The 138,217-nt window shown below is 46.1% G+C and overlaps 13 protein-coding genes and 1 long non-coding RNA gene across 31 annotated transcripts in view; 6 read left to right on the forward strand and 8 right to left on the reverse strand.

Moving 5' to 3' along the window:
* The window catches only part of itfg2 (integrin alpha FG-GAP repeat containing 2), a 67,917-nt gene extending 48,547 nt beyond the window's left edge, over positions 1–19,370 (forward strand). For 11 of the 13 annotated variants that reach the window (XM_047336518.1, XM_035621612.2, XM_035621603.2 and 8 more), the window contains 13 exons: positions 2,778–2,847; positions 13,544–13,639; positions 13,728–13,769; positions 13,855–14,032; positions 14,118–14,257; positions 14,357–14,505; positions 14,610–14,704; positions 14,814–14,867; positions 15,805–15,896; positions 16,047–16,164; positions 16,844–17,017; positions 17,935–18,130; positions 19,210–19,370. In XM_047336518.1, the coding sequence (XP_047192474.1) occupies positions 2,778–2,847; positions 13,544–13,639; positions 13,728–13,769; positions 13,855–14,032; positions 14,118–14,257; positions 14,357–14,505; positions 14,610–14,704; positions 14,814–14,867; positions 15,805–15,896; positions 16,047–16,164; positions 16,844–17,017; positions 17,935–18,050 (1,324 nt within the window). In that variant the 3' untranslated portion in view covers positions 18,051–18,130; positions 19,210–19,370. Of the gene's footprint in view, positions 1–2,777; positions 2,848–12,384; positions 12,795–13,543; positions 13,640–13,727; positions 13,770–13,854; positions 14,033–14,117; positions 14,258–14,356; positions 14,506–14,609; positions 14,705–14,813; positions 14,868–15,804; positions 15,897–16,046; positions 16,165–16,843; positions 17,018–17,934; positions 18,131–19,209 lie in introns of those variants that run through there. The other 2 variants (XM_035621616.2, XM_035621617.2) reach the window with 2 other exon arrangements.
* On the reverse strand, positions 7,818–8,937 carry ascl1a (achaete-scute family bHLH transcription factor 1a). The gene is made up of 2 exons (XM_035621638.2): positions 8,167–8,937; positions 7,818–8,052 (listed from the first exon to the last, which is right to left on the reverse strand). The coding sequence occupies exon 1, from the start codon at positions 8,802–8,804 to the stop codon at positions 8,187–8,189; it is 618 nt and encodes a 205-aa protein (XP_035477531.2). The 5' UTR covers positions 8,805–8,937; the 3' UTR covers positions 7,818–8,052; positions 8,167–8,186.
* A 7,916-nt stretch (positions 19,371–27,286) lies between the features above and the next one.
* Positions 27,287–45,833, reverse strand: nrip2 (nuclear receptor interacting protein 2). The gene is made up of 6 exons (XM_035611573.2): positions 45,182–45,833; positions 34,370–34,684; positions 31,434–31,516; positions 30,942–31,048; positions 30,055–30,107; positions 27,287–29,386 (listed from the first exon to the last, which is right to left on the reverse strand). Exons 1-6 carry the CDS (start codon positions 45,335–45,337, stop codon positions 29,267–29,269), a joined length of 834 nt encoding a protein of 277 aa, XP_035467466.1. The 5' UTR covers positions 45,338–45,833; the 3' UTR covers positions 27,287–29,266.
* Positions 45,834–46,001: 168 nt separating this feature from the next.
* Positions 46,002–64,102, forward strand: LOC118286814 (endosome/lysosome-associated apoptosis and autophagy regulator family member 2-like). Its single transcript, XM_035611543.2, has 25 exons — positions 46,002–46,410; positions 46,898–46,942; positions 47,272–47,457; positions 52,187–52,451; positions 55,277–55,397; positions 55,656–55,845; positions 55,942–56,089; positions 56,467–56,556; positions 56,650–56,755; positions 56,848–56,997; positions 57,196–57,284; positions 57,636–57,816; positions 58,295–58,423; positions 58,696–58,786; positions 58,902–59,004; positions 59,097–59,234; positions 59,746–60,018; positions 60,123–60,296; positions 61,144–61,333; positions 61,412–61,508; positions 61,588–61,689; positions 61,867–61,993; positions 62,106–62,284; positions 63,245–63,407; positions 63,665–64,102. Exons 4-25 carry the CDS (start codon positions 52,344–52,346, stop codon positions 63,734–63,736), a joined length of 3,021 nt encoding a protein of 1,006 aa, XP_035467436.2. The 5' UTR covers positions 46,002–46,410; positions 46,898–46,942; positions 47,272–47,457; positions 52,187–52,343; the 3' UTR covers positions 63,737–64,102.
* On the reverse strand, positions 47,484–50,935 carry klhl42 (kelch-like family, member 42). Its single transcript, XM_035611571.2, has 3 exons — positions 49,759–50,935; positions 49,485–49,678; positions 47,484–49,404 (listed from the first exon to the last, which is right to left on the reverse strand). The coding sequence occupies exons 1-3, from the start codon at positions 50,520–50,522 to the stop codon at positions 48,953–48,955; spliced, it is 1,410 nt and encodes a 469-aa protein (XP_035467464.1). The 5' UTR covers positions 50,523–50,935; the 3' UTR covers positions 47,484–48,952.
* A 338-nt stretch (positions 64,103–64,440) lies between the features above and the next one.
* Positions 64,441–68,865, forward strand: LOC118286904 (tetraspanin-9). 2 transcript variants are annotated; one of them, XM_047335890.1, is made up of 9 exons: positions 64,441–64,672; positions 65,730–65,759; positions 66,200–66,298; positions 66,388–66,579; positions 66,812–66,886; positions 66,985–67,086; positions 67,351–67,482; positions 68,213–68,296; positions 68,426–68,865. In XM_047335890.1, exons 3-9 carry the CDS (start codon positions 66,236–66,238, stop codon positions 68,495–68,497), a joined length of 720 nt encoding a protein of 239 aa, XP_047191846.1. In that variant the 5' UTR covers positions 64,441–64,672; positions 65,730–65,759; positions 66,200–66,235; the 3' UTR covers positions 68,498–68,865. The 2 variants fall into 2 exon arrangements, with proteins under 2 accessions (XP_047191846.1, XP_035467468.1); XM_035611575.2 differs by having other exon boundaries at positions 64,442–64,672; positions 66,219–66,298.
* amdhd1 (amidohydrolase domain containing 1) lies at positions 67,553–73,735 on the reverse strand. The gene is made up of 10 exons (XM_035611572.2): positions 73,142–73,735; positions 72,193–72,299; positions 71,576–71,640; positions 71,210–71,487; positions 70,907–71,132; positions 70,287–70,411; positions 70,078–70,171; positions 69,842–70,002; positions 69,599–69,738; positions 67,553–68,493 (listed from the first exon to the last, which is right to left on the reverse strand). The coding sequence occupies exons 1-9, from the start codon at positions 73,276–73,278 to the stop codon at positions 69,633–69,635; spliced, it is 1,299 nt and encodes a 432-aa protein (XP_035467465.2). The 5' UTR covers positions 73,279–73,735; the 3' UTR covers positions 67,553–68,493; positions 69,599–69,632.
* Positions 73,736–73,887: 152 nt separating this feature from the next.
* snrpf (small nuclear ribonucleoprotein polypeptide F) lies at positions 73,888–76,165 on the reverse strand. The gene is made up of 4 exons (XM_035611576.2): positions 76,008–76,165; positions 75,291–75,416; positions 74,441–74,505; positions 73,888–74,157 (listed from the first exon to the last, which is right to left on the reverse strand). The coding sequence occupies exons 1-4, from the start codon at positions 76,008–76,010 to the stop codon at positions 74,091–74,093; spliced, it is 261 nt and encodes an 86-aa protein (XP_035467469.1). The 5' UTR covers positions 76,011–76,165; the 3' UTR covers positions 73,888–74,090.
* Positions 76,166–79,371: 3,206 nt separating this feature from the next.
* ntn4 (netrin 4) lies at positions 79,372–97,509 on the forward strand. The gene is made up of 10 exons (XM_035611569.2): positions 79,372–79,861; positions 81,436–81,989; positions 86,698–86,988; positions 90,704–90,830; positions 91,559–91,744; positions 94,978–95,191; positions 95,277–95,371; positions 95,810–95,878; positions 96,048–96,221; positions 96,323–97,509. Exons 1-10 carry the CDS (start codon positions 79,816–79,818, stop codon positions 96,460–96,462), a joined length of 1,896 nt encoding a protein of 631 aa, XP_035467462.1. The 5' UTR covers positions 79,372–79,815; the 3' UTR covers positions 96,463–97,509.
* Positions 97,510–97,664: 155 nt separating this feature from the next.
* Positions 97,665–105,497, reverse strand: LOC118286936. The gene is made up of 3 exons (XR_004785547.2): positions 104,957–105,497; positions 100,972–101,195; positions 97,665–98,832 (listed from the first exon to the last, which is right to left on the reverse strand). It is a non-coding gene; the product is annotated as an uncharacterized LOC118286936 (long non-coding RNA).
* usp44 (ubiquitin specific peptidase 44) lies at positions 104,967–112,754 on the forward strand. Its single transcript, XM_035611557.2, has 6 exons — positions 104,967–105,056; positions 107,596–109,336; positions 110,446–110,644; positions 110,743–110,851; positions 110,939–111,177; positions 111,292–112,754. The coding sequence occupies exons 2-6, from the start codon at positions 107,780–107,782 to the stop codon at positions 111,414–111,416; spliced, it is 2,229 nt and encodes a 742-aa protein (XP_035467450.1). The 5' UTR covers positions 104,967–105,056; positions 107,596–107,779; the 3' UTR covers positions 111,417–112,754.
* Positions 112,755–113,203: 449 nt separating this feature from the next.
* On the reverse strand, positions 113,204–118,474 carry metap2a (methionyl aminopeptidase 2a). Its single transcript, XM_035611570.2, has 11 exons — positions 118,284–118,474; positions 116,331–116,426; positions 116,189–116,251; positions 116,000–116,102; positions 115,723–115,884; positions 115,244–115,425; positions 114,889–114,983; positions 114,709–114,805; positions 114,417–114,520; positions 114,136–114,251; positions 113,204–114,023 (listed from the first exon to the last, which is right to left on the reverse strand). The coding sequence occupies exons 1-11, from the start codon at positions 118,441–118,443 to the stop codon at positions 113,771–113,773; spliced, it is 1,431 nt and encodes a 476-aa protein (XP_035467463.1). The 5' UTR covers positions 118,444–118,474; the 3' UTR covers positions 113,204–113,770.
* Positions 118,475–119,767: 1,293 nt separating this feature from the next.
* vezt (vezatin, adherens junctions transmembrane protein) lies at positions 119,768–130,317 on the reverse strand. 4 transcript variants are annotated; one of them, XM_035604843.2, is made up of 12 exons: positions 130,111–130,317; positions 128,961–129,092; positions 126,097–126,186; positions 125,802–125,986; positions 125,374–125,658; positions 124,017–124,175; positions 123,690–123,837; positions 123,157–123,527; positions 122,863–123,056; positions 122,258–122,364; positions 121,961–122,168; positions 119,768–121,251 (listed from the first exon to the last, which is right to left on the reverse strand). In XM_035604843.2, the coding sequence occupies exons 1-12, from the start codon at positions 130,144–130,146 to the stop codon at positions 120,710–120,712; spliced, it is 2,457 nt and encodes an 818-aa protein (XP_035460736.2). In that variant the 5' UTR covers positions 130,147–130,317; the 3' UTR covers positions 119,768–120,709. The 4 variants fall into 4 exon arrangements, with proteins under 4 accessions (XP_035460736.2, XP_035460744.2, XP_035460721.2 ...); XM_035604851.2 differs by having other exon boundaries at positions 124,017–124,163; positions 130,111–130,316; XM_035604828.2 differs by lacking the exon at positions 130,111–130,317 and adding an exon at positions 129,619–129,719.
* A 1,094-nt stretch (positions 130,318–131,411) lies between these two features.
* fgd6 (FYVE, RhoGEF and PH domain containing 6) overlaps positions 131,412–138,217 on the forward strand; it is a 16,733-nt gene continuing 9,927 nt past the window's right edge. Inside the window, exons 1-2 of one of the 2 annotated variants that reach the window (XM_035604814.2) lie at positions 131,412–131,688; positions 133,497–135,504. In XM_035604814.2, the coding sequence (XP_035460707.2) occupies positions 131,679–131,688; positions 133,497–135,504 (2,018 nt within the window). In that variant the 5' untranslated portion in view covers positions 131,412–131,678. Of the gene's footprint in view, positions 131,689–133,496; positions 135,529–138,217 lie in introns of both variants that reach the window. The other variant, XM_035604805.2, reaches the window with a different exon arrangement.

The following is a 138,217-nucleotide window of genomic DNA, read 5'->3' on the forward strand; positions in this document are numbered from 1 at the left end:
CATCTATAAGGGAAATAACAGTGAGCTCCCGCCCGAGGTTGAACCCTCTCCCAACAGAAAAAACCTCATCACGCTGACCTGAACTCAGCCTCAGCGTCCTTGTGTCTCTAACATTATTTCCCATATGCTGCAGATTCCCACACACAGCGCTTTTTCTTTTTTTTCTTTTCTTTCTTTCTTTCTTTCTTTCTCTTGCCCTGGGGTTTATAGCTTCCTGCAAGACAGGAGTGTGTGGAGCCAAGCCTACTCCGGAGGTCCCAGAGGGTCAAGGCCTGCTCCCAAAAGCCCCCTCGCCCCTGCAGTGAGAGCTCCCTCTCAGCGAGGACAGGGCCGGGGTCACGGGTCCCCTGATTTACGGCCGGCCCCTTTGTGTGCTGTGTGTTAGAGGAGGCCTGTGCACTGGGCCTGCCTCGCTGGCACCCAGCGACCGAGGGTGTCTGCTTCTGTATAGAGGCAATTATAGTAATGATAATGAATGTCCGTATTAAACCCCTTTTCGCCCCGAACTCCTTTTTCTTGCAATTTGAATAATAAGAAGGGAGAGGAAGATCAGCGCTCATAATGCCCGCCTCCCGAACAAGTAGGAAAACAATGGCATCCTTCTGTCATCTCATCCCAACTGGACTCAATTGATCCTCTTACCTGCTCCGGCTAATCCTGTTGTCTCTAATCCGAGTTTAGAAACGAGCTGCAACAGTAGTTACACAATCGGACAATCTCCTCACGGCAGGCTTTGAAATCTGTGGAGGTGTACCCCCCCCATTTATATGCATATGTGTCTACATATGTGAGTGTGTTCTGCATTGATTCAACCCGTTTTTCATCTTTTCTTTTCAACTTTTACTGTCTTACCCTCTCATCCCCCTCTCTCTCTCTCTCTCGTTGTGCTGTTTTGGCCAATGACTCAGCCCATCTGTCCCTGTGCCCCCCCCCCCCCCCTCGACAAGTCCACCTCACACAGCGCCACATTCCCCCAGGGCAAGTCACATGACCCGCCGAGAGAAGAAGTACATTGCCATACAGGGATTCCCATACGGCATCAGTCATTGCCGCTCTCAACCCCTTCGCCTCCTTGTGTCGGATTTTGCGAGCGAGCCAGCGAGCGTGCGTGCGTGCGTGCGTGCGTGCGTGCGTGCGTGCGTGCGTGCGTGCGTGCGTGCGTGCGTGCGTGCGTCCGTGCATTCACCGGGGATCCAGTGAGTCAGCGTGGAGAAAAGGAGCCCTAATGTTGGAGGGAAACGTGAGGCGGCAGATCCCAGATTCGCGACCCGCCACGCAAAACAATGACGGAGCCAGTCCCCTTTCTTCTTTTACCCCGGCGTCACGGCAGCCCGCTCAAAAATAACTCCCAAAAAACAATTCTGTCAAAATCTAAGTAGGTCAGAGTGTGTTTACGCCCCCTGCCTCACTGTATACCAGCCCCCCCCCCCCCCCCCCCCGTGAGGAAGGCCGCCCAAAAACTTTTTTGGGCATTACGTAAGTGAGAAGTCCGCTGTGTGTTGGCCGCAGCGGGGTGCCACTGGAGCGCCGACAAAAGAAAATGGGTTATGCTGCTATTATCCTCCCCGCGGTCCATCACTGGTCCCCCCTAAGCCCCCTCGTTTACCCTAACCATTATCACGCCAGTGTCCTCAACGCGGCTGCATTTGGACTCTTCTGCTGCAAAACCAAGTGCAATTAATGATCATTAGCTGCCCCCTGTCTCGCCTCATCCCCGTCAAGCCCCCGTCCCCCGTCCCCCCCGTCCCCTCCGTCCCCCGGCCTGCGCCGTGGTTGGCAGACGGGGGGCCAATCGCAGCATTGCGAGCGCTCAGGCGTGCGTTTGCACTCGATGGCCCAGCGCTCGGCCATTCTTCGCCTCCAACAGGCCATTGAGCGGCGCTCGGCGAGGAGGGGGCTCATTAACACCGGGCGCTCGTTAGGGGAAGGGGACGACTGTCGCCGTGCCACACGCTGGACAGGAGAGGTCTGTCCAAACACAATTGGTCGAGTCTCCCTGTAATTATCCGAGTGGACCTAGATTTTTTTTGTCACATTGCACCAGAGTGTGCTCTGGTTGCTTATTGCCCTCTCCAAAGAAAAAACAAAAACCTCCACACAAACCCCACTCGCCCTGCGTCCGGCTCCCTCCCCACACCCACCGTCCCCCCCCCAAAAAAAAAGCCAGAGCAGTTTTTATCCGTTACTGTGGCGGGATGTCCCCGTGTACGCACGCATTGTTTGGCTACTAGGCCACTGTGAGCAACCACAATGGGCTCAGAACACTTTACCATCACGTTGCCTGCGTCGCAAACACAACATCGCGCGGGACGCACCCGCCAAAAATCACCCGCCACGACGGCCGCCAGATTGTCCCCCAACGCCGGCGACAGTTTGTGACCAAAAAGTTTACGCCGAAGTTTTTTTTGACCAACTTCATAGACAGATTACTTGTTCAGTTGTTTCGTGATGCTGCTGTGAAAACACTTGTATGATGTCCTCTTGCCCTGGACGGAGGTTTTCTCTCTCAAGGTTTCCTCACTTTGGTCCCGGAGACACCAAATATAAAACAGGAAACACGTTGCTGAACTGCATTATGGGAAGAGAAGGATCCAGCTTGAGGCCTACGAGAGACTACAAGTCTCGAAAGCCTTGACTTGTGTTGGCCCCGGTTTTTGTCTTTCCTTGATTTGACTTTTTCCTCTTCCCAACTTTATAAAAAAACAGAATCACGTCTTTGAAAACTGTTTCCTCAGACAAACTGATGTTGTGATTTTTTTTTCGCCGTTGTCTTCCAGCGACTTCATGCGATCGCTGATCAGCAGCATGGACTTCCGCTCCCTCGAAGTGAGGCTCTTCAAAGCGAAGGTAATGTCGAGGTTTTGGCTCCTACTTCCCCCCCAAATTCTTCTCAACTGTACTCGAGAAAACATCCTCGCCGCATGTCTCCGCTCTGGGATTTGTTTTCACATGGTGCCCTCGATCGCTTCCATTGCAACACCAGATTAACTTTCACATCAGTCACATTCACGCCACAAACACCGCCGCTGCCTCTCTTTCACGGCTCCGCGGGTATAATTACAATGAAATAAACACTGGTAAACACTTTGAAGAGCAATTCCAAAGCATGCTTTGTGAAGCTACCTCCTTTTTTTTTTCTTTTTTTTTTTAAAGAGAGGCACTCGGCCCTCATGCATAGAAATGAGGAAAGCAAGCCAGGGACAGAGAAAAAGAGAGGGGTGCGTTTCCCTTTTCATAGATTAGCACGGCGCTAATCTCATTAAAGTGCCCAGCAGTGAACACGCAGTCCACTCCGCCCCAGCCCTGTAATCAGCCCGAGACACACACACACACACACACACACACACACACACACGGCTCATCTGAGGTGGACCGGGACGAGGCCTGCAACCAGCTGCCCCGCTCGGGAGCACGAGGAAGTAGAAGAGAGCCGCTGAAAGGGCAGGAGGAAAAACATGAAAGCCTGCGGCCGTGGGTGTGGAAACCGAGCCCCTGGCCAGGTAGGGGAGGCTGTGTAATTACAGACCTGTTAGGGATAGGGTTGTTAACTGGAGTAGGTTGGCGGTGGGGGGGGGGGGGGGGGGGGGGGGGGGGGGGTTGAATGGGCTAATTGCCAAAGGGATTATTTCCACCTCCACCACCACCCTCCCCCAACAATTATTACCTAGACTGCATCAACGGTGCAAACAGGTGCACTCAAACAAGACTAGAAACGGGCCGTGGTAATCTGAGGCTGCCGCTCAAGAGCAAACACACAAAAACTTACATACACACACACAGACACACATGCGCGCTCACGACTGCTGAGAACAAGTCCAGAGACAGTTTTCCATATTATTTATGTCTGTTATTATTACGACCCCGAGCAGCGACTGTTCCTGTTCCTCCTGGAGGAGCGGCGGGGCGACGCGGGGTCCCGGCAGGGGTTCATCGGTGCCGAGCAGCTGCTCCTGGAGCTGAAGGCCGGCGGCATCCGCCTGGAGCAGGAGGCGGCCGTCAGGCTGCAGCTCCAGCGCTTCCCCCCGCTGGACCTGCTGGGCTTCCTGGCCTACCTGCCCCTCTTCATGCTCGTCCACAAGTCGATCATCGCCAACCCCCTCGACGACTCCGGACACCACTGAGCTCAGAGGTCGGCCCCCGTGTGTGAGGCTCAGTTATCGACACACCACCAAAAAAGGCTGATGTATAAGAAGTTTAAAAAGTTTAGAATAAGGGGAGTGAACTACACACTGTAATCCCAAGTCAGAAAATATTAGGAATTACATCAACAATATCTCCCACTCGGTGGAAAGGACTACCGACGTCGACGTGATGTTCAAAGGCTTCAGCACAAATGTAATACCGCAACTAAAACAAGGAACGTGTCAACTTCACATTGACTTCTGCTGCTGTGCCTCTCAGATACGTGGAACATATGGTGGAGCTGTGAAGTGCTGTCTATGGTCCTGAAATGTTCCGCAGCATGTGGATGTTCTTTCACGGCAACAAGCTTTTTTTGCTGAGCCAGGCGCCGAGGAACTCTCCTATCGGCTGAATTTGACACGGCAGTGCGTATCCATGCAGTTCGCGCACACTCGACTGAGCGACCGCCACAGAGGGGAAACGTAGCGGGCTCTGACTGACAGGGAACCAGGATTGTTAGGGTCAGGCAACAACGTCTGAGCAGCAGATGTACCAGAGGAAAGTATAATTCTTCAGGGTAATGTTCAACCAGCTTTTAAAATGACAGCATTTTTAAGATTCTGATGATGATCCTCTCCTAGTTTTTCCATCTCAGCTGTAAAGTCCTCATCTTACTTTGACCTTTACAAATGTCCGAGCCATGTGACCAAAGAAACCTGACATGGCGTGTTCGTGTTCATTACAATCTGGTGCTAAAGGGTTTTTTAAAATGATTTTGTAATTGCTTTTATACTTGTTTCTAAGCAACTGAAGCCTCAGCGAGAGGATTACATTCACCAAAGTCTTGAAATGAGCCAAAGAGTTTTGTTTTGGGGTCTTGAGAAGGAACTCTTTTTTATTTAGAAGTAGTAGATGTGTAATATTCGCCCCCACCAAGTGATTTTTTTTTTTTGCAGGAATAGAAATAAACACACAAAGAGCCAATAAGGTTTTCCTGCTCTGCTGGAAAATGTGGAAGTACAGTACGACGTGAGTCACGTTTGTGGACGTGTACCTGGAGTTTGCAGGTGTGTTGTGTGTTTCTACCTCCTCTCCGTTTGTTAACTTTTGGCTCTTCACATCATCTCAGATGATTCATGATACTTTGTTTATTGTTCTTGTTTGAATTAACTGGATATATAAATAAATAATTATACGCAAAATCTCAGTTTTGCAGAGTGTTGTGTTGAAAGTCCAAATAGTGACTTTCTTGTACATACTTATGAGTTAAGGCTCTTTTTTTGTTGTTTATAATAAATAAATATATAATATTTTAACTGAGGCATGGTGGGTTTTTCCTCTCCAAGCTTTTGGATTTACTTTACTTCCTGTTCTTGTCTTGTTTTGTCTTTGCATGTGTTGTTCTGTGTATGACAAGTTCTGTCAGTCACATTCGGATTAGTTGCGGTTTTCAACCCTGCAATTATGGACGTTGGGTAACTTTTTGTTCCTTTTACAAATTGACATGCTCAGTTTCAATCAAAATATATTTTCATTTGACAAACCTTTTGTGAAACCCTTATACTTTCCCACTTTATAAATGAATCACTGTTGTTAACAAGTTCATGTTTTAAACGTAACACAATTTATTGACAATAATGGTGAACGTGAAAGTCTCTGTTTAATGATAATAATTATGATAATAATACATTTGCAGATCTTTCCTTCTATGTCAAGATTTCTTCTCTACTTCCCTGTAAATCACAGTGCAGTTGCAGCACCTGACGGACCGCGCGCCCCCTCTCCCAGGGCCCCCTGGTGGCCCATGAACCCTCCTTTTGAGAACAACTGATGAGGCGCACGCACACACATCTTGCACAATGAACCCTGAACGCAACAAGAGGTTTTGCAGTATGTGGATGAAGCATTTCATTCTTTGTCCAATGTGGGAGCATTTTATTCTTACTCAACTGCAGCCACACACACACACACACACACACACTTCCCAGGTGGTGCCTGCCTGTCGGCGGCGGCACGCTGCTGTCAGGAGGCACACGCCATCAGCCCAGTTCAGCTCCGTGTCTCCACTCGACCACCCCACACAAACCCCCCATTCACTGCAGTGAACCCAGACACGCGTCCGGTTGCAGCCTCCGTCGTCCTACCTGTCAACCCCCCCCCCCCCCCCCCCCCCCCCCCCCCCCCCCCCCCCCCCCCCCCCCCCCCCCCCCCCCCCCCCCCCCCCCCCCCCCCCCCCCCCCCCCCCCCACACACACACACACACACAAAAAAACAAAAGACCCATGCCCCGGAATCTACCGCTGATGAACTGAACGTGTAGTAACAGATAAACGCGCTATTTTTCTCAAGTGTACTGGAAATGTATGATGAAAGAAAAAAACGAGAGTGCTTTGTCGAACTTTCCGCCACTTTTTGTGTGATGGCATATTTTAGAAATAGGATTTTTTTTTTATGCAAGCCAGTTTGCACATCGATTCAAACTCAAAGGACGTTTTTCATTGAACAAACAAATTCGAACTTGTTTGTTACAGATGCTTGTTTTTCTGCAGATGAAAATTTCCTCTTGAGTTCTAAAGTGCGTCAAAAACACTTGTTTTGCTTCCTGTTGTGCTTTTTTTTGCGTTTGCACGACTTTGGTCTGTTTTGTAAACTGTCCATGGAGCAAAAAGAGAGGGGGGGGGGGCAGTATTCAGGAATTTAGGCTTATGAGGAAGCAACGAGCGTGGAATTTTTAGAAAGAGGAGTAAGAAAAATACGTGCGTAAAATGTGCGTAATTGTGCGTAAAAGTTTGGTTTCTTTTCCCCTTTTGTCCCTATACATTAGTCTTGCTCCCTCTTCCCCCCTTCAGTTACCTGCTTACTCAAGACAGTGACAAGTGTCCACTCACTCTTTAACCCCCCCCCCCCCCCCCTCCCAAAAAAACCAAGACATGGAACATGAATCAGTAGCAAATCATTTTTATTCTTGGACTGGAGTTGTAGAAAATATTTCCACCGTCTGTTCATGTGAAGACAACATAGAGCTGGCAGTGTAAAGAAGAGGCAACGCGTGGACATCGCGCTGCTCTTGTTTGGACAATAGCTGCATAAGTTTTTTGATCATTGTGAACTTCATGACGTAATGCATTATGCAATAACACGGTTTTCTTCTTCTTCTATTAAATAAGACACATTTGGTGCTATATAGAATAAAAACGGTCGGAGTGTCAAACTCCTTCTTCCTGGAAAACCTCGTGAACAGAAGAGCCAGAGAATAATAATATAGACTACACGTCTACATATATATAGGCAAGAGGTTATAGAAGCAACTTCGCAATATATATAGACAAAAATATTTATACAAAATAAGGGATGTGTACAAAACATCTATAAATCTCTTACATACAAAAATATCTTAATATATCCCCCCCCCCCCCCCCCCCAAACAATGCGTTTTGATATAGAATTTCATAGAATAAATCTGCGACTTGGAAGCATGTTGAGAATTAAACGGCGACGTTTGGACCAAAAGGTGTTTCTGTGATTGGATTTAGCATAGTTGATGATCAGCCACGTATTAAATAATGTTTTTGTTTTTTTCCCAATGTGCTGCTGAAGAGCAAAGATTCGCTTTTTTGTTTTATCACAGAAGCTCGGACTCCCACGCTGTCAGGAGGATATACCCTTCGCCTTCTTCTTATCCTTTGGCGCTGATCTCTGATCTGATTTTTTTTTTCTTCCTCTCCCCCAAAGTTTGCCAGGACTTCCAGGCCTCGTCTGTCCGTCAGTCTTTGAGAGGACAGGTGGGGCGTTAAGGACGCGAGGACCGAAACGCGTTTGTACAGTGCATCTTGTTCTCGAGGACGCCCAGCAGCCTCCTCCTCCTCCTCCTCCTCCGGGACCGGGACCGGGACCATCCCAAGCGCACCACATCAGAGTTCATCCATATTTCTGTGGAGAGAAGAGGGAGAAGATGTTAAGCAACTTGTTCAGGGGCATCAATCACGATCATTATCTGTAATAGTGTCTGATATTCACTGGAGCATCCTGGCGTCTTGTTCTTACCTCATAGAGATGCTCATTGCTCAGAACCAGTTGGCGAAGTCGAGCAGTTCTTGCTCTTCCGGACTCAGGGGGTCGTACGAGCCCTCGTCGGACGAGTAGGAGGACACCGGGGAGCCCGCCATGGAGTTCATGTCGGCGGCGTACCCCTGCGACATGGCGGGCGACAGCACGCCGGACTGGAACGCCGCGCTCACCGCGTCGTGCTCGTCGAGCAGCTGCTGCAGCGCGCGGATGTACTCCACCGCGGAGCGCAGCGTCTCCACCTTGCTCATCTTCTTGTTGGCGGCGCCGTTGGGCACGTGCTCGCGCAGCGTCGCGAAGCCGTTGTTGACCAGCTTCACGCGGTTGCGCTCGCGCTCGTTGCGCCGCGCCACCGCGTGCGGCTGCTGCGGCGGCAGGCTGTAGCCGAAGCCGGCGAAGTTCAGCCGCCGCTTGCAGCGCAGCAGCTCCGGCGAGGAGGAGCGCTGCCTCTTGGGCTGCTTGGACGCCGACTTCCCGCTGCCCTCGCTGCCGCCGCCGCCGCCGCTGCCGCTGCTGCTGCTGCTGCTGCAGGGGCTCAGCTGGAGGCTCTGCGCCGCGGCGGCGGAGAAGAAGCAGGCGGTCGGCAGGAGCTGCTGCTGGGCGACGCAAATGTCCATCTTGGCACAGAAAGTTTGCAACAACAACAGAAAAAGTATCACGCAAAACTTCGCCAAAGTCTCAAGGCAGGCGTGTCCCGCTCGTGCCGTTCACGTGTCCTTGTTTTGAGTCAGGGTGATGGTGGTGGTGGGGGTGGGGGGGGAGGGTTAGTCCGCTGTGGGCTGCTGCCTCGCGCGCTCCTCTGAAAGCTGCACTGAGTCCTCGAGGACAGACTCCGCCGCTTATCAGTGCGTCTGGGATGGAGGGGGCCACATGGCCACGCCCTCCGGTCGCGTGGATCCACCTTGGGCTCCCGCGCCGGTGCCGGTGCGTTGCGCGCGCCGGACGCGTGCCACTTGAAGCCACTAAACAAACAGTCAGTGGTGAGTTTTTCCCCTTTCTTTTCTCTTCTTGCCTGTCTTTGGCGGCCGGGCGTCGGTAGGTGTGTGCGGAGATGAAAAAGCTCACCACCGAGGACAACTGAAGTGTTTCGATCCAAACCAAGAATCACTGTACTTTTATTTTTAATTGATGAATGAAAACCATCTGGTTATGCAACTTTTACTATGATGAATTTCCTCGATTTTGAGACTTTCGCATGCTTTTTTTTTAAGCAATTATGAAGGAAAAAAAAGCTCATTTTGGATCAGACCAATATATCGACCTTAAATGTGCTTTCCTGATAATAGTTATCTGTGATGGAACCGGGGTTTCTCTTCTCAACAGGCGACATCAAACACCAGTGGTGCTCTCAAGTTGAGTCTGGTGATCTAAAGAAAAGTGATTAGGAGTTTGTGTTTAGAGGAACAGGTGAGATTCTTGTTCGTGGAAAAACGTCCAGTTTTCTAGAGTGAAGAAGTTGTTACAAAGAAGAAGAAGAATCTCATCTTCAACCGCTTAATCCGGGGTCGGGTCGCGGGGGCAGCAGCTCCAGCAGGGAACCCACAACTTCCCTTAAGTTTGGGTAAACCAACTTAAAGTAAAAACCGAAAGAAAAAAAATCCAATTGGAGATAAAAACATCTTTTCTCCCTTTTCCAGCTCTTTCCAGTCTGTGGTGCTGAAAGACAGCGCACCTCGCAGCCTCATGTTCAACACCCAACAACCCCTCGTCGTGCTGCAGGTCGAGCTTCTGCATCATGTAAATCACTTTCTTGTCTTGTTTTTATTGTCAACATCACAGACGCGTCTCATCCGAGGGAGCCATTGTGCAGCAGAGGCCGGATTTTCCACCTTTGATTAGAGCAGCTCATCGGCGGCGCACAGGCGGAACGGATCGGGGCGCAAATCTGTGGAGGAGGGGGAGGAGGTGGGGGGGGGGGAATAATCTGTTTTGGAGTTGGCTTTTGTTTATGATTTGATACACTCGGTGTGGTGTTACAGTAGTGTGTTCTATGCGCTTATTGTCGCTTTGCCTTTTCTGCGCGCCGAACAAAACCAATGGACCGAACTGTAATGTGTTTTTATGTGTGTGTGTGTGTGTGTGTGTGTGTGTGTGTGCACGGTAGGCTGTGTGCAGTATAGTGTGAAAAGTGGCGCACGCGCGCACAATAGAATAGGTTGTTGTTATGCCTGTGCGGATGTTTTTTTTAGTTTTTACGCACGGGATTTTGGTGCGTGTCCCCTGTGTGCGTAGTTTACACCGAATTGTGTCAGTGTGTGCGTGCGCGCGCGCGTGTGTGGGCGCGCAAATAACCTCCCACCCCCTTATTCTTTATTACTGTGCGCCTGAATGTGCACGCGCGTCCCGAAGAGGGGGGGGGGGGGGGGGGGGGGGGTGTAATAAATTGTGCGATTTTTTTTCCTGCGTTGGCCAGTGGCATTCGGAATCAGGTTTGCAGCCTATAGCCCCCCCCACAATACTTTCTTTTCTTTCCCTCCCCCCTTAAACCTCCACTCACTTTATTTTTTTTATTTTTGGCCCAGCAAGAGAGTTTAGAAAAGAAGCGTGGGTTCTATTCATCCCGCCCCTCCACCCCTTCGCCTGCGCCAGGCTTTCTGAAACCTATCCACCCTGTCAGTGTGCTCCCAGAGTCCAATTAGCGCTTTGTGAGGACTTCCCCCCCCCCCCCTCCCTCTCTCTCTCTCTCTGCTGTTGGTGCGGCACTTCCTCAGACTGCAGGGACTTTCCAGTCATAGCTGAGTGTAATAATTAATATGACATCTGGGCGCCCTATAGTTCCAATTTAAACACTTTCTGTATTATTCTTTTCTCTCTCTCGCTGTATTGGAGATACTAAAGGAACAAAAAAAAAAACTCAAAAAGCACCGAATGATAGTCTTTGTGTGTGGTGTAAAAGATTATCTTTCAATTTGTTTGTCAAACTTTGTTTTAAAACTGTTTTTTCTCACAGTTTTGTAGTTTTGTAGTTGCACCCAATGGATACATATGTTTGAAAACTCATGCCAAACCTTGTTGCAGACTTTTGACATAGTTACTGACAATTTTTCACTTTTCTCTTTTACATACACACGTCCAAAAAGTTTTTTTTTAAACATGTAATATTTAAGCGAAATCAAACTAACTGTCAAGAGTGACAGTTGCCTTCTGTCAAAACAAACAACTTTCTATTGAGTGTTTATGAAGACATTCACAAAGATATGGCACATGATTATGTCTGATGAAAATAAATGGATGCAAAGATTTCATTTCTTCCTCAATATTCTTTAAAATGGAATGTTTCCCACCCCCCTGAGACATTTGTGTAAACTCCTTCTCCTGCCTCTTGTCTGGGTTGTTCTCTCTCTCTCACGAGAAGTTGTGATAGAGCAGCGCCCCCCAGAGGACAACGGTAGCATCCTTCTTTCTTTTTACACAGACACATATCATGTAATCTTGTAGTATTATAAGCCTTTTCTTGTATGTTTTTTCAAACTAATGATTTGTGCCAAAAGTTTGAAACATCTATGTGGTAATAATCTTGCAAACAAACTTTTATTTCCTCCAATGAATCTTTGAGGCAAACGTTCCCAGTACCTGATCACATACCAGATGATGATGACAGAGGTGCTACATGAAAGCATACATATGGAAAAGTTTAAGGCACTTAATATGTTTACATTCTTATCCATCACCATCAGGGCGGCTTCTGACTGTCCAAATATCTTCTCAGCATCATGGAGGCATCATGGAGTCAATTTTAGGGGACTCTTACTAAGACTAAATCCACAGGGACAACTGTGGAATACTTTCCAAGATGTTTGGAGCACTCTTCTATGACAAGTACATTGAACATGTACCTTATATGTAATTCATAAATAAATCAAATAATTATTTTTGAAAGCATCTTTCTTTAATTTTTGTACCTAAACGTTCTCACAGAACTCATTGGTGAAAATGAAAGAATTAATTTATTCGACTGGGTTTAGTGCATTTGCAACCTTTGACCGCTAGAGGCCGCTATTTTAACCCCCTATTGACAAATGACAGTGCGCCCCTCAATATTTATCTAACTATGTATTATTATTAATGTTGTTAATGTTTAACAGTTGCACTCTTTCATGTGAAAGAAAACGTGTAAAATTAATCCGTGCCACAAATTAAACCAGAGGAGAGTTGACAACAAAGTTTGCGAAACGGATATTTTGTCTCTGCTCGGCTTCCGTAGAGTTTGGGTCACATGGTTTTATTTACTACGAAGAGACGTGTGTGCGCACAGAGCCAGTGCTTATCTTACTCACCTGTTTCGCCTTAAACACACGAAAATACTTTTTAATAACTAGACAAAGACCTGTTTTAAAACGGCAGTTGTTATATATATCACTCTCTGCGTCAAGCTAACGTTTGTTTGAGCGTCGTGACCATCCGCGTTGTGAAGCTAGCTGCGGCTAAGCTAGCACGAAGTAGCCTGTGTCGTCATAAAAAAAAGAGGCGACCCGAGTGTTCATGGAGGAGTCGGTGGTTTGAACTCAACCATGCGGTCTTTGAACTACGTGCAGCGGGTCAGCTTGGACTTCACGGGAACCCTGTTCCCTCACGCCATCTGTCTGGGCGACGCCGACAACGACTCGGTGAGTTCACGTTTGCATTGTGCGGTGGCTTCGCGGATGACACGTCGGTCGTGTACAGGAAGGTGTCGTGTGCAAACACTGTAAGAGCTTTGAATGTACCCGCTCGCGCCTCTTATTTATCTGATGTACAGTGATGTATGCAAATAAAAAATGTCAGAGGCAAACTTATTTTGAAAGTTTACTTCCGGTGGGCCGGAGGAGAGACGGTGTCATCTTTAAAAGTAGTGGTGTACTTATCTGATCCCTATACTTTTATGACCAGGGGTTGTTATGTAACTGATATTGTAGATTTCCGTGTTTGAAATATGAATTAAGCTTTGAGTTGATCGACTCATTGGTCCGTCACTAGAAAATGAATTGACATTGCTTTGACAACAGATGGAATCCTTTTTTTTGTCCCAAGCAAAATTCCACACATTGGAGGATTCCAGTTCCTCAAATCTGAGTTTTTGCTTATTATCATTTTTTTAACACAAAAAAACCCCATTCGTGGCGAAGCTCTATATTTGATGTGCACATGGGTTTGTAACTGAGCTGATGTTGTGACATCATAGCTGCTCTGAGTGTACACCACCTTATTGATATTGTCGTCTTGGCAACACACCTGATATGACATTGAGATGCGTGGACGCTATTTTATGGCTTCTCTTCTGCATTTTATCATTGATTCAACAGTCAGAAGCTGTAAAGTTTGTCCAAAACAAAAACAAAGATCAAAACTAATTCCTCCCTTCCCTCCTTCATCGTAGTTGAACGAGCTGGTTGTGGGCGACACCAGTGGGAAGCTGCTCGTGTATAAGAACGATGACGCCAAACCCTGGATCACGAGGACCTGTGTGGGCATGGTGAGTACAGTAACAAGGTCACCGGGTGATTTCACACACTGACTCTGATTCTATAACCCCTCACAATGTGTTTTTTTGATTCATGCAGCTGACCTGCGTAGCAGTCGGAGACGTCTGCAACAAGGGAAAGGTGAGGAGACGGAAAGCGGCCGAATCATATATCATCAATATTTAGGTGGAGATGCTACCAAAGTTGTTTGTGTCTTGTTTGTCAGAATCTGGTGGTCGCTGTGGGAGCGGAGGGCTGGTTTCACCTCTTCGACCTGACGGCCGCGGCGGCGAACAAAGCCGATTCGTCCAGTCAGCACGAGTTCCTGTCCACCGACGAGCAGAAGCCCTTCTTCACCCAACACATTCCCGCCAACACCAAAGTCATCCTGATCAGCGATATCGGTAAATGTTTTGCCTTTTGGTTTCCATCCTGTCCGTGTATTGTGCTTTTGAATTTCGACCACATCGTGTAAGTGTGTGTGTGTAGATGGTGATGGCCGCTGTGAGCTGGTGGTGGGCTACACGGACCGGGTGGTGCGAGCGTTCCGTTGGGAGGAGCCGTCTGAAGGCTCCGACCTGGGATCTGGTCAACTGGTGCTGCTGAAGAAATGGCTGCTGGAGGGGCAGGTGCGAGAAAACTCACTCAAGTTAATGATAACATTTCTAGATCGCTATTCTCTTTTAGAAATGATAAAAAAAATGGATTCAGCTCCGTTGCTGTTGCAGGTAGACAGTCTGTCGGTGAACCCGGGTCCAGACGGTCTACCGGAGCTCATGGTGTCCCAGCCCGGCTGCGGCTACGCCATCCTGCTGTGCTCCTGGACACAACAAGACTCCTCTGGCTCTGGGGATGACGCCCCTGCCACCCCCGGGAGGTACAGTATACCCCGGCATAATAATAATAATAATAATAATGCTCATTTGGATGTAAGTGATTGGCTGCATTATTAACTTCACGCTTTGATTTCTTTGCTCGCAGTGAGGGGCCTTCTAGAGACATAATTCTCCATCTGACCACCGGGCGGATACACAACAAGAACGTGTCCACTCATCTCATCGGCAGCATAAGCAAAGGTACCTACTGTAATAATCAGCTACTATACACCACATTTTATACAAGTAACTCTTGAGTTATAAAATTTGATGCATACATTTTTCATACGTGATCACTGTTCTTCATCAGGTTCAAAAGAGGAATCTTCTAAATGTGGACTCTTCGCTCTCTGTACTTTAGATGGTGAGTCATGAATTTACATTTTTGAGCAATAAGATAACATTTTTTTTGATATTTTAATAATAAGGATAATTTTTTCATTCCACCTGTTAGTTTGGGCTAAAACAAAAAAATTCAGTTTCACTCTTGTAAAAAGCCCATGTGAACTAAATGTAAGTGAAGTATATTTTTTTCTTCACTCAGTCTGGACAAGATGTGAAAGCAACTTTTATCTAATCATTCTGCACAAGGTGTTTGTACAAGGAGATAAAAGTCAGATGAGCATGTTATATATATATCTTCCTTTTCGTATGAGGAGAACTATGAGTACAACAGGCTGCACCCTAAGTGTGTGAGTGTGTGGTAGCGGATGTAGAGGAGGATGATGATGATGATGATGATGATGATGATCATCCTCCTGGCAGCGGCAGATAAACTGTGAAACGGCTCAGAGCAGCAGGAGAGTCCATCAATATTTAAAGAAGAGCGGATCCACAGGGATTGTCGTCGCTGCCAGCGTTACAGTACCCACACAGTCTTCCTCTCGCCGACATCCAGATGAGCCAACAAAGAGGGAAATTAATTATTTTACCATTTATGGAATTATACCCATTAAATAAGAAAAATCGCTGGCTGTATTTCATCTCTGTCGACTGCCAAATAATCATGTCAGGGATTATCTACTAGATTGTGAAGGTTTCATCATGAGGAGCATTAATATTCCAACACTCACGTTATTGTCAAGAAGATGTGAACAGTTTGAATTCATACTCTTGTGCCCCCTTTTTGGGGGGGGAATCCTACTTGTCCATTGAATAGATTTGTAGCTTTTCATTACCTCCTCTCCACAAAAACTACGGAACGGATTTCCCTGAAACTTGGTGGAAGGATGTGACATGGGCCAAGAAAGAAGTCATTATTGATTTTTTTTAATATTGTGTGTTATTCTTCTGTGTGAAAGGTACCCTGAAGTTGATGGACAGCTCTGAGCAGCTGCTGTGGTCCGTCCAGGTGGACCATCAGCTCTTCGCGCTGCACAAGCTCGACGTCACTGTGAGTTTAACGCGTGTTCACGTAGCACTCCGACATAATGATCGTCCTTACAAAGCATGTTACTGCTTTTTGGTTTCAATTAATTATCGAAAACTGTCGGCGTCAAATTGGTTCAACACTGTGTAAGATTGACTCGGATTGGTCTTCCAGGGTGACGGCAGAGAGGAGGTGGTGGCGTGCGCCTGGGACGGTCAGACCTACATCATCGACCACAACCGCTCAGTCGTGCGCTTCCAGTTCGACGAGAACGTCAACGCCTTCTGTGCCGGTGAGTCGCCTTAATGTTCCTCACCCTCTGCCTCGGATGATTAAACATTTAATTACTTGGAAACACAAATGAGCGTGGACAGGAGAAAAAGCTAGAAAAAGATGGAGAGTGAACAGAAATTTAAGGATTTTTACCACACACAAAAAATCCCATTCAAGCCTTTGAATCTGTATCGTTATTTATTCGGTTGTTTTTGTGAAATCGTTTTGTTTCCTCGTGCCGGAGGCATGAGACCTCTCCGCGTGGAGCACCAGTAGGTGGCGACATCGAGCTTTGGCTCTTCCTCCTCCTCCTTTCTCCCTCTGTCCTTTTCAAATCGTTTCCGCGGTGTCACAGTTTATCTCAGAGAGCTAATGGGACACGCACAGCAGTAAGTGGATTAAAGAGGCGAGAATGTTTGATCCCCCTGAGATTTATTTTTTTATTATTTTGCACCCAGAGAGTGTGACGTCTGTGTATGAAATCAGTCCACTTTGCTCAGACACATTAGATTTGGTTTGTGTGTTTGTGTGGCTCCTGCACATACACATGTACTAGCAGCCAGGCAGCAGACGATTGCTGATTCACGGATTGGGATTCACGTACCGAGCTTCATCACGTCACCGCTCGCCACAAATTGAGTGAAAACTGTGTGTGATATGCATAAATTGAGCATTGTCGTGTGTGTGTGTGGTTGCAGGTCTGTACACATGTAAGGAGGGTAAGAACAGCCCCTGCCTCGTGTACGTGAGCTTCAACAACAAAATCCACATTTACTGGAAGGTGGAGCTGGAGCGCATGGAGTCCACGAACCTGCTGCGGGTGCTGGAGGAGAAACCAGAGTTCAAGGATCACATGAAGGTGCTGGGTGTCGGTGAGTACAACAACAACAACAAATACAACAACAACAACAACAACAACAACTCGGAGTCACTAATCAGGAAGCTGATTCCTCAGCTCAGTTTGGATCGCCATCCACAAAAGACCAACTATGATTGTTTATAGTCAACTCATCTGCCAATCAATTGTACTCAGCTCAGACGCTGGTCTGAATATTAACGAGGGAGGGAAGAGAAATATGATCCCCCACATGTCAGACTTAGCTGTAAACAAGCTCCTGCTTGCTTTCAAACACCCACTGAAATTTGTTTTCCTTAAATGTTCCGTTATAACCAAGTCAAAAACCTCGGGTTAATGATTGCGAATGTTCACGACTGTTATTCATTCCCTCTTCATTTCCTTTGCTAATGTTCTGTTGTCGTAGAAAAAACTAATCTCACCTCTGTCCGAGTGCGTTGTCAGTCTCCACACATGTCGTACATAAACTGTTTTACAAGTGAGGGAGAGGCTGATTAAATGAATATACGGTCTGTGCTCTTTCCTCTGCACGGACGACCAGCCGGTCAACCACTTCATGTCCGAAACACACTGAATGGGAGGGGAAAATAAAGTGTGTGGGGGGGCAAGATGATGATACACAATCACATAATTAGCAGGATTTGCCGGAGCCTTATGACTGCAGGTTCCAGCTGATTGTTGGCGCAGCTTCCTGCTGCCTCTGTGAATAATTCAAACTCTGGGTGCCTGCCGTGTTTCTTTCGGCAACGATTGACACAGGCGTGCTATCTAACCCTCCGTGGAAAATGTCTGATGTCGCAGCCTAGGAACAGGGAAAGGATATGAAATCGTTGATTGTACAGAATAAACCCTCGCCTCGCTCTGACCTCCTACAAATGTCAGCTGCAGCTCTCGGGCTCTTCCCTGCTGCTCATTCACCTTTGTAATCGTCAGCCTTTGGCCAAACGGTGATTGTGAAGAGGCTTGTCTGCTCTCCGCCTCCCAACGTGGGAAGTGTTTCTAATTATCGACACTCCCCTTCTTCTACGAGGCCGTTGATTTCAATTTGAGATCGAGGAGTTCAGTCGTCAGATATGCCCTCGGCTAGAGAAAGAGCTGCAGTCAAAGATAGTGTTGAGCAGAATGCAAGGTAAGCCATTTTTTTTGTTACAGTGGAGGTACAAAAGCTGAACACACACAAGATTAGTCTTTTGCGCAAGTAGATGTTTAGCCAGCGCACATGTCAGCAAGGACAAAATATAGATCCACTGTCACTTATTAAGTAGCTGAATCAGTTAATCAACTCAGTTGTTTCATGGTTAATGTTTCCAGTGGTTCAGGTGAATAATAATATAGGTGCCCCATGTAGGTTGTTTTTTTTGCAAACAAACAAATTCATATTCACGGTTATTCACTTAAACACATGACATACGTTTTCTTCCTCCTGAAACATTTGGAAAGTTTTTAGTTTTTTATTTCTTGAAACCTGCGTTGTTCACATCCATGTTTTTCAGCCAGCATCATTTCACATTTTTGTTGTTATCCAAACTCAAAATCTCCCAGATGAAAAACATGAGACAATAAGGCGCCACATGGAAAGTGTTTTCTTTTTTTTTTCTTTTTCTTCTTCTTTTTTTTTTTTTACAGTGCAGCAGCTGCAGCAGGTGTTCGGTCCGTATTACAATTAGATTCACTTTGCAAAGGAGGAAATTATTTAATCACAGCTGTGACAAGTGATGCAAATTGGAAAATGGTGACGCTCAATCCATTAGTTGAAGAGCAGGAATTAAATAGCGGGGGGGCGGTGGACAGGTCTGGTTCTGCTGAATGAACCTGGCAATCAAAGGTGGGGGGAGAGTCACGCTAAACGCCGCCATTTTGTGTGAGCTAGCATAGAAATCAGAGGCTCCCGAAAATGTGGTTAGTTTTAGCGTGTATTTGTTAAAGTTCTGGACGAATTGACCTGATGGTTTCACCTGAGGAAAATGTTCAGGGATCCGAGTTGCTGCGGTTCATCCTGAGGGGAACAGGAATGTCTGAAACAAATGTAAATGTTGTCGTAAATGTGAAATTGCTGTTGAGACACTTTGCTCCCTGCTGCTACGATTGTGGCTAAAGGGACAAATGATTTCCTTATGTGTGGATATCGTCTGAAAGTTTTAACTGTCATAATTGTCTGTCTCCCATGTCAACGGTCATCGCCGGATCATTTGTGTTTTCCCTCCCCAGATGCCGAGGACCCGGCGGCGGTGAGAGCGCTGGTGGCAGATATTCTCTATAAGGATTCACACACGTAAGCACCGCGACATGTACATCCACACAATGCTGTCTCCGTTCTGTTCCACTCCCTGACTGTAAATACCTAATAAACACTGACCTGTCTGACTGTCTCCCCCCATGCTGCTGGTCTTGTTATTCGCGCTCCCTGCAGATATGGACGTGTCAGGTTCGGGGGTTTACTGGTCTCTAATCACAGATATGCCGGTGCTGTCATTGGTATTCTGTCAAGCCAGGTTGAGAGGGGGCGAAAAACATCAAGATACAATGCAGGAGAAATTATATACGTACTGTTTAACTTCCCCGAGTGAGGAGGATCAACAGAGGCATTATTCTGCCCCCAGTCCGCATTTGACAAGCTGATTTAAAAAAAACAAAAAAGCTCTCCAGTCGCTGCCTTCAAGGATATAAAACCACATAAAGATATAACGTAATGCAACATGGCAGCGAGAAGGCATCGGTGTTTGTCAGCCGAGCGGCGGCGGCGGCGGCGGCGGTGCGCCCGCAGGGGTGGGGTGTGTGTGGCCACGGGAGGTGCAGGTGGGAATCACCCACTGTTCCCAATGGGAGGAGGATCCTATAACCGCCTGTGTAGACTGCCTCCCTTTTTCTTTCATGCAATATAAATGAGCTCCGCGAGTGTCTGTGTGGCCTCAGAATAGACGCAGGCTCAGGTGTCCTCGTAGGCCACACACTCTCATCTCTGAACGTGTTTCTGCCCTTTAGAGCCGAGGCAAGGTTCTGCCTATAGGACCATGTAGCTGAGCTCAGAGGTTCTGGCAGATCAGCTTGTCTGCTCCTCTATGATAGTGAAATAAATATATTTCTGTGTGGAGACAACAAAACATCATCTTGAGGGTTTAGGTAACACGATCAACATATTTTTTTCACTATATATTAATATAGTATGGTCAATCAGTGAGGGGACTATTTTTTTTAAAGCTCTACACTACAAAATATTAGGAATTATTTACATCAGAATTCTCCCTTTAATCTCCATCTCCTCTTTTTTAGTCGGCTGGATTCAATGAGAGCAAATGACAATGCCCCGTTTCACCTCATCAGCGTACGTCGTAAAAAGTGACACAAATATACGAAATAATTACATACACAATGCAAACATTATGATCACGATAATTGAGTGCGTTCATGTCAGTACGGAGTGATGAGTCGTGATTGAATTAACCTCGGTTGGTTATTATATATAACAAGACACGATCAACACGTCCTCCGCTGCCGTCTGCCCTCACAAGTGCTGAGCATTCTCGTCCAGCGAGCTCACACACAGAGATTCACGTTCTCGTGACCATTAATGGTCAAACAGCAGCAGGCTGTGTTTTCGTTGACGCTCTTCTGGATTCATACGTGGATTCTGGCGTCGGTCGCGCTTCAATCAAAACATCCATTCTGATTTCTCCCAGAGGGAAAATGTCAGGCCTCCCTGGTCTCCAGCGACCGATCCTGTGTGACTTGTGACTCCTGCTCCGATATTTTCCCACGAGGCAGCGCCAGTAACATGAAATAGGTTTCAGACGTCTGACCTCATGGACTTGACCACGCAAGGCGGGTCGCGACATTGCCGTGATCTCGCTGACCTTTCTTGTGTGTACAAGGATTTGTCCGGAGCTATTTCGGGGCCACAACGTTTCTCGTATTTTTTCAGGAAGGATATTGCCTCTACGGAGTTTGTAGTTATTCAGTATTTTAAGAAAAGAAAAAAAAATGCGCCGCAGCCTCCACGACTGTGGATCCTATTCTTAGGTCGCGAGTTCTGGGGATTAGTCAAATGACATTTTACTGTAAATGTCAAAGTCTAGATTTTCTAAAATAACCGTATAATTGCCTTTTTGAAACTGCACATGGGACACGGCTGCTTTATAGAGAGGATTCTTTTGGATAAACAGACTCGACAGCAGTGATGAGTCAGATTTTCAGTTCTTTTCTGAAATCTGAACATTATGTGCATAAGATTGGGCTTTATTTGTTTGAATATGTATTTCACATAATGGTAATAGGACTGCTTTTATACATCGCTTTTTCTACTTTTGTCACGTCCATGCACACACATTCATACTTCAGTGTTTTCAGCGCTTTTACCGTCACACGTCATCCTCACAGTGCCGGCTCAGCTGTCGAGGCCAATTAGGGTTCAGCGTCTTGCCCAGAGACACAGAGCCGGGGATCGAACTACTGACCCTCTAATTAGTAGATGACCCGCGCAATCTCCTGAGTCACAGCCGCCCATATGCATTTTGTATTTATGTGATTTTACAGGATTCTTTGTCTGTCAATTTCCTATTTTATTGAATTCTTCTTCTTTTTCCCTTTTCTCTATTTTCTCCCCGGAGTCGGTGCAATGCCACGGCTGAAATTGCACGTGATGCTAGTTCTTCACTTCGTCTTGGCTTCATCAAAGTAAAATCCTGAATCATTTTGTAGTGTCAAAGATCAATTTTCTGACATTTACTCGTAAGTCATATAGCTTTTGCCACACGCCGAAAAGGCTGACGTGACGATGGCACGGCTCTAACGTCTATAAACGACCCCCGCCACGGGACTTGTGAGAGTAATAAACCCGTCACCAGGAGCCCGACTACAGAGCTTGACAGCAGGCAACCGCGCTCCCTTGAGGCTGATCGCTCCTCTCCTATGAATGAATGAATGTCGGAGCGTTGCTTGGCATCATACACTACATTTGAGGCTTTATTTAAAAAAAAAAATATATATATATATGTATAGAGAGAGAGGGAATTATAACGATATGATCCAACTTGAAATGGGCTTTAGAAACGTCTTTTCCAAAGTCTTGGAAGCTTAATCCTCTAAAAGAAAATGTAGCATCTCAAAATGAAAAAAAATCTCTGTGGTGAGCTGAACATGAACTGACAGCCCAGCCCTTCCTGTGAAGCGCACGCACGCACGCACGCACACACACACACACAGCATCCCCCCAACAACCTCCGCTGTCAGGTCACAGTGCAGTCTGTCACTGCTGTGAACGTGTACAATCTCAGACAATCTCTTGTCACGGTGGAAGGAATCATCTCTGCTGCTGCTGCTGCCGGACCTGGTGACATTTTAAAAAATTGCTCTCACATTAGCTCCTTACCTGATCACTGTAATCGTCTGCTATCAAACTTTAGCGCAGCTGTAAAGATGAGAACAGCAGGATTACACGGTCAGGGAAAGGTTAGACGGCAAATTCCGATTTTTTCTTTTCGGGTCATTTTCTATTTGAGATTAATCCTTTCATCAGACACTGTTGAACAATGCAGATTGTCTTCTTCGACGATCCCATTCTTCCAATCAAAAAGAACTTTCTCTAAAATCAAGGAGAGCAATAAAGCGAATCAGCACAATCTTCTTCACCAACAGTTTCTTTTCTCTTTTCATGGCTTATAATTATAATCCTGAATACATTTTTTACGTTTGAACATGCCGAATATGATTTCAGAGAAATATCTGCAGCTATTATTGCCGATTTCCATAACATCCTCGTCGAACCAGTCGAAGACGGAGGGTGAATCATCCGCTCTCAGAGTTTACGAGTGTCGTACACACCTGGAATACAATGCAGGATGAATCACAATTGGCAGCGAAGGACGGTGTTTGCTCGAATGCGTGAGGATGATTATGCGTCGGCTTTGAAAGAAACTTGAATCAGGGTTTTTTTTTTGTTTTGTTAAAGCTCATCAGACCTGAAAACACCCGAGAGTCTAATGCGATCCACTGCAGCAAATATCCTCCGTGTTCGTTCTCTAGGCTCAAAATGTACAATCAATGTTTTTGTGTTTAGAGCGGTACAATAGAGCTATTGTCTAGTTATTTTTCCACTTTATACTTCCACCCCATCACATTTCAGAGGGTATTAATGTAATTTTTATTCTACTACGAATTTTTAATTCTAGTCGTTCAGATTTTACATTCAAAAAAGTACATGATAAGCTCACGTAATACAATTAAAGCTTCGTTGGAGATTAAATCAGTGGTTCTCAACCTTTTTGGCTTGTGACCCCTCACAAATGAAGAGATTTTCTCTCCAAATGAAATGCCAAAATATGCCGTTGGTTCATGCCCCCCAACAATAGCTCACGTAAGCATTCTCAGATTTAAATCTCTCTGCAAAACAACTGGTTTTTATGGATACATGCTACGAATTTTTAAAGTTCCCCGCCCCACAACTTTATCTCGTGATCCGTTGGGAGTGACTCGACTCGTATTTTCAAATAAGCTCCACCTCCACCAGCTACAACAGTAAAATTCTACTTACGCAGTGTTGCATCAGTAATAATCATTTAATATTGTATGTATATGATGATTTATCCTCACAGAGGCTGTTTTTTTTGTGGTACTTTTACTTCTTTTAGAATTTGCTGATATTGCCTCTGTACACCTATATATAGTTTTGGGGCCAGTGCGCGGGGGGCGGGGATGATGTAGATCTGATCCTGACTGACAGGAGAGAGCTGGACCCCCGGTCTCCGAGCGGAGGGGGAGAGCTTGACACAAGCTCCATCACGGTTCCATCGACGGCCCCAAGCCGCTGTGGGGACTGACACCACTGATTAACAGCAGCCATTTCTGCCCACGACAGTCTTAATTCGGCAGCGTTTGATGCAGCCACTGGTCGTTTTTCATAGATATATATATCTATCTCAGCAGACAATGCAGAGAGATTGTCTGAAAGCGTTTGTTTTTTTTCACGTCACGTATTTTATGGATACCGTTTTAAGCGTTTTGATCAATGTGACTGAACAACGCTGCAGTGTCACTTTGCGATTAAGCATGAAAGGTTGTCTGCGAGAGGCTACATAGAAAAAGAACATCTTAATTACTCCCACATCATTTTACAGTACAGAACCATTTATTACAGAGGATTTATTTATATATATATATATATATATATATATATATATATATATATATATATATATATACAGCAAAGAAAGTGAAAAGCATTTTCACAGAAAAGAGGTGTTGGGACTTGTAACTGGAATGTGCGCTGAAGATTATTTTCAAATTCCATCTGCTAAAGGTGTCGTCTGTTATTTATTTAGTGCACGTGTCTGGTTCATTTCAGCTGCCAACAGATCAGACCTTTTCACTTGTGCAACACGTCAGGATGTGAACGAATATTTACCAATGTGAGCTTAACACGCTAGCTCATATATTTTTACGACTCCATATCGTTCCACCGCGTTGGACGGTCGCGTGATCGCAGAGCTGCTCAGGCGGAGGTTTTCCCCGCGCGACATTGGTTGGCGGAGGTGTCTTATTTGGTGTCGCAATTTGTCTTATGGACGTGGTCGCCCGATGAGGCACCTTGAACCATTAACCACGTTTCTCAGAACGGGAGTTTGGCCTCATCCGGATTTTTAGAACAACGATGTTCCTAGATCAGAAGTCAGCAATCTGACAGCGTCTGTCCTCTCTCTTTGCATCTGTCTGTTTTGATAATGTCCCAGTTTTTCATTCTTGGCGAGAGCTTAAGTGATTTCAGTGATCGATATCCCTCTCAAAACATTCTTATACCTCGCTCTCTGGGGCGAAGGCCTGTGGGACGGCGACCCAGCAGGGGCTGCTCCGTCCGTGGGAGGAGACGAGATGCTACTGGTGGATGTGAGAAGAGCAAACAGACTTAGAAAAAGCTATTTCTGGTCACGGGCCGAGTAAATCGTTTTTTGACTGACTTGCAGACAGTGAACAGGTTGTGATGCGGGTCTGGATGATGGAGGAGTGGGCTGGGGGCTCTGTGACACAGGCAAAGTCTTTCCGCCCACACACTCGCCTTCCACCATCTTCTAATCGTGTGAGGTGGAGCAGAAATCCAAAAAGGATTCCGCAAATTACTAGTCAATTAGTTTCACATGCATTGATTTCCATCATTAATCTATTTTTTTTTCATGCCCAAAATTGACACTCAGAATATGTCGACTCTTTTTTAATCTGTGAGATTGAGCTCTATTTCCCCCAAATTGATTTTTCCAAAAATCAATTATGCACCACACCGCTGACATGCTTCCTTCACGACTATTACACACTTTAAAATTTATTTTTAACTCAGTCCCATATACAGTACGCCATCATGCTGCCGCTAATAATCACCAGGGCGACACAAATTTTTGTTATTATATTATATTCCGTAAATATTTATGACCTGTTGTCAAAGATTTTCAGACTCTAATAAAAATGAGCTCTGTTGTTGTCCAATGCTAAAATATTGCAATAAAATATTTTTTATGTTTGTGATTTCTGCCTAAAACTACCATGCCCAGTGTTCTCACGTTTATGAACCACTTTTAAGTCTGGACTTTGGACTTTTTTATTTATTTTTTTAAATATCTGAAGATGACACTTGCAGTTGCTACTGGCATCAGGTTTAACTCAAATCATTACAATGTATGAATCTGCTGAAGACATGTGTCCCATGTTTTGGCAGATGATTTTCACATTGTACCGTAAGAATGATGCGCGTGCAGCCTGGAAGCATGTCACACCTATGTCGTTACCATGCGCGTGACTTAAGTTCTCTATCGAGATTTATTGTAAATCCTCTGCTGTCGATCAGTTTGCTCCCGCCGTTTGCTTTGAGTCGAGACCCTTTGAGTCAAGACCTGCCCGCTGGATGAGAAAAAGCTTCTGCACATCGTATGAGCAGATGTGACACGTCGCTGTGTGCAACACCTCCAAAACTGCACAGACACATTCAAGAATTCGCTGCTGCCTCAAAGCTCGACATACCCTCCGTCGTGAGTCTTGCAATGACGTGCGTGTCAGGTCTCAGGTGATCAGTGTGTGGTTTTTGAGATGAAGCATCTGCTGTGCATTTGTGTGTGCGTGTGTGTGTGTGTGTTTTTCTGTGAGAATTTATTGGGTCGTGGTACTTTCCTATACCTGAGGCGTTACCTGCTGCAGCGTTGACAGGATGTGGTGTGCGAAGTGATTCAAAACAAGCGAGGGGCGCCGATTGAGGCAGCGCCCCTCCAACAAGCTTTGTTGTCATTTTCATGTTTCTCTCGCCCCTCCTCCTCCTCATGTGTGTTCCCCCGACTCGCAGGGGCCGAGAGCTGTCACACGGCGCCGCAACGGATACATGGCGTCGCCTCGGAGCTCTGGCGAGATGAATGCAGTTTGGATTTGTCACGGGAAACAGACGCGTCAAAGCAGAAATTAAACTCCACTCTAATGCAGATAGTTTTTTTTAAGACTGATTTAGTTCGACATTTATTTAGCCGTAAAGTTTTTGTTTTACTCTTTACTTTTGTCATATGATATTACTTTTCCTCTGCTCATCACAGGAGCAGCTATGATAAAACATATAATAAAGATAATGATAAATACTACTAATAATAAAGACTTGAGACGTTACTTGAAATTGATTACCAATAGCCACTGGCAAACTATTTTTATTTATCATAATTTAAAATTCCATATAAAATTATATGAAATTGAGAAAAGCAACAAGTCCTCACATTTGAGCAAATGTTTTTTTTCTTGCCTTGAAACGATTATTATTATTATTAAAGAAGTTTATTAAACGAAGTTTATTAATACATTTTTCCAGTTGTCTGAGGTAATTAGCCCCTGACTATGATCCTCTGGAGGACGTGAAACCCGACTTGCTCTGACCGGACCGTCTCTAATCTCGTGGGACTGAGCCGGAGGGGCAGAACCGCGAGGGAGGGAATCTTCAACGGTCACAGGGGTCAAGTGACGAAGCCCCCTGGTGCTGTGGGAACATCTGCTTTCTCTGTTCTGACATGACGAGGTTTTCTTTATATAGCGAGATCATGTACCAGGGACGGGCACGTTCAGGAGTGTTTCTGCTATAGTGCGGACCATGGGAATCAGCGTGAGGTCCAGTAAAAACCGGCTGCTCCGTCCGTCTTCCAGCGGAGCCCTCCTCCCACCACCGAGTCCACCGAGTCACATTCTTCACCCAGACATTTATAACTGTCTGCCCTTCCATATAAGACTCCTCTGTGCCGCGTCAGTTCAATGTTAAAATCAACATGAATACAAGCGGAGCTATAGCCAGAATACACATTTTTATTAGGCAGAGAAAATACTGTTCAGAAGAAGGGAGACACCAAAAATATTTTTTTCTGTCATACATCGATTCCTGTCATGTGGCGCTAGGAAGGTCACTGGTCACATCAGAAGAGAAAAACGGACAGACAAACGATCGGCATACCTACGCGCGGACGACCGGCGTGAGGGATGCTGTAAAGCACAGTGAGTCAGGGGCGCGGCTCAGGTGTTGTTAAAGCAGAGAGCACGATGTCCTTCGCTGAGGCGGCGCTTGACCCTCCGCACTATGAAAACACGAGAGACGAGAGAGGGAGCGAGGCAGGTGGCACTGTAGTGGAGTGTGGGGGGGGGGGGGGCGTTCTTCAGCTCTCTCGTGGCGAAGCAAATTTAGCAAACATGAGGCGTCAAAGTGACTAATGTCGGCCAAAAGAGGAGCTCGGAGAGGGGCCTTGGCACGAAGCGCAGCCTCAGCTGAGTGATTAGAATCTCCTGAAAGAGGCAGCTGGGGTCGGTGCTTTGGGCAGCTTGTTCTCACCGGCTGAAGAAAGATCAAGTCTTTCTCCCCTTCCCTCCATGTGAATCCGGAGACATAACAAGGCAGAAAAAGACTCCTGTCTCACACACACACACACACACACACACACACACATCCAGCCCCCTTCGAGACGTCCGTTCCACGTGACACAATCAGACTTGTACACAAACATGCAGACTTGTACAAAGGCAGAACTTTACAAAGTCATGCAGATGGAATGTTTTCATGTTCCTGTCGCTGAGTGTGACTCATGTATGTTTTGGCTGGCCGGCCTGAAATCTTTTTCAGGGGGATTTTATCGAAACTACTGCAATTCAGTCTATACGTGTGCCCCGGGAAAATGTCACCACATCAGTCTCTCTGAGAGGGAAAGAGAAGAATACAAGGGGCTATTACAAAGAATTTTTTCCCCTCGCATCTCTTTTAAAATTCTAGATGAGCAACGCTTCCTGTTTCGTAAGGAGCAGAGGAAGTAGCCTGATTCACGCGCAGTTATACGAGACTTCCAAAAACATCAAGACTATTCGAAATTTCCTCGGAGCATCCTGAGTGTACCGCCACTTTTTAGATGGGTGATGTAATGTCGACTCTTAAAGGAATAGTTTTGACATTTTGGGGAAATAATACGCTTGTTCGTGTTCATGTTGGTTCTGAGAACATTGATCCCGCTTTCATAAATGACCGGTAAATATGAGCTTGCGTCCTTCAGCAAATATGGCTCTGCACCATGCACTAGATTTCCCTAATTAACACCTAATGTCTCCTTTATTTAAGATTGTGGAGCAGCTCAACTAGATTAGAAAAAGAAAAAGAGAAAGAAAAATTATATTTTTAGTATTGAGCGTGAAGTTTAAATAGTTGGCTAAAAGTAATACATAAAGTTTTGAAATTCCAAACAAGCGTGGATGTCCCAAGTATCCAAACTATTCCTTTAACCACATCCTAACTGAATGATTTAAGTTTACAATTAAAACTTTGGTCATTGACATTGACAAGTGAAACAAATTTACAGTCAAATCACAAAAAAAAGTCCACTTTGAATAACTATGACGGGGGTTTTTTCTCCCCGTTAAGAGAGCATCAGCGCACCTGAGCTCAACAGAGGAATGGTTTTTAATACATAGTATAATCATAAAGAATGATTAGACTCCCAGAGAATCGGACCGGCTCACAACTTCTCCCGCCGTCCGCTCCGTGAACTACACTAATTCAATATAAGAGATAATCATGGTGAGAGTCTTAATTCTAACAAATACAATGATGTAAACTCAAGAACAGCAGGCGGCGGCGGCGGCGGCGAATGCTCGTCCGTGCTCTGGCAGTGCGAGACACCGTCGTCGGCTGGTCCAGACGACCAACTTTTTAAAAAAACGGCGTCGCCCCGCCACGTCGCTGCGACCGGTCGGGATTCGAAGGAGGCGATCGCCGCCAGTCGGTCGGGCCTCACAGGTTCTCGTTGGTGTCGCGTTGGCACTGGCCGTCCGCCATCGACGGGGTCAGGAAGGGCAGCTCGTCGCCGCATCCCTGCAGCTTCAGGACCCGACTGCTCAGGTCCAGGCAGCACTGAGTCGGCACACACGGCGGGACAGAATCAGTACAATAGCTCTCAAGAGGAAGTGGGAATAAACTATTTTGCAGTCCCCTGTGTTACAACAACGTTTCAGTAAACGCCATGTTGCTGGTTTATGCCATCAAATTATAATCCGTTACTAAGTTGCGCATGAAAATTTAAAGTTAAAGCTCCAAGTGCTGGAGCTTTGGAGGGAAATGTTCATCGTTCATTTACGACATCCTTCAGGGCTAATTTCAACAAGAAGAAAGAATTAGAGCTCAGGTTCATTTCCAATTCTCCGCTCCCACTCCAATTAGCATTAGCATACGCAACAGCGGAATAAAAGAGAGAGAGAGAGAGAGCACACCACCTCCAGACTGCCAGATAGTCTCTTCAGGGCATTGAAATTGCATCGCTCTCGAATGTGCACATTTTCGAAATTTCACATCACAGGACGTCCTCGGTTCGTTCTGATCTGGGTTTTACCTGCACAGCGGGCGGCAGATAGAAAACAGCGCCGTGCCCAGCCAGATAACTCCACTTACGGTGCATCTATATCTAAGAATGTGTGCCTTGTGCTTCAATCACTTCCGCTGAAGCCATGTGACCTTTTTTTATGGGGGGGGCACATATCCCAAAAAATATGCATCAGAAGACTCAAAGCAAATGAGAAACTTACTTTGAGCTCCAGCAGAGTCTGAAGGCCGAGGCACAGCTCAAACGCCTCGTCCTCTGAGAGCGAGAGGAGAAAAAGAAGAAGGAAGAAAGATAAGAGCAGAGGGGAAAGGAAAGGGATAAACACAATTACATTACTGCTTTTACGAAAAAGCCGCCCCGACTCCCGTTCGTTAACACCCTCTTGGGAACCTACTCGCATCGGCTTCAAACCAGGCTAAGTCGACCGTGCAACCAAACGGATCCTTCTTGTGCAAATGAGGTCTGATCGACATTTGTACGCGTGAGGGCGGGTGGGGACTTTTGCCCCCCCCCCCCCCCGTCAAAGTGAGAGTTTTGGATCACAGTGAGAAATGAAATGTGCAACGAAAGGAGCCGGGCGCTGGGCACGGCGATTCAAATCAGTGTCATTAGTCACTATTAAGTCATTATTCACTGGTGAGGAGATTGAGGAGAAGGTCCTGGACACAAAGCGCAACATGAAATAATAGATTACTACTACATTTGTAGTTTTTAAAGTGAAACAACCCTCAACAGCCACATGATGGATTGCCGTGAAATTGGGCCATGAATATCCCTGTTGCCCGGACGATAAATCCTGATGACTTTTTTTTATAATCCCCTGATTTAAAGTTAGCGCCACCAGCAGGTCACAGTTTCCACTCACAGAGTGAAATGTCAAATCAAACCGTCATGCTGCAGCCAGACGATGAACACAACCGACGTCATGATCCTCCGTGGATTTGTGTGCAACGTCTTGCGATTGCCATTAAAATTAGAATGAGAGTCGATCCCCTCAGCTTCTCATTTAGTCCTATCGTTCGGCCAGAGTTCATCCAATGCTACAAAAGTCACTATACATTCCTACGGTTTGATTTAAATATTTGTTACCTTTGACATAGGCTGAACACTGGAGCTTCTGTCGGCCCAGCTGCAGCTGCAGACCCGTCACTGAGCTGCTCACCTCACACGATGAGCTGTCCTGGACGGGCACCAGTCTAATAACACACACACACACACACACACACACAAACAACCCCGATATATTCAATTTAGGGCAGGAAGGCAAAATGTCAGATCCTTTTCCCACTCCGACTCTGATCTTAAGTCTGAGCTTTATTTGGCATTTCAATGTTGCTTCTTTAAAGATAAAGGTGATTCCGGGGTCGAGACAAAAATCCGCCCTACGAGTTTGTAAGCCGTGATCGCTCAGGTTCTCCTTAAAGTCTTTTGGAACACTTCCCATCTATTTGTCTTTATACTTGTGGTCTTTACTCCTCTCGTTTTTTGGGGGTTCAGCATTTACCTTGGATTGATTCGTCTAAACGCTTTAGTAAAAGTACACGTGTGAAGGGGTTCGTGCCGTTCAAAGTGTTTCCTCACCCCAGCCTCTGGCAGCAGGAGGTGGAGATGTGGTTGTGTTGGCTGCCGGTGTTGATGGATGCCTTGACTTCAGCCTCGCAGCACTGTGGGGAAGACGGAGAGAGAAGAGGGGATGGGGGAGGAGGGGGTTGATGACACAGTGTGATTTTCCATTTCAGTCAGTGGCATCGCCGCACGTGAGGAAACTATCAGTCACTCGCGGCACATGAACACAACCGTGGGGAGCCCCTGGAAAAACCCAACGATCTCTGAGAAAACGGTCCAATTCAGCGGTTAACCAACTTTGGCACAAACGAAACAAACCTTCCCTAATGGCTGCTGGCGTTTTTTCCAAGCGAGTGTACTTGTGTTTGAGTCGAATGTTATTTTGTGTTCCTGACCTGATCTGCATTGATCCTGTGTTGGGAGTTTTAAATCGCTAACCGCTGCAGGCTGCACACTACACTAATCAAGTTAAAAATAAACCAACAGGGGTAATCTATAACAGATCACCAGTGGTTGGTTTATTGTTTTTGCTGATCTGTTAACTTCTTGTTGCTGACTCCAGCTCCCAACAGGATGATGATGATGATTCTTTAGTCACTTTGGTGCACTTTGATTTTTCAGAGTTAATGATCTACAATGCACCACTAGAGCATGAAATATATATATATATATATATATATATATATATATATATATATATTTTAATCTTTCCCTCAGGAGTTGGTACAGACCAAAACCAGAGATAACATTTATTAATCCCGAGAGATACGACTCCAATTTAATGAATAACATTGCTCCACAACCTTCTGGATGTGTGAATAGGCAACTGTTCATTGATGCGTTCATCGTGTTGGGCTCAGTGTTGTGTCTTAACTATTTCTCCCATCTTCTTTGTGCTAACCTAAGCTAACGATCTCTTTGAAGTGGCTTTACATTTAACGTATATACACCGGCTTAATCTTCGCATCTATCATTACCTTTCGTTTTAAAAATTCCGTTGTACAGTTTTACATGTGCAATGACAATACAATGACAAAAGCAATGACAAAAGCTTCTATTCTATTTTATTCTATTCTATACCTCTAGTTTAAAAAAAAAAAAGGAAATTAATATATTCTTCTTTTTTTATTTCCCGGGGATACACAACAGTTTATTACAGTCGTAATACAAACAGGCAATTCGTCCTAGTTTCCCTTGACTTGTTTTATTTCCTTTTTGCATCCCACAGTTGCTCTGCTGCCTGCAGGGCACGTCATGTCACAAAGACACATTTCAGCTATTGTGCAGCAGATTGTGGTGGTTTATGGGGAACCCTTGTCTGGAGCTGCCTCCTTTTTTTCTATTCAGCTTCCTCTTAGCTGATGCCATGCAACATGTGCACAAGGAGAAAATGTTTCTAGGGGACAACATATATATATACAGGAAGCATGTATGCTGCCATATGTATTCAGAACATATGCATGTGAGATATATCATCTCATCTATTACATCTCGCCTACTTTATGGTATTTTACTGTTATTTACTTCCAGGTAAACTGCGGGCCCGGCATAACACAGATGTTCTTGGAAATAACGTGTAGTTTAAATACAACTTATGCAGGTTTCAGCTTCTCAAATGTCAATATTTTCTCGTTGATATGGCTGAATGACTGGTATGCTTATGGTTTTGGACAAAGCAAGGCGACTGAAAGAGGATGGAAGAGGTGAGGGGAGGTTTCCACAATTTACTGACAGTTTATCGACCGAACCATAAATCGAAAGAATAATCAGCAGATTACACACTGCAAAGAGTTTCAAGGCGAGCACTGGACCTTGACTATACTCCTGTACAATAACACTCATGTTATAATCAGCCAGCTTTAACTGATTCAGTTTCATTTCAAAATATATATTAGACATGTTTTTTAACATCATGGATTAAGTGTTATCATGTGGGTCATTTTTGTTTGACATTTTCTCAAATTTAATGTCAGACTTTGATCTAATGTGCTATTTTTTTACTGTCTAGCGCCCATCCTGACTCCTGTAAGCACGTCTGTTCATCTTCTCCCCCCGTCAGCTCCCTCATAAATCAATACCTTGTCCACATGACCCGAGGATATTCCCCCCCCCCCCCTTTGGAAGTTTCCATGAGGCGTGTTTTGATCTTTCCTACTCTGCACCGACTGCGCCGAGCCCCCTTTGTCCTCACGGGCACTATACTGGCATATCAGCAGGGTCCACAAACCTGCCTCTTTTGTCTCAGTCTCTCTCTCCCTGAAGTTTAAAAATAGCAGCAGAATGAGTAACTGAGGAACACTTTGCATTTCAGTACGTTGATGATAAAACTCGGCATTGCACAATGAGTAATGGGGGGGAAAAACGCTGAATCTACAGTACTAGGATTCAGAAGTGCACCGCTAATTTTCAATACACTCAGTATTCACAGAGCTGGCCCTCACTTGATTGTCTTCCTGTTTCTTTTTCCTATTGTTCTTAAAATTGTATTGATGACTTTTAAGGCTCTACACAACCAAACCTATTCACGTCAAGGATTAACCAACTCCCTACGAGCCTGGGGGCGCCATCTTAGATCAGCTGATAGTGGTCCTCTGGTACTTCTAATTCTGGAATGATTTACCAACTGAGATGATCTGTTACTGATTTTAAATTCCTTCGTATAACGTTAACAACCATGGGCGTTTGAAGTATGTACCACATTATGCTTGTTAGCCCTGCAACCTGCATTTAATCCACTTGTGATCCATGTGTTCACGGACCATGTACGGAATAGTCACCATAACTCAGTTATTTGTGTTTCTGATCCAATGAGACATCATCTAGGTCCTGCCAAGCTTTGTAGTGGTGCTGTCTTTGTATCGCCTCTTGTTTTCAGTTTTTATGCAGCAGTGTCAAAGCATTGACCGTGGGTGGAGATTGACAGGCAGAGAACAATGAAAGTGTTTCGGTACCTTGCAGTGAACAACCAGCGCTGCGAGGAGCGCGGAGCTCCCCGTGCCCGCTGTCTTCTCCGCCGTCGGCCTGGCTCCGGCCTCGCTGCTGTCGTCCTCCTCGTCCGACCGTAGGCTCCTCTCGCTCTCCTCCAGAGACTCCCTCTCCTCCGTGGAGTCGTCGGCCGTGCTCTCGCTCCTCTCCTCGGCGTCGGCCGGTCCGTCCTTGGCGTCGGCCAGCGGGGAGCGGACCCTGTTGCTGATCTCCCGGGCCTCCCCCCGGAGCCGCGTGAGGTTCCCCTCCATCAGGCGACGCTGCACGATGCTGTGAGGTTGCTGGAGATGGGGGAGACGATAGGCGAGATATGAATGACAGATGTCAGTGGGAAATTGGAGATGGGTTCTGTCCAACAGTGTTTGGTAACGGCAGATGCTGGCAGAAATTCAGGGAGGATGCTTGTGCAATCCTTTTTCAAGAATAAATGGCTAAAATCTGATATTTTCAGGGTTTCAGATGTAGAGTTGTGGACTGTTGGTCAGAGACAACCAGACATGCGAAGGCCACCTTGGTCAGTTCACCTCGATCAGTGGACATTTCCTACTGCAACTGCACGCACATTCTTAGTAATCCAGTTCTTCAACGATAAGTTCAACTCTCCGAGGTGGCGACTGGTGTAAAGTCATTGCGTTGAAGGAAAGGCAACGTGTGCTTGGTTTTTGGGAAAACATAAATATTTAAAGTTGTATTATCCAAAAAGATAATGTCACTGATAGCTAGTGACAGACTGTGATCTAAGTTACATTTACTCAGAAAGAAAAAAAAGATATAGACGTCACCTTGTTAATGGAACATGTCATCTTAACTCTTGAGGCTTGTGATTATCTCCAGTCAGGAAATATTATCATACAGACAAGCAGTGGGAAAGTTTTCTTTACAGCTACACCATTTCAGACAATATCGATTCAAACGGGGGTTATGGCATTTTCTAACAATATGTATGTCGCAGTTTGTTTTTCTACTGTTTCAAAACAACATGTGGCGAACGACTGGCTCCTTTCCCTCTGGACCCTATGAAGAGTTAATCATATTTACGCTGCCTGTTCCTCCATAATCACATTGCCGCCCTACTAGTACAGAGTCTGCGTTCAGACAGAAAAGAGCAGGTCACCCAACACTGGCAGAGTCACTGCATTAATAAAACACAAAGCCTTCGCTTTTCATTTTCAAGGTCTCTCAAATGCTAAAACTATTTAAAACATATTATAATAATTTCTATCTCCCAGCACATCGGGTTGAACTATTCCTTGGTTTTGTCACATCTGGACTGTTTCCTTGTCATATCTTCATGCTCGGCAAACGAAGTAGACATAAATATATGAGATATGAGCAGCGTTTGTTTAGATGTGAAGTTGAGAGAGAGAGGCGGGTAAGAGAAATGGAGTTATACAGTATAGAAGCCAATGGAACAGATGCCCGACAGGGAGTTTATGTCATGACTTTGGCTCTGTACGATTTATGTCTTCAGCTAAATTAAATGGAAACCCCTCTCGTGAAGTGTCGGAACAACTTTTACCGGCCGACGCCGGCATCCGAGGAGCTATAAAGTCCCGGTTTTAAGTATCTTGGGCGATTGCCAGTCTCGTAAAGGAAATCCCCATCTGCCCACCTGTTGCTTTTCCTTTCCTAACACAATCAGCCGGTTTGTCTACCTACTTCACAGTGTTCCTGCTGCTGGAGAACACAAAGCTGCAGCGGTTGATCCTACTGTTACTGAAAGTGATGGCAGCGATTCTCACGGACTGGAGCTCTCTTCTTCATATTTGTAAATCTGTGCAGCGTGTTCTTGTGGGGACACTCCGAGCTTCTCGGCGAATGATAGTTTGGCGGCTGATTGCAGATCCGTGATTGATGTGTTTTTGAGATGACGCATTCTGGATGATAGCATTGTGTGATATCACAAAGGGGAATGGCTGATTAAAAACGCTGACCTTCCGCAGTCTATGAGGGAACTCCATCCAGCCGCTGCGATCGCTTAGCTTGCGACCCCCATTGAGACGAAGCATACGCCGACCGTCCCCCCCCACATTACTGCTCATTATATGATGTCCTGCTCTGTTAGACGTGCAACGCTAGATTCTGCTGATTCCTGCGCAGAATCAGAACGACGTCAAGGACGGATTTCATGGCCCGGCGAGCGAGAAGAAGCCAGGGAAAAAATATGGAGGGAGCAAAAACAAATAAGACAAGGGGCCCCAGAGACCCAGGCAGGTACAACCTTACAGTGGTAGTAATAACATCTCCTCATGCCCGGCCACGTCTGAGCGTCTGTGGCCTCGCTCTGTGTTATCCGTCGTTATGCCTCAACGGCGCCTCGTGCCACACGCCACTCTGTGCGTCCGAGGCTCAATCCAACACCTTCCGCAGATTGTCAAGGAGTCTTTTTATTTTTGGGAGCTGGTCGCTAGGTCAAAGAGCTTTTCTTTCTCTTCTGCAGCAGACAGTTCATACGCCTCTCTCGGGCGGCTGCTGCAAAACAACAGCGCTCCAAACTAGTAATCACCGCCCATGTCACCGAGTTCGATTTGGCCCATTTGTTCCGCTCCGAGCTTCCAGCTGTGGCTGGGTATAGTGCTTAGCCAAGTTATAAACAGACAGTGACGATGGCCTCTTCTCCTCTCCTCTTTACATCCCTCCTCCTCCTCCCCCCTTCATTTCCAACCATTGTCCTTTCCTCATCTATTTTCCTCTCTTTCCTGTCCTTGTCGTTGCTCACTTTCCTCCATTGCCTTTCATTTCTTCCTTTACTCGCCACCTTTCTTTTGTGTTTTGCTTTTCCTTTTCTTATCACTCCTCTCCCTCCGTCTCCTTCTGGCTTCCATTGCAATCGATAGAAGTCGGGGGGGTTTTCTTTGCTTCCTTTCATCGATTCAATTAATTTTCCACAACCGACCCCAAACCCTAAGATAAGACAAGAGTGATGCTAATCCTTCAAGGTAATCTTTTCCTCCACTCCCCCCTACCCCCACGTCACGAGCTCTCCACAAATCGGAGCATTCACATCGAGCTTCTCGACATTGGAACTAATCAAAATCCAATCAGCGGCTCCACTTTAGGTTTGACAACAGAAAAAATATTGTTTGCGTTCTTGACATTGGCCTCTCTGCATACCGTAACAGCTGACCTCCTTTTCCGCCCCGGCACTCACGGGATGAATTATTCATTTATTAACAGCATTACGCTCATTTCAGGAGGGGGTGGAGGGAGCGCGAACGGTGAGAGATCAGGGGCTTATTTGCGTCTACGAATCAGCAAAAGCATGGCAAATATTATTTTAACGTTGATGAAGTCTGGTGGCGTACCAGAGTTGTTTTATTCAGTAGGCATAGGGGATAAGACGGAGGGAAATGATGTAAAATTATGTCAACAGGTTGGAGAAGAGACACATGGGAGTTTGATTATGCATTCTGTCAGTGCGTGATCATCTCTCTCCTCTGCGCTCTCATCAAACGGCAGGGGAGCGAAATCTGATTGACAATGATGAACACAATGTAATTTCAGCCGTTATGTTTTTTTCCTCCCCCTGCGTCCTCCGAATGCCCCTAACTGCTCCTGGATCAGCTCCAGAGCAAATCATGTTAACAACAAGCTGTTAGCTGGTGGCATTAGGTGCTGGCGCATGTTTCCCCCCTGTGTTTTTACATTTCAGGGGTGAATAATCTTGCACTTGGTCTTTGGCAAAGTGAGAAGGCACGAGGCAGGAAAACACTGTGTGAGGTGAATTATGGTGAGATGGAGGCAATTGATGTACTTTGAAACCCCAACTGCTGCAATTTCCGTCACAAATCGGACAAACCTGAACACGTCCACCTCACACACATATATTTTTAGGGTCACACGTTGTCAGACATACGCTCGTGAGTTTGTTAAGTAGTCTGGAAAAGGTTCCTGGTTTGATCTCCAGCTCCTCCAAATTTCCCTTTGAGACTGTACATTTTAAAGCTCTGAGCGGTTGATAGACATCAAAAGTGTCATTAATTTGTGCATATAACATCCAAGGATCCCTTTCGAAACCACATTGCAGGACATTTTTCAGTTTTCGACAGTTGTCTCGTACATCCATGGGTAACCCTGCAAGCAGGAACTGCTAAAAACTAGTTCGGCATACTTTGCCCACGCTAAAAACAGACGCAAGGCATCATGGAAAATTTACTTAAAACTGGTTCTCTTTCGGCGTCGTTAAGCGAGATGGGCCCCACAGCGTCAGACTTTTGAAAACTCATTATGAACGTCACTCGCCACCAGCGTGGAAAGTCCCTTAATTCATGATCATGTGAAGCACGTCTCTTCCCTGGTGACAGATCTTTCGACACATCCCTCAGCACCGCATTCCACTATGTGCTTGTTAACAGGCCGAGAACACGCGTGTCGGCACTGGAACTAAATGAAGGGCGGCGGGCGGCCTTGTCCCACAACGCAACCTGCTGGCACACTCCTTTTTATTCTTTTTTTTTCTTTTTTTTTTAACTGTTGAAGCAGCTGTGGTGGAATTGGCATCACTGAGGTGTAATCTGTGTCTGCAGTTTTCACAGCATGCAGGTGATTTTTTGGATGATAACGTGTCTCCCGAGCATGTGATATATATATATATATATATATATCATACAGATATTGATGCAGCTGAAGAAAGAAAGCTTTCACTGCGGTTTATTTCGCTCAGCAGAGAATGAGGGGCATTGACTTAATGCAAACTAACTGCTGGAAATTGTTGCTGTTGTGGTCTTTTAGTTGTCGTACTTTTTTATTTTTCATGTTACAGTTGATACATTTCCATCGGAATTGATAGTTCTTTTCTTCTTCACTGTCTAATGTTAGTCCAGACAGAAGTGTTTGAACACGGCTGGTGGACGTCACTGTGTAAAAATAGAGCTGTTGCACTAAAATAGTTCTTTTCCAGATCCATTTTTTTTTATCATCTTTTTAGTTCAGTCCTGCACTCCTCTCATTGTCTCCTTACAGCAGAGGCAGACGAGCGAGCGCGGCGACAGAAATGTCACCGTGACCCTCGCCTCACCTTCCCGATCTGCGGCCCCTCGAGAGTCTCCCGCCGCAGACGGATCAGAGCTGTTGTTGTTGCTGAAAAGTATTTACGAGACGGACGTTGTTGGTTTTGTTCTTTTCATTGGAGTTGTGCGCCTTAAAAAAAAAAAAGATTGACTGATCCATAATAACACGTATTCATGCTTCGCGCTTCAAAAGAATATCAATTACGATGTCTCGTCTGGCAAAGTGGGTCAAGCTAAAACCTGGTCCTTTGTGTCCATTCATACTTTGTCTGTGGCTGATTTTGCTGATGTGATTCATCAACTAGTCCAGACCGGTCCTCTGTCAGTGGGACATAAAGACAACATTTAATGTGTGACGCCAACGCTCTTCATCCTCCTCCTCCTCCTCCTCCTCCTCCTCCTCCTCCTCCCTGTATTCCTCTGTACTTTTCCCTCTGTGAGGCAGATTAGAGGTTAATTGCCATGTGGACTAATTATCTGACTGCGACAGACCTGTCTCTCTCTCATCCAGCCGGTCACGTGGGCTTTGTAATGTTCTCCTTCTCATTCTGAGGGGATGTCCTATAGCCGCTGACTTCCTGTCGCAACCCCACAAGGAAGCACCGGCCGCTTCACATCTGCCGCCTGCCTTCCTCCCCACTTCCTCTTCATCCTCGTTTAACATCTCTCTCCTTTTGTTTCCTTGTCCGATGCTGAAGTCGTCCATGAAATACAATTCGCAGGTAAAACTCCAGCTTGCTCATTTGATGACGATGGAGGATATAGTTAATGATTTGATCCTATGATGAATCAATAATTGATTAATTATTCATCTGAAGATTTATTTTCATTCTCCAGTGTATATACCCTAATGTTTTCATCTAATTACATTAGTGCTGAAAACACTCTGGTTGACAAAGCCGGATTATGAAATTGATTTTCAAATTCCTTCTGACGCCGCATGAGCCGCACTTTATGTCGTTCCCCCCACAGACGTGTTTCCCAGTATCATTATGTGTTCCCCTCCTCTTCTGCTGTTGGGGTTGTGGTGGCCGTGTTTGCCGGGTATTTTTAGCCTCCCGTCTTCCTACACAGCACCGAGGCAGCAGCCGAGCGAGTGTTGCCGCCCCATCCACAGCTCCAGATGACACAGAGGTTCACGCTAACCAACCCCGCTCCGATAACGAAGCCTGCATCTGAACCGATTTAACACGGTTGGCTTTGGAGGGAGGAGGCAAAATCTCGAGGGGGGACGACAATCGCAGCCGCGGTGCGTTGTCGTGTTTGCTCTTCACTTTGAAGTGCTACTTTGCCGCCTGGGGGGGAAAATGAAACAACTGTGCTCGGCGAGTGAATCAGGATGCATACGAGTATAAGAACCTGTTCCAGGATTAGACACACTGTGTGCACCGTCTGCTCTTACACATTCAGGACTGTTTTTTGAGAGGACAGGAGATCCAGCAAGTCCAGAAAATCCACGTTCGAGGAGAGCGTAGCCGCTTATCCATGTCTCGGATGTGTCTTTTAAATGTCTAACCAATGGCTTGGCATTGGACATAATGTTCTGCAACCACAAATTGAAGTCCGGTTTAATGCACCGCTCACGTTTTTCCTCCTACGCCACACAGTTCTACCTTCATGCCCAGTTCTGTAGCTTTTGATCATCCTCAGAAGTACCTGGAGACTCCAGTCTCTTGATTAGACAGGCCTTCACTCACTCACACAGACACACACACACACACACACAGGTTTCTGACTCACTCATCTGTAAGAGAGGGACATGAGCAAATGAACAGCTGAGCTGCAGGGAGCAGCAGAAGAAGAAGGAGGAGGCAGGCGAGGTGTGTGCAACGAAATTAGACCAGGAGGAACATTTTGGAGGACACTGGGTTTTTTTTTTTGTTGAGGCTCACAGTAACAATTTTTTGTTTTGCAATATTTCTCTGGATTTTAATTTTGCTCGTGACAGAAAATCCTTGAGGTCTGTACTTATAAGCTGATATATCATCCACATTTGCCAATTATCGACCAGACTTTCAGTTCTATATTTCCTTTTGATAAAAATAACCATAATGACATAAGCTGCCGCAAGAGGGACAATACTTCAGAAGGGTTTGGTTTTCCAAAGATACAAAATGCAGATTTGCCTGCCATTATATGAGTTTGTTAATGCGTTTATCCTTCACATTTTGGGCATTATAACACTTGCTGCTTACGAAACCTCTTCATTTGAACTTCCCTCAGCTTGGAAAGTCACCATGTTGAGTGTTCACAGTGGAAAAACAGTGAAGTTACGCAACAGCCCCTCGGTCCATGCTGAGCTCAGGTGTTAGCGTAACTGGGCCTCAGATGTTTCCGACTCCATCATCCAGACTCACGGACGCACGCTGTCTACTCCAGTTCTCTCCAGTCGACTTTGTCTTCTTCGCCCGTGTATGTACTCAAAGCGCTGCGCTGCATTGTGTTATATAAAAGAGCGGCACTGAAAACCAATGCATCCTCCCTGACCCCCATCTCCCGCCGTCTCCCTCCTTCCCCTCCATCGCTCTCTGGCGTTAGAGCCGTGGATTTTCTGCCCTTTTCATGCTCACTGCATCGCTCACTCTGCAGCACAACATGGCCGGGCTGAGGCGGCTGCTGCTGCTGCTGCTGCTGATGATGATGATGATGATGATGATGATGATGATGATGATGATGAGAGGGAGAGGACCTCGGGCTAAAAGAGCAGCAAAACAAATTCACTCTTACATAATGTGGCGCCGCGCTTTGTGAATCGCACACTGGACAGAACAGTCCAGCCAGCAGAATTCAGGAGGGAGAAAGACAAGGTTGTAGGTTGCTGTGAGTGGATTGTGTTCTCTTCATTATGCACTGAGAGCAGGGTCTAGCAGCGGACTTGTTATTTGGATATTTAAAGGAGTAGTTCAGCATTTTGGGGATTTATGCTTAAGGCGTTTCTTGCCAAGAATTAGCCAGATAGATACAACTCTCATGTGTCATCTCACTTACCAACCCCCTTTAAAGGTGACGAATTAACATGTTTCACCTCGTTTGTTGAATCTGTATATGAATTTACATAGGTAAATATCTCTTGACAAATAACAGTTCACTAACCTGCTCTGCTCACATTACAGAAAGTCAAGACACCAAAATAATGAAGCACGTAACTTTTTTTTTTTGCATTTCTCTTAATGTACCAATTAATAGAGTAGCGGTTTATTTATTTAGTGACCGTCGAGGTAACCGTCTGCCAAATGGTGTTGATCTTCTCCTTTAACTCTCAGCAAAAAAAAGTGAATAGGTGTATTACTCAATACCATTAGATGGAGCTGCAGCTTGTTGTTGTTTTCAAATTTAAAAAAACTAATAATATTGTCCCCTTTTTTTAGAAAATGAAGTTGACGGTTTTTGTCCCTTTAAATTAAAAAACATTTGAATCTAGGCTTCGTCCAGCAATGAATCGTTTATATAAAAATGATAATTCGCTGTTAAAGATCAATGTCTGGACTTTAAGGTTTGACCTTTGCATATGGAGGCCACAAGCCGAGACGGATGTGGAGTCGGACCAACAGGACGTTTGTATGCGTGCCGCGTCGGAGTCACATGGCTTTTCTTGTCCTACAGTCCGTCCATGTCTATTCAGAGTCTGCGAGTGAAGTTGCCGCCTGTCTGCAGAGAGAAGATACAGACGCGGCAGCAATTTCCACTCTCAAGCTTCCTCAAGCTATTATGACACCGAAAAATAGCACTTGTTACAGACGGCACGGAAATTGCACCGCTCTCCCTGTGGCCGCATCTGCGCCACGTATTTTTCTGTTTATAACTCTCGAGACGAGCCTCGTTCTGTTCTTTCATTCCTCCCAGGCTGCAGGAGATATCCAAAAACATTAAGCTCCTCGAATTTAATAGAAAATTCGGGGAAATCGTATCATGACTTGCTTTATTGTGTTTCAGATGCGTGCCAACATTCGGCTAATCTGTTTTCGCCGGAGAGACTCGCAGGCATTGTGAGTCTCTAGTGAAGTCTACCGTCTAGCTATCGGCTTTGATTTAGGTAAAGCTTAACGACAGTCTGCTCAGAATGACAATGCTAACATGCGCTGCTTACATCTAACTGTCTCTTTAATGGAACGTGCAGCCAGGGGCGTAGCACCAAATTCTGGGCCCCGTACATGAGCAGGCCCCCCCGCAGCTATGATGCTGATCAACTTATGATACTGTGTGTGCAAAGTCAAGGAAATGTCGGAAAGACTTCCCAAAACACGACGAATTCTGTGCACAAATAGAGAAGGAGAGAACATTTTGGACTTGACAACGGCACTAGATGCAAAATGGCTCAGTCGACAGACCGGGTGGATTATTAGCTTGGCTGTAAAAAAAACCAAAAATAAAAATTGGTATGCATGAAGGAGGGAAGACAGACAGGAGAGAACATATCTATCATTGGATTAATTCGAAATGTAAGTCCATGAAAGAAGAAGAAGAAGAAGAAGAGCGGGGGGGGGGGGGTTCTTGGAGAGCTCAGGGGAATCTGGGAGGCTGCCATCGGAAACCCAGAACTGTGTCGGGCGGAGCAATGAATCGTGGACATTTTGACGGGGGAGTTTCCTCCACGGTGTTGATACAGATTGGTGGCGCGGGTTCGGGGAGGAAGGGGAAGGTGCAAGAGGTTTGGACGTGTCCCACTCAACATGCAGGTTGGTCTTCCCATCCTTCAATTTCTGAATCCTCCTGCACAGTGAGGTGTTGGTGTTCCCTCCTCTGTGAGCAGAGAGCAGCGCTCTGAATCTTTCATGATCCTTTCGGCCACAAATGATTCCCGTTTCATGACACACAGTACAGTACATACAGCAGAACAATGCATTGGCACTTAAAGCCAATTGGTGGTTGTACACCTGCCCCAAGTTTCTGCAGTGTGGATGATTTTCTTTTCTTTTTTTATATAATAATAATTTATTTAATATTTTTGGATTTGTGGCTGTTCGCCAGACAAAACAAAGACACGCAAAGACGTCACGTCTTAGAGTGGGTGAAACCAGGCACGGACACGTTCGGGGCTGCGATAATTGTCGGAACATTAAACAGCAACAAGTCATTTTTTTCAAGTCAAATCCAAAATGTTCTCTGGTTCCAGCCTCTCGGATGTGATGACTTCCTGTTTTATCTCGGCCGTATCTGACAGCTGACTGAACAGCTGTTTGGGGATAACTGGCAGATTGATCGATAGTGAAACTATAATCATCAGTTTCCTGTTCTGGGGTTTGTGTTAAAGCGATTAAAGGGCAACTTCGCCGACGTCACACATCACACAAGTCACACACTCTAGTCACCTGTTTACAGGTGCTGGAGGGCCCTCGTCGTGCATGTGTGGGGAAAAAGTCCTCATCGCGTTGGAGCCATGTCCTCACGTGATGTCACGTGAGTCAGCGCTGGTTGCGTCTGAAGACTACCAGTATGAAAAAATATATATTTTTCAAAACCTTTGTCTGCTGCTCGACTAGACACCGACACCTGAATTTCCCATCAAACGGCTCAGCGGTGAATTGTGGGTAATGTAGGCTTCAGGGTTTTGACATAAAGACGAAGAATGGGTGGAATTATGAAAAGATGATGCCTCTGGTGTCTATCTCAAGTTTGACAATATCACTAACCACCTTCTACTATTTCTCTCAGATGTTGTCAGACATGCCACTACAATCTGAAACCTTCTTCCACTTGAACTCAACCTTTACCAACTGCCTCAACTCTCAAGTCAATGATGAACCCGATCGGCCGTCCGGTCCCACTCACCAGGTCTTTGGACGTGCCCAGTCTCTTGAGCCCGTCCAGGGGCAGGAGGTCGGCCGAGTCCTTGTGCGAGAACTGGGTGGCCTGCTTCAGACGCCTCTGCTGGTGCAGGATGGCTTTGTCCCGGATGGCGAGCTCGCCCTTCTTCGCCTCGCTCATGGCTCACTCAAGCAGGATGCTCTGGTGCTGTGCACGCCGGAAGCCCGGAGAGTATAACCTCACACCAGCAGCAGCAGCAGCAGCAGCAGCAGCGGAGGTGGTGGGAGCTCCCCGCACACAGCAAGAGGCAGAGAGGAGGAGAAAACCCCAGAAAGGTCCTTTATAAGATCCTTTGCAAAAGCAGAAACCTGCGAATGTTCCAAAATCTTCCACCCTGTTTGGCCCTCTCTGAAAAGGCTGCTGTCTTTCCCTCTGGCTCTCTCTTCCTCTCTCTCTCTCTCTCTCTCTCTCTCTCTCTCTCTCTCTCCCTCTCTGTTTGTTTGTTTGTTTGTAGTCCTTTGCAGCTTTAGGATCTATTGCCGTCGCCCGGATGCTCCTCTCACGCAGACGTACATCTTCAACGTCAAGATCCGCTCTGTCTTCCTACAGAGGCTGTGGTGGGGGAGAGTGTGACAGAGTGTGTGTGTTCCCCTCCCCTCAGTGCTGTCTGTCCTTCTCTCTCTCTCTCTCTCTCTCTCTCTGTTATACTGCCTAGTGCAGGAGTATATATTCTCTCTCTCCTCTGATCCCTCCTCCCTACATCACATGTTCGACAAAGACGCACGCTCACCTCAGAATACAGTTGACTCTCCTTAGCCGTGCAAATATTATCAATATTTCAAGCCTTCAATCTATAAAACCGGTCCTCAGTCAACACGACATCTCATTCGACGTGTTTTCTGCATTATTTAGTCTTTGAATAGCGATGTCACACTGTAACACACACACACAGAGTCTGTGTCTCTGATACAGTTTGAGATATTCGTGATTGGCCCTCGGCAGCCCCCACTGTGGAGGCGTGGGAGAGATCGCCGTGGTCTGACCCCACACACACACACAGAGGATCAATCTGGACCATCGAGGGCAACAAATTGATTTCCTCTGCCTCCCTTGTGGCAGCCCACTGTGAATTAAAAAACACAGTTTCTTCCATCCATCCGTCAATCCAAACAAGCTCCAGATAACATCCACCTGTCCTCTTCACCTAGGATGATGATGACACATTTTTGGAACTGTAATGATTCAGCCCACAGGTATGGAAGATTTACTCTTTTTTTTTTAGAAAATGTATGATGGTGGCAAGAAAGAGAGAGGGCTGAAATGGAAGTGGAGTGTTTTTTATAATATAGAACATTTATTTGAGTCCTTGTGAAGGTGAAGTGGAATATACAGTATTCCTGCTGGGAAATGTGATGTTTAAAAAGCATGTGCTGCCCCCTGCTGGTCAACTCTTTATGTTTGGATAAATATTCACCAAAAAAACTGTTGGTCACAAATATACTCATTAGAGTATGTTTGATGATTTGGACCCATGCAGGAGGGTCTTTGTTGAGAAAACAACATTTCTGGGTATTGATTTGATCATTGTTGTAGTAAAAATGCCAAATAGTTGGCAACAGTAAACAGAATAATAATTTAAAAATAAGAACATTATATATATATATATATGTCTAGTTATATGATATTTGTGATATATTGGCCTCATATGACTAGTCAAAATGTCTGCTTTTTAAATCACAGGTCATCAAAACAGTCTGTACAAACCCACACAGCTCGTCTGTTACTGTAAGTGAACACACCAAAACCTGAACATTTTAAATAAATTAATGTGTTGGGGGTTTTGTCTGTAATTTGGTGAAAAAGCCTTAAAAAATAGTTCAGTTACACACTTTACTGGGGACTGCTTAGATAAATGTCACAGACCTGTCATGTCTAATAATTCCAAGAAAAGAATTCAGTTTATGTGGAAAAGCTTTTGAATAATAGATAGTGAAATAAAAATGGAAACGTTCACACCAGTTTGTCCTTAGGCGTCTCCAACCTCTACTACAAAGTCACAACTGTACGTACGCAGCTGAACTCCTGACAAATATAATCTCTCTAACTCCCTACAGGGGGCGACATAACCTGGAGAGACACAATTACAGATTCGCTTGGTCTTCTGTGCCAACTTCTCCCGAGAGGGAACGGACCAGAAGGACCTACGGGAGGGAGAATTTACTCCAACGTTCCCCGGTCACACGGGCTGATGACAGGGCAGATGTGTGGAGTAATAGCACAGTATAAGCATGTGATGTGAGGTGAGTTCAGACAAACAGACCCCTGATCATCATCATCATCTTTATTCATCATGACCTCAAATTTCCAAAACAGATATGTAATGCAGAGAAAAGATGAAATCCACCAAAATCAAACACTTCAAGTGTCATTCTTTAATCAAAACTAAATATAAATAATTTTTTTCCTTATTCAAATGTGCACACACTCATTCTTTAATCAAGGAACTGAGAAAGTACCTCAATGGGAAAAAAACCAACATCTGCTATTAGCAGAACGTAAAAAATAAAATCAGCCGTTTTTGGTCAGTTTGCTGGCAATGTAACAAAGTTTTGCATTTTGTGCTTTTTTTTCATGTCAAGTTTCTATTAACTGAGGTTGCGGAAGGCACAGGTGCGTCGTTGATTTCATGGAATTGCCCTTTGAAGCTTTTTGCTTTAGTGTACAGTATATCTCTAGAGACAAAGTGTACGAGTGTACGTACAGTAAATAAAGCTCCGTCTGAGCCACTTCACGCGATCGCTCTCGGGGAAACTTCCAGTCTCCCCATACAAGTGGCAGTGTAAAACCAAAGCCATTTTCACGATTATCTGCAATGTAACAATACATAAAAGACGAGAAATGTGTTTTTTTCTGAGAAATTTGAAGGACTGTAGTAGAGTTATGGAGAGAAATGTACACCGATGCCATATTTGGGAGTGTAAACATCAGGAATTTTTGAGGCCCATAGATTTGAAAGCATGCCGTTATATATATAGACCCCGGTTTGGGCCGGTCGTGTATTAGTATCATGTTTGAATCCCAGTTTGAGGAACCATCTGTTTCTCTGCAAAATCAAAAACCTGGTGAAGTTTAAAAAACCCAGGTTATTAATGATTACTGTTCAGTAGGTTTGTCAAGACTCTTCTAAATATCTGGATGAAAAAATATTCAACCTGCTGCATTATTTAAAAAAAGGATTTCTAAATTTATATCAAATTAAATAATTGTAATCAAATCATTGTTTCCAAACCTAAACATAGACGACACCTGAATTAGTCATAAATTGGGAAACGGGTTAAAAAGAAATTTCATCGTCCAGTACGCAGAATATTTTTTTCACCCTGATGGTTGAGAGATTCAGGAAATAACTTCAGAACCTTCATAACTAGGTTTTCCTAAACATTGCTGAGTTATTATTTTTCAGATAAACAGAGTTTACCTTTATGCTAAAACATGAGGCACAAACTGGGACCGGCTGTTATGATGCGGTTGTCATGGCGCTTTATCGCTTTCATACTTGTCATTGTAGCCTTTGTATTTGCATCCACAGAAGTTATGTACAAAGTAGTGCTTTTTATTTATATATTTTTTTCTTTTGAGGCACATTGGCCACGAGTTTTTTAACCTGGCAACCAGACGCTGTTCCCTGTTAACGCCACAGAGCTGCATTCTGTGCTGGAACAAGCAAACCCACTCCACTGGCTTTCCATTAACGGGCGCCACTATCCTGAAAGTCTGTCCCATCGTCTCTGTCCATCAAAGCATGTTGGGGAGGTAAAGCGAGCACAGCAGCATGTTCTGCCCGAGCGCCGGGAAGCGCCTGAACGCCTCCCAGGCGTCGGAGAAGATGTTGTACTTGAGGAAGACCCGGTGCTCCAGGCTGGTGGGCAGGCTGACGTCGCGGCTCATGATGTAGACGCCGTCGTTGTGCAGCGTGCACGTCAGGTTCAGGCCCGACTTGGACGTGTTCTCCTTCAGCTGGACCCACTCGCCTGTGGTGACGTTGTACGACTGCACCGTCAGCACGTCCTCCGTCTGGCTGGGCCGCCGCCGGCTGCTCGTCTCCAGCTCGTGCGTGTAGCCGCCCACCAGGTAGATGGTGTCCTCCACCGAGAGCATCTGCTGCTTGCGGATGTGCGCCGAGCAGGAGCGGAACACCGTCCAGTCGTCGGAGGTCGGGCAGTAGCGGAGGACGTTCGTGTTCCTGTCTGTCAGAAAGAGAAGCAACAGTTTAAGGACTGTTTTCTTACTTTGTTTCAGTCCATTGTGACGTTAAGTAACAACTCACCTCTTGCAGTGTATCCACCCATGACGTAGATCATTCCCTGGCATTCGCAGGCCGAGAACTCAGCCAGTGGGTCGGGCATGGACGACACGCAGGTCCACCAGTCCTGCTCCGGGCTGTAGCACTCCACCGTGCCCAGACACTGGCCTCCCACGGCGTACAGCTTCCCCTGCACCGCCAGCAGCTTGAAATTGGACCTGAGGAAGAGACAGTGAGTGAGCAACGAACCCCAGATCTGTGAGAGGAAGAAGGCTCGGTACTGCCGATGTGGCCTTACCTCTTCTGGTTGAGCGGCGCCACCTGGTTCCACTCGTTCCGACTGGGGTTGTAGCAGTGCACCGCCGAGATCTCCTGACTCGTCAACCTGTAGCCGCCGACGATGAACAGGTAGTTGTCGAGCACCGCCGAGCCGTACCCCCGGACGTTGATCATGTCCGGGGGCAGGTTGTTGGCGAGCGGCTTCCAGCGCTGCTCCACCTCGCCGTACCTCAGCATGGACCAGGGCTCGTCCTCGGGCACGTCCAGCGAGAGGCAGGTGAAGTCCCCGATGGCGATCAGGGTGGCGGTGCCCTTCATGCGCATCTCCCCGACCTGGTCCCTCACCGCGGGGGGGAGGCTGCCGAACTCGGGCCGCCTCAGCATGGGGTGGTAGTGGCAGCTCATGTACTTGAGGCAGGCGTTGCGCAGGTCGTGCGTCCCGTACACCTCGGACAGGCTGTACAGCTCCACGCAGTTGTCCTGCCGGATCTCTGAGGTGAGCAGCTTGAGGATGGAGGTGACCTGCAGGAAGGAGGCGGTCTCGATCAGGTCCTCCAGCGTCTCGTTGACCACCTGCACCTTGGACGTGTTGATGAACTCCAGCACCAGCTCCAGGCCGGGCACGCTGAGCCCCTGCAGCCGCACCGAGTCCTCCGTGGACTCCCGCATGCCGGAGCTGTAGAGCGCGCGGAAGTAGTCGCTCTTCTCGATCAGCTTCTTCTTGTTCACCTCGTAGATTTTGTCGTCCATGACGATGGCGATGATCTGGTCGGATGACGACATGGTGAGAGCCACTGGGTCTGGGTTTTATCTGTAGTGTTTTGTTTTCGCTTGTCCCTTTGTCAGCCTCTCCTCATCGTTTACATTTCACCGGCGACGGGAGCTCTGTGGCCGGTCTATATATGGTCATGTTCGGCCCATAGATCGGCCATGGAGCAACTTTCGTTAGCCGCCGAAGCTAAGCTAGCGGCCGGTGCCGGATCAAACTGAGCCGAACGAGTCTATTTCCTCGCGTTGACATCCCTCGACAGCTCGATGAAACGTCGCCCCGGTCTCTGAAGACGTCGACTAGACACGGTGGTTTGTTTCTGAGCGTGACAGAACCGTTTCCCATTGCATTTTATAAACCGTTATCGGGACGATGCCCGAGCTGTCAAATCTCAACTGTTTTGATTCTGTACCTCACGTCATATCCGGGTTTTTATTCTTCTTCGTGAGCGGGTTTTTTTGTGGCTGCTGCTGCTGCTGCCGCCTCGCGGTAAACGGGGGAATAGCTCGTGTCGTTATTAACATAGACTGGTGAAAATGTTAAGAAAATCTAGAAGAAATAAATAAATAAAAAACATACATTTTAATGCAGCACGACACATAAATCAACAAGTAAATAGAGTTAAAGCTAAAACTAAAAGTTGCTAAAAAAAAAAAAAAGGCTGACTGCATCACACACTTAAACAGTTGTAGCATGCAGATTTATTTATTGCGTTGTGTACATACATATTCACTCATCTCGACTCTCTCCATTTTGTTTGGTAAACATTAATTATACACTTACACAAGGACAAAAAGACAAACATGTACAAGAAATGTAATAATCAATGCCATGAGTATGGAAAACATCAATAGAGACAGAGAAGAAGGAGAAGAGATAAGCCAAACTTGAGATTTTGTCTGGAATATTCATAATGCTCCATCATGCAATGTATAGAAAATAATCTGTCCACGGCCTCTTGTTTTGGGTGATGCTCTCCAGCTCATTGTCCTTTTCTCACTGCAAAGTTATAATGAGCTCAGCAGCTCTGTGGTCCATCTCCAGCTGTCAATCAAGATCAGGTTTTTGACGCTGTCACACTCCTGGCGTCACCGTCTGAGAGGCTTTACGCCCGAGAGAGAAAAGTCAAGGCACCGACATTTAAAACCGAGTGGGGGTTCCCTTCACAATAAGAGCACGCGCGTCCAGAATCGATTCGTCAGTAAATTCTAAGAAAAAAATACTAAGAATATCCCTTAACGGTATTCTATAGAAAATTAGATATATCTAGTTTACTGTTATAAATAATAAAGAAAACAACAGCTTTTTTCATTTTTGCAAGCTGGTAGAACAAAGCTAATTTATAAAGAAAGAAATAAATGAATTAAGATAACGATCATAATAATATAGACATATTAACATATTAACACCAGGCTTTATCAGATGAAAATTTATTGTATGTGAAGTGTAAGATCAGTCCAGACCATTCTTAAAATGTATTTCTTAAAAGCATGCTAAATTTAAAAAAAAAATTAGAAATAATCATACATAACGATAAGATAAGGGTTTCTGATAATACAAATGATCAATAAGAAGAAGAAGGTGGAATAAGAACAGGCACTTTGTCCTAGCCTAAAGTAGCGTTTTAGTTTGAAAGCCGGGACCGGAAGTGTCATTGTGCAACTGTGTGGTTTGACAGTCAGTGTTGGTTGGAGGAGGAGGAGGGAGCCAGCCAGCCAGCCAGCCGGGCAGGCGCATCGATGACACGGACACCGCAGAGACGCTCGCCGCTCCGCTCGTTTCATGTTCCTGGCTCCAGGCAGCGGACATCCGGCTGCTCGTGATCCGAGCTGAGGATGCGGGAGCAGGCGTGGGCCTCCCGGTTCCCCCGCTGCCTCCTGCTCATCATCGCCGCGCTCGCATCAGCACCCGCCGACGGAGGAGACCTGCGGCCGTGCGAGGAGGTGAGAGCGCCTCGCTTTGTGTTTTGTCATCATCTCCTAACGTCCTGCTTTGGGACGCAACAAGCAGCATCATAATGGCTCTATAATTATACAAAAACAAAAAACATATTTTAATTCTGGGTCCATGCATATGGGAATAAACAACCACATTAGATCCTAAATGCAAAATTTAAAAAAAAATAAAAACCTCTATAGTTATATGTCAATGGCTCAGCGGTGGATCTCCGCAGGAACACACACGCACACTAACACACACACACACACACACACACACACACATCCTCCTCCTGGCGCTGCTGATCGGCTTAAAATGTGGTTCATGTTGACTATAAACACGCACCGTGTCTGCTGGCCTCCATCCCTCCTCTGAGCAGCCTCCAGTCTGCGGGCCAGCCGGGCCAGGAGCACCCGCTGAGGAAGAGGAGGAGGAGGGAGCCATTTGGACCATAAACAGTGTGTGTGCTCATCATCTCCCTGACTGTAATGAAGCTCAGTTGTTTAGATAACATCCACTTTTATTTGGGAATAATTTGACATTTTGGAAAATAATGTTTAATCGCCAAGAGAAAACTTGGTATTTTTTTTAACAAGGGGGTTTATAAGGTGTAGTAAATGTTTATGAATGATTAATGGGTCATTTCTGAGTCAGTTATTCGAAGTCATCAATTACAATAATTCTTGGGTTGCCAGGTTGTGGGAAAAAAACGGTGCAAACACTTGTTCAGTGCATAAAAGCAAAAGTTTGTCAGTCACCTACAGATGTTAATAAATAATCAATATAGGGTTTTGTAATAATCCACCTAGTCTGTATTTATAAACGTCGTCCAACAACCTCGCACCTCAACAGTTATTCTCATTTTCTACCTTATAATTGATATATGAAGCATTAGCAGATTTATTTATCAACCAATAATAGAGCCGCAGCTTGTGAACACTACATAAATGCTGCCTGATCAGGAGGAGAGGAGGGAGCCATTTGGACCATAAACAGTGTGTGTGGTCATCATCTCCCTGACTGTAATGAAGCTCAGTTGTTTAGTTAACATCCAGTTTTACAAGGTTCCAGGAAATGGAACCTTGTGGTGTTGTGACGCGGCCCTTACCTTTCTTATTCTCTGCATGTACGTTCTTGTGTTTTTATTAATAAGCAACTTTGCATATCTACATTAATCAGCGGACAGGAGAGAGATGGGCTGCAGATGTAGGATGTGTGTGTCTGTTCAGTAAAGATAAGCCTGAGCTCTTTTAAATGACTAATCACATCTGTGCAGCAACAAACATGGCAATTCATGCTGCAACCCCCCCTCCTCCAAACACGCACACACACACACACACACACACACACAACAAACATAAAGACTGCCATGTGTAACTCAACGACATTCGCCGAGATTCACCTGCTAATGAACAAACACGGTGCCGCCTGTGTGCTTAATGTAAAGACGGTGGTGGATGTGGGGGTGGGGGTGGAAGGGGGGGCTGATGAAAAAGGACATGGACTAATTTGTTTCGCCGGTCTCCTGGGTGACTCACGCTGGTTGTCATGGAGACTGCTGAAAAGCAGGGAGAGATGGAGCGGAGCGGAGAGGAGGGGGGGCGGGACGGGATGAAACTCAGCCCTGCGACAAGCCGACCTTTGATTCTTTGAGGAGGCTGGAGGATCAGTGCAGACGGCAGGAAGAGAGATGGACGGGAATGTTTTTGGTGTCCCACTGCTGAAAAGAAGAGCGAAAGCTTTTATTATAACATGCAGAAAAATCACAAAAACTCACCCACAAATTTTACTCTCATCAGGACGGAAAAGTTTCTGTACTTACATTTGGAGAATCTCTGGTCAAATTCCCTAAAAGCTACAAAACTCGGACGTTACTCAACTGTACATATTTACGTAATAACTTACTGCATTTACAAGTGAACACAACAGTTTGACTTCTATCCATCCATTATCCTTTGAGGGTGACAGGATAAATCCCAGCTGCTTTGAGGCAGGATACACCCTGGACAATGTTGAATATTGAATAAATTGGTTTAGTCAATATTTATTTATTTAGTTTAGAATTTCATTTTAATCTAAGAGTTTTTTTGGAAAAAGATATGGAATATAACTAAAATGTTCTTATGAAGATTGTATGCTGAAGCCACTCAGTCTATAACCTCCAATATATGAGTTTTATTAGTTTTTTTAAAAAAATGATAATACTCAGAATCACGATAACACGTGACTCTTGTTCCATGTGAGCATCCATTCCAAGCATCGTTAAAAGTTACTGTAGACAAAACACTCTTTAAAAATCAATGTTCAGTCAGTTGACGAGTTCACATGATGAGAATAATGTCACAACCAGCACAGAGAGCGACTTGTACATGATGACCCGCTGCCGTCGTGCTCTTAATGGACCATTAACCGACGCTCGGTTGCCGTGGTGACGGGGGTCAGGCCACCGCTTTCGCCCTGAAAAACTCTTCCATCTCCAATGTTCCTTTTTTATTATGAGCAGCTGTTGTTTAATACGGGACTTTGTGTGTGACAGGAGGAACTGGTTTTTCAGGTACACTGTGCATCCAATAGTTCTGCCAAATCATATTGTTGGTGTTGAGATATTTCACCGGCTACGTTTAAAAACTCTTAGGACCATAAATATATTTACGTATACGTTCATACAAATCCGCCCAGTCGTCGCTGAGACATTTGAGTCTGGACAAAAATATTCGTTATCTTAGAGCGAGCCCAGCTGACACGGCTAAACACACATGTTGTATCTATCTGTGTGTTCATATCTGTGTGTGTGTGTGTGTGTGTGTGTGTGTGTGTGTGTTTTCTGCAGACGGACTACTACTACCAGTACACAGAGTGTGACAGCATGGGGTCACGATGGAGAGTCACCATCCCTCACAGTCCGGGCTCCTGCTCAGACCTTCCACCGCCGACCAAGGGAACCGACTGCTGTGAGTGCTGCCGGCTGTGTGTGTGTGTGTGTGTGTGTGTGTGTGTGTGTGTGTGTGTGTGTGTGTGTGTGTGTGTGTGTGTGTGTGTGTGTGTGTGTGTGTGTGTGTGTGTGTGTGTGTGTGTGTGTGTGTGTGTGTGTGTGTGTGTGTGTGGGAGTGTGGGAGTGTGTGTGTGGGAGTGAGTGTGTGTGTGTGTGTGTGTGTGTGTAATACATCTACATGTCGATGTGACCCTCTCTTCCCTCCCCCGTCTCCCAGCCTTTTCCTGTCCAGCTGGAAAGTTTTTAGAGATGTCCACGCAGCAGTGCACCTCGTGTGCAGCCGGCTCCTACTCCCTGGGAAGCGGCCTCCGTTTTGACCAATGGGACGCCGTGCCCGCCGGCTTCACCAGCTTGGCCAGCTTACTGGACCCGGGGCCGAACGGAGAGGACCTTCAGGCCTGTAACAGGTGACACACACACACACACACACACACAAGCATCAGACAGAGGACAGTTGGAAATGAGCACAGATGTGTACAGCCGTTGTTTCTTTGTCGCCGCAGCTCGTCGTGGACGCCGCAGGGCGTGTACCTGGAGTCGAACCGCGACGAGTGCACCGTGTCTCTGGTCTACGCCGTCCATCTGGAGAAACTGGGCTCGGTCTCCTTCACGTACCAGTACCCCGACAACAACATCTTCTTCGAGTTCTATGTACGCATCTAAAAACTGCATCCTTCAACATCATAAAATAAATTTTAGCTTAAAAGAATAGTTTAATATTCAAGGGGGGGGGGGGGGTTCAAGTTAACAGGCTTCTGACTGTATCTTTAAATTTAAGAGCGAGATATGAGAGAAGCTTCAATCTTCTAGTCTAACTATTGTCAAGAAATTGAATTGAAGAATATTTCCCGACTGCTTGTCCTTATACTACTTAAAATGTCCTCCAGCTGCAAGCTCTGGTTCAAACGCACTGGTTGTATATCAAGTTAATTAGTGCAGGTTGCAGTGGATGAATAAAAAGCAGCAGCTGTTCCTTTGGAAAAGAGAGTTTCCTCTGTGGACGATGAACTGTGTCGGTTTGTTGTTAGGTCCAGAACGAGCAGTGTCAGGAAATGGCCCAGACCGACGACCAGAAGTGGATCAAAGTCACCAGCAACGGGGAGTGGGACACACACACGGTGAGGACGTGATTCTGCCACGTGTGTGTCTGTGTGTGTGTATACAGTATTATGGTTTGCGTGTGGCTCACTGTGTGTGTATCTCTGTTCCAGGTGAGCTTGAAGTCGGGCACAAACATCCTGTACTGGAGAACCACCGGCATCCTGGTGGGAGGGAAGATGGTCAAACCTGTGCTGTTGAAGAACATCCAAATAGAGGGTAAAAAAAACAAACTCATCCACTCATAGATGTTAATTCCTCACAAGTGTGCAGCAGCCGTACTGTACATTCTGTGTGTTCCGTGTGTTCAGGTGTGGCTTACACGTCAGAGTGTTTTCTGTGCCGACCCGGCTGGTTCAGCCCGACCCCCGGCTCCTCGTCCTGCCAGCCGTGTCCCAGCAACACGTTCTCCTCGAAGGGGGCGTCCTCCTGCACGCCGTGCCCCCAACACCACTACTCACGTATGTACTGTACACATGTGTCATACACACAACATGTCCTCAAAGTGCTTGTCTCAATAACTCATGATAAGACGATTTTACAATCCAAGTGATTTTTGGGACTTTTACAGTTCTGTAAAGATTCATCGTCTGTTCTGTGCGTCACTCTGTCCGGGATGATTTTATTTCAGCGTCTTCTGTGTTTGACTCTTCTCTCAGATGAGGGATGGGCCGAATGCAAAGTGAGGCCGCCGTGCTCGGAGAATGATTTCTTCCAGATCCACACGGCCTGCGACAGCGAAGGGAAGGTCAGCAGCGGTGTCCACATTTCACACATACACATGTCTCGTCAGCTCTCTCTCTCTTTCTCTGTGTGTGTGTGTGTGTGTGTGTGTGTGTGTGTGTGTGCATCGTACCGGAAACAGGAGAGGTCGCACATTAAGATGAGTGCGGACAGAGGGTGAATAGCTTAGCAAACGCTTTGCATGTCACCTGATGCAAAATCAACATCCTTGGCACTCGGCCCACGACCTTGGCATGTTTTGATTCACGTTTCTCTTAGAACAGAAAAGAAGCGTATCCCACTTTTTTCGAACGAAGTAAGAGTCCGTCTTCCCCTGGTGATATTTTCCCTTGGTGGGTTTTTTTGTCGGTTGCAGACGCAGGTGCTGTATCGCTGGGTGGAGCCCAAGATTTGCGTGGAGAACGTCACCGGGGCCGTGGAGCTGCCCGCCACGGGCCAGAGGGAGCCCTGCCCGCCCTGCAACCCGGGCTACTACAACAGCAACGACTCCACCTGTTTGCCCTGCCCGCGCGGGACCCACTCGGACGGCACCAACGGTAAACCCGCTCACACCAAGTGTCATGGATATAACTGGAGTTTTCTACCTCTCTATTTATTGTAGGAAAATAAAACACTGAAATCTGGTTTATTATCTTCCATCTCTGTACAAAGTCTCGGCTTCCTGTTACACTCCCTCATATTGTCTGTTTCAATAATAGTATTCATATATTTCATAAAGCTTCTTCATCTGGTCCCAGATATTCTTTGTTCCAAAGAGGCGACCGAGCTTCATAATCCACTTCTGAAAACATGGTGCTTGTGCAAACATGATGCTGCACCAGGGAGGGAAACAATCACTGTAGTGTCTAAATAAGGCTTTGTGTGTGTGTGTGTGTGTGTGTGTGTGTGTGTGTGTGTGTGTGTGTGTGTGTGTGTGTGTGTGTGTGTGTGTGTGTGTGTGTGTGTGTGTGTGTGTGTGTGTGTGTGTGTGTGTGTGTGTGTGTGTGTGTGTGTGTGTGTGTGTGTGTGTACTAGCGTGTGCTAAGTGCCTTGCAGGTACAGAGCCGGTGTTGGGTTACGAGTATAAATGGTGGAACGTGCTGCCTTCAAACATGAAGACTTCCTGTTTCAACGTGGGCAACTCCAAATGTGACGACATGAACGGTGAGGACTAACTAACTAACTAAGTAATCACATGGTCGATTTATTAGCTTTCGCCCGAACCACATGCTCTTCATTGTCAAGTAGACGTTCACATTTCCATTTTTTATGCGATTATGTAAATGCACCTTGTGATGATATATATTTTTCCTGTACGCTATGATTTCTGTCCATGCGACATCCAGTCAGTTCTGGACGATGCATTTTAATAAGGTCACGTGATCCAGAATCACTTCTGTTTTTAATTTGATTGCATCGTGTCTGTTCTTCATCAGGGTGGGAGGCGGCGGGCGACCACGTGCGCAGCGGAGCGGGCAGCTCAGACAACGACTATCTCATCCTCAGCCTGCACGTGCCTGGCTTCAAGTGAGTCTAGTATTCTTCAAATGTTTCTACGTGAGCACGGTGAACATGTGTGCGCGGGATCATGTTCAGAGTGTATTCACTAATCTGCCACAATGTGTTTGTGTTGTTGCGTCAGAGTCCCCGCCTCGCTCTCGGGGATGACCGGTGGCGAGTTTGGCCGCATCACCTTCGTGTTCGAGACCATCTGCTCTGGCGACTGTGAGCTCTACTTCATGATGGTGTGTGTGTATGTGTGTTTATGACAGTGTTGGACATGTCCAGCCCCACATTTTCCCTCCATCTAATTGCTTTGTTGCGACGCCCCCTGCAGGACGTGAACAGGAAGAGCACCACGGTGGTGGAGTCCTGGGAAGGCAGCAAGGGGAAACAGTCGTACTCGCACAGCATGACCAGGAACGCCTCGGTTGCGTACACCTGGGCCTTCCAGAGGACCAACCGCGCTCTGGACGTGAGAGAATTCATTTATTTATTCTTTTAATATTCATCTGGTTCTCATTTTTATTTTGCAGCCACATTAGCCACATGACCACTTTGGTCCAGATTTAAATACCTTTACAATTATTCGAAGAATTCATAAGAAATTTGGTTCAGACATTCATGTTTCCCAGAGGATGAATTTCTACCGAGTTTGATAAATTTTGTGTGAAATTTTTTTATAGAAAACCCGTGGATGGATTGGCAAGAAATTCATGTTCCCGTTTTAGATGAATTCCAATAATTTGCTGATTTACCTCTTGCGCCATCATATGGAAATTAATATTCTAATCCACTGAAACTATGCCTCAGCTGTTCTTATATTAGCAAATGTTTGGTTTTAATCAGCAAAGTTTTAAGGTATGCCCCAAGTCTGATCGCCTTTTTTCTGATTTCCTCAAATTGTTTTATCCCTTTCCATATTGGTGTTAGCTCAAACTAAGCATACGTTTGCGTCCCCGTCCTGTTCCTGTGTGTGTTCGCAGGTGCGTCGGTACGTCAGCGACATGGTGAAGCTGTACTCCATCAGCGTGACCAACGTGCTGGACGGGGTGGCGTCGGCGTGTCGGGTCTGCGCCCTGGTCCCCGAGAACTCCCGGCGGGCCGGCTCCTCCTGTGTGCCCTGCCCCGCCGGATTCTACATCGACAGGGACACCAACCGGTGCCTGGAGTGTCCGCCCAACACGCACCTGGCCGGACGACACACCTACGGACAGGACACCTGCGTGGCGTGTGGACCAGGAAGTATCAGCAACAAGGTACAAGAGAGAGACCTCCTCTGGGTTGAATGTTCATTCATGGTGTTTTCATTTTTTTCAGCTGTTGGTTGAGAGTTTGTGTATTTCTTTTTTTTCTATTTCAGGAACACTCCCGTTGCTACAGCGACTGCTCCTTCTCCCACACGGAGAACAACCGCACCTTGACCTTCGACCTCAGCCCCATGAACGACGTGGCCTCGCTGATCATCGGCCCGAGTTTCACCTCCAAAGGCACGAAATACCTTCACCTGTTCAACATCAGCCTGTGTGGCCACGAGGTAATACTCACATGACACACAATAAATATCTCATATGAGCCACAGTTACTATTTCAACCAACTTCTTTGTTTTAACTAATTATTATTTTTTTATAGTATACAATTTTGGGTCCTGTTGGATCTTATCTATTACTGTTCTCAGATCTACTGTTTGTCTTACTGGATATTTTATTTTGGGTTGTAATTCTGCTGTTGTACTCATGTTTGACTACATGAAAACATTACTTTAATGCCTAAAATTTCAAATGTGGTTTAAATAAGTTTATGACTAATCCTAAAACAGCAGTTTTTTAATCTTCATCTAGTCAACTGTGCCCTTCTTTACCTCTCTCTTTGAAAAAATCTGTATAAATTCATATTTTTATGGGTCTGATTGATTTAAACATGGATTATTCAGACACATTATACCTATATATTCAAATTTTACTGTACATCTTCTTGGAAAAACAGATAGATGGCCTCATGCAGCCTCATGAAGCCAACATCATTAAGGTTTTTTTGTTGTAATTTATTTCCCCCCCCCTCCTGTTTCAAGCTTTAGAAATATAATAAATACATATCAAATTTGGTTTAGTATGTAATTAAAGGTCCATCTTAAATTCAATCAGTGTACAGTACACATGCTTTGTTTCCGCCAGAGGACATTATATATCTCAGTTAAAACACAAACTGCCATTTTTCATATCTTGTGCATCTTTGAAGATCAAATTGGGGAAAAATGTCAGAAGAAATCTAATTTATTCACATGAATGCTCGCTGCCCCAGCCTGATAAAGCTGCATGGGAACTACATTGGGCGTAACCATAGCAACTGGCAGATCATTTCCACGCCGTTTTCCATGCTGCAGGGGAAGAGAGCGGCCGTCTGCACGGATAACGTCACCGACGTGTCGAGCAAGGACGACCAGAGCGACGCGGCGCCGTTCGTCAACTCGGTGGACAGCTTCATCTGCCAGTCCACCATCATCCCGGCGGACGGCCGCGGCTTCAGGATGGCCATCTCCTCGCAGTCCATCAGCCTCGCCGACACTTTTGTTGGTACGATGCTCGACAAACTGAAAAGCGTGACCCCGTGATCGGCAGCTGTTCACGGTCTCTCTTTTTTCTTTGTCCCAGGGGCGACGGTGGACACCGTCCTGAACGGCATGAACGCCAAACCAGATCTGTTCCCAGAAAACTCCAAGGACGTTCCAGACATCAACTTCTTCTACAGGTGAAGTATGATGGACGGGAGACACAAAGGCTGTTCGTGGTTTTTTGCTAACAAAAAGTTTTTGTTTTCGTTTCCTCAGGTCTCTCCAGGCAACAGCCTCGTGTGATCAAGGCCGGAGTTCGGTCATCACCGTTCGCTGTAACCCAGAGAAGTCTGAGCGAGGAGAACTCTCCGTGCCCAGGTTAGTGATCCGTGCACTGAATGTGTATGTGTTTTTAATTTTATTTAATTTTATTACATTTTTTGTGTAAGTGTGTAAGAATTCAATTTTTTTAGTACATATGCAGCTTTGAACAATGATTAATGGCATTAAAGTTTGTGTTTGTGTTTGTGTTTGTGTTTGTGCGCACACGTGCAGCTCCTGTCCTGCAGGAACGTGTGACGGGTGTACGTTTCACTTCCTGTGGGAGAGCGCCGGCGCCTGTCCACGCTGCACCAAGGACGACTACCACCGGATAGAGGGAGCGTGCAAGGGAGGCGCCCAGGTAACACACACACACACACACACACACACACACACAGTGATTTTACTTAACAGGATTTAAGTGATGCAGACAATTAAAATCCGTCTTTCCTCCTCCTCTCCTCTCTCTCCAGGAAACTCTGTACGTGTGGAACGAGCCGAAGCTCTGCACCAAAGGCGAGGCGTTGCCCGCCCGGAGCTCCGCCGCCTGCGAGGCCATCGCCCTGTGGCTGAAGGTCGGGGTCGGCGGCGGCGCCTTCGTGGCCGCGCTGCTCGTCTCCCTCACCTGCTATTTCTGGAAGAAAAACAAGAGGTGAGAGACGGCAAACCTGCCAATTTGTTACTCGTTCACGGCTGATCTCAGGGCGGGCGAACGTGCTCGTTGAGTTCACCACGGATTGTTGGTTAGAGGTCGTGGCGTCAGCAACTGTTTGTCACTGTCAGTAAACACAGACTTGTTAAAAATATCTGACAGGTGGAAACACTACAACATTGAAGATTGTCAGTCTTTTGTTTTTACTTTTGTCATATAATCATATGTTTAAATAGGTGTCACCTAAAAAGTCTGCTTGGTTATTTTGGCCTTGTTTAAATCACAAGTTGAAAGTTGTTTTTCCTCTTTAAGTTGATGATATTTTAAAAGGGGCTGAAGAAATGACTTTGAAAAGTGGGGAAATGTTTTTTGTAATAGATACTTTTTCTTTTTATCCCCTTCATCGCTTTATGATTCTTCAGATTTATCTTGGTCTGAATGCTACTTCTAAAAAATGTTTTTTTAATTACTTTGATTTTTGGATTAAACTTCTTAAGTACTTTCATACATTTTCGGCTTATGATAGAATAAAAAGAAACTATGACACTGCTGAGTTCGACAATTGAGTGCAAATAGTTTGGAATAAGAAAAAGATAGTGTTATGAGAATGAAGTCGGAAAATGAATGAAGGATAATATTGACAATATCATGAGAGAAAGGAAACCGTTCATGAGAGAAAAAGTCTTTTTTTAAATTAATTTTTCTGTATAAAGTAAAAAAATCAAAATTTTGAAAATTACAAGATTTTTGTACTCTACAACCTATCAAACAAGAGATGTTGATGATCTGAAGTTAAAGGTTTCACAACTATTAGCTGATATTTTAAGGTATAAATATTAATATAAACAGTTACATGATGTAGGAGTCAATAACCAAATATAAGGTATGAGGGAGCTGCTGCCACGTGATGACAACGTCTCTGTGCTGTGTGTGTGTTTGTGTGTGTGTGCGTGCGTTCAGGCTGGAGTACAAGTACTCTCGCCTGGTGATGTCCGCCAACAAGGAGTGCGAGCTGCCGGCCGCCGACAGCTGTGCCCTGGCGGAGGGAGAGGAGGCCGACGACGACGTGGTCTACGCCCAGAAGCCCACGCTGCTCGGGAAACTCCGCGCCATCGCCAACAAGGTCAGCGCCTTGACTTTCTTTTACATCTTTATCAAAAGGAACATGTTCACTATCTACATTCGGGATATTTTGGCTTCACTTTTGGTACGACTGGAGGAAAGTGGAGACGCGTCATCTATCTTTATTTGAAGTCTATTAAATCAATTAAGACCCTGGTTTTGTAGTGATGCTGCTCGTGTCAGCTACAGTCTTTGCATATACATGATTATAGTTCAGTGTTATAGAAGTTGCCAAATAATAATATCCGTGTCTTTCAGCACGAGGGCGGCGAGCGCAGTGAGTCTGTGCAGCTGAACTCCTCCCGGTCCGATCGATGGATTCTGGGATAGACGGACGCCTACAAGACGCAGAGGCGGAGTTAAAACGACGGAGGAACATTCAGTCAGTGATCGTGTCACTGTCCAGCCTCCTCACGTGTCCTTTGACCAGTGGCACCAGTACAGATCCCAGTTTTCACTGGAGAACGTTTTCTTGCTGGCCTTTTTACCTGTCGACTCTAGAACACACAGGAAAACACTCTCCTGCTTTAACGCCGTGGATGCTCCAAAGGGCCGCAACAGAAAAACAAAACATGCTTTTAATGGGTTTTTTTTGTATATTTTGTATTTTTATTTAGCAATTTTTTTTTGAGTCATGTATTTATATTAATGTTACAATGATTGAACCTTTATTAAAAGTCCTCTTTGGCTTAGGGAGTTTGTGTGTGGATGTTTGGAGGTTCTTCAAAAATTTTAGGTGTTATTAATGTGCATGTAGCAGTCAACATATATACACAGAATTAGAAAAAGAATATAGAATAAAATAAAATTTAATTTAATTTAATAGAAAATAGAATATAACACAACATACTAATCTTTTTTTTCGGGATGTCATGTCTGGGGCTCCGTAGGTAACAGTTTATGAAATATGAAATAAAACGTTTTGAATATCAATGGGTCAGTTCGGCCTTGCAGCCAGCAGGGGGCCCACTTCTCCTCTGTGACGCCGACAGTCACGCCTCCTCCCCGGGCCCCTCCCCCTCTCGCCCCGCCCCCTTTAACCCTCCTCTTCCTCCTCCTCCTCTTCTTCTCCTGCCATCGTCGAAAGTTTGTAGCCGACTGACCCCACAGTTTCTTTTCTTTTACGACCGTCGGGTTTATGGTTTTGTGACCGAGTGATGTGGAGAGTGTGAAGCGGGGAAGAGAAGGTTTTTCCGCGGGAGGAACTCGGGACGTTCGTCGGGACGATGAGCTCCAGCTCGTAGCTCGTAGCTCGTAGCTCAGACGGTAAGAAGCCAAACTATCTCCCCGTTTCTTCTCCTTCTCTCTCTCTCCCACCGACGAGGGCACGGAAACAAAGACGCGTGGCTCGGTTTCACGCGTGGGGACGTGCGGGTCGAAGCGACGACGCTCGTCGCGTGTTTGTCGCAAACTTTTTGTTTGAAAAAAGGAAAAAGGAAAAAAAAACAACCCCGCAGCGCAGAAGTTCAGGGCGATGACGTCACGTCAGGATACAAAGATCGTCGGGGGAGACGGGGGATGTCACTCTGACTGGAAATCAGAGAATATAAAACATGTTGATTTTGGTAAAAGAGATTAATTATTTTTTTTTATTTTTTACCGCAAATCTTAAAATGAGAATAGTTTCTTATATTTACCTAGTTTCTTATATTTACCAACTATCAATATGTCGCATTTGTGTACCCACCATCTATTCTCATGTGTATATTCTTGCCACGCTCCACTCTCAATGAAAAAATGTAAACACAAAAAGACTAAAGAAATTGAGATTTGCAGAACAGGAAACAGAAAGTTTGACAGAAAGTGTTAATGCAGATTAAATATCAGCATGTTGTGTTTCTTATCCAACCCAAAGCGGCAACAATTAAGAAATGATGAATTCAAATTGAATGTATCAAGTGAATCCAGTGGCTCCTTGTTTTCATCTTTCTTACATGTGGATTTGCTGATTGTTGGAGTTTTGGCCAAAGAGACAATTTCAAGATGTTACCTAGGAATCTAAGGGAACAATGACGATGGACATTTTCCCAATTTAATGTCCAATCAAAAAAAAAATAATTTTCTTCACATTAGTGAGCGATGTCACTTTCCTGTCCCATGTCCCCCAAACACACACATTACAATATGATAAAAATTCATTTCATTCATAAAGATTCTCGGGACTTCGATGAGTGATCTCCATTTCAGTGTGGTCGTCTTCAAATAGTAATAATCTTTAACAGGGTTTTGTCTGTGATTTCAAAGCATCACTGTCAGGAATTATACGTTTTGTACAATGTACTTTATTATTACTAATGTTTGTGTTCCTTCTGTCTCCAACCAGAGCTTCTTCAGTTCTCCTGTTTGTGACGTGGTGAGTTTAATATCTCCTCCTCCTCGTCCTCCTCCTCGCTGCGATGTTTGTCACATGATTATCCAGAGAGGAAACTGTTTACAGTTAATGTGATGTAACGGGGAACAAAGTGTGAACTGTAATGTCCCATTTGTTATCAAGTTTATACAAACAGCCTCCAATAGATGAAAGAACAAAAAGAGAAACCATACATTTATGCCCCCAAATCCTTCCCAGTTATCATGATGTATGATGATGACATGGCTTAATTCCCATTAGTCCAAAAATGTTGTTTATTGTTTCATTTATTCTTGCATAAAAAAATTGTTGGACTGATTTCAGACAGTAAAAATACACTTGAATAATTTTAAGTTTACAGTCAATGAAAGAGACTTTATCGTTCAGTTAAACCTTTTATTAAAAACGTGCGTATCATCTTTTCCTGGTTTATTCTCATGTAGTTTTGTTTTTGTTTTCCAGTGCCTGTCGATTCAACCATGGCTCGTGGCTGCATCTGCTGCGTGAAGTACATGCTCTTCCTCTTCAACCTGCTCTTCTGGGTAATAACACACACATTCACAGATTAAAGCCCTCGGTTATCAAAGGATCAGCAGGAAGTTTCTGAGTTTCCCGTGTGTGTGTGTTGCAGCTGGGTGGGTGTGGCCTGCTGGGTGTCGGCGTCTGGCTCTCGGTCTCTCAGGGCAGCTTCGCCACGCTGTCGCCCTCCTTCCCGTCGCTCTCCGCCGCCAACCTCATCATCACGCTGGGCACCATCGTCATGGTGACGGGCTTCCTGGGCTGCCTGGGCGCCATCAAGGAGAACAAGTGCCTGCTGCTGAGCGTGAGTGCCCTACAATTCCCACAGTGCATCAGTGTGGTTTTGTATTGTTTATTTTATATTTGTAACGTGGTAAAGTCCAGTTCTATCACCAAACTTTCATTCTTCATAATTTACATCTCAAAGCTGATGAGAATGTAGCTTATGTTTACCATCTTTTCCATATAAACCCCTTGTATTGCGCACGTTTCTGCTCAAGGTTACATTTTTTCTCCCTGTGATTTATTTTTTTCAGTTCTTCATCGTTCTGTTGATCATCCTCCTAGCCGAGCTCATCCTCCTCATCCTGTTTTTCGTCTACACCGACAAGGTAAAGACCGTGCAGAGGAATATTCATATTTATGAATGACCCTCCGCTGCCGACATAATCACATAACCCGCTTGTCCACCATCTTTCCGTCCGGCCAGGTGAGCGACAACGCCAGACGGGACCTGAAAGAAGGTTTGGTGCTGTACGCCACGGACAACAACGCTGGACTGAGGGACGCGTGGAACACCATCCAGGGAGAGGTGCGTTAAATACTGTACTCTACTGTATTTTATGGGGGAAAAAAAACACTCCACCAGTGGAAGTGTTGGTGGACATCACCAGACGAGAGTACTTGTACTCCAGCACTGCACAGAGTGCGTTGGTATATGTTTTTGGAACATTTTTACTCGTATCTTCTCTCCAATTTCAGCTTTGTATAAAACACTTGTCACTTTTAAAAATACACTGCACAACACACGTAATTCACGGGTTCTGTTTCCTTCTCTCCTGCCTGTTTACACCAGTGGAAGTGTTGTGGCGTGACGAACCACAACGACTGGTACGCGGCGCTGCACGAGAACGCGGTTCCCGACCGCTGCTGCCAGCTGGTTTACCCCGGCTGCGGACGCAACGCCTCCAACACCTTCTGGACACGGGTCAGTCAGTCACTAAGTTTAAATATCTTCTTGTCAACAAATCCCACGAAAAAAAGACAAAACCACACTGTTGCACACACTTGAGTTTATTAAGAGTTCACTTGTACAACATGCTGCTGCCTGAAATACTCACTAACACAGAATATTTATTCATCCACCGCTGAAAATAGTCCTGAACAAATGCATTGATCACTCTTGTTTGACTTAAGTAGTTGCTGTTTTCAAACTAAGTTATTTTAGAGCAATGGATTTAGCATCAAGAGACATTTTACCTGTTTGTTTTTGTCTTTTTAGGGTTCTAATTTGACATTAACAGTTAAAGTTAAAACCATTTTTAAGTTTGTGATAAGTGGCTTATATAATCTTGTATAACAATTTCGAACTCGTCTCTCATCATTTATCACAGCGGATTCTTGTCAAGTGCACCAAAGCCGTTATTGTTGAAATGTTAGATTGTGCAGTTATGTTCTTCTGACCAGATTAAGAACAAACAAGTAAACACGTTTACAATGTCTTGCACAAACAACCAATCAGGAAGCGATGCGGGTGATGACCGTGTCATCGTTTCTGCCCCATCCATACTACAACGCTCTTCCGGAGTAGTGTGGACGGCTGGCGTGAAACGTAGCAGCAGTGATGCACTTTAAAACAAATACGTAGTAATGAGGACGTAGCCTGAGACTGATCAAGTTTACACTGGCTAACTGCCGGTGTTGTTGTGTGTTTTCAGGGTTGCTATGAGAAAGTAGAGGAGTGGCTGGATGACAACAAACACCTTCTGGGAACCATCGCCATGTGCGTGCTGGTCATACAGGTAAAGTGTAATCTCTGAAAACTCTACAGCACCATACAGATACATCATTTGTGAATTCACCAAAACAGCAGCAGGTAGGTCCTCTTGCCTTTTTGACGTGAAGCCTTTTTCTTTTCGTCTTCTCCCCAGCTCCTCGGCATGGCCTTCTCCATGACGCTTTACCAACAGATCCACCGAGCGGGGAAGAAGTACGAAGCCTGATGGGGATAAACGTGGTAAAGTCCCATCAGTTTTAATGGTTAGGTACATGAAACCATATCATGAATATAATAATTATATCATCTCCATCGTGCCTGTTACCCTCACCTCTTTGTTTATAGTCAAAATAAGACATATATCCTGTGTGTGTGCGCGCGCCACTGCAAACCTTTTAATTTTGTGAATAGCATTGGAAGTTGTTGTTTTTTTAATCACACTACGATTGTTTCTATGTAAAATATCTGACTGACAAATCAAAAAGAAGACTGAAGCATGAGAGAAAATGCCTGTGCTTAATATACATAAATATGTAATATACATAAAACAAGCCTTGTGTACCAACATGTTCAATAAAAGCAGAGATCACTCTTCTTCACTGGGGTTTAAAGGTTAAACAGAAGGTCGGATCAATCGACCTCTTTGATCACACAAGGCGCTAAATGTTTGAACTGTGTCGGAGATGATGATGAAATTCTTTCTGCTCGTTTTTAACAACTGATAATCGGACTTCAAACGGATTGCACAGCCGAGGAGAAGGTCTGTGTTTCTCTGCGTGACAAACAGAGATAATAGTTTTTCGGTTTTTGACTTATCTAGAAGATGAGTAAACAATGCTGAGATAGTGATGTTGATTCACTGGCCTCGGTACATAAGTGCATCATACATCAGATTCTTAAAAATCTACAAATGAATCTAGAAACTTGTGATTTTCCAGCCCACTGCTCATCCAAAACACCTCAGTCGACACTTCACCCAAGTTTGAAGCCGATTAAATAAGAAGTCGTCGAGAAAGATCCAAGGAGAGGAAGAATTATGAATATACTAAGAATTACTGGTTCCTAATTAAATATTAAAGATAAGCCACATTTGAATTACCTACATCACCAAAGAAATGTATAGGAATTAAACTATATATATATACATATTTCACATGAGAGTAAGTATGAGGTTTGTGGGCTGAAATATATTTTTTCTAATTAATTTAGAAAGTAAGAACAAGGTGTCATTTCCCAGCACTGTTCTCCTCAGGTACCCAGTTTTTACATTAATACTGAGCCATGTGATTACACACTTCCAAAAGTCCTGAAGAACTTAATATCTCACCTGGACTTAGTGTGATTGACAGTCTCCTCATTGATCATAAGTCCGAGGTCTTGTCATTGTCGTGGACGACGTCGCCCTTGATGACGACGTAGCGGATGAGCTCCTGGTGTCCTCCCAGCTGGTAGATCAGATGCTCCCATCTGCAGCAAAACACGGCTACTGGTTTACTGTAGTTTAAACATTTTTATAAGATAATCATTATTCATATGTAAGACCAAATGAACACTGTACAAAATAATTTACCGCGTGGTGTTGAGGACCAGCAGGTCGCCGTGTTTGCCGACCTCCAGGGAGCCGTGTGTGTGGGCGCGGCCGAGGGCGTAGGCCGCGTTGATGGTGGCCGCCGCCAACGCCTCGGGCATGGACATCTTCATGTTGACGCAGGCCAGGTGCATGACGATTGGCTGAGGACAGGAGAGGAGAGAGACGGTGAAGGCCTTTTAACCCCCTGTCACCTTTGACCTCACACCTGTACTCACCATGGAGCAGCAGTAGGCGTTAGGGTTGAAGTCGCTGCCGAGGGCGACGATCATTCCAGCTTCCAACATGTCTCTGGCCCGAGGCTGAGGCAGCCTGAACGCACACAGGGGTTGTTAGACATCTCACAGGGAGTGTGACGTGTGTGTGTGTGTGTGTGTGTGTGTGTGTGTGTGTGTGTGCGTGTGCGTGTGCGTGTGTGTGCGTGTACCGTAGAATGTAGGCTGTAGTTGGTAGAAGCACCGCAGCAGTTTTGGCTTCGGCCATGGACGTTATCCCTTCATCCGTGACCTCCTCCAGGTGACTGATGGCCAATGCTCCGAGCTCTGCGCCCAACTGAGAGAGAGAGACAGACACACACACACACGCACACACACACACACAGATTTATCTCGGTAAATTTAATATCTTTGGGTTTTGAATGATTGTTTAGACAAAATAAATAATTTGTATTTTCTTTGGAGTTTGAAAACACTGATGACATCTTTTAAAACCTGTTTTGTGATCAATTTATCGTAATATTAATCAATAATCATAAGTTACAGTCCTTACTTTTGCATTTAGTAACATTACTGATGATATAAAAATGATTTAACAGCATCAGATTTAACTGAAAAAAAGATAGTTAAAAGTTCAAATGTCTACTTGAAGGCAACATAGTTTTGGGTATTCAGAACTTTTGATACACCTTTTCAATATTTTTCTTAAAAAAACCCCCAAATGATTATTTGATTTTTGTAGAAAAAAATTGCTTAATAATCGAAAATTAAACAAATCCCATGTTGTGGGTAAAGTTGGGTTTCTCCGCTTCGCGAGTGAAGGATACCTCACCTGCGCGGAGTTCATGGGATGCAGCTCGTCTCCGTGGAAGTTGATGTTGAGGCCCAGCTCTTTTCCCGCCTGCAGGATGGAGCGGGTCGAGTCGAGGTCGAACACGCCCCGCTCGCAGAACACGTCGATGTTGTCAACTCGCAGAGTCCCCGCAGACATCTGCTCTCTCAGCCGGGGCAGCTGCACCTGCAGGATGTCCTCTGTGGCCTCCGCCACCGTCTTCCCTCTTGAAAAAAAAGACAGAGTAAAGATTAAACTTCAGGGTGTGATACGAAATGAGGTAAATATGAGGAAGGTCCGTACTTGGGCACAGCGTGGGCTCCGCAGTAGGTGGAGGAGATGTTGATGGGCAGCGTGCGTCGGGCCTCCTCGATCACCTGCAGCATCTTGAGCTCCGTCTGCAGCTCCAGGCCGTAGCCGCTCTTACACTCCACCAGGGTGGTGCCCGCTCGCAGCATCCGGACCAGCCTGCCGCTCAGCGAGGTCAGGAGGTCAGAGGCCGCGGCGGCCCGGGTGCGCTCCACCGTGAAGTGGATCCCTCCGCCGGCCCGGTGCACGTCCATGTAGGTGGCGCCCGCCAGCTGCAGCCGAAACACACAAACAAGACACGTGTCATCAGAAAGCTGATGCAGACGGGGAAGTGAGGTCAAAATACTTTTATACATTTACCTTCATCGCAAACTCGTGCACCCTGTCTCCAGCCCAGACTGGATGAGTGTGAGCATCAACTAGACCTGGAACAAGAAGATTGTTCTGATGCTACTCATTGATTTAAAAATGTACAGGTATCAGAAGTAAAATATCCCCCGTGACATATGAATTTAAATATCTGAGATTTTTTTTTAAAAATGTAATACTGTTGCATAAGTGTTTAAGTACCAGTTCATTTTTTAGTTTTGGTTCTTCCAATAGGTCACAAGAAAAAAATCTAAGGGGTCATGAGATGAATAATGAAAGATTCAGGTTATCTTTATGTATTTGGATGTTAATTTTCTTTTCTATTGTTTATTTGCACCATGGCTAATTTTAATGAAAGTGTATCTGTGAATTTAAAAGGAGAAAAGTCTGAAACATGACGAGACAGCAACTGCACTTACAAGCATTATATCAACATAACATCATATTTTAGAAGTCTATCCATTATTTCCTATATGTAATATGTTAATATGCAAAAGCAACTGGCATACGGCAGCTGAGCAGGAATAAGAAACAAGTATTGTATCCTTAAATTTGATCAAAGCCCTGTATTTAAGTAAAAAAAACACAACATAAGAGCAGATCCTCACCGGGCAGGACGCACATCCCTGAAGCATCGATCACTTTATCAAACGTCGCCTCTGAAAACTCAGCGTTGACGGTTTCTGCTGGTCCCACGGCTTTAATCAGCCCGTCGCTGCAGGAAGAGATCAGTCACTTCAACTGTTCACTTTCAAAGTAAAGCTTTAAAGCACAGGAGGTTGAACAAGTGGAAGCTGAGCCTCGGGAGTCCTTTTCGTGACCACAACCGCATTTTCCCTCTGGAACCATCCTTTGTTTTTTTTTGCACCACAGTGGAGGGATGATGTAAATTATGATGAATAAAAACATTTTCCATGAAATGATTTTGAAGTGTTTAAGTTTTATAACTTGGTCTGAAATGCCTGGAGAAAGAAGAAAGATTGTTTGATTATAATTTATTCTGTTATTCCAGCCCTATAAAGAAGAAGTGGTAATGAACTGAATAGTAATACAAAAATAACTTACATTGGCACATTAACGGAAGTATAAAGTGTTGTTTAATAAAATTGCCAAAAGTTGTCTCAAGTTTTATTTATAAAATCCAGCCTGTAATGAGTCGCTACAACCGCTAGAGGTCATCACAGTCTTATTTTAAATGAGCAATCATTTACAACCTGAATTTTCAAAAACTTGAATTTCAACCGGAGCTCATGTACATTTACATTTATATTTACTCTCATGGCAAATACTTAAAAACAAACCGGTCAACAGCCGAGGAGCAGATCTGAGAAGAGAGGCACTGGTGAGAATCAGTGTCACATTTCTTCAACTCAAAGAAACTTTAACAAAGTGTTTAATGATTAACAGATTTCATTTACTTCTCCCCAAAAAATCGACTCAAGGCCTGCGACTTACTGAACAACAGAAAACCAGTGACAACCAGCGTTGAGTTCTAAAAATGAATAGTGTTGTACGATAAAGTTCTCTTGAATGTAATTTGATTTAAAAACAACTTACCTCCCAATTACGATGCTCCCGTTTTCAATGACACTCAGGTTTTGCATCCCGAGCTTCGTCAGGTATTTCTCTCCATCGCTGCAGATCAGAACCACCTGTTGGGCGTTTTTCACCAGGAGCCTGTAGCTGTTGGACATTTTGATTTATTTTAGTTTATTTGTTCCGAAGCAGAGACGCAGACTCGAGACTGAGTGGACTTACACTGGTTTGGGAAAAGGCAAATATTTGTTGGAGTGAAGAGTTTAAAGTGCACCGAGAAGGGAGGGGCTTGTCTCACATCAGTCAGCTAGTATCTCACTGCTGTTCAGTTCAGAAAGTTAACATCTTTAAAATGAATTAATTCAAAATGCTTCCCCTTCATGTCCCCTCTGTCCTTTTCTAATTTATTTCACGCCTGTTCTCGTTCAAGCAACTTCTGGATTTAAATCTTATTGATCAGGGAGACGCAATAGTTCCTGGTGCCCAATTAAGTATATAACATGATAAAATTGCAACGTTGGATTACTTCATTACAACCCAAAGAAAAAATGGTTTCATATTTCAGATTACATTTCCTGAGAAACATTGTTGAAATCATTGACAGATTAATTATCATTGTTTTTTTCATGTTAACAAAGTTGATTAAAAGCAGCTGGAATAATGTCTCAACGTAACCAAAGGGAAAACAAATGATTAGTTCAGTTAGTCAATATTATAGAGATTTAAACACACAGTTACACAGAAAAAAATCTAAATCAAGTTTAAGAAATGGTACAATAATCACTTTATTGCGTCTGTATCACAATGTCACAACATAAAAATTGGTCTCATATACAGTAAAAAAAAAAAAAGGTTTTCAAAAACACCTTGAAAAACAACAACCCCCAGAAAAAAAAGGTTCATATGTTTCACATGGTGAAAACACAAACACATCAACTACACGAGGTACAGTCGCACTCAGACACCGGCATCACTCCCTCATCTCTCCGTCCTCCTCTTCTTCTTCTACACCTCGGATGTACAAAACGTTGTTGCACCTGTGGGGGACGAAACACACCTGTCAACACGGAATGGACAGAAGTCCATATTTTCATTTTCCAATCTGATCCTGAGCTTCCATTGTGCTGCTGCATATCTGGACTAATTTGCCGCAATGTGAATCTTTCTTGGCAAGGTCTCTTCAAAATAACACTCTTAATCTGACCTCATATAGATAAACTGTTGAAAATATGTAATTAATAAAAAATAATCCCTTGCTCAAGGAGTTACGTAATATAAAATTAATAGGTGTGTTTTTTAGTTTGCAGTCTCGACACGTACCTGACGAGCACTTCGCCGAGGTGACCTGCCAGTGCACCGTCCACGTACTCTTCCGTGTTTGCCAGCTGTCGGGGGAAAACATTCAAACACGTCGATGATGGCGAGCAGTCACAGTGAGCGGCCATCTTTTAAACCACCGCCGACTTTATTATTGGGGTTTTTTTCATATAACAAAAACAGGCACGCTCAACCCAAGTGTCTTCACAGTGTAATGGGTGCTCACCCAAAAGGCACAGAAATAGGGAAAAATATATACATATAAAAATATATAAAGAGACAATGTTTACGGTTTACTGGTAGCTCCATTTTTAACAACCTTTCTGCATACTACCGATACATTTATTATTATTTATTTGTCATGTACACGTTTTTGTATGTATGCTGTGGTCTTTTTTAAATGAAGCACTCTGTCATTTGTGTTTTTTTACGTCGTGCTAGTTAAATAAACATCCCAAACAAATAAAATAAACATCGCGCAAAAGGGTCGTTCAGAAATTTTCACTGAAGTGACGGGTACAGTTAGGGATGATGAAAACATTGACGAATTATATAATCGCCAAACAAAGATGATAGTCGGATTGGAGAGTTTTCATATAATCACTGAAGCCCAACTAGGAAAACCCAACAATTGCATTGTTCCTTTAAGAACATTTTGTTTTTGATTTATCTGTGACTGCTTCATAGTCTTAGATGATTTTATAGTTATATAATTAGGTATAATTTAGCAAAACCAATGATAATTAACTTTATTATGATGCACATATACATGCATGCATGATGGCAGCGGTAGATAACCTTTATCTTGAAGCATTGCCGTGGTGTTTCCTGCTCAGTACCGACTGCAGCTCACCTGCATGTTCATGTATCCGTCCACAGACACCAGGTAGCCCTTGTACTCCATCCCCCACTTCAGCTTCACCATCACCGGTTTGCCTGTCAGGCCATTCAGGAAGGGCTTTGGGTTGAGAGGTAAACTCTGGATGGAAAAACAAGATGGTGACGTTTAGTGTATAAACACTTTAAACTTTGGCTATGTTAGATAAGACCTGGTTACAAAATCTGCCACTTCGTTGCAGCAATCATCAACATATGCCAAATGAAAACCATATAACCATGTATTGATATCTGACGTCAAACCAGTAAATTCGGCATTAAAAGAATGTTAAATAATCAAATTCTAAATGATATTAAATGCGATTCTGTTGGTTTCTGTTCAGTAGGGCCGATAAGTATATGCTCGCTAAATTATACGATATTTGAATGGAGTCTGGTGTGGCGGTTTCTCTCTTTCGCGGCAAACTCAAGACAAAATAGTAACTTCACTTTAAATAAGATAGTGTAATGAATACATATTTCATTGTCAATTTAGATACACAAACGTTACATATTATGCGGGTTGTGTGGAAACATTTCATGGCTTCATTCATTTGGTCGAAGTTTTCAAAGAGAAGCTAACAAAGCTAACGCGAACTAGCTAACAGGCTACTACCATTGCGCCGTAATAACAAAAAACAACACCGTCAAATACCAAACGAGCTTTTAGTTATCGTTGGTAGAACATACTCACCATGGTTTGTTTACTTCAAATGCGTAGTGCGAGTCGTAAGTCTGCTGTTTTCTTTCTTATCGTCGTTGAAACGTTAGCGCTTCGCAAACCAGAACCAGAACACGCTTTGCCGCCGGACAGGAAGTAGAACCCTCTGACCTCCGGCGAGTGCTCGTGTTCCTACACACTGCCACCTAGTGGCCGCGGCGGACAACCGTTTTAAAAATCCTCTATAAACAGTCTTTTCTGAAAAATATAGTAAAACAAAAAATACCAATTACTAAATATATAAAATATAAGCTTATAGAACACATATGGTATATAGAATAAACTTGTGAAAATATATTTATGTACAAGTAGAGCTGAAACAATCAGTTGATTATTAAATTAGTTTAGTAGATTAACTAAGCAGGTTGAAATGACCTTATATAAATACAACCTTATGATATTCATTCTTCCTTCTTGGATCATAACAATATCTAATAATGTATACTGTGATATGTAAAATATATAATAGGTTTTACTACATATAGAATACCTATAGAATATTTAAATTTAATGACCTCAATTATGAACAATTTAATACTCAGAAATTGAACACTCTGAACTGTTTTAGAGCAAAAAAAAGTGTAATGAGTGTCATATCTGGGTCGGTGTCGGCTCTGTCTGGACACATTTTTTTCTCTCAGGCACAAGCAGTCTGAAAATTTCACTCATTTTTCTGCCGTGAAGTATTTGGCTGTTACTAAAGCATCGGACGTGTTCAAACCCGATACTTTGAATAAAAGCAACATTTGACTTCCTACAGTAAAGGGCTGGGTCCTTTCGGTAAATTCCTCTGAAATTGCACTGGCACTTTCTCTGCATGTCTGAAATACTTGTGTCCTTACATCACTGAGTCTTCATTTTTCTTCCCTCTCCTTCTGGCATTATTAACCGATCCATCAGTCAGTCGCCGCTTGTGTCAGTTACAGCATGATGATAAGGCGTTTGTGTGTGGGTGTATGTCGAGAGCAGGGGGCCAGAAGTGAACCGAGGGGTGTCAGCAACCACAAAGAGACACAAACTGGACACAAATAGATGAACGATGGCTACAAAAAGACACAAAATGACCACAAAGAGACACAAAATGACCATAAAAAGACACAAAATGACAGGCAAACATTTGTCCCAGATTTGAAATGTCTCAACAAAACTAGGGGATGGATTATCACCGAATGTAGCAGCAGGTGTCAGCTGCTGACACGCTACACTAAGATCGTGTAACATGGCAAACATCATACCTGCCTGGAGGAATAATTCAACATGTCAGGAGACTCGCTGATTCGCTTTCTTGCCAAGAGTAAGATAAGAAGATTGATCCCGCCGGCCAGTCGAGTTTGGGTATAAAGATTTTTTGAAAAGACCAAAATGACATGAAACACAATGGTGAAGAGATGAAAGATGAACACAGGTGGACCGAAACTTGTAAGAGTTGAAGAAAAACTACTACAAATTGACCAAAAACACATCAAAAAACTTTGATAAGCGGACAAAAAACAACCACAGAGACATGGAAAATGACCATGAATACTTTAAAAACAATGACTTCAGAGAAATGGCAGGTGGAGCTTAGCCGAGCATCACGTCTGGAAACGCTGTGTCTGTTTCAAACAGTTGTGACTCTCTGAGAAAGAGAATTAAGGTTTCTCCCCTCGCAAAGAGAGCGGGGCGCTGCGGCGAAGTGAATCGGGACGGACGGAAACAAAAGTGAACAGGTGAGATAGTTTCATTTGGCCCAGTGCTTATTGGACACGGGTCAGATGCACAGAAAGCAGGTCATGGTCCGATTACACCGCAGACAGAGGAAGCCAGTGCCACGCTGTGTTCGGTGGAGCTCGGCCCGAAGAGTGTTCCCGAGCAGAAAGAAACAAGTCCTCCGGCAACCATTTCCGACCAGAAATGCTTCTTTTTATTATAATTTTTGTATTTATTTATTTGACCGTCACTGAGCACAGGGGCGCCTGCAGTGCAGCCTGCACACTCATGTCTCACATTGTCCATGCAAGGCTGGAACACAAACTGTAAGTTTGTCATTGACGATATAAATCTGAGAGGTGTGGAGCTTTGTTTTTAAAAGCATAAAATTGCTCCTGTGTTCCTTTATTCCTTGTCCCGCTCCTCGTTTCTACAGCAGCCATTGTTGGGAAACAGATGGTTCGAGTGGAATTAAAACAGCTTGCGTATTTCCACCCGGTTCTTGTGCGCGGACACCAACAATGCCGTCAACAAAAGGCGGCGGCCCCGGTGTTCAGCCGAGCAGCCAATTGGCGTAATTCAAAGTGTGTCAGCATCACTTTGTGTCTGTGCAATTTCTTCACCCCCAAAGCCAATTAGTCAGAAATGTGGATATGAGCGCTCATTTACGCCCCACATCAGCTTTTCATCAGGCTCCACGTGGTCGGTACAGGGGGTCCCTTTGACCTCTGGTTTTAACATGACCACTGGTCAAAAGTACTTGAATACTTAGGGTTTTTACTCCACTGCTTGTATTGGAGTGAGTAACTCATAGTCACCGTGATGAGAACATAGGGAAAGAACTTAGCAATGCTGCCAGTAATTTAAAAAAACACATTGTACGTCAAGCAGATGTGGAAACTACTTACACACTGCTTGTCTTTACTGCTCCTACACAACATGTTAAAAGAATGAACCTCTACTTGTACTTTTACCGATTATCCGGACTCATGTACTTCAAATTACTTTGCAGATTAAAGTCATTTGATTTTTTTTTTTCAAGTTACGTGTTGAAAAACAAACCCTTGATTCATTTCTTTCAAAATACAGGTGAGCTAGCTATTAGGAAACTCCCACTACCACAGCTAGCTAGCAGTCACCTAGCTGAGATCGACACAGCTGCTATTGCTAGCTAGCTAGCTAACTGTAACTTTTACCACCTGCATACAATCGGGGTTAGCTAGATAGTTACTATTAAAACACACACACACACACACACACAGTATCATAAATTCCTCAGCATCAGAGTTGCGGCGTAGGGTCCAGAATTTGGTGCTGCAGCCCCTGCCCGAGGTATCTCCAAAGATCGCTCACTGCCCCCTTCAAGTGCCACACTTGTCCCAACAGAGAAGGTGCGTTGAGTCTGGGCTGTTGGATGGAGTGAAAACCTCCTCATTGGACACATTTAATCCTGCCGCGTGTGCTGTCGGTCGTTTCCTATACATCCTGCCGGACTCCCTGACCTGCTCGCACAGAGCGCCCCCGGGTGGGTCCGCGGCCCTCATGTTGGTCGGATCAGGCGGCGCGCTCCATCCGCGGCACCGGAGTGGAATGTTGCTTTAAGTCGGAGGCGGGGCGGAGCTGTCACTGCACTCCAACCTCCGCGTCGCTCCGCGCTCCCGCAGACGCGCACAGATCTGCGGTGCGGCGCGGCGCGGTGCGGTGCGGTGCTCTCTCTCTCTCACACACACACACACACACACGTTATACTGCGGGGGAAATGAAACACACTGCGGCTGCCGGAGCAGCAGACGAGCTGGGCAGACCCGACCTCTCCGCCGCCTCCTCCTCGGCTCCTCCGCTGCCACCGCGGGACCCCGCGCTCCGTCCGGCCGCATCATGCCGCGGTCTCTCCCTGCGCCCGAGCTCCCATCGCCTGGTTGGATCTCAGCTGAGTGAAAGAGAAAGTCCACACTGGATTTGAACGTGCGCACTTTAAAAAAACAAAAAAACAACAACAACATTTTTTTTCTTTGATTATTTAACTCCAGCTACTTTCCTCCTGGTCTCCATCTTCTCTCGCATTGTTGGATTATTCCCGACTCAAGGAGATATGTTGGTTTTGTTTGTGATCACTCTGGCCTTGTTGTCAGATTCAGGTCAGTGTGTGTTTGTTATTATTCATTTTTAATCATCCCCATCAGTTATTGTTACTGCTGCTGCTCAGGGACAAGTGCACCAGTGGAGAACTCACTACACTTGGAGACAATTTAACCTCTGGCTGTTAAGAGTTGTGCTACTTTCGGATTTCTGACACATACTTGAAAAGTTTTTTGAGTTTATTTTAGAATAATTACCTTGAATATTACTTCAGCTGCTTCCCACATTAACCTCTTGCCGGGAAACAGAACAATAGAGCATAAGTGTGAGTGTCATTGTTGCTCACTTTCACCGATGTCACTGGAAGTTTGGTATTGAAAAACATAATAGTTGTGATTTTTTTGTTTAAATTCTACATACATCTATATCAGTGGTTTCCAAATTAGGGATCTTAAGTTCCTGTAAATAGAAAAATAGTTTGATGTAACATAATTCCATATCATTTTAGGTAATACAGCGCTACTTAACACAATGCAAGAATGAATATGACAGATTAAAAGCTTTCAGCCTTCCTCTCATGACCTCCTCACCTTTAGGCAGTTATGCAATTGAGCATGAACTCCCAGCCAAGATTCCATTTGAAATTAATTCAGCCTCTTCAAGTTTTAATATGGAGTCTGCATGTGAGGTCTTTTTGGCGTGAAAAGGCAACGAAGGTTGTGGAAGATGACACTATGGCCCCCGGGGTTGGAGGTTGCGAAGCGTCTGGGAGGCGTCTGGCTGAAATGTTGCTCATCCTCCTCTTGAGCTGCCAAACTTTTTATCTGAGTCAGAGTCCACGGCCCGGCTGCAGGCTGCGGCGGGGCAGGTGCACAATGCCTCCATTATCCCCTTTTTGCATAACGCTTCCGATCGAGCTAAATCACTTGACTTGAGTACACACACTGAGTCACCCTTATTCCTGTCCACGCACTGTCACACACACACATGCACGCACACACACACACACACACACGCTTGGTTGACTTCAGATTCAGGTGTGTCTGTTCAGGAAGCTTCTACAAATACCTAAAAAGGAAGAAATTGAAATCCCTGGGGGGGGGGGGGGTTGTCAAAGTAGGTCATTGAATGCTGCTCAACAAGAGGTTTTTCATTGGTTAATGTGGTCAAATTTTTTTTGGTGTTTTGATGTAGACTTTAAAATAGGGTTTCTGTTTATCTCTACCGTTATCTAGTCTTGTGTGAATATAGTTTTGGTTTCCAGTCGTTCCAGGATCCTTGAGAAATCTTTTCTCTGACACGTATTTCTCCTCTTTAACTTCATGTTTCTCTCTACTGGGGGAAACTGTAACTGATGACACAGTGAAATCTGAAGCATCAGTGTCTCTGAGAAAGCTCAGACAAGCCTGGGTTATCTCAAAATCTGGGCGAACAAAACAAAAACAAAAATCGTCATTTGGGTGGACTGACCCTTTAAGCTGAGGTATGATGAGTGCTACACCTTTGCCGTACCCACCCGACACCTTGTTTTCTCCAGAAAAGCTGTTATGTCACCGCAGCCCTTATTTGCCAAGTACATGTGTAAACATCTCTTTCTCTTTTCCTTTTTTTCTTCCCCTCTCCATCCATCCAGGTCTGTCGGCGGAGATGTTTCGCGCAGGCGTGGCTCCTCGCTGCGAGAGCCGGGCCTGCAACCCCCGCATGGGCAACTTGGCCCTGGGCCGCCGGGTCCTGACGCAGACCGTGTGCGGCAACAACGGCACCGAGCTCTACTGCTCGTACGCCGACCCCGACGCCAACCTGGCCTGCGGCGCCGCCAAGTGCGCCAAGTGCAACGCCGGCCTGCCGCTCCTGTCCCACCTGGCCGGGGCCATGTCCGACTCCTCCTTCCGTCACCCGAACACCTGGTGGCAGTCGGCCGAGGGGGCGGAGTCCGAGACGGTGCAGCTGGACCTGGAGGCCGAGTTCTACTTCACGCACCTCATCGTCGTGTTCCGCTCGCCGCGGCCGGCGGCCATGACCCTGGAGCGGTCGCAGGACTTTGGCCGGACGTGGAGGATGCTGCAGTACTACGCCGGCAACTGCAGCCACGCCTTCGGGCTGGAGGAAGGAAAGGCGGGAGCGGGCCGGGACGGGGCCACCTGCACGTCCAAATACTCAGGGGCGTATCCCTGCAACCGGGGAGAGGTGGGTCTTTGTCTTATCATATTAAATGTCATTAGAATCAGTGTGTACAGTGTATAACACTTTTCTATTCTTAGATCCTCCAACGACAGTCACCATTCAAAGTATTTTGAATCATCTGTATTGTCGCTGGAGTTCACCCGGCATCAGACAAAGACACATTTCATGCAGGATGAAAGTCGACGTTCAATAATGAGTTTGGTATTTCCTCGTCTGATGGTGCCGCTTGATTGTCTTCTCTGTATTGACACATAACATAATGCAGCGAATCCCGGCATGTTTGTTTGGCTGGAGCGTAAAGAGAATCAGATCCGCCACATCAGTCGCTTTCATCGCGTTGTGTTTTTTGACAGAGCAGCCGCCCAAGGCGCAGTCGATACTCGAACTTGAACTCAACTCTGGGACTTTTATTTCATGCCTCCATTAGAGACGGTAGTAGAGAAATGAAAGGAAACCTCGGAGGAAGAGCTGCCACAATCATCCCTAGTTGCACTCAAGTTGTCTGTGGCTAAACATCTAGGAGGGACACTCGTGACACTCGAAAGAGAAGACAGAAGTAGGAGTAAATAAAAACAATGTCACATGTAAAGTACATAAAGATGAAGTACCATGTGTAAAATACACAAATTTTCATTTTGCTGATGCTTTTGTCCAATCATCGAGGACCTTGCCTACGGGCCCACACTGGGATGACCTGGAATCGAACCTTGACCTTTTGTACCAAGGTCAGCGGTGTAACCCACTAAGCAATACCTGCTGCACTTTTCTCCCCAAAACACAGATTAAAACTCGCCAATGCCTCTGAAATGATTTGACAGCAGCAGCAGCAGTAAACATCCCAACTGGCTTCCATCACCATTCAGACTGTGTCTTCTGGCTGATGAAGTTTTCTCTCTCAGCAAAAACACAGTCAGGTCACTCAGAAGCAGGCTAACACAGGTGTAACAAGGAGGCCGGCGTCGTACCCCACACACACACACACACACACACACACACACACACACACACACTGGGGGGCCGACAGACGCTCGTGCTTTTTTTCCGACTTTTAAAGTGCACCCCTGTCTCATCATTGCTCCTTCCCCTGGAACTAATTCAGTTCTGTCGATAAGGGGGAAGCTGTGAGTGTGTGTGTGTGTGTATGTGCATGAGTGAGTGTCTAACAGGCGTACTTTGACTGTAGCACGAGAGGGCTTCCTGAAGTCCACTGATCTTTAATGGAAACGGTGTGTTTGTGATGTCGGGAGCTGCTCTGCAGATGTGTGTGTGTGTGTGTGTGTGTGTCTGTCTGTCTGTGTGTGCATGTGTGTGTGTGTGTGTGTGGAGGCACATGCTCCCTGGAGCGCTCTCATGTGTAATGCGTGTTGTCGCCCCCTCGTTTACGTGGAGGTGGGGGGGGGAGACGCCTTTTTCTGACAGCTGTCCTGGACTTGTTCTGCTGCGGGATCATAAATCTTCTCTCCTGCTGCGTTTTTCGCCCGTCCAACTAAATTCTTGGCTTGTAGGTGTCACGGGTGGTATGCGGCTATCGATGAATCTGCCAGTCGCAATTTCCGAGAGTTCAAGGCCCAAAGATATTCCGTTCACCGCTGTGTATGACAAAGAAAATAATAAAATTCTTCCATTTGAGTCGCTGAAACAAATGGAAGCTCTAAACAAAGGTGTGAAAAGCGGCAACTCGTTTTCCCTTTTCTGTCTCCTTCTGACTCCACATGTCAGCTTCTGTGCCAGGAGCACGACCTTCGCCCTCTCACCCCTCAGCTGATGACCCAGGGGTTAGCAGAGGTCAAGTAGCGCTCTGACAGACCGGCTGCTGCAGCTCAGCTGTTCACACTGTCTGCTGCTCCTGTGTGTGTGTGTGTTTTCTGTTGCGATCGTACGTAACCTACATCTACAGTCGGAACGGTCGGCGGCATGTGCAAGGCCACGACAAGGCGTACTGATCTTCATCATTCCTCAGACAAACGAGGACTTAACATCGGACTTCTCAGTCTATTGTAAAAACCAATCAACACAACACGATTCGTCTTTACTTGACGATCATTTTTTGCAGCGTGAACTTGCGTCATAAATCTATTTCTCACGTCACCTGCTGACTTCTCACTTGATTTAACGTCTCGCCCGCATGCGTGTGGGAAAAAGCTGGGAGCGACCGCGGTGCAGCAGGTATTCTCCGCTTTCTGCCTCTCGTGTTTCTCCTGCAAACATGAAAGCGTGTCATCTCTTGAAAGCTGAAAGGCTTTTCATGTTTCACCTGTAATGTGGGGGGACAAGGTGGTGTGTGTGTGTGTGTGTGTGTGTGTGTGTGTGTCTGGGACTTCTTGTCTTATTTATGAGGTCAGCTGGACTGGAAGAATGCAAGTGTTTGTTGTAGAGACTGACCTCCTTAGGGAAGAGAGTGAGGCAGACCAGCCAACACACACACACACACACACACACACACACACATTTTCTTTCTTTTTTCCACAGTTCCTTGAGCTCGCACACACACACACACACACACACACTCTCTCCTTCATGCCCTTTCAGATAAACACATACAGTCGGCTCTCCTTCTGTTGGCCTGGGAAGGAAGTGCCGTTGCCCTGATGGATGTTGGTCCTGTTGGCTAGACACCCACCCCCCCCCCCCCCCTCTCTCTTTCTGTGTTTCCCTCTCTCTGTCTTTCTCCTTCCATCAATGCCCATTGTGCCTGTTTACCAGATTACAGTCCACAGTGCTTTGATGGAATTAGGCCTGCGAAAGCCAGACTTACTTTATTTTTCAGTCCCCGAAACAGGAAGAAAAGATTATGAGAGGACACATGGCCCACAGTGAACCCACTGCCTCAGGGGGAGAGGAAACGATGGCATTATAGAGTAAAAAAGTAAAAGTTGACTCACACTCCAACGTCAGATACAAACCTCATGTAAAACATTGTAAAATAACTTTTAGTAATATCCTGCGTATAGGATTTCTTGTCTTTCCAAATTCATACAGCACCTGTAACGTACATAGCACCTCTCTACTACACACACTCACACCGATTGGTACATCATCTGGCCAAATGTTTGGTTCTGTATCTGGCCCCAGGATACTTTGGGCATCGAATCACCAACCTTCCGATTAGTGGACGACCCGCTCTATTCTCCTGAGCCAATGCTAATGCAATGCTGAGTTCCCCGCCAACAGTGGAATGGCAAGATATACATGTATTGCATGATATTCATGCGCAAGAGAACATCCAAATTTGAAAACGGTGAAAATTGGCTAATTCCGACCCCAATTTTATATTCATTTATATACACTTTTTTAAAAACAAATTTGTGCTACGATTACTTTTTCAGATTCAAAATGAACTCGGACAAGCTGTTTCATTTTGCTGGGCCCCCCTGAAACCCTGTAAAGACTCAGGACATAGATGAACATACACATGGGTGTCATCTGCATATTAATGAACACTAATATTTAGTCCCCACATTCAAAGGGAAACCTGTGAGACACTGTGTGTATGAAAGAGCTGCCAGATAGGCCCCTTGTGGAATTTGCGTTGTGTAAAAGTGTGTGTGTGTGTGTGTGTGTGTGTGCGCGGCAGTGAGGTTGTGTGTGAGCGCTGGTGTTACCGTGGTGTCGCCGGGCTGTCGCAGGTCTTTTGTCCGCCCCTGAGTTATGTGAAGCTGCATCTCCGTCCCCGGCGTCTTTTGTCCGGGCCCCCGCTCTCTCTGTGCTCTCCCGCGGACCGGGCGCCCCCTCGTTCCTATTTGGCGTGTTCTCTTAATTGCGGACCACAATGCTGTGACCCCGTGACCTCTTCCAACAACGGGGGGAAATTAATAGCGCTCCTCCCATTACGGTCTCGGCCAGTCATCCAGCCAATCAGGGAGCCGCATGGAGGCTTTTGCTTACATCTCGACCAAAGCCTTCGACCAAAGAAAACACTCACTCAAACACACTTAAACTCACACACACACACACACACACACACACACTGCTCATCCAATGATATCGGTCACAGCTAGCCAGCGGCAACGACAACACACACTTTATTTTTTTGTAAAGAGACACTGCAAACACACATTTCTCTCACAGCGAGAGCCGGGGCAGACACCAACTTCTTCACCCTGGACAACAGCAGCGGTGTTGGTTGCCAGTGGCAGTGGTCGCCATGGCGATGGGAAGCACCACAAAGGGATCTTCAATTTGAAGGATGTCCAGGGACCAGACAGGGTAAAGAGAGAGAGAGAGAGAGAGAGAGAGAGAGAGAGAGAGAGAGAGAGACAAGGGGGGGATAGAAAGGTTGGCTGTACTGATTTAAGGACACCCAGCGCCCTCGTGGTCATGTGAGGATGTTGTCAACGGAAGGTCACATAGTTTACTGCACAAAGGGCACCAGAACAAAACCCCCGTTAACATGACGGATGTCGTGACATGAGCAGAATCAGTGAAACGGATTCGGCAAACACATCTGTGGTAATCTCTTTAAACCATGATGTTGTGATGCTGTAAAAAGAGTCTCCTCTGCTCTTTTATGCTATTAAGAATTTAACAATTCTTTTTTTTTTTTTGGTAATTTGCGACATAAACTAGGGGTGGGCGGTATCTCGAATATATTGTGTACACTGTATAAGACTTAAGTTCAATCTTCACGTTCCCAAGTTGCAAAAGGCTGGTACGAGTGAACCTAAATTGCGATCGGGACCGATCTCAGGTGTCTGTCTCTCTCGGCCCGCAGGTGATCTACCGAACGCTCCCGAGGTGGGAGTCCCTGGACCCGTTCGGGACGGAGGGCCAGCAGCAGCTGAGGGTGACCAACGTGCGCGTCCGGCTGCTGAAGCGCCAGCCGTGTCCCTGCCGGGCCAAAGACCGCGCCGCCGCCGCCGCCGAGCGCGGCGAGGCTCTCCCGACCCAACACTTTGCCATCTACGACCTGATCGTGAAGGGGAGCTGCTTCTGCAACGGGCACGCCGAGCAGTGCGTCCCCGCAACGGGATACCAGCCCATCCGGGACCGCACCAACCACGTGGTGAGACACGTTATTCTGACGCATCCAGTCGGATGTCTCTTAACATTCTACACGTACAGTATATATTTTGAAAATCATCATGAAGTAATCCCTCCCCATGGGCAGGTCCTTTTTCACTTGTTTCAAGGGAAAATCAAGATTACTGGCTCGATTCCAAATGGCTCCTTCACTTTGTGTTGGCCCTCGTCTTTGGAACAGACCAAAGCTTTTCCTTCGCCTGCTCCCGCTGTTCCCTCCGGCTCCGTCTGGTCAGATAAACAGCAGCTTTTCCTGCTGATAAAGAAAAACCCAGGAGATGGAGATATTGATTCAGCCATGGGATTAATCACGGTGTTGATGTGTGTGTGTGTGTGTGTGTGTTGATAAAGGTGTGAACAACACTCTTATCGCGGCCATCTCCACAAACGCTGGGATGACTTTGAAGCCGTGGCGTCTGTTTTCTCGCTGCAATCAACGAAGCTCGACGGGGGGGGGGGGGGGGGGGGGAGTGAGAGTGGACGAGGAGTTTCCTTCACGATTTATATAAGCTGAGACATTTGGACAGATTAGCCCAGATTCCGCTCGTTCCCCTCCCGCCGACACGAAACCGTCCGGCATGTCACGTGTCACGAACGAGACGATTCGTGTATATATATATATGTATATATATATATATATACACGTGTGTTTTCTTTCTCTGCGGATGCCGGTGTTGTCGTAACGAAGCTTTGCCGACAGCCGGTTTACCGGACACAAGTCTTTTGAATCGTTAAATCTCCCTCTTTCCGTGCCAAGGAATTCCGAGTGGCTCTGCTGCGAGTTCTTTCTTTTCTATTTTTTTTTCAGGAGGATTTCCTTCTTTTGAGGGAAGAAAATCCTCTGGACGACTTACTTTAGACCGCAGGACTGCGAAACTCCTCTCTGCACGCCGGCGGAAAGGTAATAAGACATACAACGCTTTGGAATCAAGCGTTACATATTATTGGTTAGTTTGACTGCATCCGTTACGGCAAATCCCTTCTGGACCGGCCCTCGCGACGTTACCTCAGGCCGCCGGAGCGCCGTCCTGCCGCGTGCCGGGAGCGCTCGGTAAACACGCGCTCGCGTTATATAAGCGGCCTTTCCCTATCCGCCTATCAGCGGCTTGTTTTCGTGTCTCTGTTGCGACCCAGAGCCACTGTTTTCTGGTAAAACCCAAACAAGGCAGAGCCGCAGCACAAGACGGGAGATGGGGGCAGAGATACGCGATCGCTGTCAGGGGGTAGGGGAAGGGCGGGCGTGTGTGTGTGTGTGTGTGTGTGTGTGTGTGTGTGTGTGGTTAAGCGGACAGGGGGGCTTTTTATAAACTTGTGTGACCTCCCAAAGCAGTTTTTATATACACTTAACATATTATTCCATATACGCACAGTCGGTTTTCTTTGTTTGGTCTGCTGTGTGTGTGCTTGAGCGTGCAATGTTTTGTCTAGGACTGAGGTCGTGTGTGTGTGTGTGTGTGTGTGTGTGTGTGTGTGTGTGCGCGTGTGTGTAATCAGCGGTGAAAGTCGCCCTGATGCGTCGTGTCATTACTGCCCAGACGCCGAGCGGGAATGAAGGGGTCGGTTTAGTTTGTTGTTGTCGTTGTTGTCGTTTTGCGCCCCTGGACCCCCACATGGGGTTTTGCGGTTCAGGGTGATTACACTGTCTGTTAGTTAGCCACAAAGCCAACACACACACACACACACACACGTAATAACATCCAGGACCAGGCCACTACAGCATTTGCAGCAATTACCCCACTAGCCAGGATGTTTGTGTGTGGTTTCTTGTTTGTTTGTTTTTTGCTTTTCTCTCCCATTGTTTTTATTTAATTTTTTCTTCTTCATTATGTATTTGTCGTGCTCACTCACTTTCTCCCTCTCTACAGCTCCACACACGCAGATATTACACATAAAATGTCAGATTGCTATTCATAGTTTGCAGGGATTCGGACACCGCAGTGCAGGGGGCTGCGTTGGTGGCGGTGCGTGCGTGCGTGTTGTTAAGGGTGCGTTTTAAAAGGCTGCTCGGAAGGGTAACAATCACACATAGGATTTACAAGTCTGGAAAAGATATCATTTAATCTTCCACCACAACGGTTGCGAGGTAAACAGAAGAAACACACAGACCATTCCAGAAGGGAGGCTGCCTGGCATGAATGTGATTTTTCTTTTTGTGACCGTCTCCATTCAAATGAGCGTCCGTCTGAACGCATCCTTATTACTGCTCAGCCTGTGACGTCACTGGTTTTTTTTTAAGGCTAAGAAAAGAGCTCTGACGACGTCATCAGATGTCCTCTTTTAAGATCACAAATCTGAGTTTGAAAGGCACCTTTCGTGCAACGGGACACTGTCTAAAATGGATATATATATATATATATATATATACAGTACCCTATACTGGAATAATCCATCGACCCTCAGCAGCAGCAGCTCCCATATCAGTCGTCTGACTGGCCGACTGGACACGGTTGCGTGTGTGCAGCGCTCACTGTGTACATGTGTTAATTGTTCCGTATCACGTTATGGTAAACATGTGAAATGGGTTGAAATACCAGCTGTCTGGACCCGAGCCAGATGCTTCCCGGCCTTTTCCCCTTCCTCCCTGTCCGTCTTTTTTTCTTCTTCTTTTTCTTTTTCCGTGCCCCTCCTTTGCCTCCACTCTGGACTGTCTCATGAATTACTTTGTCTTTTTTTTTTTTATGTGTCATTAGGTCTGCTGCCCCCTACTTTGCCAGGACCTCTCACTTATGCAATTGCCCCCCCCCCATTAGTGTGATCGAAACGGAGTGCGTGCATGTGTGTGTGTGTGTGTGTGCGTTCACATCCATACCGCGTCCGCAACCGATCTGGGTCAGTTCAGGCGGAGGACATGTTTATGGCCGTACCATCTACAGCATGTGGATGTGTTTAATTCCACAGCGCCGCCGTGTTTGTGTGTGAATCGGAGCCATTCAGCAGTTGGTGACACATCACACACACACACACACACCGTGGGAAACGAATGCAAGAATCTGTGTGTTTTTGTCCATTTTCTACGCGCCGGTGTGTGTGTGAGTAGTGTGTGTGTCTACCTCTGTAATCATTGTATAATTATGTGTCCTACATTACAGTTGCACGGTGTAACGCAAACAAATAAAGAGCTTCCTCAGATGCCTCATTCCCGCCCCCCCTCCCTCAATCATTATCCAGCATGCATGGCATTCCGACTCGGAGGAATGACAAGGAGATTGTTATTGTGCTCTGAGCGCTGCATACTTGCACTCTCCCCATAGACACACACACACACACACACACACACACACACACACACACACACACAGGCTTTTCAGAGCAGAGGCCCGTTCTTGTTTCCAGTGATGAAGCCAAACAATCAATCCCACTAATTCACTAATTTCGAGCGAGGGAGGACGGGAGAAGAGATGGAACAAGAGGAAACGAGCAAATCCAGAGGAAATGGAGAGGAAGGGGGGGGGGGGGGGGGGGGCAGAGAGATGGAGAGTGAGAGTGAAATCCAGAGGAGTAAAGTCTTCCCCTCACAGCTTGTCCTCACCCGGGAGACTGTCCTCTCCATCACACTGACCTCTTTGTTCCTTCCATCCTTCTACCGTTGTCTATCACACTTCCTATCGCTAATGAGGCTCTCTGTCCCTCTCTCTCTCTCTCTCTCTCTCTCTCTCTCTCTCTCTCTCTCTCCTCCACTCTCTCTCTCCCTCCCTCAGGTCCATGGGAAGTGTGTGTGCAGACACAACACTGCAGGTGATCACTGCGAGCTCTGCGCTCCGCTCCACAACGACCGGCCGTGGCAGCCGGCTGACGGGTTGACGGGGGCGCCGCACGAATGTCGGAGTGAGTCGAAACCCCGCTCTTTGAGTGCTTGGTGTTGCCCTTCACGTGTCCAGGTAGTTTCAGGTGATTGTGACCGTGACAGGTGAATAAATTGTGGCGTGAGATGTCAATCTGAACGGCGAAGAACAAGCAAACAAGAAAGACAGGAACAACATGGAAAGCACATGTTGAGCAAAGCCTGATATCCAAGCCCAGATTTAAATATTTACGGAAAAGAGAGGGAGATGGTAAGAGACGTTAAGGTGGAAGAGGTTGTAGCCGTGTCAAGGTGTAAAAAGCAACTACGAAGTTCTTCAACGTTCCTTCGTGGGAGGACAGAAGCTACGTTACGATTAAATTGCCATCGGTTGCCATAGAGACCCCCGGAAAAACACAGCATCATAATTGTGTCAAGCCTCAAAACGGCCATAAAAAACTTCTGGGACCGCTCCTATCATAATCATAATCATAATCATTGCATAATCAGCGTCTCTGCCTCTGGCCTGTGTTTTTTCAGTATGATCCAAACGATCACTGATCACCACATCCAGGGAAACTTTGGAGAAGATACCGTGTATGATTCGGTAGATATGTTGTGGTGAAAGTAAGACAAACGTCTGCAGGCGGTGACTGTTTGATACTCCTGATATTCCTTTTTAGTCCAAATATTTGTCTAATCCAAATAACTGAATTCAGTCAATCAGTGCTTCACGTTCAACCGTCTTTTCCTCCCCTCTCGCCCCCCGCAGAGTGCAAGTGCAACGGACACGCCCGGAGCTGCCGCTTCGATTGGTCGGCGTGGCGCGAGTCCGGCCAGCGCAGCGGCGGCGCGTGCGACTGTCTGCACAACACGGAGGGACGCCAGTGTCAGAGGTGCAAGGCCGGCTTCTACCGGGACGCCCAGCGGCCGCAGACCGCCCCCGACTCCTGCAAACGTAAGGCGCCTGTCAGTCAGGTCTCACATCGAGGGGCCCCAGAAATGTTGTTGTCCCTTCACACGGGGGCGCCTTCAGGAATTTCACTGGTGAACATTAGATGCGGCGTCATCCCCACACCCTGAAAGGTAGAACGCGCCGTTACATTTTTGGCGAGGACGATGAATCACGTCAGTGTTGACAAAAACGTGAATCAAAATATCGACCTCGTCGTACACACGGCGCTCTCATTATCCCCCCCCCCTCAGGAATGCCAAGGACGGAGATCACAAGCCGGGACGTGCTGGATAGCACTGATTCCCTGATGGGCACCTGGCTCTCCGTGTGTGTGTGTGTGTGTGTGCGTGAGACAGCAGGCTCCATTCAAGGTTTTTACACCATAGTTAATCATCAGATGGCGGCATTCCTTCGCCTCGATTTAAAGCTCGAACACCCCCCCCCCCCCCCGCTTGTCCATCTCTGCTTTTTTCTTGTTTTGCCATTTTTCATACGTGACTCAGAGCTCCGAGTCGCTTCGGGGGGACAATCACAGGTAGCGGTTGTAACTGTATGTGTGTGTGTGTGTGTGTGTGGGTGTGTGTGTGTGGGTCGAGCGGCCTGCTGCCCTCCGGTGATGAGGAGAGTCTTCAAGTAAACACGAGATAGTCATCGGTAAACACGACAGCGGCTACATTCTCCCTCCGATTATCTCTCAGATTTGACCCAGTGAGCGCAGTCCTGCTGCTGGTATGCCGGACTCGCGCGTGATTACCAGAGTTTGTGTGTAAGTGTGTGTGGGGGCTCGCGTGTGTGTTCTTGTACAAATGGCATTGGATTCAAAACTGTCAAATTACACCAGACCGTTGAAAAACACCCTCGGGGAGGGGGAGAGAATATGTTGGCCAGAAGCCCAACGCCATCACTCCGAGTCGGGGTGTTGTCATGTCTTTGGTTTCTTTCTTCTTCTTCTTCTTCTTCATCACATTAAAAGATCCGTTACAGCCGAAACATGATCAAACCCGAGATGAATACACACGTCGGGAGCGATACGGCACATTTGGTGGTCACCGTCTCGTTGTGCGTGTCACTAAAAACGACAGGGTCTTGGCATCCCGGTGGAGTCTGAGAGCAATTTGCCCGCATAACTATAATGTGAAATTGAACACGAGTTCAATCCAGCGCTTTCGCATGATCTCAGAAATGTCTCTTCACCTTTTGTAACCGGAGTCTTGCAAAAAAAAAATGTTGGGGTTGTGAGTGACACATCTCGAACATCACAGGATCGAGAATGTTCTTAAAATTCCATCGTCCTGGTCGCTATTTCAATTTTTCATATAAGCGCGTTGCTCCCGACCTCCTCACGACCGCTCCAACATGCATCATTATCTCTGAGTCCAACTCTGCAATTTACTTCCCAAGAAGACGTATGGGATTCATTTTGCGGCCCCATCCCACCACCTTTTATGTTATATTCCTCGCTGACGGCTGATTGATGGAGGGAGAGCGAGGAGCGACGGCGTGCTCTCGGAGAGAAGCCCCCTGAGACGACGGCGCGCGGTTTGTGAAATCCCGATGTGAGCCGCACGCTGACAGTGGAGGAATTTCCCTCCGTCGTGAGGAACATTTTTTTCATACCAGTCTCCCGAGGGGCCGGGGAAAGAAAACACTCTCAGTCAAGCGCCGCGCAAGCTCGCACACAGCGGAGGGGGAAAGTTACAGTATATGTTTGGGGTTCGGCGGGTGTCTGGTGGTTTTGAAGTTTGTTATCTGCCCCGCGTGGTTTTTTTTGTGGTTGTCCGGGCAGGTGTCCAGTCATGTCCCAGCTCACGCTCCGGAGGTTTTTCATTGTCGAGGCTGACAGCTTTCTTACCTATACACACATGTTTACACGCGGGAGGAGGGAGTATGCGTGCGTGAGCGTTCGTGTGTGTGTGTGTGTGTGGTGACCCCCATAAATTCTCACGCAGATATGTAAAGACGCTCACACCGTCGCACGTGTTCTGGCTTTGCATGGAACTGAGGCAGTGGCTCCTAATCTCTGCTAATTATTAACGTGCGGAGGCTGCTCACTAAACAATGGCATAGATACAGTAGGGCCGATTACACACACATATACACAAACACACACTCAAAGCTCTTGTCTATAAAGGAAAATCTCGCCTTATAGTGTTTGGTGTGTGTCCAGTTTCCCGTACGTCCGTGTCTTTGAGTGTGAGATCTTTATGATTTTATTGACATCGTACCGTTCGCTCGCATGACGAAGTTTCCCTTATCTTTATTGCTGCGGTAGATGACCGTCGCGATAAGTTGTCTGGAGCTCGGGAGAGTTGATGAGACATCAGCCCTCACCGGTCGAAGATGCGTTCATGGTGCAGAAGATAAACGTTGGAAGCGCAAATGCGACTTCCTCCTGCAACTTGGAAACTTCTATATGTTATTATAGTTTTGGGAAATAGGATAGAACCATATAACCCCCTGAAAAATGATGCCAAAATAAATAATACAGTCTATGAAGTTGTACATACTTTGTAAGGGCAGTAAGCAGTTACAGTCATTAACTGCCAGTCATGCTTCAAGCATCATTGACCAGATGAGAAATGACTCCAAACAACTCCCCTTCTATGTTTTCTCTCTCCTCGTCTTCTGCCCGTCCTTCACCGCGCCCCCCCCCCCCCCCCCCCCCCCCCCGTCCTCCCTCCCTCCCTGTCTGCCCCCCGAGATAGGGACAAGGTTTATGGGGGAGACAGGACACGTCCTCCTGCAGTGCTGCAGGGGTCTCGGTGCTCACAACAGTGGAATAGACAGCAGACAGTAGTTTTCACAGACTGTTCCTGGAAACATGGGTGGGTGTGTGTAGTATATTGTTTTTGGAGGTTGTTTAAAGAACACCCTATCAGCAAACAATTAGAGGGGACACTAGGGAGGGAGAGAGCCGTCCGATAAGGAGAAGAGAGAGGCCTTTGTGTTACGAGCTCCGGCAACAATGGGAGACGCACAAATACTAATAAACTCAAATTTATCACCTGTCGCGGTGATAAATTGGAAATATGCAGGTCAGCAAACTCTCAGCGCAGAAAAGCCCTTTGGACTCAGTGCTGCACTTTCTCCTTTAAAACACACTGTACAGACATTCATGATGATTTGTTCCTTCCTGTCACAAAAAAAGGGGAATCACTACTTGCCTGAATTTTGACTTTTTCTTCCCAGGTAGATACCTTCATAATTTGTGTTGATCAATTTTCTTTCTTTCCCAGCATGCAACTGTCACCCCTTGGGCTCCATGGCCTTCCACCTGGCTGACGGCTCGCCCTGCGACCCCTCCAACGGAAACTGCATCTGCAAGCCGGGGGTCGGCGGCGCCCACTGCGACAGGTGCATGGTGGGATACTGGGGCTTCCACGAGTACGGCTGCCGCCCGTGTGACTGCGCGGGAGACTGCGATCCCTTCACTGGAGACTGTATGTTTGGGTGAGTACAATGAAAAATAGAAAACAGATTTACATGCGTACTTTCTCACGTGCGTGATGTAGTGTCGTCATGTATTTGTGTGCAGCTCTGATCTGGACCTGCACAACTTGGAGGGAAACTCCAGTGAGCCGGTCAGTATCTTCAGACCCGACGAACTCTTCTCTGCCCTCCACTACTCAGGTGAGACAGGGGGAGTGTGTGTGTGTGTGTGTGTGTGTGTGTTTGTGTGTGTGTGTGTGTGTGTGTGTGTGTGTGTGTGTGTGTTATTCATCCCCCTCCACAGTCCAGTGACCAAGCATTAACGGTTAAGTAATGAAAGTCTTGATAGGACCTTAGAAGGACATGGAACAAAGGTGTGTGTGTGTGTGTGTGTGTGTGTGTGTGTGTGCGTCCAAGTGTCACTTCTTTTCGACCCCCCACCACCATGTAACTGCACCTTTCATAGGCACATTCCTCGCTGGACTTGCATTCTTAGGATGCTACGTACATTATCTGAGACCACACACACACACATACACACACACACACACACACACACACAAACAAACACACACACACACGCAACATCAAGTTATGTTACAAATATTAAATCTATCCGTCTGTGTTTGTCCCCTGCAGAGAAGTGTGAGTGCAAAGAGCAAGCGCTGACCAACAGTAAACTCTTCTGCACCATGAATTATGCATACGGTAAGAACTCGAGCATCCTCACACGCTGTACTTCGGCTGGGTTTCACTTCCGAACTCCGATATAAACCGTACATTTTGGTTTGGCTATAGTCTGGGTCCTAGGGGGCTGTTGTTCTAATGTCGGCCTTCTTCGACCGGCTCTGTTAACCTCATCTCCCCGACTCTTTAGTGCTGAAGGTGAAAGTGCTGTCGGCCCACGATAAGGGCTCCCACGCCGAGGTGGAGGTCAAAGTTCAGAAGGTGCTCAGTCAGACCACCAAGGTGAAGATACTGCAAAGTCGAGTCACCCTTTACCCCGAGTCCTGGACCGCACGGGGCTGCACTTGCCCCATCCTCAACCCAGGTCAGACATATTTCACACAACAACAAAAAAAACTACAATGCCATGGTTGCTTAGGAAAGGACTAGGTAAGAGTGTCCTTGACCTTCGATCTAATTTCTCAGGGGTGGAGTACCTGGTGGCCGGACACTCGGACCGCAAGCAGGGCCGCCTGCTGGTCAACATGAAGAGCTTCGTCAAGCCGTGGAAGGCGAGTCTGGGCCGCAAGGTCCTCACGCTACTCAAAAAACACTGCAACTGGTAGCCGGACGCTTGAAAACCCCCCGGAGAACTGATGGACTGACGTCAAACCCTGGATATGTGTTTTTCTTCTCCAGTTCCAGATGTGGAATATTGATTCGCGTGGGAATTTTCCTGGGCAGACATTCGAAAACCCTAGTGGCGGACTGCACAAGCAGTCAAAAGCACGCGGGATGTCATTTTTTTGTCAAGACATATCGGCCTCACGTCTGAGCAGACTGTCTCAAAACTCTTGCATCCCTTATGTCGTAGTCGAGCGAATGTTTCCTTTGCTGTTTGTTGCTGCAGCTCAAGAAATTGAGGAATCCCCCCCCCCCGATCCACTAATAGACACATTTTTTGTCAAATTGAATTTCCTCCTCTCTGCAGCACTTTAGCCTAAAATGGACTGAGGGACCGCGGACGCACAATGAGAGGACGATTAAACACACGATGACGAACTACAAATCGCTGGACTATGGATGGAGTCCGCCCGCTCCCTATGTGCTCCTTTGCGCGGTGGACTCACATCCATAGAGGCAGTGTGTGTGTGTGTGTGTGTGTGCGCGAGTGCGCGTGCATGCGTGCGTGTGTGTGTGCTGCAGACACATGATGTGCAAAAAAAAGCACCCAGAGTGACGCTGTTCAAGCCATACAAGCCACTACAGGTGGTTAAATCTTAGCCAGTCCAGGTGTGTCTGTGTTGAAATCGGAGTGAATGGGGTTTTACCCCGAACGTGAATGTATTTGCCTGACTGACAGTTTTTTTTTGGGGGGGGGGGGGGGGGGGGGGGTTTGCAAAATGCGTGTGTGCACGTGAGCCTCAGAAAAGAGAGCGAGCGGTTGAATGCAGCCGGTACACAGTATGAGCACAGTCCAGATTCAGTCCAGCTCTTCAACTTTGTGTTTTTTTTGTAGCCGTTCCAACGTTTATGACACATGACTGTGTGTATTGATTCCTCTCATATTACACTCCACTGCTGAATTCAGATCATTCTTGTTATTCCTTCCTTCATTGCTCTTGTACAGTATTATTTGTACATATCTATATAAATATTATTGTTAATCTTTCTCTCTTTTGTTTTTTTTTGGGGTCCTTGTATGGTAATATTAAAGGACAGTTCTGGTTTTATTACAACTGGGGTCTTATTTTCGGAAAAGGGCTTCATGGTCCATAAAGAACATAAAGTTCTTTCTTTATGTTCTTTATTAAACATTAAGTGTCAAGTTGAGAACAAGATCAGTCAGGTGTGCAAGAGATGACCTGAAAAGTTTGGCCGGTGGTTCCGTCGGTAATTATCATATTTCACTCAAAGAAGTAATTAGCTGCTCGTTAAAGCTCGCTGCCAAACAGTGATTGTTCAATCACGGTGCGGTTTTGGATTTCCTCACATGTTGAAGCGGAGCTGTTGTCACAGCAGTACAACATCACAAAAAGAATTGGGGATGTTGTCATTTCTTTTCAAGCTCTTCTCCGATGCTAAAAAATGCAAAACACAAAAGTACAAGAAGTAGATTGTACGAATAGCACCAGCAAATTCCCATCTGCTGATATCTGGGAAGAGTAAAGTCTGACAGGGCAAGAAAACAAGACGAGTCAGGCGAATCACGCGGGCTGTAAACAAACTGCGGTTTAATCGGAATTATCAATTCATATCTGGGAGTTGTTTACAACCTGTATCGTTGCCTGATTGCTCGATATCGGTTCAGGAGTGTTCGAAGATCTCGGCAATTAAGTTAATAAGTACATTAGTATTATTATTATTATTATGACAGAGCAGCAACAGTATCTTTGCTGTTGATGTAACAGTCCAGGCCTTTAAATACTTCACATAAATTAAGACAAAAATATCCTTATCAGCCTCTTCTCTTTCTCACACACACACACACACACAAAAATGCAAAACACAAAAGTACAAGAAGTAGATTGTACGAATAGCACCAGCAAATTCGCCTGTTCCGTTCTGTGTGTCCCTTCAGATTAAGACATCCGTCACTCTCGCTCCCAAAACACTCTCCCCTACATTCACACAGTGCCACAGAATGTAGATCATAACAGAGAGGCCGGGGCGAGCACACACACTCTGTTTGGGTTTTAGGCCGGCTGCGTGTTTTCCACCTCCGCCTCCCCGCCCGCTCGCCGTGACGCGGTTGGCTGAGAGGTGTGGACACATTCCTGGCACGTCGAGCGGCGCTCTCCGCGGCAGGCCGGGTCAGAGGTCACTCACCTGTCTGCACGGGCCCCCGGACTCGCCGAGGAGGAGCGAGCGGGGGAGTAGGACGTTTTCTCACGGCCGAGGCCGGATAGCCTCCTGGTACCCACGTTTCCTCATTCGCGGCCCATTCACAGATTTGTGGCAGAGAGGTCACGGCTGCTCCTCATTTCTCTGCCAAGCTGTTTCCAAACAGAAGGGGAAGGGGTGAGCGAGTGCATGTGAGGAGAGGAATGTGACTGGGAGGAATGCCTCGGTGCCAGTGGTGGAAGTGACTGAGTACTTTTACTTTAAGTACTGTAGTGCTACTTTACGTGAGTATTTAAACTTCCGCTACGTTATACTCCTCCCTTACTTTGAGTCACAGCCTCGCGGGTCAAGAGTTTACATTTAGGAAAAGTCCATCTTATGTTTTATAACACGCTCCGCATTGTTAAAAGTCGGTGGAGACAGTTTTTTTTGTCGTGGAATATTACAGAAGAAGAACCACGAGATTTTATTCCAAAAAGTCACATTTCAGTCACACTCTTCATGCACGTCACGATTCATCCAATTAATCTGTTCCCATGACATATTTGTCGCATATCTTTTTTTGTTTTTATCAGTAACACTATTTCAGCAAAAATGTGTACAAACTGTGAACTTGTAACACATTTCTTCTGTTAACCTTCGGGTTGTTCTATTTAAAGCACTGTTGCGTTAGAGACAAGTAAAAAAAAGAACTAAACTCATTTGTGTTTCGTCTGTTCTGCCTCATCAATAATTAATTAATAAAGATGATCTCCACTGTAGGTGCCTCTACCCCATAGGAACCACTGGACTACTGTAAAGTAGCTCTGCCTAGCTCAGTAATATTAATTAAATGTCATCCACCGCTGACCTCCAGGGTTGGGTGGGGACAGAGGTGTCTGACATGGTGGTAACAGGCCTTGAGGTGTAGCCGCAACAGGGAGCCACAAACACAAACACATGCACTCCTGCAGCTGAACCGTGGACTTCCTCTCTCTCTCTCTCTCTCTCTCTCTCTCTCTCTCTCTCTCTCTCTCTCTCTCTCTCTCTCTCTCTCTCTCTCTCTCTCTCTCTCTCTCTCTCTCTCTCTCTCTCTCTCTCTCTCTCTCTCTCTCTCTCTCTCTCTCACTCTCTCACTCATTGTCCTCAGATTGACTGGCCATTCTCAGCCTGTGATGGAGATGTTCTGTGGGGGGTTACATGGTGTGGGAACCTAGTTGATGAATGAGTGTTTGGCATGCTTGCACAGATGCATAGCTTGTGTGTGTGCGTGTTCGTGTTTGTTTGTGTGTGTGTGTGTGTGTGTGTGTTATTGTAGTAACAGCGAATGCATGCGCGTGTGTATATGAGTGTCCGTGCGTGCCCTGTACTAACACAATGCCCCGCTTGTGTTGCTATAGAATAGAGTTATGGCCTTTGTCCTATCAGCATTCTTGTGTTGCTATTGGCCCCCGGAGCACATGGCAGCTCCCGCGGGCTCGGGGACAATAACTCCTCCCCCGCCTCCCCCCGCATCCTCCCCTGGTCTCGCCGGGAGTCACAATGCTCCCTCTTTTGGCAGCACCCATCACCCTGGGACAGACGCACCAAAACCTGGTCTGCCATGGGTGTCACACCGCAAGCGGCACCCAGAGGGTCTCTCGATTGGGCTGAAATTTGTCATTATTGGCTAGTTACTTTTCTAAATCTGGTTGCGCCATTAAAACTTATGGGTACCACTTACCGATAGGGCACCATCAAGTGTCACGCCAGAGGAGGATACTCCACAATCTGGCAACCCAAAAGTTGTTATTGTTTATGGTTTATAACTGATCTATAAAGCGTTACGAAATCATAACTATTAACCATCAATAACTTGATTTGTTACAGTTTTATAAATTATGCCTTATCAGACGGTGTTAGCAAAATGTCTAAGCTAATAAATCAATAAATTCAAACCTGGAGGAGAATAAAGGCAGAAAATATGAAGAAAGAAAGAAAAGGAGGGGGGGATTTATTTCTTCTTTTCCCTTTGCAATGTGGTCAGAGGAAGTGAGTGCTGGATAAAGTGAGTCATGTGGTCAGTATTATCCCATCAGCTGTGTGATTCCCTTTTCAGAGGAAATGAGAACGCTCTTTGGCTTGAATTAATTGCACATGAACACACACACACACACACACACACACACACACACACACACACACACACACACACACACACACACACACACACACACACACACACACACACACACACACACACACACACACACACACACACACACACACACACGTGTATGCAGACAAGCATCAGGAATGTTTTTTCTTCTTACCTGCGCAGCAAGACGGAACAGGGAGGGCCGTGTTGACATAGCCGGAGTGATCGAGACGCTGCCGCTGATTATTATACAGTCATGCAAACGAGGGGCCTGATGTCATCGAGTCATCACAGGAGCCGGGGCGCACACCATCCACCTGACGACACGCAGACAGTTAGATGGAGGGTCCGATGAAACGTTAACATTCAGCCACATTCGCCCGCCGGGCCCTGAAAACCCTGCGAAGAGAGAGGGAGGGGAGAAATTACAAGAGATGAGTTTGTTTACAGGCTGTAAAGTATTTCCTCCGGCTTCCAGCGGCACCTGTGTTTTTCAACCCCGCCACAAAAGCAACAGCGTGTCCAGCTGCGCCGACACCACCGTGAAACCACCGGAATGGCTTCCTTTCACGGAGAAAGAAAAACAAAACTTTCAACCGCTTCTCAAGCGAAAACAGATTTTGAAAAGCCACATGTTGCCATGTCAATGTTTATGGATTTCTAATCCTTTATGGGGGTCCAGGTTTTAAAAAAAAAACAATTTAAGCTACTGCATTTTCATTGGTCCTACTTTTTGCAAGAATGACAGCACAAGGTTATAAGCAAACCTATGATTTACGGTTTAGATACAGAATGCACTGGAGGAGATGTTTTTCCCTCGGTAAAACACAACGTCTTTGTAATCAGATGCCACCGCTGATGAATTTATGTGTCTTGTTGAGTCATGCAAAATGTATTCAAGACAAAATACCGTTGCTGCTGCTGCTGCCCTAAACATAAAGACAAAACTGGGTGCCAGTACATCCACCACACATCCGGCGTTCAGACCTGGATATGTTTAAAGGATTAGTTTGAGAATAGTTTTCTACATTTGTACATACAGATGTTGAAGAGCGATACTAAACTCACATTTTTGCATTTCTGCACAGAAACCTTCACGGGGGAATCTGAGCAACTTACCTGTGCACCCTCACAATTAATAAATATGAACGTATTAATGTATGAAAATGTCAAACGTCCGCCTTAAAGCGGCATGGTATGGTGATGACCAGGTAGGGAATAGAGGGTTTTATTGGCTGGCTGGCTTAAAAACAATGTTTCATAAGAAGTGACATTGAAAAATGCAGTAAATTTGGCATAACCCCACCCAAAAATATGTGCTTAAAGAGTTCGAAGTGCCACAGTAATGTCAGGCTGCAAGGTCGACATGTGAAGCTCCGGATAAATCACTCGGAGCGAACACCTGAGGTCATCTGATTCAGTGTTGGAACGATAAGTAGTAGTACAGTAACAGAGAAAAATGTGTGAGTGAGTGAGTGAGCGTGCAGATGAAGAGAGGACGGGGAGGTGGGGAGGTGGGGAGGTGGGTGTGTGCAGCATGTGTGGACATGACGGTGGGGGAAAGGCCCGGGGACATGGAGGGAGAAAAAAACATTAGAGGTGATTCACAGGCATCGGCATGGCACATCAACACATACCTCTCTCTGTAAGTCACTCACACAAATGCCCCCTTTTTAATCTGTCCCTACACACACACACACACACACACACACACACACACACACACACACACACACACACACACACACACACACACACACACACACACACACACACACACACACACACACACACACACACACACACACACACACACACACACACACACACACACACACACACACACACTCGCATGAACAACTCACGCCTATTAGTGCGCCCGTGAGGAGGAGGGGGTTTAAGAAAAGGGCTTGTGTGGATCAGTTCCCCACTAATCGGTACATGGGAGGGATTCTTCACATGCAGGGCGCTGAGATGGAAAACTAAAATCCTCCTTCAGGCACAAAGTGTCGTGAAATGAAAGTCTGCTCCTGTCCCTTTGTTCTCTTTGAGAAATGTTTGCCTAATGTGAAATTACTGTCATGTTAATGTAGGGGGGGTGTTACAGTAGCAACCCTTCATAAAAACACTTTTCCTTTTTATTGACTCCTTTAACAGTTAACTTTTATGTTGTTGGGGAGTTTTTTTGTTCGGCCTGTTATGGTTGAGACTTGAAACCACACGGCAGACAGTGAAGTGTTGTTGTCTTATAAAAACGCTCGGACTGATAGGATCTATACACAGTTGAGTGCCACCAGCCCCCATTGACCAGCATGAGACGCAACACTTGTATCCCACACCAGCACACGAGACCAAGTTCCTGAACCTCAGGGACAAACACACACACACACACACACACACACACACACACACACACACACACACACACACACACACACACACACACACACACACACACACACACACACACACACACACACACACACACACACACACACACACACACACACACACACACACATACTTGTGATCCTTAAGAATTGAAAATAAGTTAAGGTAAAAAAAAACTGGCACAGTTGCATGATCACATTACCTGAGACGGACAGATGCAGATGGAGTGAGATGGAGGCAGAAATAAGGGCAACTGCCATTAAACAATTTCCACACACTGTTGAAAATACACTCATCAGATGTGTCTGTGCAAGAAGAAGGAGATGTCAAAAAATAAAAAAAAGAAGTTGGCCGAGGAGCCGCTACACTATATATCAACAGATGAATGGGGAAACTAAAAAAACCTCAACTGGTTCCAGTTTTCATCACTCCTATGAGACTAAAAGTAGATTTTTATCAAGACAGCTGTCGTGCTGGAGGCAGAGTGTGGAGAGAAAAATGCAGATCACACTCAAGGTACTGTGGGAAATTAAAAATGAAAAGGTATTGGGATGATGTATGAGTATAGAGATAAAACAAATTACTCAAGACTTGTCTCTGTCTGTCGTCCGTTAGAAGTGACTGAGGAGGCTATCACAAGCAGTGGTGTAGAGGGAACCATGCTGGGTGATTATTACATGACTTGTTTATTTATTGACGGATGGATTTCTGGAGAGTATTCCGCTGTCCGACTGTATGTTGCACAGAATGTATACGCCAACACAAATGTGGGATTTGTAATTATGGGCTCAGAATTTTCAATATTACTTCACTGGTTTGACATTTGTGTTTGTGGTTATCAAGTCACTGGGGCAATGAATGGCGGGTGTGAATGATGCAACACTCCCCTCTAGTGGTAGAAACAAAACACTGCCTCTTTTATTGTCAGAGCAAAGCAGTGATTTTGTCTTTGGCCTGTTGATCATTTTAATTATAGGAGAAAAGAATCCATAGTAATATTCCTCATTCTGATATAGACCATTCTGTATTACAAGTATTTTGTATCGTTGGCCATGCAAGTCTATCGTATAAAACTACTTTTAAAACATATTGAAAACAGGACTTTATATTATAATTAAAGTATAAAGGGCTGGTGTCATTGAGACTAAAACTTGATGTTGGTCCAGAAATCAATCTTTTTAATTTCCTTATCTCTCCTCGACCCATATCTTTAAAAGTGAGTAACATAAATTTAATTTTCCTTTTTTTTTCCTTTTAAGTTTCAGAAAAAAACAAACTTATTTCCCAGAAAAAGAAGTTGCTCAATGTGGGTTTTAGCAAATGTTGCTGAAGAATAAATTGTGCATGTTGAGTTTATGAGAGCCGTGGATTAATACACAGCTGATATTGTACAGCAGCAGGACAGTATATGTGGTACTGACTCAAAGAGGTGAGTTTTTAATAGTTTTGCTCGGATAAATATGATATAAGTAACTAATACTTGTTATTGTTCTTATCGGTTATCGTTATCAGCTATTGGATCAGTTTATTATGTTTTTTTATTGTAGTCTTGTAAAAATACTTCATACAAAAAACCACAACTGTTGTACAACAACAAATCTCTATGAACTACATTAAAACTACAACCGAACTAATACAAACAACTGAGAGGAGTAGACAAACAGAACAATACTCGTTTTGTAATAAGCAGTTAAGTAAACACAAGCAACATAACATTCATTATCAATAACAACAACAACAACAACAACAACAACAACTACGTCACGCACCGAGGACGCGCTCGAGCCGACACCACGCGACAGGGACTGACAAGATGGCGATCACCACTTCGGTAACGGAGGAGTCGCTGCCGTGAAGCGGAGAGGCGAGGTACGGTTGTTTTCTTCCCCCCACGCGGAGGGCTTCCCCTCGCCCGCGTGCGTGACGGTACATTCGGTCCCGGTTCAGACATACTCCGGGGGGAGGCTGTTGTGGTTTGTCTCCCCCGGCTGCGGGAGCCGACGCTCCGGCTCACCGCACCGCGAACTTGTTCGGATTATCGCCGTTAGCCGCGACTGGCTAATGCTAACTAGCATGCTAAGGCTAAGTGTTAGCTTAGGGGCTCTCTTCTTAATCTCTTCAATAAATGCAATAAAGAAAACCACCGGTGGAGCCAGCACAGTTCGTGTGCGCTCCGCTTTCGTTCCGATACATGTTGGACATTTAATTTCTGGGAATATTTACAGCGGTTCATATTTTCTTTGTGTGTTATTTATTTTGTGGGTAATCGCAAACTCCTATCAGTTACACGTTAGCTAGCCAAGCTAAGCTAAGCTAAGCTAGGTCCAGCTAGCCCTTAGCTGTGGAGCTTTTAAAAAAAAAAGTTGCGCTGCTTTCACACGCACAACCTCACCGTGCGTCCTCGTCGTGCAGTGGGTCGAGCGGGCGGACCGTGTGTGTGTGCGGGTGTCTTGTCGCGGCGTGTTTACTCAGGAGTTAAAGCGAGTGTGTGTGTGTGTGTGTGAGTTTAAGACCCATGCAGGCACAAGGACGAACCGGCTGCAAAGCGCGCTAAGCTGCGGCGGAGAACTTAAGTGACAGGACGAACTCTTTGGAGGAACTTCTTCCAAAGAGTCATCCTCGTCGGTGGCATTGCTCCTAAAGCCACGCGGCGACTGCACTGTGACTGTAACTGTGTGATGCATAACTGACCTCGGTGACAGGGAAGCACCACGTTCTGTTTTGCTCTGCACCACATTGCAGAAGGTTCAGCTGTTGAAGAGCTTCGTGTTGTGAGACGTGCAGTTAGATGGAGCCGCAGCTGGATCCCTGTCCCCGGTCCTTGTCACAGGTGTGCTGCCAAATAGTGGTCGTCCGCCAAAAAGTGATACACTGTGTTTGATTGGTTGTGTCATGGCCCATTTAAAGGCATTGCAACAGGTAAAAACCCCGCATGGCTTATGATCTAAGACAGAGCAGGTAAAATAATGCAGTTATAAGGATAATTGCAATCATTTATTATATTTTATACATAACTCATTACCATATATCATCATGTGAATTGCAGTGTATTAATATTAGACATACAAACCTTTAAAACAACAGGATCGTATTTCCTGTGAGCAAACCGCGCCGGATTGCGCAATAAACGGCAAACACAGCGACCACAATTGTGATTATGATATGTCATTATGAGAGTTTTTTAGCCACATGAAATCACTTTCTGGCGGACGATCACTTTTTGGCACCACACCGGCGTTGAGGTTTTATTCATAGCACGTTGGCTGCTGCTGACAAACTCATTGTAATCTATTGAACAAGACATTCCCACTCCCACAGTGTTGCTGTCAAACACCATTAATACATATTAAGGGATGATACAGTTAGTATAAACATTTCCAGCTGATCATCATCGAGGTTAGACACCATGTTTCCTCGTCCTCCCCATCTTCTCCAGCGTCTCAATCACTCTTGTTACCTAAAGCCATTTCCTATTGGTGATTTTTGTTCTCCCCCTTTTTTCCTTTCCCTCAGAAAAGGTAGTTCTATCTGTACCCAGGACAAAAGGCTCGCGGCACTTAGTGAGCCCAGTCTCCCTTTTGTTTGCATGATCTTACTTCTTCTTTGAGTCCTCAGCGGGGGGTGTCGATCTGCCTCAGACCCACTCGGGGACCCCCACTTTGTCAGGGATGTGAAAAGGAGGCAGAAGAGATTTCCATGGACACTCGACAGTTGGATTCTGGGTTGAGTTTAGTCGTTATTCTCTTCTCTGGAGCTGGTATAGCTTAGTGGGTCTCACCGCTGACTCTGTTACAGAAGACAGATATGTAACCGATTAGTGTAAGTCGCAAAATGAGTGTAATGTTCCGTACTGCTTACTATCTTTCCATCACATTAGTTTGCTGTTGTTAGAAGGAAGATGGGGTCATATACCTGTGAAATCCTCCTGACTACTGTCACTGTGCCCACTGAGGTTTTTTTTCTTTTTGAGTATTTCTAAATACCGGTTTGTCTTTGTTGATGGTTTCACATCCATGTTTCCAACAGGACACCCTTTCTGGTTTGGAGTGGGAAGTGTCTGGCAACTCTCAACACCGTCATGTTTAGTTTATTTTACCGTCGCCGTTACCGTCGGGAAATATGAAGACCAGCAATCCCACGTGGCAGTTTGCCACAGTTTCGTTTTGTCATGTAGTGACCTTTGAGACAATAATTTTATTGTGTGGTTTGAATATGTTTCATGGAAAAGAACAGGATGTAATTATGACATAAAACACACCAAATTTGCTTTTCTTCAAGTGTCTGTTTGGACTGTAGGGGCAAATGATCGCAACAGGATATATAATTTAATTTAAAACACACTGTTTTATTTTAAATACCTGCTTTCTTGACTAACCAGATCCGCCCCCTCTCTCTCTCTCTCTCTTAGACACCACCATGCCCTGGGAGGGTCCCATTTCTCACCTCACCATGGTCACCATGGCGATATGAAGCCAGTGTGAAACGTTGACACACACGCACACAAAGACTCACACACACAAGACGGTCAGTTATTGACTGACGCGGCCAGCCAGCCAGCTCGGCAGGCAGGCAGGTGTGTGTGTGTGTGTGTAATGGACCGGTGTAAGCATGTGGGGCGTCTGCGACTGGCCCCCGACCACTCCATCCTCAACCCGCAGAAGTGGCACTGCGTCGACTGCAACACCTCCGAGTCCATATGGGCATGCCTGGGCTGCGCCCACGTGGCGTGCGGCCGCTACATCGAGGAGCACGCCCTGCAGCACTTCCAGCAGCAGCACCACCCGCTGGCCATGGAGGTGAACGAACTCTACGTTTTTTGTTACCTGTGCGACGACTACGTCCTGAACGACAACGCCACCGGAGACCTCAAGCTTCTCCGCAGCACGCTCAGCGCAATCCAGAGCCAACGCTACGAGGTGACCACCCGCAGCGGGCGCACCCTCCGCTCGGCCAGCGCCGCCCCGGACGCACTCATTCCGTCCGGCGCCCGCGAGCTGCAGCTGCGGGACGAGGACCGGATGTTCACCGCCCTGTGGCACCGCCGCCGGGCGCTCATGGGACGCGTCTTCCGCCTCTGGTTTGGACTGACTGAATGTGGACAGAAGAGGGAGGAGGAGGAGAGGAAGCGGGAGGAGGAAGAAGAGCAGAAAAGGGAGGCGCGGGAGAGGAGGCGGGCCCTGAAGAGGCGTCTGCAGGAGGAGCTGGAGAACGCGCCTCTGAGAAAGAGTCGCCGCTTGTGTCGGAAGAGCCAGAGAGTTGCGGACGCAGCGGCGGTAGTCACGACGACGCCATCTCGGAGGGCAAGCAACCAGGTGAAAACCCCTGTACCCCCCGCTCTCACCCGCAGGCCCCGGACTCAAAGCCCCGTTACCCCCAAAAAATCTACACGGACAAAAAAGGTCCAACCAACCCCGAAGGCCCGTTGCCGTTCCTCTGCCACCAAATCGAAGCCCAAAATGCCCTCAGCGACCCCCCGCACCCCCCAAACACCTGTTCGCCGCAAACAGAGCACCAGACAGGGCGGCTCGCCCTTCAAACGGCGTCCCACCGTCACGCCTGGGGTCACGGGCTTGAGGAATTTAGGCAACACGTGTTACATGAACTCCATCCTGCAGGTGCTGAGTCACCTGCACGTCTTCAGGGAGTGCTTCCTGCGCCTGGACCTGACCCAGGCGCTGGAGCTGCTGGCGACCGCCGTCCACGGCCAGCTGGCGGTGAAAGCCTTTTCCGAGTCCCCCCTGTCGCAGAGGAGGGGGCTTCAGGCCAGCTCGGGCTCCGGGGCGGGGCTGAGCGGCGGGGCGTCGTCACGCGCCCGCAGCATGGAGCTGATCCAACCCAAAGAGCCGAGCTCCAAGCACATCTCGCTCTGCCACGAGCTGCACACCCTGTTCCAGGTCATGTGGTCGGGCAAGTGGGCGCTGGTGTCGCCGTTCGCCATGCTCCACTCGGTGTGGCAGCTGATCCCGGCATTCCGCGGCTACGCGCAGCAGGACGCCCAGGAGTTCCTGTGCGAGTTGCTGGACAAGGTGCAGCGTGAGCTCGAGAGCACGGGCAAGCACACGACCACGGCGGGCGTCCCGCAGAAAAGACTCATCAAGCAAGTGCTCAGCGTAGTGAACACCATCTTCCACGGCCAGCTGCTCAGTCAGGTGAGGGACACACACACACACACACACACACACACACACACACACACACACACACACACACAAATCTGTAATCACTTTTACTTGACAACCGCTGAGTAACTCTGAAGTCATCATATGCCTTGTCTGACTCACTCATGATACACGCACACACACACACTGATTGCATTGATAATTCAACATCACAGGCTCTGGCTGAACTTTATTAGTAATTCATGAATCAGATTAAATTGGCCTTGAAGGATTTAGTGGAAGTTACATTTCCAGCACTGACACAAATCTTAAAATTTGAGTTTATTATTGAGTTTGTTTTTTATTCTTTTGCAGGCTTTTGCCTGCTGGCAAAAATTCAAGTCAAGATATTGTTCTATGAACATGATAATCAGTTGCAGATGTCCTCCTTTGAAATGTTATTTTTTTCCCATAAATAAAATCTTTTCACTGTACTATAAAAGTAGTAGAAGACATTAGATTTGTTTCTCTGCGTATTAAAAACCTTTCAGTAGGAAAATGTTCGTATTGAATAATTTTCTCATGTGGACTAGTCTCAAATTGAGTGTCATAGTTCCACTTCTATGTCTTCAAGAATAAGTGACAGACCAAAGGTTTTTAACTGTGACTCGATATTATCTCAGGTTCTGTCAAAGTTCTGCGTCAAATTCATTTCTAGTCACCGACGGACGACGATGTCGTAGTGAGAGTCGGAGAGTGGGTGACTACTTGTAGAGGCAGAGCACACACACACACACACCCCGCGACACCTGCTCCTCCTCCTGAACAGGAGGGCTGTGTGTGTGTGTGTGTGTGTGTGTGTGTGTGTGTGTGTGTGTGTGTGTGTGTGTGTGTGTGTGTGTGTGTGTGTGTGTGTGTGTGTGTGTGTGTGTGTGTGTGTGTGTGTGTGTGTGTGTGTGTGTGTGTGTGTGTGTGTGTGTGTGTGTCAGCTAACGTTAGAATCGTATATGAAAACAAAGCAGATCACAACTTTGTGTTTTTACTTTTTCTTATAGCTTTAGAGACTAGAAACAGGTAAATTATATATATATTATATATATTTCCTGTTATCTGCTCATCTCTTTTTTAAATCCCCGCCCCCCCCTCACTCTGACTTGCAGGTCACGTGCCTGGCGTGCGACCACCGCTCCAACACCGTGGAGCCGTTCTGGGACCTGTCGCTGGAGTTCCCCGAGCGCTACCACAGCAACAGCAGGGAGTCGGCGGCGCAGGCGTCGTGCCACCTGACTGAGATGCTCGCCAAGTTCACAGAGACGGAAGCGCTGGAGGGAAACATCTACGCCTGTGACCAGTGTAACTGTGAGCTCAAACACATGCACACACACACTGAGCAGTAAGGAAGTAGAGTCTTTGCTGACGCCCGTCTCGTACTAACTCACCGTCGTTGTTTTCCGCAGCTGCTCGCCGGCGAACGTCGTCCAAACCCGTCATCCTGACTGAAGCACAGAAACAGCTGATGGTCCACAAACTGCCTCAGGTCCTGCGGCTTCACCTCAAACGCTTCAGGTAAAGATGTAAAGAGTATTAACTTTGCTCCTGTTGAATCTTAGCAGGACCGTTGAGACTCATATCCGTCTCTCCTCCCGTCCTCAGGTGGTCCGGGCGGAACCACCGGGAGAAGATCGGCGTCCACGTCAGCTTCGACCAGCTGCTCAACATGGAGCCGTACTGCTGCCGCGAGCCGTCGCCCTGCTCCAGCCCCGGCAGCCCGAGCGCCGCCGGCTCGCCGCGCCCCAAGCACTTCCTGTACGAACTGTCCGCCGTGGTGATGCACCATGGGAAGGGCTTCGGCTCCGGCCACTACACGGCCTACTGCTACAACACGGAAGGAGGTGAGTTGAGAGTGATTTACACAATATGCGGCCAAAATAAAACATGTTTTTCTTTTTTCACCGCTTGTGTCTGTGTCTCATATGAAACTGTCTCCTCCTGTTCCTCCTCTTCAGCCTTCTGGGTTCACTGTAATGACTCTAAGCTGAACGTGTGTTCGGCGGACGAGGTGTGCCGCGCTCAGGCCTACATCCTCTTCTACACACAGCGAGTAACTCAGGACAAAGACCGGCCGCTATAGGACCACGACCCCCTGATCTCCTTGTCCTCGTCATCATCCACCTCAGCACAGATCTGTTCCCTCTCGTTCTTTAGGGCATTTTATCTCCAGGGAGGATGGGTCTATTTTTTTTTTTTAAGTCTACTTTTCTAAAGAAAAAGAGAGGATGGACTCCTTTTTTTAAAAAACCTGGTTCTGCTTTGTGAACTTCTTGTATATGATGTTTATATGTAGGTATTTTTAAAAGAATAATGTTTGTGTCTTTGTGTACAGTTGGTAAATAAGAGAGTATCAGCCACCAGACTACACACACACACATTACACGTGTCCTCCGCAGGTCGTGCTGGCGGCTCGTCGTTGATTGTAAACGCTGTTTTGTTTTAAAAATCAAGTGAAATGTTTTTTCCTCGAGTCACTTTAGAAAGTCGACGCAGAAACTGGACGTCGTGTTGTAAGACTACAAATGGCCTCCCCTGTTTTATTTTATTTTTAATAGACGTTGGCTGCACTAATTGTTTTCTCCTTTTTTGGTTCGTGAAGATCTGAACACGGGCTGCGGAGCGGGAAGTTTATTTTATTTCCACTCCTGCATCCGTCAGGGAAAAGAATCGTCCGACCTCAAGCCAAAGGCCTTGGGAGGGAATGTTTGGGGGGAAAAAAACTCTCAGCATTTCCAAAACGGTGCAACCTCTAACTCTTTTCTTTTTTCTTTATTTTCTACAACTGATTGTGGAGGAAGAAAGAAAAGGTTTCCAAAGGGAAATTAATTTTTTTGTGCTAAATGCTGCCACCTGTCTGCTCCAGAATGTAACTGTCTCCAGAGTGCGAACCAAGTAAACTAGTAAGTGCCCTTTTGTTAAAATTTCTAAAAAAAAATATATATTTTTTTATAGTTCATATCATGACAGTAATGTGGCGGTATCTCCTTTCACAAACCAGCATTTAGATCATGATGAATGTATTTTTTTATACAATCCGTCTCAGTTTTAAACTAGAAACTTTTAGAAACAAGGCCATTGACAGTTTTATAAAACCGCTATAAGTTCAACACCAGCAGTTATTACAAGATCACCAGTAAGTTGATGTGTACTGTACGTGTCCATAACTGGTTATTCAGATTGTGATATTTATCTTCACCTCAGATCATTTTTCCCCTCGGGGTAATTCAAAGCACACTTTCTTTTTTGTTTCTTTTCCTGAATTGACGTGTTGGCATTTTTTTGGGTTACTATATGGATGTGTTCGAGTGTGTAAATTTATGGAAGTTATACTATGCAAATTGTTACCTCAATTTTTTTTGTTTCCTAGAGAAAATTACCTCAATAAATGAGAATATTTTTTCATTTTTCTACAAAAAGACACCAGTTTCATGTTTGGTTTTTCTTATTTATGAAGGAAGCTGATCAACCAAAATGTTATTATAAATAATATTTTATTTCTATTGCCCAGTGGATAAAAGAAATAAAACTATAGGACTCATCATGGAGATACGTTGCTATTATTAAGTGCACTGGAAAAAAAACCCCAACTAAATTCTTTTATCTATCTGGTTATTAAAGGGGCAGTCAGCGATTCTAATCAAAATACACTAAATATTTCCTCTAGGTCCGCTAGCAAAAGTAAGATTTTCTACAGCCCCAGCTCTAACTTGAAAACCAAAAATAATGGTGTGGACCAACAACAAATCTGTCTCCAAAATCGCTCACTGTCCCTTTAAGTGCATAGATCTTTATTAATGTTCTGTATTCAACAGATAATCAATACCTTCGTGTTCTGTGATCAGAGACATTAGAAGAGGAACGCCCCCACACTGAGCAAAAAAAATTACTTTAATAATCTTTTTTTTTTACTTTCTTACAAAACATTTCCAGGGAGTTCAAAATTAAGCTTTGTTGTTTTTCTCTTTAAACTGGGAACATAGTGGCAGCAGCAGCCGCCATTTCAAAGATACTTTTAAATAGAAACGACGACGACTCGAGTGCAGAGTTTCCCTCAGAAGCCAAACGTGCTTACGGCTGCAGACGCTCTGTGTTTTTATGAATTGTCTGTTTTGCGGAGGTTTTCCCGGGTTCATGCGTCGTCAGTGGCGTTTGTGCTTAATTTAAAAGTGAAGCACTGGAGGCTCCGAGCGGATTCGTAGAAACTTAGAAAATAAAAGAAACAGAGAGAGAGAGAGGAGGGTGGGGGGTGTTTACTGGAGTGGGTTTTAACTGTTTGACAGTTAACTCTTCTTTACTTCTCAAAATGAGGTCCGTCTTCTTCTTCTTCTCGAGCTGTGAGTGGTGCATTATGGGTAGAATACAGTAGCATTTTGGCGTCCTCCACTGAGACGAGCACTTCCTGTGTTACGAGGAGGTGCAGGGTGGTGGGGGGTGTCAGTAGTCGTCTCCCCGGCTCACCACCTCCTTGCAGGTGGGCCTGAGCAGGATGGTGTGCTCGAACTGCGCCGTGTAGCAGCCCTTGGTGTCGCACAGTGGCGGGTAGGGGTCCACGATGCCCAGGTCGCACAGGTTCTTCAGCGCCATCAGGTACTTGCTCTCGCCGAGGCGGTCCAGCCAGCGGCGGCAGAACGCCAGCGTGCCAAAGTTCTCGTTGATAACGTTCAGCAGGTGCTTTGCACGTGGCAGCCTGAGGAGGGAGGGACAATATTTCCAACACATCCCAAAAAATATCTTTTACCTAGTCCCGCAGTAAATGCAGGATGTTTTTTAATATGATAAATATATAATGAGAATTTTACCTGATGGGGACGTGTCCGACGTCAAAGTTCTTCATGTAGTGAGAGCACTCCATGTCGTCGTGGACGACGCCTTTACCGGTGCTGCCGAACGTCTCAATGGCGTAAACCTCTCCCTCCTGCAGAGTGAACATACACGACCAACGACAGTCATGAAAAAAGATCACAACTGTTCTAAAACATGCAAGAAACCTACATACGGTAATTTTAAATTCATGATCTGTGAAATAATTCCTTGCGTCTTTCGACTTTGTGTAATAAAAACTGTTAATTTTGTTACTAGCCTCCATTCTCGTCGCTTCTCCTCCTTTGACAATGGGCACCGTCTTCCCGGCGTGTATTCTGTACTGACCGATCGAATGACCGTTCAGGTTTCGGATCGGCTTCACTGCAAAAAAACAAACAATTGAAAAAAAATTTAACTAGACGTTCTTGATCAATGCCTAAAACAATTGTGACTTGTGATCTGAATATCATGGGTAATTTGTGTAAATATCAAAATACAAGTCGTATGTGCAGTTGGAGGTGGAATATGAAAAGATGACAGCTGTTGGGTCTTTTACGGCAAGAACGAACCTTGATATGTTTTGCCGTCGAGCTCGACCTCGTAGGACTCCATCACCTCTTGAATCGCCTCACCGACGTCACACAGACGCACGTCGATGCCAGCGTTCTGAAACAACAAACGTGAAAACATCAGCTACAGACCAAACTCAGAGTTAGGTGTGTTTAAGTGTGTGCGTGTTAAGTTCCTACTTTGATTCCGGTGTTGGTGGCGTCTCTCACGGCCTCCAGCAGCTTGTCGTACTTTGGGTTGAATGTGACGGTGAAGGCACAGTCAATGATTCTGCCTGCAGACACACCAGAAGAGAGGAGAGCGTCTTATTGGATCTGTGTTCTCTGACGCTGTCGTGAGCCCGGAGGGGGAAAACAACACGGGGCCGTTAGAGATACTGAAGGGAAAACAGTGGGTGTATCACGGAGGATCCTCTCCTAGATAGTTAATCACTTTCAGACCATCCGTTATGTTTACGGAGCAGGACCCTGAATGCATCGATTGTCAGCATCAGCACAAAATTTGGCCAAGGCAGTACTTGATTCTGAGCGGTACCGTTGATGTGCGTGCCGAAGTCGATCTTGCAGACGTCGTCGTACTGCAGGACGGTGGTGTCTCCGGCGTTGGGAGTGTAGTGGGCGGCGCAGTGGTTCAGCGAGCAGCCGGTGGGGAAGGCCAGGCCGGCGTTCAGACCATCCTCCTTGATCAGTTTACGAGAGCAGTCCTCCAGTCGCTCGCTGAGGGGAGAGGAGGGGAGGGGGGAGAGCGGTGAGGAGAACGGAGAGGAGATGAGAGGAAAGGAGATGAAAGGAGAGGAGAGCGGAGAAGTGGAGATAAGGAGAGGAGATGAGGGGAGAGGAGAGGAATAAAAATAAAGTTTAAAAAAATAAAGTATTTGTCAATAGATGAAAACAGCCTCATGGAATCTAGGTTCTAAAAACGGAGTCCGACCCTGAACGTATAAACAACCACAGTGTGAAGTTTCATTCTCTACACATACATTTCACACACTCGTACAGACGCAGCCTCCTCACCAGATCTCGATCATGGTCATGCCGGGCTTCAGGAAGCCACGGACGTGCTGGCGGACCTGTCTGTGTGCCTCGGCCGCCTGCCGGAAGTCGCTCCACACCTCCTCGTTGGCCTTGTCCAGCACCCGCTTCTCGTCGTGGGTCGTCCGCCACGCGGCGCTGCGACTGGGACACAAAGACAATGGTGACGTTATTACGAGCCTCAACGGGCTGCTGCTGCGTTAGAGATGAACGTCAGCTGTAAAACTAAACATTTGAGGTGCACCTCTGTTCGTCTTACCCGTCCTGTGAGGCGGGGTATTCACACTCCTGTCCGATGGGAAACACTCCGTTGGGGTACAAGTCACAGATGGGCACAGACGGGGGATCGGTCTGAGTTTTGGCTGAAACAAGAGAAAAAAACATTGAACCGACAGAACTGGAATCTCACAGTGAAGCGTTTGAATCCACATAAATGTCGTCAACTCACGTCCTTTCTTCTTCTTTTTCTTCTTCTTCTTCTTCCCTGCCGAGTTTTCTCCGTCATCTCCGTCTGTGCAAGTGGAAGATAATGTTGTGACAGCAACAACAACTAAACGTAACGTGTGTTCACAAAGCGTTCTGACACTCACCCTCTTCGCCATCCTCCTCCTTCTCTTTGTCTGCGATCGCCTGCTTCTCCAGCTGTTTGGTCACATCGGCCACAACGTCCGCCTCCGCCTCAGCGCCTGCAGCAGCAACAACAAGATCGTCAAAAAACGAGTATGAGTGAGGTTCAACACCCGTCACAGCAGAATTCTTAAAAAAAAATTTGATGACAGCAGCTGAGAGTGAATGAGCTACAATGATTTTACTTGTTCTCACCCAAAAAAAACTCAATCTGATACAATTACTTCCTTTCTTCCAAAAACACACAAAAATCTTTGTGGAAATCATTTTTTATTTGAGGTAACAAGAGGCCGAGAAAGTAAGAACGTAAAACAAGTTCATTTATATAAGAAGCTTCATAGCAACTTATATAAGTGACGTTCAAGAGCAGCAGCCAGGAGAAGAGCTTCAAAGTAACAGACGGGAAAACAGATCGACAAACAATAGAAGTATTAAACTTGTCCAAAGTTTGATGTGACATTTGAGGAAATGGGGAAAATTCTAAAGGACACTGACGAGGGAACATTCATAATTAATGTGGATCAGTCACGTCTGATCCTCTTAAGGTCAGTGTTAGTATTTGCTTCCAACAGGTCTACGAGGTCTCAACCTCCTGAGAGGGTTTACGTGATTTGTTAAGGAGATTAAAGTGGCAAAAAGAAGAAGGGGAAACAGATCTGCTGATGTTGGAGGACCGTACATTAAACACTGCCTGTGACTGAGCATTCTTGATGTACAGTACATCTTAGAGGAGTCAGCAAAAAAACATGTCTGCATCATATTTTCACTGCAAATATTGAACACTGTCATTTTACACGAGTTCAACCTTTTCTAAAACTGGTTAAATGTCGATTCAGGGGATACTTTTATGCAACATCTGTTCCTGCGGGTCAGAATTCTACAGTTATGGTTTAATCCTGGATCAATAAAACAAGACTGAAACAATGAACACTTGATTTTTTTTATTAAAACGCCTCTAAATCGCATTAATTATGCTAGTTCATGATGTTTTGATTCGACTGATTTACTTGAACGCATCATCATCATCTTCTCTCCTTACATAAGAACTCTGGCAAAACAGGGAGAGAGTTACGAAACAGGACAACTTGGCTGAGGCAGCAAGCTCGACTGAAGGGAGCAGGCTGGTCAACGACATCGTTGTGTTTTCTTTAGAATTGTGCAACAAATTGCCTCGAGTGCAGGTTGTGTGCGAGTGTCACTGCCCCGGGACGACGGCGTGTTTCACGAGGCCCTGACAGACCGCACCGAGACCCGCATGGCTAATGAGCAGCGCAGTCAAGTTGGACCACGGTGCGACGGCGCTTCCGGCAGGACTTTCACATTAAGAACAAAGGTCAAACCGCTTCATTTAAAACATCTGAGGGTGTCGACAAGTCTTTTTCATGAATTAAACGTATTAACTGATGTGCAGCATCACAGGAAGCTAGCATGGAAACCCATTTTCGGTTAGCTATATAACTCATTTTGTGTGGGGAGTTTTTCAAAATATACTTAACTTGCTTTTGGCAAAGTCCTTGTGCAAAATAAAATAAAATAAAAAGAAAGACGCCGCATTATTTTCGACTGATGACGAAGTTTGTGACTTATAAAAGTTATATTTTGACAAGATAAATAAGCAAACAGGAAGAAAGTATAAATCACAATTCAAGTAACCAGTCAGTATTAACTTCAATATGCTCTACCTCTGTTTACATATTAATGTCAGTTCGTAAAACAATCCTTGTTTCATGCAGAGAAAAAGTTAAACCTCCATAACCGCCATGACAACGTGACTAAATCAGAAATACTTCACAAGCGAAATCAGGGGCGTTTTATTTTGAAGGGCCCCTCGCAAGGTTTCCCGTTAGCTCGTCGCCACCTTAACCGTAGCTCTTGTTAGCCTGTTAGCATCAGACCCAGCTCGGGACCGCCCTCACCTGTCGCCGCCGTCTTGTTGCTCTTCTTCTTCTTTCTCCGCTTCTTCTTGGCGGTCTCCTCCACCGGGTCGGCCCCCTCCCGGTCCTCCGTCTCACCGTTCAGCTCCCGCTCCGGGGCCGGTTTCTGCTCCGCCGCCTGCTCCGCAACCACGTCCGCCATGATCGCCGGACGCTGCTGGAAAAGGAAGCGCGAGGGATTGTGGGGATTCTGTGCGTGATGCTGCCTTCAGGGGACAGTCGGGGTTTTTCCACGATTGTTTTCAAGTGTATTTATGTAAACTCCTTTCATGGGACAGATAATAATTGATTATAACTAAACTGATGATCTGGATTTTCATCGTAATGTTGTTAACAAAAAGGCCACATGACTTGCTTTCACTATAATCCTACTTTTTTTTTCATAATTCATCTGTAAGACAAAATATTCGTCTCGTAAACAAGAGTAGTCAGAAATTTGAGCTCGCGCGGAGCACTTGAAGGCAACAAAAAGGAAAAACATGCTGCATCAGCTGAAGTGGAACTCTGAGCCAAATGAAAGGTCTTGAAAAAAGGAAAAAAGCAGGAAAGATCCTGTGCTGCAGTATACAGACATTAATAAACTACATTTAAATAAATGTATTAATCAATAGGGATTTAAATGAGTAACTATTTATAGACTTATTCATACAAGTTTTCCCCATCGACATACACAAGAATGTTTTAAGTTCAGTTATTGAAGAGGTTTGCAAAGCACCAGTGGCAGTAACAGAGGTGACCACCAGATGGCATAGCAATAACAGTGAATAAGTAATATTTAGGTGCTTGTTTGGTACTTGGTGCATTTTGTTGAGTTCATAAGAATCTATACTGAAGTACAAGTATCAAATACAACAATGTAAAATAAGCCACTGCGAGTAAAAGTCCTGTTTTCTCTACTATAGTAAAAATGTGCTTAAAACATTAGTAAAAGTTCTGGTTGAGCTGTTAAATTATTGTATATGACATTATTAGATTGTTAAAACTGATCCATCAGTGTGTAGGCAGCACTTGTCTGTAGCTACTCTAGGTTTAATTTTGAGGCCTATTTAATATTTACTTCAGGTCTCATGTCTAACTCATAAACGTCTGAAGTGGGACGAGGGGCCACAACTTCACACTGGTCTCGAGTAAAGGAGGTTAAAAAGTAAAATATCTACAAAGCGATGGCTTTTTATAAGCTTAATGTGCTTTTTAAAAATAAAATAAGAATTTTGAGACTGTATCAAATTATGTCAAATCAACGGGAATACTCACAAGTACCTAAAAATTGTACCAAAGTACTTTAGTGAGTGTCGGTCTGTGTGAGAGATTTAGAGGGGAGCAGCAGCTGCTGTGGGTCAAACTAATGCAAAATCCCACAAAACGTATCAAATGACAGACCAAACCTGTTCCTTAACCCCCTCGGCCATCGGATCCTCTGAAACATGAGCACGGAATAATACGAGAGAAGACCCCGGGACACAACGAACACTTCCAGAATGGTATTTTATTTCACCTTGGAAATTCCTCCTCCTCTCCCCCCGAGGGTTAGGGTGCAGGACGAGGCAGACATGAAGACAAGACAGACTTGGGGGAGGAGGCGGAGGCAAACACATCAGGCCACTCGCTCTTATGGCATCTTCATGTGGAACATAAAAGTTACAGATTGACGCTCACACGCTGCCTCCTCTTATATCACCGCGCGCACACACACACACACAAACACACTCACTCACACAGGTATTTCGATTTTATATCTCACAGCAGCACAGTTCCATTAGATTCATGCCACACACGAGGCTCGGTAACGTTTCCCACTGATTGTCATCCCTGGAAACACACACGGAGAAAAATGGGATTGTTTGAGTTTTAATTTAGTGTTTCCATGACACAACAGTTGTATTCCAAATAGGATTGTGAATGTATGTTCAGTTGTATGTCCACTTTACTGTAATACCCCATTGTGTCCAACAACAGTGTGTGTGTGTGTGTGTGTGTGTCTGTGTGATTAATTTACATCTAATCACATCTGTATCTTCTTTCTGTCTGAACAAACCTCCGGAGAATCATTCACCGTCGTCTCGGAATATTGTTCTCAGCCGTCTCACTTCCTCCGGCACAAACAATTTATTAAACATCGACTCAGACGAGACCGTTCCACTCACAGAGATCTTTTCTTTTCACTTGGACACGACACGTCACAGAGTAACCTGCAGACATTCTGGTCTTCCGACCTCAAAACACTGTAAAGTTTTTGGGTCGTTTTCCGGTACCTGAGTTTTTGACAGCACGAGAGCAGAAAGGAATTGTGGGTAAATGTACAGTTAAAATGGACGGATGAGTAGTGTTGGAGTGTTAATTTTTAAATATCTCATCGACCCATCGACAGACGACACACAGACGTAAACACAGTCTGTGCGAGTTTCATTTTAGTCCCTCTCCTCCTCTTCTTCCTCTTCATCCTCCTCCCCGTCGGCATCTCCAAACGTCTGCTCCTCCATGTTGACGAGCGAGTGCGAGCGCGCCGCCACCTGAGCGGCGAGTGCGGAGCTGAAGCTGAGCGCCTCCGAGCCGTGGATCTCCGTCAGTCTGTCCATCACGGAGACGGCGGGGACTCGGGGCTTCAGGAGGCAGTCCAGGCCGTTCTGGGACTCAGCCTCCTCCGGGAAGCCGCCGTCGTACTGGTGCAGCTCCGACTCTCCGCCTCCTCCCCGGTTGCAGACCGAGCTCCCCCCCGACTCCCCGTCCTCCTCCGCCTCCAAACCGCAGCTGAACTCCCTCGTGGCCGGCTCTGCGAAGGTGTTGGGGGTCGCCCCGTTTTCTTCCCCTTCCTCCTCTTCCTCCCCTTCGCTTCCTGCGGCGTGGTTTCCCTCTTCATGGCCGCTTTCCACCGAGCCCACAGAAGTCGGAGCATCTGACGGTTTGTCGTCGGGATCCAAACCGTCCTCGCGAGCTGAAGGCGTCACAGCAGCTGCAAAAGGTTGGAAGAGATTCAATGACCATGGTTCGACTCATGCACTGATGAGCAGATAAAAATCTCCCATATACAGAATTTAAAACATTAATAACTAAAGATACTTTTTATGTTAAAGAAAACTAAAGATGAATATTCTTTTGTGCTGGTTTCCATAAATGCATAATGGATCATTCCAGGAAAGAATTTGATGGAAAATTATGGGACAAACTTTTTTCCAGTTATCATTCAAGCAACATTTTGCAGTTTCCAGCTTTTTCAATATGAATATCTTCATATGTTTCAATGTTTTTTTACTCTCCTCTGATATTAAATTGAATATTTTTGGGTTTTTGAACTGAATTTATGGAATTTCACAGTTTGGGATGAATTAAATATCTATCTATCTATCTGTCTGTGTCTGAAAACTAAACAGAACAAACAATTCAAAACCAATAATTAAAATGTCCCTTTTCATGAAACACATTTTAAGATGACAATTAAGAAGTAGACAAGCAATTCTTAAAATATCGGGGGCGTCCATCATGAATTGTTGATTAGCACATTCATTTTGAGACATTTAAATGGCTTAAATTAAATTTAATATCAACTATCTATTTTTTATTGATTATATTTTTCACAAGATGCATCTTCTTTATTACCAAAAGACCACATGTGCAGATTTTTTCATCATCATCATTATCATCATCATCAGATCAGACCAAACCTTGGTCATTGAAGAGCAGCTGCTTCCTCTTCATCCTCTCCCCCTCGGACGCGCGAAAGCCCAGGACAGCTTTCAGCTCGGACAGGACACGGCGTGACTCCTCCCTCTCCCGCCGCTGACGCTCCCGCTCCTCCGGCGACAGCAGGTCGCACCAGGACCCTCGGCCTTCGCCGTCAGAGTCGGAGTCGGACACGTAGGCCTCCCACTCCTGGTTGGAACAGAAACATGAGTGACGTCATGAGGAGAAGGGGAAGAGGGGAGGATGTAGGGAGGAGTAACAGAAAGTGCAACACTTACCAGCTCCTCTGGAACAGGGTCTCTGTCCAGGATCAAGGGGTAGGACGGAGGAGGAGCGGGGATCTCGGACACAGGAGTACCACACTGCTGCAGACCCTCGATGTTACCTGAGGAGGGGGTGTAAACTCACATTACAACAGCACGTTAGTGGAGTGGACGTGCTCTCTGGGACGTTCCAGAGGAGCTGTGGACTAGAGTCATGGTAAAGAAAGGAGGAAGTCTGTGCTACAAAAATAGGCCCCAGTCTAAATGTAGAGAGGGCGTCACTGTCCTGCTCTGTATATATTGTGTTGCATTGTGGGAAACATGGGATGATGAAAAGCTGTTAACTGCTAATGAAGTTTAAGTATGTGGTAATAATTTCACTATTCACAGTCATACTATAACAGAAACGCCTGTTTCCTAGATTGATGTTTATTTCGGTGATATAATATTAAATAAAAATTAAATTCTTTACGCTTAATCACAACTTTATTCTCATAATATTATGACTTTTTTCGTGCAATATTATTACTTTTATTTTTTTCCTCAACGTGGCCCTAAAACTCAGTCGTACTATACAGCAGACGACCTAAAGACAAGCGGCAGCATGTTACTGATTTCACCTGGACAGGCGTTGGCCCGACGCAGCATGCGCTGCACCTGGCCGATGGTGTCCTCCCAGCAGCCGGCGCTCGCCTGCATGTGCGGCTGAAGCTGGTGCAGCCGGTCGCTGAGGTCCTGGTAGCCGTCACACGTCAGCTCCGTCAGCTGCTTGGACACCATCAGCTTCTCCAGGTCGTCCTCCAGGATGATCATCCTGACGACACGGACGCAAATGAAGTTTCACTTTATCGTATTGGAGGTTTAGAATGAGGCCAGTAGGGTTTTTTCTGAGTTTGTTTGTGTGTTTGTCTCACTCGCTGAGCAGGGCCTTGAGGTGCAGCTGCAGGCTCCGGATGGACGTGTGCAGGGTGTTGAGCTCCCGGCACTTCTCCCTGGCTCGCCCGGTCCGGTCGGAGCCCGCCGTCCTCGGCTGCGTCTCGAAGTGTCGGTGGAAGTCGTAGCTGCGCTGCACTTCGCCGAGGCAGCCGGCCAGGGCGTGATGCAGGGGCTCGGTCACCGCGCCGATGGAGCGGTGCAGCGGCGGCGGCGACGACGGAGGAGGAAGAGGGGATGTTTCTCCTTTGAACGCGGCCTCTTCCGGTTCCTCTATCCGGCTCGGCGACAGCAGGAGGGCGAGTCGGCGGAAACATTCAGAGCTTTGTCCGACCCACAGCTGGAACAGCATCTGCAGGAGAACAGACCAACAAAAAAACAGAAACAAAAAGTGTTTTTCAAGATACTAAGCACAAAGACGGACAGAAGAGGAAAGGTTTCAGTGGATTATGGACGAGACGTTTCAATCGTTCTGGTCTTCTCCCCCCCAGGTGCGACCCCCCTCAGGCCTCACTTTCATGGCAGGCAGGCTGTAGTCGTCCGTCAGCTCCTGGGCCTGCTCGTCGCCCAGGTGCTCGATCCCCAGGCCGAGGCCGAGCTCCTTCAGCGGCACCGCAGACACGTAGTTGGTCACATTGTCGATCTCGGAGTTGAGGGGGAACGTTGGGCCGGGGGGTTAAGGACACATCGCATCTCTGTGAAAACAATGTGCGTCTAAAGATGGCTGCATATTACGACTTCTTACTCTGTTATCTGAATATTTAAAAGGGGAAGTCTTTATGCTGCCTGACTACAGATTCCCTGATTTATCTCAGCTGTTCTCTCCAGGTAAAAAGGATATGTCTTGAGCATGTGACAGGTGGCCCTGCGCGAGGCTCTGAAGGCCGAGCGGAGAGCCCGGTACAGCGACTTCCTCAGTCCGATCAGCTGCTGGCCGCGCGGCACCGCCCCCGGCCCCGCCCTGCTAAAGGAGCCGGCCGCACTCACCCTGTCGAGCAAACTTGACAAGTGAAATGTGATACAACTGTGGAGACGTCCCAGAGAGGCGCGCGCGCACACACACACACACACACACACACACACACACACACACACACACACACACACACACACACACACACACACACACACACACACACACACACACACACACACACACACACACACACACACACACACACACACACACACACACACACACACACACACACACACAACACTGAACGCCACATCGCTAAGGAAAGACACACACACAACAAGACATTTGTGACGAAACGACACACAGAGACGATGAGCGCTACACGGGGATGTTACTCTACCCGGCTGAAGACTAATCGGACATGCTACTAAAGGAGGATTTTGGCATTTTGGGAAATACGCTTAATCACTTCCTTGGTAGAGTCAGATGATAAGAACGATTTCACTCTCCGTTCTGTGTGTTCTAGTCAGGGGATTATCTCTGCCTCGCTTGAAGGCTAAGTTATTATTACAGTTATTATTCCTAACCCTTAATCTGACGATTACTCCACCACAATTAATCAATTGTTTAGTCTATAAAACATCCAAAATGTGCCAGTAACAGATTTGCAGATCTTAGAAAAGTGACTCCTTCAAAAGTAAAAAAACCGAAAAACCCCAAAATCTAAATTTTTCTGAGATATATGAGAAAGAAAACGAAGAAATCCTCTCACTTGAGAAGCTGGAAAACAATTAATCATTTATCAAAATAGTTTATACATTTTTCGTTTCAGCTTTAAAAAAACCCATGCTAGTGGTTTCCCCGTTTCCAGTTTTTATGCTAAGCTAAGCTAACCCGGTGCCGGCTGCTGTAGCTTAATCATAGTTCATGTACAGACACGAGAGAATCAATCATCTTATCTGACTCTTAGCAAGGAAACAAAAAAAAGCAAATTTTGCAAAATAAAGTAATTCTTTAAATCACTTAGTTTAATACTATATAAACAGTGATTTTATGTAATATTAAAACTAATACTACTGGTGTTTTACATGACTGTCACATGAATAGTTCAACACCAACAGCAGGAAGGTTAATTAACACACCTCCAACCAAGGGGGAATTAAATGAGCAGGTTTGGACGAAGCATTGACATTTTGGAGATATGATAGAATATGAATTCATATTATCATTAAATGATTGGGTGAGGGGTAGGTGGGACATAAGGACGAGCACAACTTACAGGGTGAACCCTCTGGAGATGACCTCGGTCTCTTGCACCAGACGCAAGGCCTTGCGGGACAGGCCCGTCAGGGTCTTGCTGTTGTGGAGCAGCGTCTGGAGCTGGGCGGCGCGGGCATGGACGTCCCTCTGCATGTGCCCGCGTCGCCACAGCACGATCCCCCGCAGCGCTGCCCAGCCCAGCAGGGCCAGGCCGCAGGGGGCCGCGGCCAGGGACCAGAGGCCCTCGGACACGGAGCGGAGACCCATCAGCACCGCGACCAGGCCGACCAGCCCCGCAAAGTCCCTGAGGGAGAGAGGAATGATTTACATCAGTTTTTAAATTGTACAGTAAATGTTGATTCATTAGTCTCGGAGAGCAGCAGTGAAAATAGTATATATTAGGGTCCCCCCCCCCCAACATTCCCTTTTAATGTGTGTGTTTCGCACCATAGCGAGGGGCTGGCGATGAGGCCCGGCCTCGGCAAGGCGCTTGTGCGGCCGGCTGAGCCGGAGGGCGAGGAGGCGAGGGTGAGGAGGCTCGGGTCCAGCAGCTCGATCAGCTCCACGTCCTCCTGCAGCAGCACGTCCTGGTCCAGAATGCACCTCACAGAGTACTGGCCGAACACGCAGTCCTGCGGGACAAAAAAAGAGAAAAGAAAAGAGGAGGTGTTTTTTTTTATATAAAACAGAGCACTAGTGGTTTAAGTGCCAACATTCTCTTTCTGTTTCCAATTCTACCCACCAGCTGTTGCTCCAGCTCATGAGATGCAGCCGCCTGGTGAATCGGGCTCCATCTCCACATGGTGTCGACCAATCTCCACAACCGTCCTCCCTGCGGATCACACGGGGGGAAACATAAACATTAAAAAATACTAAATGATGCACATTTTAAGTGTTAAAGTCATTTTGTTCCTTGAGAGAATTTCCCAGTAATCACACACAAGCAAGCGCTCGCTCGACGAGGAGTTTCCCAGGAGACAAACTCTTTCAGGCAACAACAATAAGAGCAATGTGTGTGTTTTTTAAAAGAGAAAAAAAAGAAAGAAACACACTCACTCACTCACTCCTGAGTCTTGTATAAGCGCCGCTGTGGCACAAAAAAACACATCACCGCTTCACTTCTACTTTGGAATCGTAACCAGAGTGTTTTCACATTTTCAGCATCAATAAAAGTTTTATCCTTTTACAAAACATGCGGTAGTTCGGACTTAAAGAGGGAAGAGTTCTTTTTCTCTGTTTTATTTCTTTGCCTCCGAGGAGTCTGTCTGAATTTTTAAGACGTTTCATTGCAGAACAAAAACCTCCGGCTTTTTTTCCTTCAAAATGCTGCAAGTTTTTTCCCCTTCCAACTGTCAAGAGCCTCCAAAAAAAAATATCCTAAACTGTGTAAAGTCCAAACATGAACCGGATCTACTGTAAACTAATCAGCTTATTGTACGAACGTTGTGTGGCATCACTGAAGCTCTTTGTTTAAATAATGGGATTGGAATTTTGAAAGATGCTTGTGTGTTGAGGCTTTAATTAAAACATAACAATCTATTATTATCAGTGACAAAAACAGAGAATCTTGCATCTCAACATTGTGTGTGTATGTGTGTGTGTGTGTGTGTGTGTGTGTGTGTGTGTGTGTGTGTGTGTGTGTGTGTGTGTTTGTTCATCGATCCACACTGGGGAGTCTGGACGCTCTGACCCCTTTTCAGGGGGGTAAAGCAAAAGTGTTGTTAGTATAAAAACCGCAGTCGTATTGATTACTGATTGGAGACCTTGGTTCAGGTCTGGTACGTTCACACAACACTTATGTATCATGTATGTGTGTGTGTGTGTGTGTGTGTGTGTGTGTGTGTGTGTGTGTGTGTGTGTGTGTGTGTGTGTGTGTGTGTGTGTGTGTGTGTGTGTGTGTGTGTGTGTGTGTGTGTGTGTGTGTGTGTGTGTGTGTGATCAAAGTAGGCCACAACTCCGCTCAGCCTTCTCTCCAGTGTCAAAGCAGCAAATCCCATCAGATGCCACCACAGAGAGAACGATGTAAACCTTGTACAGACTCTCACACAAACACACACACGTCTGTCTTCTCACTGCAGTTAATACCCTGGTCCACTCATCAGTATTCCGCTGGTGTCACAGGCAGCAGTGGACTGACTGACTGACTGTTACTACGCGAGACACAATGAGCCCACTCGGCATGAGGCCCTCACGTAGAATAAAAACAACAGGGCTGCAGCAAACCATTATTTTCATTTCATGTTTCATCTTGTTAATATCTTATGTCCTATTTACTGTGGCCTATCAGCGAGAACAAGGTGTTCGTCTATTGGTCTCCAGGAAACTGGTCACAGAGCGACAACGACCCGAGAGCTTTTCCTGTCTCATCCGAATCCCTCATCCCCCCCTCGACTCCTTAGAACAACAGCGCTCCAGAGAGGAAGCGTGACACGTACGGAAAGTTCCTGAATGAAGAAAACACAACACCGTTTCCCGTCGCAGGGGGGAGGGGGAGGGGGAGGGGGAGGAGGAGGATGAGGGAGGATGAGGGTCATGTGATCCCGAGCTTCCCGGGACGCGTTTCTCGTCTGACTCAAAACTAACAATCGTCAACTGTTTAATTCAAGTTTACAGATTTAATCCTGTGAGCGCAGAGTTGAAGTGCACACGAGTCTATTAAGAAACAGGCTTACGCGTGTACATTTCCATAAAACACACACACTCACACAGCTTCTAAAAATCTGCACAACAGCGGGAGGGAGATGCAAGACGAGAGCGTTTGTCTTTTCTGATCAAATAATTTTTTTGAAGAAAAAAACATGCAACACAAAGTACCTGTGTGTGTGTGTAGGGAGCTCTTCTGGACATGTCCGTCTAACACTGTCTGACTGAAGTGCTGCGTGTAAAACCAATAAAACCAACAGTTCGCACGATGATGGAGACTGTGCGCCAATATGTGTGATTGACTGAGAGTCGATGGTCAAATTAATTACTTTCTGTCTGACTGCACAGGTCAGACAGTGACAATAACACACACACACACACACACACACAGACACACACACACACACACACACACGCACGCACGCACGCACGCACGCACGCACGCACGCACGCACGCACGCACACACACACGGGTGTTAGATAAAGAACGGGACAGAGACGGACCCAAGGTAAGTTTGTTGGCCGAGACATTTTAGACGAGTTTCATTTCATTGAACGATTTACGACTGAAAGCTTTATTTAATCAATCTCGGGTTGCAGCGAATTACTATTTTCATTTTCCCGCTAAGGAGGTTATGTTTTCATTGTCGTTTGCAGAAAAGGCTGCCGGTCCAATCACAGCCGATTATTTGATAATGGGCGGGGTTTAAAAGAGAAGCGACTTTTGGAAACAACCGAAGATGCCGCTGATGAACGAAGAAACGACTAAAAGTACCTGATATGTTCAAATGAATCCCATGTAACGGACATGACACAAGGAAGAACACACGGGGGGTGGATCCAGGATATTTTCCTTAAAGTTCCCTCACTTTATTTAACATTGCGAGATGGACGTTAGGGAAAAAACATCTTTAAAAGACGGGGAAACGTGTGACATTTGTGCAGGTGATGCGGGACACTCACTGAGGTTTTCTGCCGCTCGTCGCGGTCTCCCTCTCGCTCGCCATATTCCTCCTCCTCCTCCCGCGTCGCCGCCGGACATGCCTCGAAGTCCGTGTGCCCTAGGTCGTGCAGGTACTGGAAAAGAGGAGAGTTCTGCGAAAGAGAAAGAGACGACACACTCGAGTCAGACGGGGAACGATCGGATGAGACGATGAGGGAGGGAGGGAGCGAGGGAGGGATGGAGAAGAGGCAGAGGAGAGAACATGTGGCCACTTGGCTCATCCTGATTTTCCCCCAGTTTTCCTTTTAAGGGAGGGAAAAGTTGAGCCTCCATCCTCACCCATAGCTCCTACCTCTGCTCCGTGCAGCTCACTTTTCTTTCTCTCATCTTCATGAGGATTGCAGTAAATCAACTCCTACAGATAGATGTCTGTGCCCGTCTTTAGGGCCTCTCAACGGCAGTCGACATTCCCCTTGAATGTCCCTCTGGACAATCGCACCGTGTCCTCAAGATGTCTAAACCCACTCGCCTCCCAGCTGCAGGAGGTGAGGTGAGGATAACAAACGTGAGCAGCTGTGTCTCTGCAGCCTGATCAGCTGGCACAGGAGCATCTCATCAGCCTCATGTCGGTCGACAACCAACCCACGGTGACATGTCAGACACTGAAATGCTACTCACGTGCATTGTCACATCAGGTCGCAGCTCATGCTGCCAGTCACCGTCCAGATGGTGTGTTCGTGTGTCTGTTTCTAGAAGCGACGCATTGGATGTGCTCATCCTCACCTCACCCTCACCCCACCTCCTCCTCCTCCTCCTCCTCCAGCAACTGGTCCAGTCATTTACCAAACACCACCGAGCCAGCAGTGAGCAACTAAGGGCCGAGCTGAGCCGCTCTCATGACCAGCAAAGCTCCTTTGGCAGACACGCCGGCCAAGTATGTGGATTTGTTCGCTGACAAGAGCTTCTGTGCAAGCTAGCATGCAAGCTAGCTAGCTTGACAGCTTGCTAGCATGCCAGCTAGCTAGCTAGATTGACAGCTTGCTAGCATGCTAGTTAGCTTGACAGCATGCTAGCTTGCCAAGCTAGCCGACTGTCTAATGTTGGGCGGAATGACAAAGCATAACATTGTTCTAATTCATTACAAATGAAAACAACGGCAAAGACACAGACCTCAAACACCACATCTTCGTCGAACTCCTCCGTCATTGCTCTCCGCCATCTGCACGCTGCGCGCTTTGCATTATGAAGTTGTAGCGGGGGGGGAGTGGAGTCAGGAGGGAGCAGCCGTTCAGAAGTTGTTGTTGGTGGTGGTGGTGGTTAGCCGTTTGCTAAAAAACGTAGCGTAAAAACTACATTTCCCGTAATGCTCGGCGTCCGCGACCGCCGCTTCCTCGCGAGCAACGAGCAACGAGCGATCGTTCCGTGGCGGCTCGAGCGCCTCTAGTGGTCGCGAGAGGGAACTGTTGGGAAAAGTTAGGGGAGTAAAGTTGACGGAAATCTGCGGGTGAATTACTTTCAAAATAAAAACCACACACATTTTGAAATAATACTGTAAATAGAAAGTGCAAAAGTGACACCGATTCTTCTTCCACATTGAATTTTTAAAGCTGAAACAGTTAGTTGACCACAAGTCGGACGGAAAAAAAAATAATTAAATCAACAAATGATTTAAGCAATAGTCCTTTTTTTCAACAAAATTTGTTTTAAAAAATAACAAAAATGATATTCTAAAGCAGGATTTCCTGCTTTTCTTTGTCAGATATTATTTTGTAATTCAAGAACAAAACATCTGAAGATGTCGCATTGGGTTATGTGAAGTCGTGGGCTTTTTGACATTTCATAAATTATTATTTATGGGGGGGAAGTAATTGTAAACTGCAGCTCCAATAGATTCAGTTAGAAACTTACACATGTTTCACAAAAAACAATACGACAATATACCTTGGTATATCCTACATATTATTTTTGGTGTCATTGAAAGCAAGTATTTGTAAAGCAAGAGGATTTTTTTTTTTTTAAATCTGATGCATTTTGGGGGATTTTTTAATGTGGCATGCGACCTGGGGCAAAGCCTTCATGTGAACAAGAAATTGAAATTACATTTTTTTGTTTGTTATTTTGTACTCGCACAAAACCAAAAACTTGTGCAGGAGGTGTGTGCAAAAAGTTGTTTTTTTGTTGTTGTTTTTTTACAAAAAGTGAGTGCCATTTAAAAAAAGAAATTTTGAGTTTTTTTATGTAGGGTGTGAGGTAATTGAGGACATTGCAGTTTAAGAGACTCATTTCGTTAAAAAAAAAGGTTTTTGATTTCATGTTGTACAATTGACATTTGTATCTCACTGTCTGAAAGTATGAACAGATGAACACTTTTTTTATTCACGTTTTTTTTTTTGCTTTCGACAATACGTTTATTTTGAAAGGTGAAACCGGAAACGCGTTGTTTCGTCGCATCGTACTTGACGCTTGTTGGGAAAAAAAAGCACCGTGGCCCCCCAAAAAAAAAAAAAAAAAACTTCGGGAAAAATGGAAAAAGTAACAGAAGTAAAGACTTTATCCGCGCGGCCGCTGCAGCGATAAGGACTCGACCGGCGGGTGGACGTTGCACGTTTCTCCCCCCCCCCCCCCCAGGCGGAGAGGGTTTTCTTCCCAAACTGACTATGGAGTCGACCGCGGAGTTCCTCGCACTTCCATTGAAAGGCTGAAAAGTTGCTCATGGAGAAAGGAGCACGTCGGGAGTCATGAGCACAGGTTCGTTGAAGTTAGAGACACACACACACACACACACACACACACACACACACACACACACACACACATAAAGCATGTAATGGTTACATGAAACTTAACTGCTTTACTTTGCGTAAACGTTTAATCGCCGGAAACCCGTGAAAAGATTGGATGTGGTAACGGTCGACAGGAGCATCCACTCTGTTTTTTTCTTTCACTCAGCCGCACTTTAATTACAGTTTTTCTCAATAACAGCTTGTGAAAAAGGATGTAAGAAGAAGAAAAAAGAGGAGTCCGCCTGTGTTGCAGTGACATCATAAGTCACATTAAAAGAATCTAAACATAAAATCCCTTCCTCCGTTTTGTTGTTGCAGCCGCAAGTTTGCAGCTGGATGCGGAGTTCAATCCTTTGTCTTTAAAACATCTGTCCTGCTGTTTGCGCTGCACCAAGTTCGGACTCCGTTTAAAAACCACGCGTTTTAATGTTTCCCCTGATGCCAGTTGATTTTTAAATATCACGTGACAAAGACTAATAACTCTTATAGTGTCGCTAGTGTGTTCTGATCGATTCGGCTCGTCGATGGAACACGAGAGCCATAGTTGGGATCAAGCGGCGGATCCGTTCTGCCTGCCCACCGCCGCCATCCACGGGGGATTTTGCCGTCGTTTCTTGGGGTTAGTGATCGGCGTGCCACGTCTTATGGGAGAACATTTCTGATATACAACCCACGCCGAATTGAAGAGTGCATCTTAGGGATTAATAATATACCTGAATGACCGTCCTTGGATGTCGGGATCTGTGTGTACCGGCGGAATGAGATTAAAGTTGGCGATTTGCGGACGGAGTCTGGAGCGTGTGGACGCAGTTATTGTGGGCAGCGCTTTTTTTTTTTTTTTTTTTTGGGGGGGTTGTTGGCCCTTTTCGGAAACATCCGCTCGATGACTCCACTTCTCGTGGTGTCGGCAGGCCAACAAGTTTTCAGCGGAAAATGTGGCCTACAATGTTAATTCACAGCTTTAGGAAGAACAAAAAGACAAAAAAAAAAACCGCATAGTGTGGAGACTTTTACAGCTTTTGTTGAAACTGTCTGACTGGAAGATTTGAATAAGGCTGTTGGATGGAGTTATGAGGATGGGGATATAATATGAAAGCAATAAAGATGAGTAACTCAGTTCTGACAGTGTAACATAAACCATGTCCTGACAACATGTGAAGACAACATGGATCATAAATCAGTGCTGTCATCAGAAGGACATAACTGAAACATGCTCTTGTTTATCTGTAGTAATGTTTGCCGCCGTGGTTTACACAGTTTTTAATTTGGCGAAAGAGGCAGAAACATTCCGGGCGTGCCGACCTCCTTCAGGAGCAGGAAGGAGGTCTCCGATTCAATTATGAATCTGAAATTTGCTAAATCCGGTTTAACCTTTTGTTTTATCGCCGCAACGAGATCTTAAAAGAGATGCCGACTATCGAGTTATTACTTAACAACAACACGGTTCAGAAAAAATGTTTTAATTACTAAAGTCACTTTTTTTTAAGAAGAACTTCTCCTCCTCTGACCCTTAAGGAGTGACCTCTTGACCCTTGTCCTAACCACAGCTTGCAGCTGTCTATGGGCTCCGGATGAATGAAGCGTGCTGTGTGTGTGTGTGTGTGTGTGTGTGTGTGTGTGTGTGTGTGTGTGTGTGTGTGTGTGTGTGTGCGTGTGCGTGGGTGCGTGTGCGCGTGTGCGTGGGTGGGTGATTCATTTTAGAAAAGGAAGTTTGAGGGAATAATGTTTGACTTTTCCTGTAACACTTCTCCTCCCTCCCTCCTGTACGTGCAGGTGTGAAGAAGCCTCCACTAGCTCCCAAACCTAAACTTCCTGCCACCGCCAAACCCTCTCCCCCGCCCATCGCCCCCAAACCGGGGATCGTCCTCACCCAGTCCCCGGCCGTCTCCCAGCCATCCCCGGCCACGCTCAAGAGGGCGAAGCCGGCGCTCGCGCCCAAGCCGTGCATCCCCAAGTCCTTGGCCTCTTCTCCGCCCCCGCCGCCCAAACCCGCCGGAGCCCTTATCATATCTCAGGAACAGCAGGAAGCGCTGGACAATAGCCTCTCGCTCCTCAACTCCAGAAATGGGATTTTATCAGAGTCGCACAAACGCGAGTCGGACTACATCATCCCCACCTGCTCCTGCGGGCTGCGCGACTGCTCCCAGTGCCGGCGGCTGGAAAACGGAAGTGTGACCGAGATCGGGGGCGGCGATTTGCACAGAGAGCCGCAGCGGAATGGGGTTTCCACGGAGGGGCTCGCGGGGACCGGGATGGGGCCACAGGAGAAAGCGGAGACGCGGGGGGAGGGGGTAGCGGCGCAGAAGGGCGAAGCCGGAGGGATTAGCAAAAAGCCCAGGGATAAACCTCAAAGACACAGACACCTGGACAGGGAGGCGCAGAGGGAGAAAGTCTCAGAGGCTGTGAAACATCAGGAAAGTGCAGAGCCTGAACAGACCGAGGACCAAAACACAGACTTAACGGACTCTCCGCCGGCCTGTGATGTTGCTGGCAGCATCATTGTCTTCTCGAGTATCACTCTATCTGCAGAATCCTTTCAGGTAGAATACGACGAGCCTTTCAGGGACGCCTGCCCCGCCAGGCTGCCCCCTGAACTGCAGGTCCCTGCCGCCCCCAGTAAGCCTCTCCCGGTTCCGCACCCGCGTAAACATAAAAAGCCGGCCCTGGTGAGGCAGGATGGCGTGGAGGGGAGCGGTGCCCAGGACCCGTCGGCGGAGGAACGGGCGCAGGGGACCGAGGTGCGAGAAGCCGAGGGGAGACTGAGTCTAGCTGGTCTGTCGGAGGGGGGGGAGCTCACACAGGACACGAGTGACGACTCTTTACCCCAAAAAGACTCAGGGATGGAGGACAGCGAGTCGGACGCGCCCGTGCCCCCTCCCCGACAGACCTCCCTCTCGCCTCGCCTCCACAGAACAGTCCACGCACCCCACTGTCTTAACAAAAACACCTCCCACTCCTTAGACCTGCTCTCGCAACCCGACTCCGCGAGTCACAAAACGGAGGGCGAGGACCGCCGGGCGGAGGACGACGAGGAGGACGGGTACGGCGACTTTGCGCGGTACCCGATCACCCACAGCCTCCCCAAGCAGATCAAGCTGGGCTGCCACCCGCCGCTGGCGAACGCCAGGAAAGCCCTCTCCGCCGAGGACCAGCCGTTCCCGAGGGCGCCGCCCAGAAAACCTCAAAGACACAGCATGCCAGCGGCCCCGCCGCCCTCCATCTGCCCGCCTGCACCTCCACACGCCAACACCCCCATGAGGGAGCTGCCCGCGCCCCCTCAGGAGAAGACCGCCTGGCGCTTCACCCGACCCTGCGTGACCTTCTTCAGCCGGCAGATGCCCACCAGGAGCAGCGTGCCGCCCAAGGGCCGAGCGCCAGCGCTGGGGGGCAAGCAGAGGGCGCAGTCCTTCTCCGCCGCCGACCTGGCGACCCGGGCCAACTCTCAAAAGAGGGGCCTCTCCTTCCGGAAGCTGCTGGAGCTCCGGCTGTCCGTCAAGATGCTGCCGAAGCTGCTGGCCAAGGGCGGGCAGTCGCTGGACTGCACCAGCGTGGAGTCGACCCGGGGGGAGAGGAGCCAGGAGCGGCCCAACAGCTGCATAGGGGGGGCGGCGGATATCTGCGGGGAAGGCGTGGAGGAGTCGGTGGAGTACGAGAACGTGCCGCTGTACGAGGAGATCCCCGAGTACATGAACCTGCCGTTCCACGGCGCGAGGCTCGGGTGGCCCGGTGACCTCGAGGCGGCGGATTCCGACATCTACGAAGTGCAGGATCCATATCACAGGTGCCGAGACCATGAATACGAGAGGTACAGTATCTAGCTGAAAGTGTGTTTTGAAGTTTGTCTTTTCTTAAGGCATTTATTTTAATAACAGAATCATTTACATCTAAAATAGTTTTTGTGGCATTTTATGTATTTATTAGAGGGATTACAGTAGAGATCTTTGGAAATGAAAGGCCTCATATTTTATGTTCTTATGATTTATCTTATTTACCTCAACAATTTAATTTCTATGTCTATGAAAGGGTCAGAAAGTTTGTTTTTGTCTTTCTGTCAGTGCAGAAAACACAGAAAAAGAAAAAAATGGCTGCTTCTGTTTGTGTGAAAGCAGTGTGGGAACCGTTGTGTTCGCGACAGGTTGCACATGAGCGCGTTTTCTAATGTACATCAAGAGCGTGAAAGTCGGCCTTGGAACCGGTGGCATTGACTTTTTTGAATAGAGCATTGATGTTGCAGCAGGTCGGCCTGTTTTCCTGTGGGTTATTTTCAGTGGCCGGGGCAGGAAATGTCTGAGAATCGCAGAAACGCCACACGGCTCTCTAGAACAGGGAAAAATAAACCTCCGGCAACCACCAGCCTCCTCCTCCTCCTCCTCCTCCTCCTCGTCAGCAGCGCCCGCCCTCGCACTGTTTAGCCTCTTCCTAACCTCATCACTGCCGTTCTTCTCCTGCGTCTCTGTGAGTAAATCTGAGGGGTGTTTTTGTTCTCGTCCTGAATACATGAATAAATAACTGCCACCTATATAAAAAAAAAAAAAAGCGCGCTGCACATGAAAGGAGAGCATTGTGAAATACAGTATGTAAGGAAAAGCTTGAATTATTAATGAGGTGATGACCGGTAATAGAACACGAATGACAGTAACATATTCGTCGTGGGAAAATCAACGACTGTCACAGAGATGAATAAATTACTTGACAGAAACCTGACCGGTTTCGTGACATTGCAGATATGAATTACAAGCTAAATCTCTCTTGTCGTTGTTTCTTGGCTCAAAAACAAACAATAACTGCTCATTGAATTACATAGAAGTCTATTAATGTGTTTGTTCTTCCATAAGAGGGCCTCTAATGGAAAAAATAAGGCCTCTACTGTAGGTAAAACCTTACAGGTGGTTATGAACACAGCTTCCACTTCAATTTTTATTTTTATTATTTATTAATTTGTCACTTATTTCTTCAATTAACCAATTAATAATTTTCAAATGGCTTGTTTTGTCAAACCATAGCTAAAAGATATTCATTCAACTGCAGAGAAAAACAAACATGTGGCATCTTTTAAACCATAAAACCAAAACAATGAGCTAAAAGAAGCTAAAAATGCCTCTTTCTCTCATCGATTTATTGATCAAGAAGCTAAAACGGGAGAATCTTTGGCATGTTTTCCTCGGCAAACGACGACGAACAACTGATCGATTGTCAGAATCTTCCGTTCACCGCCGGTTCTCAAGAGTTCAAGTGTCAGTTAAACAGGGACAAGGGACTCGGGCCGTCCGGTCCCATTCATGCCGTTAAGATCTTATTGAGTCGCTCGGTGCTCGATCACGGGCCCAGACTGTTCCCATGATAGATGGCATGGTTCCTGTCCTGTCTGAAAGTGGGGCACTGACTAGCGATGAGGTCATGGGACCATGTGAGGTGGCGCAGAGGTGCGACGGTGTGAAATCAGCCGTTAGAAGGGGGGGGGGGGTGTTAGTGTGTCAGACAGAGGCAGCGAGCGGTGGATCTGTAGTAGTTTTCCCAGGCATCCTGAGCCCGTTACGTTTATGTAAGTAGCCTTCGGGCTGTAAACAAGTGGCGCTCTGTGCCGGATCCAGTGTGCTGGAATGCTCGACGATGGTGAGAGAGAAAAGCTGCGAGCGAGGAGGAGGAAGAAGTTCAGTAAGGAGTGAGTTGTGCAAACGAAATTGAGGTGAAAGAAACCGTCGCGAGGCCGCGTAAGAGAAACAGGGAAGTGGACAGAGTGCTGATGGGAGTGAAAGGAAGTGGGAGAATTCTTTGGAGTCCCACTGTCTTTCCTGTCTCATTTTTTTTCTTTTTTAATTCTGAGCCCGTCACCCTCCTTCGCCAGGGGTCACATCACCCACAAACCTCAATCAAGAGTCGCGTTAGTTCCCCTCGGTGCATCCGTCTTCAGAATGAGACGACTTAATTCCACGGGGACGACAATCAGAAGCTGGATCACAACACCGGTGAAAACACACAATGCGTGTTGCCGCTTGTACCAACGTGGCAAACAAACACCACAGTTAGTGGCCTGCAGCGGCGTTTGGTGAAGATGGAGCGTGTAGAAATACAGGTTTTTTGAATTTCTCTGGTAGAAAAAACACTTTGTTGTTGTGCATATTTAAACATAAAAACCGTTTGACAGAGCTGAAATCAATATTTACAATGTGACAAATGTCCCTCAAGATTTCCTACACTGGACATTTCGAGAATTGATGGTGCTTGAGATGAACAGTGTCTCATGAATCATTCGATTATGGCTGCAAATTGATATATTTACTGATTATTTTCTGAATGAATCGGGTTATTTGTTTGGTTTCTAGACAGTCGTCAAATTGTAAAAATGGGTTGATCGGAAATTCCCTAAAGCCCTAAGGTGACATCTTAAAATTTCTTATGTTGTCTAATAAATTTATTACAATAGGAGATAAAAAATACGGGCAAATATTCAATTGTAAATTGATTTTATATATTTTTTGCTACAAATGCTCGAC

The sequence above is a fragment of the Scophthalmus maximus genome, chromosome 12, assembly GCF_022379125.1.
Source record: "Scophthalmus maximus strain ysfricsl-2021 chromosome 12, ASM2237912v1, whole genome shotgun sequence".
NCBI classification, from domain to species: Eukaryota; Metazoa; Chordata; class Actinopteri; order Pleuronectiformes; family Scophthalmidae; genus Scophthalmus; species Scophthalmus maximus.

Coding starts and splice junctions, on each gene's coding strand:
- metap2a (XM_035611570.2), bottom strand. CDS start 118,443: ATGGCGGACGTGGTTGCGGAGCAGGCGGCGGAGCAGAAACCGGCCCCG. Junction 114,806..114,888: donor CCACCAACACCGGAATCAAA/GTAGGAACTTAA, acceptor TTGTTGTTTCAG/AACGCTGGCATCGACGTGCG. Junction 114,024..114,135: donor GTCGGACACGTCCCCATCAG/GTAAAATTCTCA, acceptor CTCCCTCCTCAG/GCTGCCACGTGCAAAGCACC.
- usp44 (XM_035611557.2), top strand. CDS start 107,780: ATGGACCGGTGTAAGCATGTGGGGCGTCTGCGACTGGCCCCCGACCAC. Junction 109,337..110,445: donor ACGGCCAGCTGCTCAGTCAG/GTGAGGGACACA, acceptor TCTGACTTGCAG/GTCACGTGCCTGGCGTGCGA. Junction 110,852..110,938: donor CTTCACCTCAAACGCTTCAG/GTAAAGATGTAA, acceptor TCCCGTCCTCAG/GTGGTCCGGGCGGAACCACC.
- ntn4 (XM_035611569.2), top strand. CDS start 79,816: ATGTTGGTTTTGTTTGTGATCACTCTGGCCTTGTTGTCAGATTCAG. Junction 79,862..81,435: donor GGCCTTGTTGTCAGATTCAG/GTCAGTGTGTGT, acceptor CCATCCATCCAG/GTCTGTCGGCGGAGATGTTT. Junction 95,879..96,047: donor CACCATGAATTATGCATACG/GTAAGAACTCGA, acceptor CCGACTCTTTAG/TGCTGAAGGTGAAAGTGCTG.
- LOC118286814 (XM_035611543.2), top strand. CDS start 52,344: ATGCGGGAGCAGGCGTGGGCCTCCCGGTTCCCCCGCTGCCTCCTGCTC. Junction 61,994..62,105: donor CGTGCAAGGGAGGCGCCCAG/GTAACACACACA, acceptor CTCTCTCTCCAG/GAAACTCTGTACGTGTGGAA. Junction 63,408..63,664: donor TCCGCGCCATCGCCAACAAG/GTCAGCGCCTTG, acceptor CGTGTCTTTCAG/CACGAGGGCGGCGAGCGCAG.
- snrpf (XM_035611576.2), bottom strand. Junction 74,506..75,290: donor ACGGATACATGAACATGCAG/GTGAGCTGCAGT, acceptor TTCCCCCGACAG/CTGGCAAACACGGAAGAGTA. Junction 74,158..74,440: donor CTCGGCGAAGTGCTCGTCAG/GTACGTGTCGAG, acceptor CGTCCCCCACAG/GTGCAACAACGTTTTGTACA.
- vezt (XM_035604828.2), bottom strand. CDS start 129,717: ATGAGCACATCCAATGCGTCGCTTCTAGAAACAGACACACGAACACAC. Junction 125,659..125,801: donor ATCGCCAGCCCCTCGCTATG/GTGCGAAACACA, acceptor TCTCTCCCTCAG/GGACTTTGCGGGGCTGGTCG. Junction 122,169..122,257: donor ACCCTGTTCCAGAGGAGCTG/GTAAGTGTTGCA, acceptor TGTTCCAACCAG/GAGTGGGAGGCCTACGTGTC.
- nrip2 (XM_035611573.2), bottom strand. CDS start 45,337: ATGAGCGAGGCGAAGAAGGGCGAGCTCGCCATCCGGGACAAAGCCATC. Junction 34,685..45,181: donor TGGGCACGTCCAAAGACCTG/GTGAGTGGGACC, acceptor CCCCATCTCCAG/CAACCTCACAGCATCGTGCA. Junction 31,049..31,433: donor TCCTGCTGCCAGAGGCTGGG/GTGAGGAAACAC, acceptor GTGTGTTATTAG/ACTGGTGCCCGTCCAGGACA.
- klhl42 (XM_035611571.2), bottom strand. CDS start 50,522: ATGTCGTCATCCGACCAGATCATCGCCATCGTCATGGACGACAAAATC. Junction 49,679..49,758: donor GCGCCGCTCAACCAGAAGAG/GTAAGGCCACAT, acceptor TCTCTTCCTCAG/GTCCAATTTCAAGCTGCTGG. Junction 49,405..49,484: donor GGGTGGATACACTGCAAGAG/GTGAGTTGTTAC, acceptor TCTTTCTGACAG/ACAGGAACACGAACGTCCTC.
- LOC118286904 (XM_047335890.1), top strand. CDS start 66,236: ATGGCTCGTGGCTGCATCTGCTGCGTGAAGTACATGCTCTTCCTCTTC. Junction 66,887..66,984: donor TTTTCGTCTACACCGACAAG/GTAAAGACCGTG, acceptor CCGTCCGGCCAG/GTGAGCGACAACGCCAGACG. Junction 67,087..67,350: donor GGAACACCATCCAGGGAGAG/GTGCGTTAAATA, acceptor TGTTTACACCAG/TGGAAGTGTTGTGGCGTGAC.
- amdhd1 (XM_035611572.2), bottom strand. CDS start 73,278: ATGTCCAACAGCTACAGGCTCCTGGTGAAAAACGCCCAACAGGTGGTT. Junction 71,488..71,575: donor TGCACGAGTTTGCGATGAAG/GTAAATGTATAA, acceptor TTTCGGCTGCAG/CTGGCGGGCGCCACCTACAT. Junction 69,739..69,841: donor CTGGTCCTCAACACCACGCG/GTAAATTATTTT, acceptor GTTTTGCTGCAG/ATGGGAGCATCTGATCTACC.
- ascl1a (XM_035621638.2), bottom strand. CDS start 8,804: ATGGACATTTGCGTCGCCCAGCAGCAGCTCCTGCCGACCGCCTGCTTC.